Raw genomic sequence first — 105,456 nt, 5'->3', positions numbered from 1 at the left:
TCCTGTTGTGTTGTTTCCTTTTCTATATCTACTTCCTAAAACTAGTGTAAATATATTGCACAGTTGAGTCGACAGGTGCATTTTTTCAGTATTTTCAGCATTGTCAAGTTGTAAGTTTTCTGTACACAACAGGGTTTCGATAGTGGCTGATGGTGAGAGTAGGGGAGGGCGCTTTTATGTTTATTCTCGTGATCTCATCGAACATCATTTGCTTCACAAATTTTGTCTTCTTCGATTCTCCTTTATAAGGATAAGGTGTTCATGTTTCCAGTCTCGAGGGAAGGTGCCAGTTATATATGTTTCCATGTGTTTATGTGTCCAGTGACCTGCATGTAGAACTAAATGTTGGATAGCTTATGAAATTTGGCTGTTTGTCGTTTCACCTTGCCTATATTTTACGAGTATCATTAAACATAAGACACATTGTCTTAAACCACACCTTCCCGTTTACTGTTGTCCCATTGGGTTTGTTTCACATGTTCTCTGACAATTCTAATGGACGACGATGTCGATTTTCTCTTTTTTGTATAAAGATTCCAGTAATCACCTTCTCTAAGAAGTCACAATGTCGCACACTTCACTTGGTTGAAGTGAAATGTCAACATTTCTGTGAGAAGTTATCTCCCCGTTAGTAGGTGTTTAATCGAAAAACAATTGAATATATATTGCACATTGGACCTTATTGACTACATGTACGTGTATACGAGTTAAAGATACAGTCTGGATTTCAGATGGAAACAGTTTTGCGTTGTCCTCTTACGTTGGATATCTCCATTCAGCTGTCTGGCTTTCCGAATAAATCGGAAATGAATACCGGAGACACCAAGAGAAAAAATCATGACATCTCAAGTCTCATTTCAAGAATGGGTAGAAATAAGATAATCCAAAAGAGCACAATTCCTGCATATTCTAATTCATTTGAGAAGTAACAAGACATTTGATTGGTTAATGAAAACAATTTGCGACACTTTAACCTCGATATGTCATCCATGAAATTCAAAGTAATGACAGTACTGTCTGTGAAAGTGCAGAGAAAGAATGTCTGCTGTATCTCACTGCGTTTCGTAAGCGATAGCTAGATTTGAGACCTCGAACAGTAGACATGGATCCGTACTCATATGACCCTGGCTGTTGCGGGGATGTAAAAAAATAATAACACTACAGACCCTGGCATGCACCTTAGGTTTCTCAATTTGGAACGTGACATTACCAAGATTTACTTAGTTGGTGTGGTCGATGAAAAAGATGGCGCACGTATACCTTTCCAGAAGAGTCATACTGCAAGACATACAATATACAACCAGCTGCGGTAATATTCCATAGTACAAGCATGCAACAGAACTTTCTTGGTCTTATTAGTGAATAAATCGGTTATTTAAACTTAAATTAGACATTATTCATTAAACATTGATGTACATCAAAGTAACCGATTAGATCACTTCTTTGTAGTGGGTTTTTGAGCATGACCAAGACCATACTCCAGAAAACATGAGAGAGTGCTCACAACATTGAGCACAGACTTTTCGTGAATATGATTTGAGCGCGAGAATGAATAGGCGAATACAAAACTTGAATTTTGAGCACGAAACCTTGAGTTTGAGCATGAGAATGGCTTGGTGAATACGGACCCTGGTCTTATTCCCCTTGTACTTTTTCAGTAGTTTTCCTGTTAATCTTTTTTTCATTTGCCATAGGTTTATCGAAGTTCTCTACTTGTTTTTTTTTATATTTACCTACATTGTGATCACGATGGACTCCTTCCCTCTTAAGTATTTATGTCAGATGGCTAAAAGGACGATGTCCTGTTGTGTTGTTTCCTTTTCTATATCTACTTCCTAAAACTAGTGTAAATATATTGCACAGTTGAGTCGACAGATGCATTTTGTCAGTATTTCGGCATTGCCAGGCTGTAAGTTTCGATGGTGGCTGATGGTGAGAGGAGAGGAGGGCGGTTTTATGCTCATTCTGATGATCTCATCGAACATAATTTGCTTCACAAACTTTGTCTTCTTCCATGCTCTTTAATAAGGATATCACTTAACTGTTACAATGCAGAATTCGACATTATAGTATAACAAAGATAAGCTTTACTTATTCCGAAATCGCAGGTATGATTGAGATAAACTTTGAAATCGAAACATGCGTGACCTATCTATAATCGATACAAACAGATGTGAACACTGTAATTTCACTACAAAATACAAGATGATTTTCTAAACTATCCATTTGTAAAACAACCATTAAGGATTAGCCGGTCTAAGTTACTAAATCCGCGCCTAAGGGTTCACTGACATTAGAATATATGTTTCGTCCTACACTAATGCTTAAGGAGTATCATTAACGGTTTTACTGGATTTAAATCAACACACGGCGGAACCCTATCCTCTAATTACCAGTAGTTTGGCTTGACATTCTTACCAAATGTTTCCGAATCAATAAGAATCATTCAATTACTTGTAAATTTCAAGACTAATTATAGTTTAGGATCAGAGGCCATTTACCAATGCTTTCTCCTTCTGGCTGCCCTTTGTCACACTACATAAAAAGACAGTAACTCTAACGCGAAGAATCAATGTCTTTAACATTGACTGCCTCAAAATATCTTTATCTTCAATCCCTATTGTCATGCCAATTACAAGTTATAAATGTAAAGATATCACAGCGTTTAAAAGAAGTTAAACTCCATCAAAAGGCTAGAAGTTCTTATAACGCCCGTGTACTATTATACACGAATTCGCCTCATGTTCATTTCGCTCTCTAGGGATCAAATAAAAAAAAACGCTATGCGAGTGTAACAAATTAACAAATTTTTGCCCCCACCATGAATTTGCACTCTCTGTCCAGGAACGAAAATGGTGAAAATAAAACGGGGCGAAAATTTCAGGTATACATTACATATGTATGCTCCATACAAACCTTCACCACATATCAAAAGCATTTTAGTAAAAGCTTAAGATTATCGTGCTTTATAAAGTACTCAATATTCATTTGCGAGTCACTTGTACTTTATCGTAGCAACTTAGCAGCTGAATTGGTTGTTGTAGAGATAAAAACGAAAGTAAATGAAGAACTAGAATAATTCAGCACTAAGGAACATGAGATCCAGATTTATCCAATACAATACATTTTATTTTTGAGACGCTCTAACGCCCGTGTGCATTTTCTTTCCAAGACTGGCTACAAGCCCCGAAGTTTTTGCAATAAATGGCGTTTCTAAATTGTTTACAAAAACTTGAGGGCTGATAATCTCCACCCAGTTTGAAAATTTGTCTAGAATCAGACAGATATGAGAGACCATGATTATAAAGCTCAATTTTGTATCTAATTCCAATATTCCAGAGAGGGGCCAGTCTAGTTCTCTTTCTATAGATACAGACATGACTGTTTATCGATAGTGCAGACAGCAATGTGGTAATGTCATGGATATGTAGGTTATCCATTTAATATCTAGACAAAACAATACATTTATCATTCGTCAGGGAATCGGAGAGATTCCATGGAGACTTAATCATTAGGTCTGCTAAAAACTAATAATGGCAAAAGGGTCGCTTTGATGTTAACATCATTTAATTCAAACGAAATACGAACGAAAAGGCTTACACGAATGTAGAAGTAGGTCTCTATCGAACGCAGTGCCGCATTCAATTGTCTGGGCTTTGATTTGGCCTACTGTTTCCAGAGACAATGTATAATGGTTCCGGCAGAGAGTGATTGGGTTTGGGACGTGTGCCTTACCGTATGGTCACCAGTTGTCACGGCACATCAATCAGACCCAAGTACAAAGCTGAGAACAGTGAGATTTGCTGGCAATACTGACAATACTGACAATTACATAATACTCTCACTTGTGTCCATCTTTGGAAAATACACACTGTGGTTACGTCTGTGGAATATCACAACATATATTAACATATTAATTTAGATGAACTGAAATAAATAAACAACAACGCTTTACTAATGTAAAGCAGATTTAATTTTACCTCCTTAACACATCATACCAGTGTAGGAAATGATTGATATAATGTTTGCATAGCGGTATTAGTACACGTCTCCATCTACATTCTTACGTTTGTTTACACCGATTTAGAGTTACATACATACCCTACTTTAAGATTTCTACCTCATCGTGCTCAAATGAATGTCCAAAAACGTCAAATTTTATTTTTCTAAGATTTCATTTATAATTTAGCATGTTCTTCATTTTTTTATATATATTTCTACTTTTAAATTTCTTATCTCTATTCAAATGCGTATATTGATAGTATAATTTTAGGAAATAGTTGGACGGTAGCCTGTGGTGTTTGAGATTCGAAGGCTTTCAGTCAAAATTGAATATTGTGCTTAAAATTGTAAAAAGAGAGGTAAGATTAATAAAAACTGAAAACATTCTTATCGAGTTATCCATTACATTGAGATTTAAAAGCCGTATGTTTATCATTTCTGTGGTTTGATATCTAATTTGACCGACATAAAATTCCTATGGTTTCTTTCTAGATTTTCATAAAAAGTGTCCATCAGAGGTAATGAATAGTAATGAATCAACTGTATGATAAAGCTTTATTCCTATACTCGATCTATTTCCTATTTAATACTGAAGTATATTATTAAATTGTGTCTGTTATAAGATTATGAAATCTATAAGAGTTGGCGTGCTACTGATGCGGGTTATTGCGCAACAGAAATCCACGTGCATTTTGATAGCACATGCATAGTAGTTTTTACCGATTCTGAGTACACCTGAAATCCACGTGCATTTTGATAGCACATGCATAGTAGTTTATATCGATTCTGAGTACACCTGAAATCCACGTGCATTTTGATAGCACATGCATAGTAGTTTATATCGATTCTGAGTACACCAGAAATCCACGTGCATTTTGATAGCACATGCATAGTAGTTTATATCGATTCTGAGTACACCAGAAATCCACGTGCATTTTGATAGCACATACATAGTATTTTATATCGATTCTGAGTAGAGACGTATCCACGATATCCCTGTCAATTGTGAGCACTTTGCAGGACTAACGAGTGTCATCTCTATATTCAGTTAGGGCTCTTAGTATATGAATGAAACTGATACGAATAAAAACTAATCGATTGTAAGTTTGGTGATGAATATATGCACATTGAAATCCATGCCGTTTATACACCACTACATCTTACTTACGATAAGTCTATATGTCCATTAGTTATGTAACAGTGAAATGTGTGTGGTGTTTCTGGCTGGGACAGTTCTGTGCTCGTAACCTTTATCTTTCAGAACGAATTGCAACGCACCAGTATGTTGTGTGCAAACCGTTATTGCCCGTAATCCACATTTCGTAACGTGATTAAAGTTTTATGGCAGCGATTTTGTACTGAATAATTCACACAGCAGGATTTCTCATCGCATCTTAATCCTTAGGAAAGAAGTCCGTCAGTAGAAACCTACGCTCTTGAATATTTCATACGGGGATGACTTAAAAGCAAAGTTGCGGCTGTCCGATGGATAATTTATTGGACGTATACATAGAAGCAATTACTATGTTACGGTGCGGGTTACTTGTTGGCTCCAATCAGCATTAATGGACGGAGACGTCCGTCAGTCTCCACATCGACAGACATCCATATCTTTCTCAAGTACACCAACTTTTTCTGTTACGAAGATATGAACATTTCTGAAATTCCACACCAAATCATTTTCTTATTTTTGCCAATGTAAATATACCTTTATGCCTGACGCATGTTAGAAGGAGTGAGTACACATCTTTATATAACATCTTTATCACAACAGATGTCTTTATGAAACAACATGTTACTTTTTATCCATTCGCTAGACTTTTTAAATACGCTTCTCAGAATGTGTATGAAATAACTACCCGTCAGCTTTAATAGTGCTGAAAATATCGCTTATTCAGTTTCACGGAGTTCTATATCTGATTTCGTTTTTTTTTTTTTTTTTGTCAACAATTTAATTCATTAATCGGTAAAATTTGAATATGTTCATTAATCAGCATGGTATGATAAAACAGGATCACTTTAATTTTAGTTGAACGTGGTGACCTATAAACGTATTACGGAATGACTCTCGTGTAAGACGCTGCTTTTTCTACGTGTAGGGTGGTAAAGTAACGATACAGGTAGTTCAGGTGTAAAAATTATACATATGAATTCATACAGAACCATCTCGTGCAGTACGGTCATCAGTGCTAAGTACGTTTCATAGTTACCTGTTACCATCTTGTGTGCTTGTTTTTTATAATCTGTTTACCATCTCATCACAGTATTGTTGACCTTAGTGTACATAGGGTTATAGTACGGCCGAAACTGTCGTTAGATTCTTTACCATCTCGTACACTACGTACGTCAATGCTGATAACGATCCACTCTGGTCATTTGTCTTATGAAGTGACCGTGTTGTCATCGAAACATCAAGGTTGGATCTTCTATCAATTGCGCTAGGAGAGAACTTCTTTTCTTTATACAGTAAGGCAGTTGAAAGCATTATTGTAATATATGTACATCGTTGTATTTAGTCTTACCTTACAAAAACGAGATATACTGTTGCCAGACTAGTGTCTCGTTGATACTTTAAGTATACCGCGACAGACATTGGACTATAATTTTTTCTGTCGCTATTGGTTTCATGATACATTTATCCTTTTTTCTACTATGAAACACAATTTAAAACAGTATCTCGACTTTGCGAGAGAATAAATAGATCCTTCGACAAAATGAATAAAAAACCCCCAAAAAACTAGAGTATCATTACCACACTCCAGCATTTTATATCATTGTGGTATTCAACTGTTCATTGTCTCTAGGCTCGAATTCAAATTTTCTTTATTCGTCCCCACCAATTGCCATTGTCTGTTATGGTTCGAAAGATATATTCACTCTAACATAACAAGAATACTTTTTTTATCCTGCAACTGGCGCTGTCATTGTCGGAATACACCTGTCGACACACATTTATGCTGTATGCGGCAGTGACGGAAAACAGCTGTGTTTTAGCACGTGCATTTATTCAACAGAATTACTCTCTGCATTAACTTAAATATTACGTTTAGAAATATAAATAGTTGTGGAAATAAGTGATTTTCCATGTTGTAACGAACAAAATGATTGATTTCAATTCATAAAATCGCTGTTATATCCGTTGAAGTTTGGAACTATATTTTCCGTGCGGAGCAGTTATTTTGGTGTATGTCATCAGGCAAAAATCTGCTAACGTCGACGTCAGGTAATCAAAGATTAAACACCAAAAGTGCATTATGGCTCCGGGAAGAAAGACGAAAGTAGATCGTCAGAGGCTCTTTTAAGGCACTGACCATGTATTTTCTATATATTGTATCAAACAAACACATCGCATACGATGGTGATGATAGTAGAACGGACAAGTATTAGAAGAAATCGTATTTGAACATTACGTATGACCAAATACTCACAGCACGCGTGAATAACGTCCAGTAATGGTGTCATTATCATGTGATCATTAGACAACAATTCTAGTTGGCGAGGCCCGTTTGGCACCATCATACTGATGGCGTATATATTTAGAGAAACATTTAGAAGTATGGAGGTAAACGTGAGTATTCAATTGCTTAACGCTTTGCACATCCTATTATCAAGTGTCTGCTCCACTCTAACAGCTGTATATAAATAGTACATACCAAGGGGATTTCATTTGAGATAAATACCACTTTGTGTCACTTTCACGTTTCCATCATTAGCTTGCGCAAACACCTCCCTAGAGAATTTACCATATATAAATATTTCAAATACTCTTCTTCGGTACTAAGTTGGTTTAATTTGTCACCTCTAGATAATTATGGTAATCTAGGAATTGCAGATGCTGACTTCGCAAAAGACCGTGAGAGTTTAAAGAAATAATTTCAAGATCGATCTAAGTCCTGCGTTGATTAACAAACTGGAAATGAATATCTAGTATTGACACTGAAGAAAATAATACAAGTTCAAACAGACAATATAACTTTGTCATATGAGAGAGTAACATTACTTGTGTATGATTTTGAGGGTGAATATTTCGCCGTTGTGCCAGTTTGAGCTAGTTCATGGGTATCAAAATTCGTACATATCTATGAAGTAGTGTCCGTGTATACAAGCACAACAGAGATATTCATTCATTGCAGAAACATTCATTATATTGCGAACTTAAATCCCCCGCGAATATTACAAACCTAACAGTAAATGTTAATACAAGTCAGTGAAATTTTGAGATATATACTTGCGCCATTTGAGGATTTGAGATGCATGCCGGGATCGATATGAAGAATAAAAATGACATAAGATACAAGGACGATGTAGAATTTTAAATTCAATATGCGAAAACAGCACAAGAAACAAATAAAGAAAACTGAATTATCCTAATAAAGTAATGTGCTCTGAACGTTTCTTCATTTTCACCTTCATACATTATAGAACTAACCTTCAGAAACGACATGAGTGATTATTGATCTACAACATTACAAAGAATAATGCACTCTAACTTAGCTTTATTCACATGATAGTGTTATATATAGGATATTTTGTAATCAGACGCTCCATTTTCAATGATCGAATATTTTTCACTGTACTTTGTATTTTTTCATACAGGATATTGACAGTAGTTTATTGTATCCATTCCTGACTATGAGGATGAGTTTGTGCGCATAACTTCCGGTCAACAGGATCCTTGGATTTCCTGCGAGAGTTGAGGTTTTATGAAACTGCTGTTTTATCGTGTTTTTCTCTGAACTTTTCATGTTCAATTAATCCCTTTCTTCTCTCATAGATTTATGTAACACTGTATTTATATAGATATGTTTTGTGGACATTTCAGGATGTGTTATCTTGTCGGTAAGTCAGACACTGAGGAGAACTATAGCCCGAAGTCGGTAATGTCTGTATCAATATCACTTTGGTAGACAATTTATGACTATGTTTGAAGTAAATACATTCCATGTCAAGTAGAATACACATTTTCGTGTGGGTAAACCAAACAATACATTGTTGATTGAAATGGGTAAACCAACAATACATTTCCTGTCAAGCTAGGTAAGCAAACAATATATTGTTCATCAAGCTAGGTAAACAAACAATACATTGTTCATCAAGCTAGGTAAACAAACAATACATTGTACATCACGCTAGGTAAGCAAACAAAACATTGTTCATCAAGCTAGGTAAACAAACAATTCATTGTTCGTCAAACTGGGTAAACCAATAAAACATTGTTTGTCGAGCTAGGTAAACCAAACAACACATTGCACGTCTAGCTGGATAAACCACCAAAATGTTGATACAAAATGGGGTCTAGCTTGGTGATGATAAAATTGCTACCTTGTCACTGGGTGTCGTTGATGTATCGTTATCTAGCACAGCTGTTAACTCCTCGTGATGTCTATCTTGACATAAAGACATTGATCTATAGCGAAATGAAGGCATGATCTCCCTGTAGATATATAAAAATTACACTTATTACATGTTGCTTCTGGTAATACTATCTCCTAGTAGTGTGTGATGCGGTATTGTCAGATTAGCAATGTGCAAAACACTAATTCATCTGTGACGATTTGAAAAGTCAATTCAATCGTGGTGATGAACGTAATCAACAATACGCTGAACAAATTATAGCGATCGGCTGGCAGAGGAAACAATGTTATAATTTTGCAGAAGATTTGTGAATTACGGAAAAATCAGCGTCCCTGAAGGCACTTTGAAATTCGATTAAAACGATATGATATCCTTCAAGTTAATGGAAGGTAGCGAGATATACCTTTATTACGATGTGATCGATCATTTGTATAGCTTAGACATACAGAAGTGAAATAAGACTATAAGGTCCGAGTTGTGGTCAGTGGAAACATGAGACATGTTTTTGAAGATACATTGTGTCGCCTTCTGTTGATGAATCCTATTACATAATCTTATGTTTATAACGCTATGATTGATAAAAACAATTTAAAAACAACTGCAAGAGAATGTTGGATTAAGGGCGTAATTATAATGTTAATTGAATAACAAAAAACGTTAAAATGTTTGTAAACCAGTTCTCCTATCAATTTGTTTAGCTCATCGGTATATAATAATAATAGTGTGAAACTAAAAGATTTTTATGAACCTAGGATAGTAAAAATATTTTAATGTGGGTATATGATATTGTATATTGAAAGCATTGTATGCCAGAAAATGGAATATATCTCGACCGTATATATACATCACACAACAAAAAGCGCGGCATCAAATTCAGATCTATTACATTAGGAAATGTTAGGTTAGATTACCAAATTTCCTTATCCATATTTACAACACTGATCTGAACATTGTGTTCAGTTTGCTTTTAGCATCAAAACATCAGAGGGTTTTCATTGATTTTCAAACCCACAAGCTTTTCTCGAAAATGTTCATGGGGTACATTAAGTGCGGAAACACGTTGTCCTTTCGTTAACTGGTTCGGAGTGTATTTGGTTCAGTAAATTATCCTAAAACTCGAAAATAATACGCAGTTAATGAAAATGCATGTTGAATTATGTACGAAAAACAGAATTATTTCCAGCACTGACTTGTACCTGACGTCAACTTGCCTTTGAGTTGTTAGAACATTTAGTCTAATGACGCGTTTGTGACGACATTGTTACTGGCCTTTACAGAAAAACATGTCGGAGGTTCCGATATCGAAGAATATTACCGAATTGTCTGTTATCACCAATATGCTGGGACACCGGGAAATTGATGAGCTTTATTGTTTATTAATTCTCCCAACTATTTGATTTTATAAACATTGACAGTCTTTACGTGTGTTTAAGACGCAAACTAAAATAGCAACTTATTTTGAAAATTAGAATGTCAGTCTGCCTGTCTCGTTGGATAACAATTGTCATGTTATAAAGAGCAACGACATTGAATTCCCTTGCTAAATTAAAAAGAATGAATTAATTTTTGTTAAATTCTGACTGCTCAACATCCAGGAAATATCTGTGAAACACTGCTGATGAACATTCAGTCTCCGAGGTTTACCGTAACCATTTCTTAATGCATACGAAAACTTGCACTTTAGAAACATGCATATGTATTTAAAACTCTTCTGAAATTACCCAGGAGTAGTGAACATCCTCTTTGATTTTCATCAGTTTCACAATTTATATCTGAAGTATCATCGACGGTTCCTAGAAGGACAAAACAGCCGTAAGATGCAGTGTAATTCATTACATGGCTCTATCTAACTCTGTATCGGAAGATGTTGTTCACTTGCGTGTCTTATACAATCTTATTAAGCGGAAATGTAATTTCCATAATTCCATGACCTTATAGTCATCTATTTTTAATCAGTCTCTTCTGACTATGTAACGGAATTACATATTAAATTAAGTTTTACGTTCAGTTCAGAAAATGTTACTCGTAAATCTTTCATTAAAATGAATAACAGCCATATGATAGATCGATTTTTTGTTAATATTTTGTTGGTAATTCAATTATCATTTTTGTATCAGTTATTATGTTTCATGCTTTTTAGGGGACATAATATAGTTATTTCTTATTGGTCATTGGTTTGTATAGTGATTCAATGACCATTACTCCTGTTTTAGCTTTCTGATATTCCTAATACAAGGGGTGGAAATATCAATATGACAGATGCAGTCGATGAAACATAAGACTCTTCGGGATCTTCAAGAGGGATAATTCTCTTCTGAGAATGCGCGTTATTATTTTTGCATATGTCAATGATACAGGATACATAAACTATACGTTTCATATGGGATTTCATGGAAGTTTTTATTATTACGAATATGCGTTAAAAACGAAAAATTCACGATTAGGTTAATGCTGTCTCATATGAAATGAAAACAAAGTGAATAAGAAAAATTACATTTTGACAGCTTTCAACGTAAAACCGCAGGGGGTAAGGTAACGTCGTTTTTCCATATTATGATATCAGTCGATTTCAGACGGTGATACACATTGTACTCACAAATATTTAACATGTGTGAATTCCATGGATAACAGACATATTTTTTGATAAAGAGTCTTAGTGTTGGGTAAAAAGGAAAATTTTTTTTTCATTTAGTTCTTAGAATATAATATCACTCTAATTTTCAAAATTGTGAAACTTAGTATCAACATTTTGTTTATATATATCTATGATAAAAGTCATCTTTTAAACTAGATTATTTTTCTATAAGTTGGCAGTGTAACTTTTTATTTACGGTATATTGCCCTATACGTTAGATAGATGAGACTCTCGAGAGTCTACAACCTTTAAGGCGATTTTTGATTCCGTATGTAAAATAATTTGTACAGATGTTACGATCACGTTATTACAGAAAAGATGTTTTGGAGTAGCGGTGCGGGAACGTTCGATGGATGTGTTACAGAGATAGACTGTGTATTCTCAAGCATGCCCAGCACGTCGCCGCAGCAGGTACCACGTCACGTGACATATTATGTACCGATACCGACTTATCGGACTTGGAGCAAGGGAAAACCTTTAGATCCGGGCATATTTAGAAACACAAAATATTAGATCCGTCCATCACGGCTGATGCTCATTTCGGATAAAGGTTATTTGGGATAAAATCCAAAGTTTCGCGTTAATCGAAAAAATTCACCCATTACGAAGAAAGATTTTCAAAGGGGATATCATTATCAAATACGAACACGTTTCCGTCAAAACGTTTTGTGAATTATAATTATCCTGCAGTATTGCAGCTTTGTCTCCAGACCTGCGTAATCGAAATATGCACGAGTTTGATAAACCACTCTATACATATGACTATTTTCCATCACTAAATTCAAACTTTAATTTCTTCTATATTTACGTTATTATCAAAAATACATTTTCGAGTGGTTCCCAAGTCATGAATATGCTTGTTTCCTGAGTCTGTGTCATCCTTGGTTTTCGAAGTATCTATTACTATACCACTTCTGCCCCTAAGTGAGTAATTGTAAAGGAAAAATAATGTTTTGGAGTTAAAAAGAGACATCAACGGTCTTTCCTGGAAACGATTATACACGGAAAGGTGTAAGATTTTCAATACTCTAAGAAATCTTGTACTCACCACACAGAAATCATGTACTCACTAGATAGAAATCGTGTACTCACCAGATAGAAATCGTGTACTCACCAGACAGAAATCATGTACTCACTAGATAGAAATCGTGTACCCACTAGATAGAAATCGTGTACTCACCAGACAGAAATCGTGTACTCACTAGATAGAAATCATGTACTCACCAGACAGAAATCGTGTACTCACCAGACAGAAATCGTGTACTCACTAGATAGAAATCGTGTACTCACCAGACAGAAATCGTGTACTCACCAGATAGAAATCGTGTACTCACCAGACAGAAATCGTGTACTCACCAGACAGAAATCGTGTACTCACTAGACAGAAATCGTGTACTCACCAGATAGAAATCGTGTACTCGCCAGATCGTGTACTCGCCAGATAGAAACCGTGTACTCACTAGATAGAAATCGTGTACTCACCAGATAGAAATCATGTACTCACTAGACAGAAATCGGGTACTCACCAAATAGAAATCATGTACTCACCAGATAGAAATCGTGTACTCACCAGACAGAAATCGTGTACTCACTAGACAGAAATCGTGAACTCACCAGATAGAAATCGTGTACTCACTAGATAGAAATCATGTACTCGCCAGATCGTGTACTCGCCAAATAGAAATCGTGTACTCACTAGATAGAAATCGTGTACTCACCAGATAGAAATCATGTACTCACTAGACAGAAATCGGGTACTCACCAGATAGAAATCATGTACTCACCAGATAGAAATCGTGTACTCACCAGACAGAAATCGTGTACTCACTAGACAGAAATCGTGTACTCACCAGATAGAAATCGTGTACTCACTAGATAGAAATCATGTACTCACTAGATAGAAATCGTGTACTCACCAGACAGAAATCGTGTACTCACCAGATAGAAATCGTGTACTCACTAGATAGAAATCGTGTACTCACCAGATAGAAATCGTGTACTCACTAGATAGAAATCGTGTACTCACCAGACAGAAATCCTGTACTCACCAGATAGAAATCATGTACACACCAGATAGAAATCGTGTACTCACCACATAGAAATCGTGTACTCACCGGACATCAATCGTGTACACACCAGACATAAATCGTGTACTCACCAGACAGAAATCGTGTACTCACCGGACATAAATCGTGTACTCACCAGACATAAATCGTGTACTCACCAGACAGAAATCGTGTACTCACCGGACATAAATCGTGTACTCACCAGATAGAAATCGTGTACCCACCAGACAGAAATCGTGTACTCACCGGACATAAATCGTGTACTCACCAGACAGAAATCGTCTACTCACCGGACATAAATCGTGTACTCACCAGACATAAATCGTGTACTCACCACATAGAAATCGTGTACTCACTAGACAGAAATCATGTACTCGCCAGATAGAAATCGTGTACTCACTAGACAGAAATCGTGTACTCACCAGATAGAAATCATGTACTCACTAGATAGAAATCATGTACTCACTAGACAGAAATCGTGTACTCACCAGATAGAAATCATGTACTCACTAGATAGAAATCGTGTACTCACCAGACAGAAATCGTGTACTCACTAGATAGAAATCGTGTACTCACCAGATAGAAATCGTGTACTCACTAGACAGAAATCGTGTACTCACTAGACAGAAATCGTGTACTCACTAGACAGAAATCGTGTACTCACTAGACAGAAATCGTGTACTCACCAGACAGAAATCGTGTACTCACCAGATAGAAATCGTGTACTCACCAGATAGAAATCGTGTACTCACCAGATAGAAATCGTGTACTCACCAGACAGAAATCGTGTACTCACCAGATAGAAATCGTGTACTCACCAGATAGAAATCGTGTACTCACCAGACAGAAATCGTGTACTCACTAGATAGAAATCGTGTGCTCACCAGATAGAAATCATATACTCACTAGACAGAAATCGTGTACTCACTAGACAGAAATCGTGTACTCACCACACAGAAATCATATACTTACTAGACAGAAATCGTGTACTCACCAGACAGAAATCGTGTGCTCACCAGATAGAAATCATATACTCACTAGACAGAAATCGTGTACTCACTAGACAGAAATCGTGTACTCACTAGATAGAAATCATGTACTCACTAGATAGAAATCGTGTACTCACTAGACAGAAATCGTGTACTCACTAGACAGAAATCGTGTACTCACCAGACAGAAATCGTGTACTCACCAGACAGAAATCGTGTACTCACCAGACAGAAATCATATACTCACTAGGCAGAAATCGTGTACTCAACAGACAGAAATCGTGTACTCACCAGACAGAAATCGTGTACTCACCAGACAGAATTCATATACTCACTAGACAGAAATCGTGTACTCACCAGATAGAAATCGTGTGCTCACCAGATAGAAATCATATACTCACTAGACAGAAGTCGTGTACTCACTAGACAGAAATCGTGTACTCACCAGACAGAAATCGTGTACTCAATAGATAGAAATCGTGTACTTTCCAGATAGAAATCGTATGCACACCAGATAGAAATCGTGTACTCACTACACAGAAATCGTGTACTCACCAGACAGAAATCGTGTACTCACCAGATAGAATCGTGTACTCACCAGACAGAAATCGTGTACTCACCAGACAGAAATCGTGTACTCACCAGACAGAAATGGTGTACTCACTAGATAGAAATCGTGTACTCACCAGACAGAAATCGTGTACTCACCAGACAGAAACCATGTACTCACTAGACAGAAATGGTGTACTCACCAGACAGTAATCTTGTACTTACCAGACAATAATCTTGTACTCACTAGACAGAAATCGTCTACTCACTAGATAGAAATAGTGTACTCACCAGATAAAGAAAATGTATCTATCAGCTGACGTTATTTTGTTATCTGACAATTGTGACGCCATCAACGTCAGATTAATTATCTAGATGATAGGATACATATAAAAGGAAACACATATCATGTATGATAAACCAGATTTAGAAAACGACAAGATGACGTCATCAGAATATTACTAATCACTACGGGTAGTTGTAGTGATACCCTTACTTCATACCATACGTAACTTGATACCTAATTAAGAATGAAACTCAGTTACCGTCCTAAAATGAATGATGCATTTTCTTTTTAAATTTGAACACGTTGGAGAGTCTTAGAAGGATAAGACAGTTGTATGACGCAGTTTGTTTTATCACTTTATTACTTGACAGTACTGTTACATACACATGCAGTGGTGTTAATGCCTTTGATGAAACATTTCAACAAATGTATTCTTTTGACTATATTTGTTTTCACAGAGAAAGTGAAGACGTTAAGATTGGATGCAACAAGTGAGAAAATTGCCAGCAGTTACATAGTTGTCACAAGACAGACGAAACCTTTATGCTATTTATAAGGAAAGTAGTCATTTTTGGCGTCACAGATTCTTCTGATAAATAGCGTGGAGGTGAAAACTGGCGTAGAATGCTTTCGAAATTGGTATTCTTCTCGTAGGATTACCACATTTAATTATAATATAAGCCACAGTCCAACAAACACACTACACCACCTAGTATGGTTATAACACCTTGTTTTCATTAACACGCACCTGCAGCAACAACTACATAGATAGCAATGTGAAGCTCTCCTTCAATTATCATAATTGCAGTTTGTTGCATCTTATGCCAATATTGATTACTAGTCAATCTTTCTCATAAACGTTATAACTGAGTTAACAAAATAAAGATAATTTGAAATTAACTTTCACCAATACACAAACCTTTTGAACAAAATCTTTGAAAATTAGTTAAAATGTCACATTGGATATTTTCAGCAGTTCCTCCGCACAGAAGTTATTCTTCTTTGATTGCATTCCTGTATCGATATATTTCTACATTTGTTTTCTCGCTAGAATCATAAACCAATTCCTAGTCGTTATAAACCTATATATTTCAAGAACGTATAGACAGGTCCTGAAATCAAGGTGCCGAGTGTATCGATCGAGTAAGAACATTCTCGTCGTGACAGAGCAGGCTTAGCGCGTTTTTTGTTAGTCGTCTGGGGACACTTTGCTATACAAGACCTCCATCTTCAGTTTTTCTTTGACCATTGGAGAATGTGTAGATAGCGATGGCATAGAGCTGACCTCTGTTCCATTTCGAATGATCAGTGTCCTCCGACGTTGACCTTTATCGCACTGGAACACCGACAGGAACCCTTTCCTGAAATTCTTGTTCATAAAGCAATACGTTATAGGATGAATAAAGCAGGACGTGTACGCCAGCAGTTGTATCAACGACCATCCTAATGCTGACATACGCTCGTGTATGGTAGGATAATCCGCAATCATCCAAGTGTTTATTACATATAACGGCGTCCAACACATGAAGTATTCCATTACTATCACTACCAACATTCTGATGACGCGTTTCCGGTTTGATACATTGGTATGTGGGTTTATCTGTCTCAAACTAACATGCCCGCCTGTCGTATAGTCAGAACCGTTGCCCATACTCTTCAAGGAACGCAGTTCTGATTCGCTGTTGCTAGACGTTCTGCTGAATCCAACGAAGCGTTGAGGGGTTGATAACTCTGCAGAAAGAAATGTTGTCAAATCTTATTTAATGATTACAATCCGTGTTAATACACCCAGTCCCAGCCCTCAATAAGAAAGATTGTGTTTCTAGAAAATTCAACATTTAAGGTGATCTATTGAACCAATCATCGTTGCCCTATCTACGAGGAACTCTGCATAGTGACATAATCATAATTGCATATATGTTATATATCATTAATAAATATGTAACAGAGTGAAAAAGAAGGACATTCATTTGTCTTCATGAAATGTTCTTATTCAAAACCATCATTCAGTCTGTCGTTAAAAAAGTTGTATTAATTCATGTACAACTAGTATATCAAACTGTTGGACAGCTGTTTCAAGGATTAGTGGAAACCAAAGATATCTTTTAAATTTACCTAGGGCATTATTTAAACTGTTTAAGAACAGCCCGGAGAGTTAATATAGAAATCAAGTTTTCTTTCTGATGGATATATCAAACGTTCTCTTATATACCGTCATGTGTTTCATGGACCGCTCACTTTTCAGCAAAATATCGAACAGTGAAACACAGACACAGAACTATAAATTAGTTATATAATGACAATCGGAAGTAGATAAAATCTTCGAAGTGCTTGATGAATCTATCTCAACAATGGTGATGATAATGATAAATATTGCTAGGCCATTTAAATGTTACAAACATGATATTATGCTCATAAAGCTTTTCATCAATGTATTAAATGTATATAAGAAGAATTTCTGTTGGAAATTTGTGCTTATACATTGGCATCATCACTTGATACTGATATGATTTAAACAGAATCGTCAAACTTAAGAACTCTTTCAATTGCACATATTCTCAGCTATCGGTGTAACACCTTCATTACGAACGACATGGTGCCGTTCTTGACTTTCTGTAACTTACCACTCGAACTTTGTGTCTGATTGCGTATATCAACCCACAACCTGTGTATGATGAGACCGTAGGCGACGCTCATGACGATGAGAGGAATAACGAGAAGGACAATGACGAGACCTATGGTATAGACAAGCTCGAAGACCAAGTTATCCCAGAGTTCGCGACAGGCATAAGAACCTGTCCTCAGCTTATACAGCTTTGTCCCCAGGGCGATGGGAATCATGATGGTAAGGGCGCCGAGCCAGATAGCCACGATGATCTTGTAGGAATGGGACACTGTCTGCCATCTTCGAGACCGGAGCGGCTGACAGATGGCAAAGTAACGCTCTGATGAGATTGTCACCAATGTGAAGCAGCTTACACCCACCGAGACACCTGCAAAAATACAAAATCATATTCTTAATAATAAAAAATCTAAAATGTTCCCTCTCAATTGTGAAGAGATGCATCCCTTTAAATAACCAGTAGTGTTGTTAAGATATTGCCAATTACTTTCGAATGGATTTTTCTGGTCTTGATTTTGTTTTAGAGAACACTTTAAAATGCCGTTTAGATGGAAATAATATATATAGTATTTATATAATAATGCCAATTTCTATGTCATTGACATTTGACTAACAACAACTGTTCTGAGTACATCTTGACTAAATTAGATGATCCGACCACACTGGGACATCGTAAAGGATTTTCTTGCTGAAGTTTTTGATTCTAGCTGTATGAAGTTACTTCCCTTTAATATTTTTATTTCGACTGAAGTTAATTAGATAAATGATGTTGAGGTCAGTCAGTTTGATAATCAATATTGCCAGAATAAACTATCAATTACTTAAGATTGATATTGACATCCTTTCTATTGTTTTTTTTTTTATAAAATACTTCCTGATCATTGAATAAATGGTTTTGTTAGTTTCCACTTGATTCATTAAAAAGATACTCATATTTTGCAAACAGGTAAAAACACCGGTTAATATGACATTAAAGATGAAGTTATATATATATATATATATATACGTGTTACTGGTTTATTTGTAATAAATCTAATATTGATGACAATAATAGAATAATGAAAAAATAGTAAAAACGATGAAGAAATAGATGGAGCAGTTAATGGGAAGAACTCAATATTTTTGTTTCCTTATATTGCAAGGCGGCAATGAGTGTTGTTTATTCGTAGAACATTCATGTTTGCCCACAACGAATTATGTTTTTGTTAATCTAGACAATGTAATTCTAATCCTATCCTAATGATTTTCTCACTGCTCTTTGCTTATTAAATCGTTCGTCGTTGAATAAAGTTCCAATGCCACCTGCGGAGAAATTTCAATAATATGACCCGTTTGCAAATAGAAATTCTTCTCACGCAAAACAATAAGAGTAGAGCTTTAGAACCCACAGCTCCAAAGCAGATGTTATGAAGGTATTGCACAGTGCCTTCTCAACACATCCTACGTACATTAAACTAGCTTTGTTTCATGATTTTAAAACACCCTTACTACAGAAACCCAGCATATATTCATATCAACGTAGTGACACATTTTAAAATTTCTCGTTGACTTGACTTCTTGACGAGGAGAACTGAATGGTGAATTTATATATATATTATATATACAGTAAATACCAGTAGCACAACAAAAGTATACTTGTCTTGTAGGCATATATAAACTTATATAGTGCATGTCTTGGTCAATACCAGAATAACATTAAACGTATTGGAAATCAATAAATGTATCTGATAATGCACCTGTAAACAGGTGATGCAGGACTGAGTGCAGGGATTAATGGACAAATGTGTTCAGCATAAATCACAATTATACTCGTCAAGTCTACAATAATACTAGCAGTTGATCGATAACGATTTACGAGCTGCAAGCTCTATAATTACAGTATTGGTATACCAAAACCAATATATCGTACTATGATATCTAATACAGATATAAAGAAATACTGTCAAATAATGTTACAAATAACATTATCAGTCAACTTATCAGTTACATAATCTGTTGGCTCAGAATCTATGTTAGGTTTATAGATCGTTAATGACTGATTGAATAGAGCATGAAACGAAACAAGGAAATAAAAATATGATGCAGAATTTGTTGAACAAGCTATTTAAAGTAATATCTGTGAGTTAGTATTGCCTGCAATACGTCAGACTAATGGCAAAGCATTTGAGATAGTAATTATTTGAAAGCATTGTCTAGTTTCAAACTATAACTGCACTCTTTTGTCTGAGAGTGAAATACGAGAATAGAGCGCCGCTGTAATGTTCTGTCAGATACATTTAATTAGTGAATCTTGTTGTTTTTTACAATATAGTTACTTTGTTAAGCCTGATAAGTGTTGGATTATGTAGTTCTACGTTCATGACAGTATTCGATTTGACCATCAGACCGATGCCAATCACAAATGTCCGGAAAGTATACAGAGGAAAAGAGTTTTCATTAGATTAGAATTCGCTGCTTTCCATTTCCGTATTGGTCGTCCTAGAAAAAAAACCTGGTGGATATTTAGCCCCTTTAGGGAAAGATAAACTGATTTCTCTATCTTCGTTATCTAGAATTATTCTGACATAGCCAGGTTCGCTCAAACCTCTTGAGATAACACATTTGACAACCAATGGACCATGTTTTATGTTTTACATAAAACTCCATTCTCTTCATTGTGAATTATAAGTCAGCTTTGTGGATTGGAATGGCATGGGAGTAACTTCAGCTTTGGTATGGACAACACACATGCATGTTCCAGCGAGTCCTACAAACAGATTATATTTTATAGAATGCTTAATAGAATGTCTCCCCTTGAAACATTTGTTTAGTCGATAACAGCTGATTTACAATAATACACGCCAATCTTCATCAGGTGTCTTTTTGACAAATTTTGATTCAACGGAAACAACAAACATCGATCATTTAAGTAGTCAGGCCGATCAATTCAATTTTAACAATATTTTTATAACATCGTGTGCAATATGAATGCCACTATCTGGCTCAATAACCGTAATTTCTAAAATGTTTACAACGCATGTAGTTGGTGAACTGTGAATCATTACTTATGTTCCGTTAGGTTATTAGACATTCGCATCACAAATGTCACTGTACTGGTAAGTGTGTTATAATGTTTGCTTATGCTGAGTGGTCTCAGCGTAGGCGTCCATACAATACAACAAATGTTGCCTTTCTGTCATTGCGACCTTCAAGAATATTAACCAATACAGGAGTCACAATAACACCATCGTACTCCTGACCGATCCTAACAGTGTCAAGGTCTACGGGTCGTGTTTAGATGTGATAAATGTATTTGAATTATAACCAGTTGGCTATCACAACTACAGGAGGAACATTTTCTATATTTTGTAGTGTTATTTTCTGTATTTAGGCATTAGGGACCTATACGATTTCCGGACCGTGAATCTGACTTGGTACCTAAGGCATCAGGTAGCCTCTGATATATTAATGGACGTTAGAAATCTATCATAATTATTAGATCCGATAAGATTTGTGAATATACATTTAGTTGATAGAATGCTTGTTTTTTCTGTATATACTGGAGATAGATATTTATTTTTTTTTATTTAAAACAAGACGAATTTCATGATCTTGTTTGAAGTATACTATACTATTATCATTCTAAAATAATTTTCGAAATGTCGACGAAAATCAACAAAAATTAAAATCTGCACAGTTAGAAGCGGTCCCTAATGTATCTAATTCTTAACTTGTAATGAAATTTGCTATTCACTTGATAATCTTTTGTTCAATCTTCGCGGTTGCTTTTTTTTTAGTCTACTCCTAGGTTATGAAATTTACGTTCTTAGCTTCACTGACAAGTCCTAGAAGGATGGAACAACTGTATGATTCGGTTAAATACATTTTTTGCCTCTGTTGTGTCTAATTTTAGATGTGTATTGCAATTTCCTATTTACTTGTGTGTCTTTTGAACAATTCCCAGATGTTGTTAGTCAATGAAAACGCTCCTTTTAACCACTGATGACGTAGAAGCTCTGCCTACTTTCAAGTCGAATTGTCGGGTAAGGATGTAGACCGATGCATACGAAAAGACTGAACTGTTTCTCAGCGAGTCTCAATTATAGTGTCTATTGATTCTTATTGTACATACCTGGAATTCGTCATATCTGTCTCTAAATAGCAAAGGTATTTATTTACAAAAGTAGACCGATAAACCATGTACAACGGATATCGTGGATAAGCTTCTAGGTGTGACGGGGGACTCATGCGAAGTTGTCAGCACGTTTCTTTCAAATATAGATCGGGTTTAAACCATTCTGCTCATACTAATATAATAAAAGTTAAAGAAAATAGCCCGTGACACATAATTTTCTTAAGTTATGATATTATAATTGAAGTTTATGCTTTGTCTGGGGATATTACTGTTATTTTTTGTATTTCTCGACATTCTGACATTACGGACAAACTCACTTGAAGCGTGAAAAAGTCAATCGGAATTATTTCACCCAGATAATTTTCATCGCACTTTCCACCTTTCATATTTCGATGACACATCAGAGCATGTCGTCATTATGAATTTATCGGATATCGATGTTGATTGTCTCCCTCAAAAAGAAAGATGACCGCCATATTTGAGCTAGCGTCAGAATGATTTTCATGGCATCGAGAGCATGTCGATGATAAGTTCATGAATAGTATCTAATGAAAGAATTCGTTACATAATTATTATTTTAGGGTGTATACTACATGATGCTACAAACTTCAGAATAAATTGTTAATTTGTATCATTCTTTGTTTTAATCTTACATCAAATATCACACAATGTACTAAAACAAAACACAGTTTGTAAAAAGGGAAACAACGGGATTGGCATACAGAATTAGATTCACTGAACATATTATATATGTGTATGTATGTTCTGTTTTTTTTGTGCGGATGAAGCTGGATGTGTTTGTAGCTTGTTAGTTTTTCTGTTGGCTATACTATTGTATACCATGTTCTCATTTGGGAACGTGCTATTTTCACTCGATTGACTAAGATTAACATGGTAGGTGTAAGTCTATATATATATATATATATTGTCTATATACTGAAAATTAGTTGGGGTGATGATTACGTCACTTGTTGGCACTTTCATGTTGGTTTTGTATACTCTTCTATACAAATTACATAAGGAAAGAAAAGTCAACTGGTGCAAACGCATTGATTGATAAGATATGACGAAAAGCGTAAATTGATGACACAAAGCACGCGGTATGTTATTTGCTTGGCAACAAACGGCCCTGCTAACCAACGCTCGAGCCACAAAATAGACGCCTTTCAGGGGTGTTGGTATAGTATTGATTTTCATCGTCCTTCTCTTTGATTGATTAGTGTCCTTTACCATCAAGTGTTGTGACTTAGATATTGACACTTATAGTTAGTTGCCTTCTATTTCTAAGATTTCCACAAGGTATGGCTAAATATTGCGGAAGAATTCCTGATATTGATTGAAATAAACGTGACATCGTAACAATATTCTTATTTGGTCGTCAGATATTTTAGCGGTTCTCCGCAAATAAGAAACATAATTCAACATGTATAGTGAATAGATAACAACATGTACAAATTAACATACTACACCGTTTGTAATGTTATAATAAACACCCATCATTAGCACCCGAACGCGCCTCCCTCTTCCTCATCTTTTACTGATATGTCGTAATAAAAATTTTAGTAATTTTGCATATAAATCCATATTAAAAGACGAATGTTCACATGGATGTGTTTATGTTAACATAACTTTTTGTTTAATCATGTTACTATCATTTTAACGTAGACATATTGAAATGGTGCTTTAACGTTTTGAAAAGTGACACATTTGCAGTTAAAATTCTACAGTGAACATTTTATAACGTCAGCTCATTACCGTTTTCATATGTTTCATATATTATATCGGGAACTTTGAAATATCATAAAAACAATACGACAATGGAACCAGACGGATTTTTGCGTAATCGGCGACAGCTTCCATGTTAATCTAGGTTAGTTACCAGATCACACGAAACCATTAGGTATATTAAGAAATCGTGTACACGTCAGACCCCCTTCCTCCCCAAACAACAATCCAAAGTATTAATTATCTCGCATTTTAAAACAAAAAAAAATTGCTATAATTTGTCATGTCTTAATAAAAACGTAGATTGGGGAAGCTGGAAACTTTTATCGAAAAACGGTATAATACAATAAGGGGTTTTAGTTTATTTCGGTTATAACACAGCTTATCGTTAAGCTGCTCATGATGACCACGTTGTACGCGAAGATCGATACAAGCAGTAAATATTAAAAAAAGTCATGCGTCTGAGATGTGACACCATGTAGATATATATGATATTCTGCAATGGAAAATAACATGAGTTATATATGACATGTAGTGATTATGTGAAATGGTGTTTACAGAAAAAGACATGAAATACACGAAACACGAAACAGTTATGATTTACAGCAAACATCATGACTTACATCTGGCAGGACGGTATTTCTGAAGTGTCTGTTTACAGATAAAAATTAGAATTAGACGTCAGGAGGGCGATACACGGGCGTTGTTTTGGGAATAGATAATTGTTAAAGCGATATCTTAAACGAGATGCTACTACATCATTTTTGAAATACATCATACCACAATCGTAAGTATTGTTCTAGTCTGTTAAAAGAATATCACTACACACATATATTCTTTGTGAGGATCGGAGTATTCGCTTAGGGATATCGTTGCATGTATGCTTTGGATGTGAGGATTAGGCTTTGCCTAACATATTTCCATGTTTATGATTAGCTATAAAACAACTTATCTTGATCTTTGTCGTTGTTAAAATTGGGTATGAACCGATAAGACTACTTAAACATTCCAAACAAAAATTATGATGACAGCTGATAAAGGAGCTTCCAAACATTTCTCTCATCATGGAGTTAGCTAAATTATCTTTATGCTACAAGCGTCTTGCAGTAATGAATGGTACATGTTTCAAAACGTGTACACACGTTAATTACATAGAGCTTCTAAAGATTCTGTTTTTCATTTTTTTTCACACGGACTAGAGCATATGTACAGCTGACTTGAGTTATTCAGCAACTATCATTTGATAGAAAGCATTCTTTGTTTTCCAAAATATTTTTATTATGCTGATAAGTATTTATGGTCTCAGGGCAATATCTTAATCTGCCACTTGCCACTTTTGAAATCACGAAACGGTAATACTATCTGTTAAGGAAATTAAAAGCTTCTATTTTTCAATTAGGAAACATCGGTTTTTATTTCGGAACTTTATTCTAAAAACATCGAAAACGTTTCCTTGTTGTCAAGACAATGGAGATAAATAACCTTATTTGAGCAGATGACTTCATACTTTTTATCTTTTTTACGAGAAACTACACATGGCAGTTTTGGCAATTATAATATCAATGTTGACAAGATATTTTTAATATTAATTGCACATGACCATCATACAAACTGACAAAGATAATAACATACTTATCTTTTTTAGGCAGAAAATGACAGGGTTCGCACACACTACTATAAACACGAGTCATAGGACTAAGTGTTCCAATTATGGTTCATGATTTAGATTTCCATTTTCTTTCTCTGTTTTATCTAGTTCTAGATTTTTATTCAAATGTGTCATTCACTTTATGTCCTTTCTCCGGCAGACATCCTTGTTCAGTCTACTGGCTTTATTAATTTACTCTTAAAAATCGTTGTCTGTTGATGAAAACATAATTTTACTGATCATATATATATATAGGTAATGAATAATTTTGCATAATTAAGCACGTACGTCTTAATAGTTCGGCAATGTTATAAACGGGAGAGCATTATTTGAGATTTATCGTTCCGCAGTCATTGAAAGGCTATTTTAGACCATGCGTTAAGTCGCCCAATTGCGTTTATCTTGGTTCAATGGTTCTTTAAAAAATGCCATAGACAACGTTATATATCAACTATCGAACAACAGGACTCATAAAGCATTTCTGTGGGAAAAGATACAGAAATAAATGCTTTAAAAGACACTGGACTTGGCATATACTGATGTTCGAAAGAACGCAGTGGGAACCTTTTCCATGAGAACCACCAAGTTTCAATGTAAAGCTAAGGCGATAATCCAAATAACTGTTAGATAATTCTATAATTTTTTAATCCGCTCTTTCTGGTGTTATTTCAGAGAAATTCTTATACTTACTGCCATGACTGCCTGGTTGCATTAAAATAAGATGTAATGTACTATTTGACCAAATCAAAATGTATCAAGCAGCATGGTGGAAAAGTGCCCACTATCAATTGGTTTCATTGTAAGAAAAGATCGAATACTTGATTTTTCTGTTCTGTTAGATATATACGATGGGCATGGTCAGTAGATTTTCCGATGTTTAAAGACAATTGATATTTCTGAAAGTGGATTTGAAGGACTTCGAAAGCTCTTTTTTTATCTGCTTTGATAAGTTCGTCAATAAGTCATCACCGTATGAAAACAAAAAAAAAAGTCAGCCAAATGCGGGTCACAGTATTCTCAAATGTATGTCGATAGTCTTTTGTATTAACTTGCCAATAAACTCGACAAAGGTATGTCAACCAGAAATTAGTTCATTTTAATAAGATTGCGTTTTTCGTATTTTTTATTTAGATGTATCTTTCGTGAGGTATGATAGTGTATAGAGTGGAAAATCAAATGTTTTCTCACAAATGTTTTATCATCTTGTACTAGGTTTATAATTATGGATATGATTAATAGTCAGATTATTATTATGTTTTTATAGACTTATGTATTATTTTAAACCTTTGTGGCAAATTTCAAGTCCCAATGAAAGGGTGTCCGAATAGTGCCGGAAATGTCTGATCAGACTCGTGTCCCTTTACAGTCGCCTTACCATATCTTTTGATATTGAAACACTGAAAAAGAGTTATAATTTCCGGCTGTCGGTAACACTGTTCTGGCTGAACAGATCAATATTTTTAATCACATAAATACGTCTGGTAAGTGCTGGAATTGCACGTTTGCCGTATGTAGCTGAAAAGCCTAAATACCACTCTACCTCGAAAGTATACCATTACTATGTTCTATTGGTGTATGGTTATAAACTAGTTGAATAGGTCAGTAAGCACCGGAACTACCGTGAAATATCACTTGTATGAGCTTATTGTAATGTGTACAAAAAATTTGCACACGTTTGATATGTCTGCCTTGTGATTTCCAATGGTAGGATTCTTTGCCTTGAATGTTGATATTGATTCAAATCATATTTTGTCATTATTTTCATCGATTTTGAGTTTAGGTTACGGTGTTATCAAAATTTCAGCACACATTTTTTTGTCGTTTAATGTGTCTTTATGCACATTTAACAAGTAAGCAATGTCGTTTGTCATATGCATTGTCAGTATTTGTGTCGATGGTAAAAAGAGAGGACGCAAAATGACAATTACTTCCATGTAAGAGAGACACGGATTTGGAGATCTCGATACGTTAATCTAACAATATTCAACAAGTATTAATATATTGATAGTTATCCAACAGAAAAGTTCGGCACTCAATCAGATTTGTCAGGATCAACACGTCAGTATTTTGTTAAGTGCGACTAGATAAAAGATATTGATGTCAGATTTGAGCCAATGAGAATGAGGCTGTCGTCAAGTTCACAGAATTATTGCGCAGTTATTATTTTCAAAGAGAAATATCAACACTGGTATGAAATTTCCACCTCCATATAACAAACATGTGCTACTGGACAAAATTTACAATGGTTTCGTTTCAGACAAGATAAGGATCGGCAAAACGTTGACACATTTTACAGCAGCATTCACTTTATCAAATATGTTCAACCGGATCAAATTAACGATTATCTCGCTTTTAATGCTACAATTGGAATGAACTTAAAATGACAAAAGGACTATTAACACTGTCATGGTTTGATATAGATCATAAATGAGTATTTAATAACTTGATGTATTATCGTTATGCTACATGTTAGAAGAAACAAGTTGCAATCATCAAAATCCAGAGACGCGCATAAATATGAATTTTATTACTGTGCTTAATCTACAGTGTAGTACAAGACGTTTCGATTTAAGTATATCGACCACAGCGAATCATTTCTTATAAAAAGACGAATGTGTTGTTTGGAAGAATATTCGTAGAAAACCAAATGCATTACATTTCGACGTACAATATGCATTAAGAATACATCTTTGGAATAATATGGCACCCAAAGGATTAGAAATCCTCCGATGATAAATATCTTCGGTAAAAGGCTAGACGAGTTTTACTCGAAAATTTCAAATGAAGAGCTGCTTTTCAGTAGACTAATATATGGCCTTCAAAAATAGTAATGAGACGACATCATCAACAGAAATTGAAAAAAAAATGGATTGATAAAATGCTTATTTCACATAAACAAAGCAATCAAGAGACTGAAAGTCGACTAGCCGTGATAAACTGTTGTACTTTACAATACTGCATTAGATGGTGAAAGGCAATGACAAAGTACATGTAATACCCACGACACATTGCATACTAGGAACGTGTTATATGGATTCCTCATCAGGATTTCCCTATTTTGAATTTTCCTTTTCTGAATAGCATTATCCTTGCATCCCCAACCCATGGTGTTTAAATATCTACACAGAGTTTCAAAAGATGGAAAATCATGGGAAGTTTAACAGTCGTCATAGGGATCTCATTTAAAATATTCTATTTCTTTGACGGCACAAATCAGTTGAAGTGATCGTTATGTTCTCTCGTGACTTAAATTTGATCGAACATTTAACATAGAAAGACAATTATGTTTTTAAAGAAAGGAGAAGATATTGAATACTTTTTAGCTCATATTTTGCCGACATGCTGTGATTTTATATTCTAGATTACCATAAACCTGTCATGTCTACGTAAGAAAAGATGGAGGGGAAAGCAGTTAACTTGCACATTTATGAGAGATACATGAAGAGAACAGACAAAGCATACAATGGAATGTCAATTTACACAATGAGTCAGCTTAAACATGGTGATAGAGGATTCCGTTAGTGGTTCGGATTTAACTACTTAATCCATCGCCAGGCGACAATGCAGCTGTCGATATAGAAATCGAAGACCGAACGGAAGCTATGAGCTGTATTTGGAAACCTGAATCTCAGCGTTAGTTTCATATACATGTTTATATAAGCCAACGATATGCATTTTTACTAAGGGTAATCCTCTCCAGGCCTACGTGTTTTTTACTTTATTAATCTCCATTAGCGTACGTAATACTGTTGGCAAACGTTAACTTAGGAAAACACATTGCTTAACTATACTTACGTTGACAAAATAGATGGTACCAAATGAATAGTCCATCCATTATTGTCATGATGTCATATTCACAAGAATTGATTGAAGGCAATTCGAATTTAAAAGCATATGAAATAAGATAAACAAAACGAAAATAAATATAAAAAATTAAACACTTCTTTGTTAGTTTTGGGAATATTACTGAATATATTCAACATATTCAGAATCTATTTGTTTTAACAACGTCAATAGTTTTTATCAAAAATCAATTTTAGAAAGAATATTTACCAGCCAGACTGAAAGCATAGCGTAAGGACTAAACAATAGTATTATAGTCCAAACAGAATATTTTGGCTCGTAATGAATCCAGAAGGAACGGTAGAAGACGGTTGTTTAAAGAAACAAATGGTACCGACTCTTATCTCAGACACACTGAGGAACAGACTTATGTGATATTGACATATATATCGATATTAATAATAAACATAACCTTATTAATTTTTAGTGTTCTTGTTAATAGATAATTAAAAAAGATGTGTGGAAGAATATTCTGAATTTATATCATTGATGACAGAACACGTTTACCCTTCTAAAGTATCTAGTCTCAAAATACTTAGTCAATGGTATGCGAGCGTAGTACATATATTGATACTGTGTCAATATTTTATGATTTAAATGACGATTTTTTTTAAATTAAATTTTTTTGTGTGTTTTAAACTTAATTGCTCAACTCTTCATTCTGCTGGAAAAGTGCACTAATAGCAATTTCCGAATTGGCCTTTACGTGATAAATAATCTCAAAATGCTACATCATAATCTAGTTAAAATTCATTGGAAGGAAGGACGTGTCATATGTAGACATAATTAAAGCGAAAATCTGTACATAGACCTGGTAATTTCTCATCTTTCTGTCTAAAAACATGATACAAATTATTGATGTACAGAAACAGTTACCAGAATGCTATGATGGGACAATCAACAATATTGTTAGACTTTATTTGAGACAGCATAAGAATATTTTTGGGATTGATCGTAAGTTAGACAGGATTCTGGATAGAAAAAGTAGGTTCTCGGCCATTAGTGGGTTAGAGGGTAGTGTGAGTTCACTTGATTCCCCAGGCTGTTCCAGCCCAGCAGACAGGATTTGAATGAGACCGTCCCAAGAGCATCCGCACTGTAAATTAGTCTTCTGTCAAGGTGACCTTGCAATGGTCTAGACACATCAAGGTGTGATCAATGTTTTTGTATCCAATATTTATGAGAATCGTGAAGTTACATTTTATCAAATTTTAATATTCACTACAAGTAATAGTGCCGCCCTTTAAAACGATTTTTAAGAGGATTTCATTTAAAAATTTATTTCCTTGCCTATGTAGCCAGAGGTTATCTTATTGCCGATGCATGACGGTTTTTTTGTCTAGATATGATTTTGATTGTGCTAGATAAAATCAATGTTTTGTTACATAAAATCAACTAGAAACTACCAACGTAAAGAAAATCATACTTCAGGCTAAGATTAAGAATTTATGGCAAAATATGAATAAAAGAACGATTTACACGGAAATCCCTTGAAAGTACACAGATAATAAGAACACATGCTCCTGAAGAGTAAGCATCCTCTGCTTCATCGACAACACCAGTCCTATAAACCTTGGTCAATCAAAGTAAGTAATGACAAAAGTAAGTAATGAAATGACAAAAGTTAGTAATGACACGTTCTCAAATAAGAACAATATATGTTCATACAACAGCGGAAACAACAAGCAAACCTACCTGCATCAAACTCGTCACTTCATATCGTACAGAGAAATATAACAATTCCAAATGACTTCTCTCTAATGTACACCAGTGTGCATCTCTTGCAACCTTGTGATATCAGTTTGCCTATTAGTCGACAACATCTAGCACGCAAATTGTGATATTGGCAACTGCCTTTGAATATCGAATCGACTGCAACATAAGCTGGGGATGCAGGATTGTTGTTATCCAGAAATTGAAAATTCACGATAAAGGAAATTGAAATCGTTACGCTTATCATTCAACATTATGGAATGTTATCTGTGTTGATTTCGTATTAGGAAATGATCGAAACAAACAGCTGACGCAGAGGAGTCTGTTTTGTTTGTCATATTGAAAAACAGGATACTCATCAATATAGGTGTCAACATCTCCGGACAGGAACATATTTCTCGGCAGATATCCAAAGCTTATGTGTAATATGATCTATGGTCAATGTGTTTGTTTAATCCATTATCACGAATATTGAATAAATAAGAAAATCACCTAATAGGGCTGAAGAGATAAACATAACACATGATAGGATATAATACGTATCCCAGTGTGATGCTAACATTTGATTCGCACCGTGATATTCTCAAAAGTTTAACTTAATCAGGATTAAGTTCAGAAAGTCATATAATGAATTTATACATTAAAGTACTAAATACCATCAATTCTTTTATATTTAATTTTTATTACTTTTGGGGCAAAGTTAACCACATTTGTACTGAGATATAAGTCAATTATTTTAATGAAAATGATTGAATATCTAAATACTTTACAGGTACATCGAAATGGGCTAAAACCAAATCGACTCGATACGATACACAAGAAAGTATCGCAACGGGATGCGAATCGATATACCATTGCAGTCCTATCCTTTGTTGTATGTACTGGACAAAAATATTTTTACTCAACACGAATGTGCATTATATCATCAAGACAGAAATTCACCCTCTTTTGGCAGGAGCTACATGTAATAAAAGGCTCTCCCTGATCACTGATGATGCTTGATGTGTGAAGGTGACCGCTAATGAAACAGTATAGAGGATGACGCTTGTTAGTGTCACAACACATACCGGCTATTGCTATCAGTGTTTACCCAGCGTATGTAACTGTTATCAATGTTTTCTACAGCAAGGATCGCAACGATTTTTTCTGCATTGGCGGTGTGGTCTTAGCTAGACATAGAATGATTTATGTATTGACGGTGCTGTAAAGGATTTTAGTATTTTCTTTACAATCAAAACAATTCCCCTGACGGAGACATAAAGCAAAGGCTAAACTGCCTTGTCACAATTTATTGTGCCCGCAACATGTGCTTTAGCCTCTTGATAGCTTGGTAATTACATAATGATTATACACACTCACCATGTTTAATTATGTTACAATTCGATGATATAGTAACATTCGCTTTGCACATATAAGGGTATTTTTAAGGTCAATTGATGACTTTTATCTCCATAGTAAATGTTCTTGAAACCGTATTAGGCTAATTAACTTCTATTGCATTTTGGAAGCTAATATCGTTGTGGCATTATGTCATGATTTTAAAGGCTAAAATTACTAAACCACAAGGCAACTACGGTAATAAGTTGTGTTAGTAATCGAATAACAAGGACTAATCTTTGAAAAAAGGTCATCTACCTCTTAAGTAAAGATAGCGCAGGTGCTGAGTTTTTGGAGGAGGGGGTTTCTTAAACGTCATTTGAAGCATAATGTGCAAATTATTTTTTAGGATGTGAGGTTCACAATTGATAACGTGACTTAGATGGCGATCAACGTAGACTTTTTAGTACCTTTTTTACAAGAAAGATGGCTTTTGCACACTAAGATTATCATTGGTCAGAGTTGAATTAAAGTAAGGACTGACATTGTGTTGTTATTGATACAAGCAGCATGTGGTGATCGTCACTGTCATGTCGGCTAGCCTATGCATATATTCGCTGTTTCAAGTGACACGTCTATATTCAAGGTCTTGATCCAACAGTTGGTGCAAATCTATTAAACATTTTACTCCAGCATTTCAGCATAAGTTTCATCTATAGTATGCGGGTTACTTATTCTTATCAACACTATAAATATCATTTTTGACCGAGTTCATTTCATATAAATTTGATTGATACCAGAAACAATTTCTTTTATAGCTGACTTATATTTCGATTTTATCAACACCAGATCTAGTCAATTGCATGAGCATTGAGCTATTTCATAAAGTCAAATAGGAGTACGCGGTCAATTTTATTTTGACGCTGAAATACATGAGAATACATTATTAGTCCTATATTCATGGCAATACAAAGATTTCGGTCAAAATTCTGTGTGTCCTACAAGTCATTTACACATTATCAAATAGTTTCAGAAAATAGGTAGGATAACAGACTTGTCACGTTATACAAAGGTATAACTGAACGACACTTATATAGCAATGTATATGCATCTTAGCAGTAGATAAAGCTGATTGAAATTCTAAGGAAATTGAATTAAGTCTGATTTTGGAATATGAGAAATAAAATCATAAAATAGCGATGGTAACAAGGCCTTCACGTTAGAAAATATTAAAACATGTTTATTTAGTAGAATGGGAGCAATGAACCTCTATTAAGAAAAGGTTTCTAGAGTCTGAACAGTTAATGAACGGAATAGATTACATTTATTTACCCCTGATGTTGCCTTAGGTACATTAATTTCTTTATGAAGCAGCAAATGCTTGCCAACACAGAAAACACACATGTTCCAAATGTACGGAAATGTATTGGATTTGACCCTATTACAACTAACTATTACTATACACATCTTCATAACATAAAACAATTTCAGTTATGAGGAACACACGCCTTTGCCCATCAAGTAATTACAGATATGGAAGTTATGACGCTAGCACAAGTGGTGTAGGTTTATGTTCTTGTCTGTGACACGCCCCTATCTTAGGTATGATCAGTCCATCTTTTCTCTGTCGTGTAACTTCTAGCATCAACATGTTAAGTGTGTTCCTGATCTACATTTCAACGAAACCGAAGGCCATTATTTAAGTATGGGTAAACGGAAATTATCATTCAGAATACATTAAAGGATTGTACCAAAGACACACAAGAGAATAGTACATTTCAGTATATAATTTGAAGAACTGAACAAAATATAGCCAAATAATGAAATAGATTTGTACCCAATAACGGCAGAGGCGTAAATATTGAAACCTAGGTGACTTTGGAGAATCAGAACTGGTCGCAATAAGTGTCAAAAGCCAAATAAACATGCACACTAACTTGATCGTTCAAGATAGTTGATAATTTACAATATATTCAAAACCGATCTACTTTTCGAACGCAACGGACGCAGTTACAGATACATACAAGTGAATAACGTCTTTTCAATATACATTATATTTATTTATGCTATATGGTAAACATGGTGCTACAGCTCATGTAATTTGTTTTATAACGTCTGTTTTTATTTTTATCTTTTTTTTTTATAGATCGTAAACTAATTTGCATATGCTTGGAACAGGTAAGGATAAGTAATAAAAGACTAAGTGATAATTGTACTTAACTGAAATCAGGATTCTGGTATAGATTTCATCACCTGAACAACTTTACCGAACGAAACATTTAACATAGTTGGATCTGTTTGTCATTTTAATATACCATGATAAGCAAGTCTTAACTATTGCTTTGATGAAATGAGTTGAAATATGGTTATGAATAATCATGCTATTTAATGTTTTTAAATTTATATGTTCGACTAACATCAGACTAATGCACGGGCACTCGTCCTGCTTATAGCAAAAACAATTATGCTATCTGTCAATCGGGAAGAATACATATAAAACAATAAGAGTTCTGACCATAGGATCGAAAACAAAAACGTGTATTCAGGTAAATAAAAAGCAATATGATAAGGTACAAAACACAACAAAAAATATAAATCTACACAATTATAATTCCAAAGAAAAGTAAAGTTCTCAAATTAAAACAATATACACAGCAACGGAACTAACAAGCAAAATAACGAGCATTTAACACGTCTGGAATCATATCGCATTATATATTTCTCAATAGGATCACTGAGATAATAGTAAATTTGAAACCCCATGCAACATTTTAACACCATCAGTTAGGAATGCAGGATATTTGCTATCCAGATACGGCACGTTCACACAGGGACTATTAAAATCATCACTCTTGTCATATTGCTTGGTGGAAAGTTGTTCGTGTTAATGTCGTTATAGGAACATGTCGAGATAAGCGGATGATATGGAACAGTCTGTCGTGTCATTGATTTCCAATTGTGGTGGATATTTATGATGAACGTGGTTATTTAAAGACACAACGTCATCAGTATATCTAGAAGTGAAATTGCAAGGTATTTAAGAGTTTTTGTTGTCTACAGATACCAACCTATCTATGGATGCATTTCAATGTAGTCATAAATTTTAGTACCAAATATTTCAGAGATGGTTATTGCTATGTTTGAATGCATAACTCGCTCCTGCAAGTTTTATGTTGCTTTACATTGGGTTGATAATGCCAGAAGTCAACCTCCTACGAGAACACGGAAACAGAATTAATATGAATGCAAAGATAAATCTGTAGTGTTCGTCAAACCAGTGTTACCTGAACCAAAACCTATAAACAGATCATAAATGAAGAAATGAAACTTGCTGCAGGAAACATCCATTAAGGGCTATCCCTTAGCGAGAATGTCAAGGTATTGCGATGTCTGGCAAAGAATTGATAAAAATGTACCTACGTTATAATCGATTTTCAATCTCGTTTGTTCATCTGTTTATTTCTTAGATTAAGGACTGGTTGGTTCATTGTTAGTAGGGTGAGATCGGATGAGAATTTCTTGCTAAGGGCCTTCTGCAAAACGCTCCATAGTGGAAGCACTTTAAATTCGGCTTCGCTAAGCAAGGAGGTTTGCACAAATATATAGCAGCCTCGCGAAAACACATTCACTTAACGCATACACTCACCTCGTATATTCCAGTAGTCTGGCTTTAAATGACCACAGCTGATGATAGGACGTTAAAAATATAAATCAAGTCAATTGCTTATTTACAACATCTTAATATATCACTTGTTAGGCGACCACTAAGCTATTACAATACCGCCGTTATAAATGCATCACGGACTTAAAACCATCGGTGCGTGTCAAAACTTCTGAGACATTTTCCAGCTATTTCAACAAACAGTCCATTCTGTGATTCAATGATGACATGCTCTCTATCATTCGCTTTCGCAATCAGTAAACTAGGAATACCAAGGTAAAACGTGCTTGTTATTTGTCGGAATAATTACTAGACGATGATACAATACTTTTACATTTGATGTTGGCATCTATAGGCAGTAAAAGGTAATCTTGTAATAATAATCCAAACGGATATTGGAACACGTAAGGAACTGTACTGGCTAAAGAATAACAATGTGAAATAATCGCACGTATACAGAATTATATGGAGAACTCAACAACAGACTTAAAAGGGACTCGTAAAGTGCTGACGAAGTTTCCAGTTTTCAAATGCTACTTATCATAGACAAAACATGAGAGACGTCCATTTTTATTCAGTGTTGAAACATATAGACTAGATTCGTTCCCTCCCTTTAATTGTTTTCCTCCTCTCTCAGCCAACTACAGACTTTTCTCTTCTAGTTAATCTTTCGCTGTGTTCTTTATGGTAGAAGTTGTTCAGACTTCGTCCTTCCTTTTCGTTGCTTATAAATGACATCCAAATTCAAACTTTCTACCAGTAATTGAAGATAAAAACCTGGCTGCACCCATGTTGTAGTTTTATGCTTCACTTTGTTTCTACAGAATCAGTTAGATCCAATAAAACCGAGTTTATATATTTAATATCATTTGAATATAAAGTCTAAATCAAGTCCAAATTATTCCAATTAATCTAATACAAACAACACTATGTACATAGATAGATAGACAACAACGAGGTTTTCCCGTCTAATGCTGCAGATTTTCGGAGCGAAATCAAAGCAGGACATTGTTGATTTACATCTGCCGGGTGATACACTGTACCTGTACATGTCATGTAGAATGTATGGACGCGCAGTAATCGCAAAATTAACCTTGATCGCATACTTGTTCTTGAGCATATTACTTTGACATGTCTGGTACTGAAACCTTTCTCGTGTTACAGGAAACAGCATGACGAATTCGGCGAGGTGTTTTCAATAGTTGAACTTCAAAACATGTTAACAAAGACCTTTGCAAACCGTGTTGATCCATTAACTCGTCATGGAAGATGTTTTCACGCAGGCACAGAACTAATATCGTTGAAGTAATTTTTTATACAATGTCGCTTGACTCACTGATGCTTTTGCAATCCTTTGATCAATATATGGTTGCTTTTATATTTAAAAAAAATGAAATAGAATAAAATGTACTATATGGAATAGAGGATAAAACGTTACCCGCCTTTGTTTCTAACGTATCAATATATATTCCCAGTAGGCACCTAGCATGAATGTAGCAAATGAAGAAGAATGGTATAGAATTATTATTATATCATCTTATGAATAAGATATAATATACTACAAATCAATATGATTTATCACTCCAGGCAACACCAGATCCTATTGGGAATGTCCACGTCCTATCCCAGTTGACTTACATGTCACATAAATCACGAACAGGTCGACATTAACGACCGGATTGTGATATCCGAGAGGTATGCTTTACAAGAAAACTTATTCAACCACCATTTTGAACGACTGCCGTGATATCTGTCAACACAGGTTCGGATCGCGTAACCGCTCATCAAGATATCTTATACCAGAGAATTTGAGTTTTCTAAAGCGGCCACAATCAGCAGTGAGAGGAAGAGCTCCAAGTGAAGTCATTCTATGGACACCGTAGTACAGTACTATAATAATGTACTGTCAGTATTGATACAAGAATATATGGTGAATAGTGGTTTATATAAATTGTTTCCTTACTGCATTAACCAATGTATTATATTGCTTTTTTGTTCCTTTAAACAACATGTGCGTTTTATCTCTGGTTATATTGAATATATAGAACGTTTTACAGTCATATTCATTTTTGTTGTGCCAATGATGTAGACGCTTTCTTAACAGAAATATTGTATTCATTCATCTCCTCATTCTAACATGCAGGCCTTAATTGAATTAATCTTTCTTGATTTAATAGACAGTTAATAAAGACTCGTGTAAAGTAAATTAACTGGTATTTGAGATGTAAATTGAGAAACGAAAATAAGATTTCTTGTCTATTTTGGTGCTTGCATGCATGAAGTGATGACGGAAAGTGAACCACGACGCAATGAAATTAACTACTTTCAACTCATACAGATGTAGCATTGAAAAAGACGCCAAAATGCTTACTTTTGAATAAGCAACGATAGAGTAAAGTTCTAATAGGCGATTTAATTAATTTGATACAGATATACTACAATCAAACATTTGGAAATTTTCCTCCATTTTAAATAGATAGGAAATATGTTGTTGTTAGTTTAGGGTAGTATCGGAAAGCGGGTTTGTAATTCATTAACACCTCGAACAAGGCACAATGTGGTACCGGAAGTTCTACTTTGGAATTGAAAACACATTGATAAAAGTGGAATTGTTGCCTTTAGGTTTAAACATAGTGATAAGAATCCTAACATTAAAGCTTAAAGTCTAAGTGCTTTGGAAGATTGTAAATAGCAACACCTATTGCCGATCCGGCTGAAGCAGTCACAACATTAGTTGAAATGGTGCAATCTGATATATATAGGTAGGTTCAAATAGCATAAGGGCTTTGGAGCCTCGACCAGGCACGCGTAGATATACTTAGCTAAAGAAAAGAATTCGAACCGCCAAATAATAACTATGTATCTGAGATAGTAGATTTAATCATAAATCCCATTTCACATCTGATCTGACCGGTTTTGAACCTTTCTACAATATACTGGCGATTTTTTGAGAATATGAGCAACTGCTTCACGCGTGAGCACATGCAATGTAGACCCAGCAATGTTACAAAACGATACGCCTTTGTTCTTATCTTTTTTGCATTGAACAAAAGCACGATGTCAACTTCCTTTTTTGGAAAATGAAGTAACTTGGTTTTACCAAAACTGAAAATGAAAAATATTAATATATGAACCAGGAATATTATTTGAAAATGAAACAAAATACTGAAAAAAAAAAAAAAAAAAAAATGAAGCGTACACTATATGCTTAATATGAAAAATATTCATTCAGTTGATATCAATAAATTACGAGCTGATGGTCTAAAACGTAAACTATGTAGAGAGCACAGCGACCGTCATCTGAACCTAAAATGTAAAGTAAGCATACCGTTATCCGCAATGCCATCGTTACCTGGTGTAATGGAATGGATTCTACTTAGGCGTCAAGAACACCAGAATCCCAAGGCTTCTACTTCTCATGACATCGCTTTCGCTCAAATAATTAATGGCAAACATGTATGATAGATTAAAATTAAATATTCCCTTGACATGTGTCACTTTCAAAATAAAATTGTGAATCAGGATCGAAGCTGCGATGCGCAAGTGTTAAAAGATTGATTATTTCCATTGGCCATGTAATCCATAACACCATTGCCGCAAAGCTGCACATCGCATAACAGTTCGTGTAAAAGTGAAATAAAATGCTTTTGAGCGAGCTAATTAGTACAAAAGGGCGCTTTGGTTCACTTTTCCACTTACAATTGATGTTTGCATACTGGATGAGTTCAGCGATACTTCCTACCTCATGCGGATGCTAGCTAAGCTTTGATAAGTCTGTCTGTCCATGAACTTCTTCACTGTGTGTGGTATTCAAAATGAAGATAATTTAAAATTCATTTTGTTCTGACGTTAGAAGAAAAACAAAAACTCACGGGGAACGTGAATTTTGTCTTCAAATTTAAACAGAATAATCAAACCCAATCGGTGAAACAATATAGCAAAAACACTTGACTTTCTTGGCAGAAAGTGGATTTCTCTAAACCTCTCGTTTTAAGACAATAAAATCTGTCTACAACTGATATATATACAACAAACATATCTTACTCCTTTAAAATATTTATTATAATGAATTGTGTTTAGATCAGAAGCATCCAATGATGCTTTCTTTTCCTTGTTTCCTGAGCTATACCGAATACACAAAAAATGCAAAACATTTAAAAGAATAATGACTTCCTGTGGTTTGTTCAGGGCGATTATAACATTACGTATTTTTAGGTCGAAGCAGAAAATCCAACTCCGAATGCATTAGTGAAGGGAATTGTAAGATCCGAGGGTTCGTTTTTTTTGTATACCATTTTGTTGCGCTTTATGCAGGTGCGTGGCACGTAGACAATTGTCAGTGTGTGAGTGTCGGTGATCTCAATTTCACTATAGAAAAATGAATAAATAATTGAATAATGAAAAATGAAAAAATGAAATTGAGATTACCAGCTCCGTGACCAACGTTTGAAAACATACAACATGTAAATAACAACTGAAGCAAAAAGGAAGAATGATGAATACCACGGTTTTAAACACTCTTAAACACGCAACTTGGTATAGTCGCACATGATGTCACTCGCGTATGGTGGAATGCATTACACAATCATGTTAAGGAAACGTTCACAAACACGGAAAAGAAGTTATGTTTTCTAAAAGACAATGCATGGATTTACAAGGTAAATTCCACAACCTGTGTTTATATCATATTGTTTGTCATGACGTCTGATGTATTATGCGAATCCACTTTGACATTTTGTAATCAAAGTTATTGATATATTCATCAGAATCATTATCATCAATTTTCAATACTTTTATCTAACTGAAATCCCCTAAAGTTGTCCCTTTCGTGTATTGTCATAACAAGTTTGTCGTGCTTTGTTACCAATTTTCATAATTCTTGAAAGCCAGGAATGTGTGGTTGAATAAGTTTGGTCAATTTTGTCTTTTACGTGATTGTAATGAGATCACATCAGCCTATTAAATCAAAGAAAAAATGAAATGTTTTGTGCTTTCAAACATTGCTGTCGAAGATAAGAAATTGCATTGTTGGTTATAATGCTCTATGCTTTTCCCTGGAGATAGAAATCTCCGCCATAATCACCGGACACTAATCCGTCTGACGGAGCTGGCCAGCAAGTTCTAATGTCTGCGAACGTGTTATCACATCACCAATATACCTACTGGACGCACCCAGTATGCAAACAACTTCCGTCGTATGTAAAATCAGCATCCGTTCTATTCCCGCTGGCTTTCTTGTCCCACAGCACAGGCACAACAACGACGATTGTAGCTGCTAAATAACATCATCTGTCGCGTGATTAATACAACTCTCAGATAATAATTCTCAAGATAGAAAGAAACCACAAAACAAACTGAGTCATGAATATTTAATCCAGAACTATAGGTGTATCCATATCAACAATATCCTTCAATGGTCATTTTATCATACACGAATAAAACTAGCTGCTGGTATCTGATGTCTGAAAAATTTATTGGTACAAATTATCTGTTGAACGTTGTAAAACATGGACGGAATGGGGCCTTTGTTTTCAAGTATATGGGAAACATGCATAGCGTATGATTCTAGACAAAATGTTAAGTCACAAGACACTCACTTTCGTACAAACGATTATTTAGCTGGTATAGTCCTTCGTGTCGGAATCCGTCTAAAACCATTTAAAACTAATCATGTGCGGCGAAATTTTGTACATCACGTGAAAAAACAATCAAATCAGTACGTTATTTCAGCACCAAGTTGCTGTCCTACCATCAAACTAGTTCTAAGATAAATACCACCGATGTCAGCATTGATTTGAGTGGTCAGTCTCGCGCCATCACATACGATAACTGTTGATTCGGACGTGTCTATTTTGACAAAACCAATTCCATCTCCATGAATAAAGAATAGTGTACCAGAGGAGGCTAAATTATCGTTGCTTTGCTTCATGTGCTAATTTATATTTGGGAAGAACAAAACATGTTTGTATGGCTCTAACAAGCGTCGTTTATAAAATGGCAGTGTTCGCTTTTACGAATTATATTTAACTGATATTGTTTCTAATGTTAAAATGTTACCAGAAATAAACTATTTCGATTCGATCTTTCACATCAATATATATATATATATATATATATATATACAGGAACTTTTCGTGACAAATTTTACTGTAATACAATCCTGAATTGATTTCACCGTGATAATAAAATCATATTGATAACGACTCAATATTGCCGTCTCTTCATCATATTGAAAATATGGTGACATAGAGCAATTTTCTTAATGACAACCATGGAAGTACAGAGGATGGTTCCTTTTGTCCGAAATGTTTTCTTGCATGCGATAAACAATAAAGACACTGTAGATTATACAACGTTTTAAAAAGAACATTCTTGTAGAAATGCTTTATGTGGAAAACAACGTGATAAGATAAATATGTAGGCATATATTTTTGTCTCCATTGATCATTAATGGAGAGGCAGACTTCAAAGGATTAATGTTGGAAAATGCTTTTTGTATAAACAATGTTCTTCTGAAAAGGACATTATCAAATGATTTATAGACTGAAGAAATACATTGAAACAAGAAATTACATTCCATAAAGGATAAAGGAGTGGATCTACGTAGGTTGTTTATCCTTGATTGCCTGTCAATAATGCGTGTTGCTAAGCAGGTCGTACTTTACAAGCCTGTAGGAAAACAACAATATATCCTGTGTATTATGTCAGAAAACATATTATCGTCTTAATTATAAATATTCCCTACGGGGGACCTGCCTTTTCATACTATGTATCTGTTTCCAATGTTTGCTTTTGTCAACATGTATATCACTGATATCAGATCATTTTAACATTTTTTGGTCTGTTATTGTGGATCTCTAAACACAATGAAACCTAATTGCAATAATAAACAACTTAAACAAAGTTAATGAGTTGTATCATGAAGAAAGTTGAATCCATGTTATTGAACACAAATATCTTAAAAAATAGCAAAACTTTATTTGTTCTTCTTTTTGTTTTAGATATACAACAATTGCGAAACAAGCTATGAGCTTATATCAAACACTCTTGTTGACTCTGATGGAGTATCAGGGGGAACCCCACGTGATCGGGCAGATAATCCTATACCTTTTCACGAATCGAATCGCGGACGGCTAAGTGAAAGGCAAGTGCATTACCACTGAGTCATCAGACCATCTATCGTTTTAAATATAAATTTGGATATTTACTTGGGAATGTGATTTTGTATCTTTAGTTGGGAATGTGATTTTGGATCTTTATCTGGGAATGTGATTCTGGATCTTTACCTGGGAATGTGATTTTGGATCTTTACCTGGGAATGTGATTCTGGATCTTTACCTGGGAATGTGATTCTGGATCTTTACCTGGGAATGTGATTCTGGATCTTTACCTGGGAATGTGATTCTGGATCTTTACCTGGGAATGTGATTCTGGATCTTTACTTGGGAATGTGATTTTGGATCTTTACCTGGGAATGTGATTCTGGATTTTTACCTGGGAATGTGATTTTGGATCTTTACCTGGGAATGTGATTCTGGATCTTTACCTGGGAATGTGATTTTGGATCTTTACCTGGGAATGTGATTCTGGATCTTTACCTGGGAATGTGATTCTGGATCTTTTCCTGGGAATGTTAATTTACAAATTTTTAAGGTAGTTTGCCGTTTGTCTACATTTGACCATTGCAGAAAAAGATAAGACCAACATCTCAATAACTTCGTCAGTCAAATTCAAAATTTTAAAAAAGAAGAATTGAACCATGTGTTGTTTCATAGCCGACATCCGTTATGTTTTCATATTAAAATACGTTTTCCAACTATGAACCCGGCGGGCATAAAACAAATGCTAAACACATCTCTTTTTTTCACGCAAAAATCTATAACACTTTCCAATGAGATCATAGGAGTAACCATAGAATGTTTTCATAAACATTCTCATAATAAAGGTTATCCGTACACTGAAAAAATCCAGCAAGGGAATTTTGAAACCGAGAGAAAAAAGAGAACGGAAAAAAACCTAATTTAGAAAAAACATTTCTAGATGATATTTCCAACGGACATTATAAATGCTATGAAATGAACTCTTTCCAGGAAATATCAAAAGTAGTACAGGCATTCAGAGTTGAAGATGAAACATATGCGACGACTGAAGAAAACGAAAATTGATCGTAAGTAATGTCAAAATATAGCTTCTTAATGCATTTTACTTGTTTGTGAATAAGATCAAGAACACATAATACTATTATACGACCAAACGACAGACGAAAAAAAGAAGAAAACTGCAAACATAATGAAATTGTTGCATCGTTACGGATGTAATTACATTTCAACATTCTATGAAACCCAGTTACGTTATTTATATGATATTGCTTGCTGCTGTAGTGTTTATATCTGAAGAAGTATAGCTTCATTTTCAGAGGAAGTAAGGAAGTTAACAATATAACCGACAAGAAATTTCGGAAACAGCGAATTGATAACAAAATAAATATGTTATTGTAACGTTAATTTGACATCAAACCGGACTATATGAAGGCAAGTTATGAACAAGTGATATATTTATATAGTGACTATAGCAAAGCTGATAAGATTGACCGTGTGTAAAATAACGTGAAAGAACGCATTAATAAGTCTTATTGCTAAAAGTTAAATTTACTACTGCAGTAAACATCAGGATCAATACCACCATTTGTACGCCTTATAGTATATATTACATTTTTTTAAATGATAAGCATATTAGTTCACTAAGGAGACAAAGAATGCAAATGAAATATCGTTAAAAATATTTCGGATATCAAACTTAAATCTACTTAAGTTTACTTTTGTATACTCACAACGACAAAATCAGATCAAAATGCAGTCATCCTGATAAACATTTTTTTATTCTACTTTTAATACAACTATTACAAAATATTAATTTTCTTCATATTACCAAGAAATGCATGCAAGAATAAAGTTTTATAAGATTTAAAAGAACATCTTAGTATTGTATTATGAGTATACAAATGCGTATTTCAACAACAGCAACATGTGCACCTAACATATGATATCTAACATATTCCTTTGGAAAACGAATTATTTGATATAATTTAACACGTTTATCGACGTAATGTGGAATTAATTAAGCTTAAAAGTAATTTGATTGTCAATAAAAAGACTTGGCATCAAATCATATCTTGCTAAATAGATTCCAAATTACATAGACACTCGTGTCAGAACTTCTATATATTCCGATTTGCTTTTAACAAAGATAATTTTCATGATATTACGATTTCATATAGGTGCACGTATTGATAAAATGTCATGTTCCAACACCACAGCGGATATAATCTATGCAACAGGAAATTAAGAAAACCAAACCATTGTTATCATTCTTTGACTTTGCTATGTTGTTGATAGCTTAGTATACAGTCCAATGTTTATTGTCATTGGTATACAGCCATTTGCAAAATCATCGACATAAATATATATTGTAATATCTGTAATATCATCTAATGGTATGGTTATTGCATTTTTGACATTTCTCACATTGCCAAAGAGAATCATTCTTACAGCATTTGGACCGGGTTCTGAAATACATACGGCTGGAATGTTTATTTAGTTGGTTCACGTTTCGTCTGTGTTGTTCAATGCAGTTGTGATGCTCATAGAATTGCTCCATGCTGTGTAATACAATCGAAATTTTACTGGAGTTGTTCAATACAGCTGTCATGTTCATTAGGTGGTTCCATTTTATCCCTTAGAATAGTTTTATACGTGGAAGTTTGCTTTGTTGTCTATTACAATAGCGTTTACCTGTTGGAATTATGGCATGCACTATCTTAACTCCTAATCAATGATGTAGGAATTCGCGAAATGTAGGTTGATGAAAAGATGTGTCATGGCCATCGATATGCTCGCATAGCAATGTGATGTATTCGAAACCTGTTACAAACATGTACATGCATGTTTGATTGATGAGACAAAAGACATTAACCATTCCAGAACATCTGACCTTTATCAGTTGTTAAGGTATCTCGTCTTGATGTTTTTTTCGTTTCATGGAAATAGATTTTGGATTAATTAATTTGTCAATATTTTTGCGGAGTTTTTATCAGAAATATAGGTTTGTTCTGTAGGGATCGCCGTAGACATAAGTTTACGAACAAAAACTAGTGTTGTAAATATTTGAAGCTACGTTTCCACAGAGAGATTTGAAAAGGAGTTGAACCACTAGTCGATGGTATATTTCAAACTAATATTATAGCCAATGTTCCTTATGCAACTCGCTTTTCTTAACTTTCCTTAAATCAGTTCTGACACATTATCACTTGGCTCACTAAAGGGATTAACATGTTTCGCAACAGAAGAATAAAATCGTTACATGATAACGTTGGCATTTGAAATAGTTTCAGATCATCGTTATAAAATCCCAAGCTTTGCATTCCACGTCACCATTCAGCTGCGAAGAACCCAATATCCCAGTAGATATTAAGTAGCTACTGTTACGTCTATATTTCCAAGAGCAAATGCATTTTCTTATTTAGGAAATGTCAAATTGAAAAAAGAAGAAGAAGAAAAATAATGCAACTCTTTGAAGAGCATCTCTCAGCATGGAAGCAATGTTATGTTTATTTAACCCGTAAAACAGATATGAAGATGCATGCATTTAGATTCGACGTTCAGATAGACAAGAAAAAAGTATCTATTGTCTAAATGACAAAAATATCAAATTGTATGATATATACTCAACACAACTTGTTTGATGTATACATGCAAACTGAATATAACCATAACTCTCTAATTGTTGTTTGACGATAAGGGTAATGTACACAATGTCAGAAACACGAAAAGTCAAAAGGAACATCTTGGCTAATTACCTTGACTTTTTTCAGATGGCTCTTGGAGAAAAAAGAAAATACTCAACCAACACATACACGTGTGCTATTACTCAATGAATAGTTCATAAAATCTCAGAATACACATTCAGAAACATATTTCATGGGTGATGGTACTGATCTGTAGGAAATAAAATATATATTCGCTACAAACTGTGCAAGGCACTATGACTCCAAAGGAATTTGGCACGACTTTCACAAACAAAAATCACACATAGAAAAAGCAAAAAGAAAACGCCTATCAGAGTAAAAACGAAATGTCTTTTGATCATTTTTGCAAATTTCAAATCGGTTAATCGAAACATTTAAGTTATTATATTTAAGTGACGGTTTATTGGTATATTGCAAATTTTGGCTCCTTATACAAGGTTAACATTGCAAACACACGCACACTCAAGGACACTTCAATCGATATGTTGACCCATGAAAATCGCAAGGTTTTGTATTGGCTACGAAAGACTGATTTAAACAACTAGAGAAACAGTGAAGGGTGATGTCGTATATTGTTATCACAATTAACAGCTCACTTTACATACATTTTGTTGGTCTTTTGTCTGATTTACAAAACCTCAAAATCGTTTATTCACTTTGATTCAAATAAAATATAAGACTATACAAGAAGGAGACCAGGAGTTCCGGACGAATAAGCCTCTTCTACTTCATTGGTGACACCCGCTACGTAAATCTTGGTTAATCCAATGCCATGTTATCGAATGAGAACAAGGTATAAGCATCGGAACCAACATCAAATACGTGAAACTTCATTTCGCACAAAGAAACAAAATATTTCCCAATGATATCAGTATTACCAACGTAAACTTTCCTACTAATTTAAATAACCTGCATCTTCTGAAACCCTTTGTTACGAGTTCATAAATTGACGACTTCTTACACGAAAATCATGGCACTGGGGATAGACCCTTGAATGATGTACATCATGATGTATAAAAAAAAGAATAGAACTAAGTGTCCGGAAAAATAACCGTCTCCTGCGTATCGGGTAATTGGTTTCTTTATATTTGTAGATGATATACATTCCTTGCTGAATGACACCTTTCTTGTACCTTTGGGTAGTGGACTTTCCTAAATTGTATGCCCTTAGCGCCAGTGTCAAACCTCAGAGAGGAAACTTCTATCTGAAGCAGGTAAAATCAATTTTGTAGAAGGTTAGGGAAAAAACGAATACCTCGTAAGATATTTCTGTAACAGGAAAAACGATAATTTTCCAAACGTGTCAATTCACCTAAAATATGTCTGAGCAAAATTGTGTATTTTCTGAAAATTTCTAAATGCATCCTTCATTTGATTATTTCATCTAAATCGATCAGAATTTTCATCGAGTAATTTGATAGCTCTGGACTAACTTAACTACACTAAAATGTTTCCTTCTCACTTTTAGATTTAATTCAAATTGTATCAATATTTTAATAAAACAGGTTTTTTCATATTCATTACCTCACCTCAATTGTAACTGGAGCTGATTGCTCATATTAATCAGCTATCCAGAATACCATTACCTAATCATAGTACGTAGAGCTTTCCTCTGGAGGATTGTTCATTGCACATTATTTTTATTCCTTCATACCCTGACGTTGTTACTTAATAGTATTGATAAATATATATGATTCATACTTGTGGAATCGTTCAGATATTAATTGATGATACAAGCTGTATTTTTAATTGACGTTGGAAATTACCAAAATTATTGTCGATAACAAGTCGAACACTTTGTTAACCACCATACTATTAATTGTAAGAGAGAAGCATAAATGAAATAGTCTTAATGAACCTTCAATAACATACTGTCACTAAACCAAATAAAACGATTTTTCTTTGCCCATAATGGATTCCATTATTTGTCAGTATATCATCTTGTTACATATATATATATAAATAAATATTCAAAATATATTTTAAGTATGACATCCGCTTCAACACTTTCACGAGTAAAATACCTTGACAGGACAATAAAAACAACTGTCTTTTGATCCCTCAAATCGTTTTTAATGTAAGAAAAACGTTTAAATGACTATATAACTTTCAGTGAATGACAGGAGAATTAACAATATAAATTCTGAAACGGAAAAATAGATATATTCCTATCCCGTGCAATTACATTGCAGCAATTAAGAAAAGTAGATATATCTTAACTAACTGAACGATTAGATTTGACATTCACATTGTTATAAATGCCACTCAGTTACAATGAACTTCACGCTCAGTTTGAATGTCATATAACTTGCGTCTATACTGTCCTGAAGACGATATACACAGCAATTTTATGTTCCTACTTCACCACCACATATTGCAATCATAGGGCTATGAACACATTTGGAACATATCATTGTTACTTGTTCCGTTAAGTAACTACAATTTTCAAATGTTAGGGAACGTATTGAACAATACTGGAATAAAAACAAATCAACATGTTTCAAATTTCATGCCAATCTGGAATAATATGTGATTTTCAGTCATGCTGGTGTGACTAAAGCTCGTTCAGATCGTATACCAATTGTATGTTACATATCACACCACCATTTGTAGTGTGTAACTATTAAGAGAACAACACAAGATAATCAACGAAAAGTGTGCAACAAGCTACACGGGTAAATCAATAGCGTACCTTTACAGAAGTATCCCTGATTGGTGCCTAACTTAAAGCCATGCGTATTTATGTGCCTTACTGCTAGATATATTTTATTGTCGAATTCCAGAGTTGATGGCTGAATTTCGTCATTATGTTTGTGTAGAACCCACATAGATAACACAGGGAACCCCATTCAGGTGTCCCTATATCGAAGAGATCACTCACGCTACAACCGCAATTACAATAGGCGAGCAAGCGTTATAGCTGCCATGTTTTAAATATTTAAAAGAAAGCTATTAATCCGTCAATATGACGTTGTTTAAAGTTATTTGCTGTTTGTTATTTCCATAAATGTTTTCTTCACACATAATTAACAACAAAAAAGTGTAATGTTAGACAATTTGCATGATCTTAGTTATGACTTTGTAGAAGAGGTAAAAAAATCTTTAATTTGAACACACATTTGAACAATGTGTAAACTGGGAAAAGAGTAAAAATGTTAAAGAAACGTATTATTCTTTGCAGTACTCAAACCATGCCAGTCTCATTCATCGTTAGGTAATATGCTGCTTGCTGTTCTGGCTTTATCTAAGGGTACAGACTGGTAATACTGAGCTCCTCAGGGTGATGTTGATGTTGATACAAAATCAAGTCTGGTATACAGTATTGATGAAAAAAGATGATTAGTGGTTTCCAGAAGAGAGTTTCCGATGCAATCTGACTTCTCTATGAGGAGACCAGTTCTGTTATGTGTAATACTGGTAAGGATAAAGCCATTACTGGAGGAATTACCCGAACTATCGAAAACCTCTGTGAGCACGTTATTGTTTGGCGAACAAACAGAGATCACAGTAGCAGTGGTCATTTACACACATTTATCGCACAGCGATAGATTACGATGTCACGACACTACTCGGCAGATTCATTGTTCACATACAACCTGTTCTTGCTAACAAAAAACCCCACAAATACTGTATGCATATATTCATGAACATAACGTATGGATATATCTATACAGGTTTGTATCCAGCGGATTCATAGACAAGATGATAACCCAATAATACTATAACCTGCATTTTACGATACTCATGTACTTAACGTTTTGTTGAATTCAATTTTTTCTCAGTCGCCTCCTAGATTATAAGATTTAGGCCTATAACGAGCGCTAGAACGACGGTACAACTATATTATGCAGACTATAGTATGTATGCTAACAAGTCTGTTCCCAATGGCCATGGCATTGCCTTTACCAAACTGACTTTAAGTTTATTGAATTTCCACAAAATTAATGCTATTTTTATTTAATAATGATTATAACCCTCCCAATTCCCCCCCCCCCTCTCTCTCTCTCTCTCTCTCTCTCTCTCTCTCTCTCTCTCTCTCTCTCTCTCTCTCTCTCTCTCTCTCTCTCTCTCTCTCTCTCTTTTTTGTTTAGGATGTATATTTTTTTATATATATAAATGTATTCATGAGTGAGTATGTGTGTGTGAGAAAATATCTTTGATAAGTGTAAGTGATATGATATTGTATGTATGTGTGTGTGTGTGTGGTGTGTGTGTGTGTGTGTGTGTGTGTGTGTGTGTGTGTGTGTGTGTGTGTGTGTGTGTGTGTGTGTGTGTGTGTGTGTGTGTGTGTGTGTGTGTGAGTATTTTGTTAAGTACATGTAAGTTTGCTATGTGAGTGTAAGTGGGTGTGAATGTTGATGAGTGGTAGATACATGTGCATGATGATAAAGATGATGATGATGATGATGATGATGATGATGATGATGCATGTATATGTGTAAAACATATTCAAGTAAGAGCACAAAAGTGTGAGAGTGTGGGTGTATGTTTTTGTGTGGTTTTTCTTGTATATTGTGTATTGTGTAATATGTAAAAACTAGGTTGTAAGATTTAGGCCTATAGCATCCTTAACGAGTGCTAGAAGGACGATACAACTCTATTATGCATTTAAACCAATATTTGTCTCTAATGTATCTACTTCATTTTATTGAAAGGTATTATGCATTTGCCTCTTGTTTTACTATCCTCAATACATTGTCAAAATATGGTAGTTTTTATATAAACTATATAATAAACTCAAATAATGAACCTTTATTGAAAAGCAATTGCCAACAGGAATTAAAACAACTTTAAATCAAAATTTAACCAATGAATTCGGGCATAATTAGTCAATACTGTGCAGTGGAAATGTAAGTGACGTACCTTCCTCGCAAACCAACCGCGGACAAAAGCACGTGCTTGTGGAAATCAGTCTACGTTGGTTATCAAAAGCGGGAGATGAACTCAAGCCTAACAAATCACTTTAAGATATGAACGTGTGTGTGTGGGGTTTTTTTTGTTTTTGTTTTTTTTTATTGATCGTGGTCTGTGTGGTTAAGTATATATTGGTCATCGTTTAGTTGAGAACCGTGGAGAGAACCAATCTTTGTTTCAACATTTCACCTTCCAGACCATTCTATATTGTCGATGGGAGTGCGTATTTTGTTAAAAAAAACAAAAAAAAAAAAAAAAAAAACTGTACAAATGCCCCATATCGAGCGCACCGTCACGAAGACCACGTGAGGAACACTAAATCAGACTCCTTGGTACTGCCTCACCACATGGCTGCAATGACCGGGTGGACTCCAAGAAAATTTGTCCAGTCCTGGATGCAGTAAAACTAATGTTATCGCTTTATTCATTAGTCAAACTACATGTGAGTACGAACAGAGGTATAACAATAAATCTAGCGAATGTACCCTCACGCCTGAAAATCTAATGGCTTCTTAAAGAAACCATGAGATGTCCATCATGTTCGAACCACGTTAACTTCGGTTCCTCTCACTGTCCTACAAAATCGTCAAGTTGATTCAACTAATACTGTTTCTGGTGACCTGTTGACACTAGCTAGAAGACCTCGAATAAGTATTGATGATATGGCAGAAATCGGACTTTTTGAACGTGTCTGTACAGATAGCCGCGATCCATCAAAACCTCGCCAATTTATGAAAGTTGAGTTTGTAAATAAAGGAATGAATGCATCGACAATGTTTTACACCAGAAGTCTGTTCAATCTAACATTCCACCACACTTTCAACGCAGAAACATTTTCAAATACAAATAAACACTGCAACAATTGAGCTGAGAACTAGTCCTCCGTCAGCTTGTTCAAGCTCTACCCATTCTTACTAATCTGATAGCTTATGTCCAACAAAGTACATAGTAATTGATGAATTAAGCATTATTCAAAATATGAAGCTACGAGAGCTTTTCATGAAGGGTCCCGAGTATCGTGAAACCCCGTTAAATGGAAAATGAATTTCAAGATCCATATTGATTCTGTTGAAAACTATGCCAGAGAATGGGTGAAATGAGAGCATGCTGCGTTGGATTCACTAACTGAGTGGGTTAAAACTATGCAGTCGATCATTCTTAAAAGAATCTGCTTCTTAAAAAATCGAAAATGAAAAAAAAACACAGGTCAGCTTTCCTCGATCCTAATATTAAATCCATACTTCAAGATTTACATGACAGGTATGCTATTGTGCCTGCAGATAAGGCGTCTAATAACATAAATCCTTGTAGACAAACATTATTACATTTCCTGTATACAAAAAGAATCGGACTTGATAACGAAGGAAACCCCACCTATACATTGTGCGATCTTTCCAAAGAAGAAAAACTGGCTAATGATGTTTCGATATTCCAATTATTTAGATTGCCTATTCATGATAATGGTACGGACCTCCACCATTTATACTGGATTCCTAAACTTCAAAGTAATCCATATAAACAACGTTTTATTGCTGGCTCGTCTCGTTGTTCAACTATCAAATCAAGTCTTATTGTGATACTCTTTACTCAATAAGTGGTATTAAAAGAACATGGGTTTTAGAGATCTCCAAAGAACTTTTTGATCTTCAACACTCTCTTCTTAACCAAAACATTTTCTATAAGATCATTTTTCTCCACTCCGCACACCACCATTCTAAACTGAATGAATGCCGTTTGGTATGAGAGCTGTCTTTTCCAAGAAAGGTAAGCGGCTTTAGAAATATATGGTTGTGAACTTTATTGAAACGTTTTTCATATAAAAATAATTTCCAAATCGACGAAGAAATATACATTGGACGAAATCATAAAAATGATCCATTTTCTGGTTGACAACATCTTCGTCGACTTCGTTGATAAGATCTCAACAGACTATTGGCATATCTATGGTAGCTCGTTAGTTTGACTATTGGTTCCATTGTTGTATACCTTGTTCTCATTGTAGATCGTGGCATCACTTGATCAAGGTTTACGTTGCAGGTGTCGTCGATGAAGCACGTCTATTATTTTGGAAATCTGGTCTTATTCTCTTTGTACTTTTTTAGGAGTCTGAGTGTAAATATTTCTTTGTTAATATTTTGCCCTAACTTTATTGTATTTGAGTTTGGATTATGATTATGTTGACATGATGTTTTTCTTCTTTTTTAGCATTGATGCATAAAAAATACTTGAATGGTGTGAAGGTGTCCTTATGTCAAATGAGAATTGAGGTTGCATAGTTATACACTGTTACACGATGTCCGATGTGCGTACGTTGTACACACAAAATGATTTGCGCATGGATATATAATCGTGTTCGAACACTAGGAAAATAAACGATAAAAGCCTTAATCAAACGCCGCACATAGAATGTAGAAAATTCATATGGGTTAAAAAAATTTAAAAAAAAAAAAACTTAATCATTTCCCCATGAATATTTTAGTAAACATTAGCCCATTAACAACGCCAATATGTAGAAAATAGATATATAGTAAAGATAACGTGAATCAAAATTCTTTTGATGTGCATAATCCTTGTGATAAAATACATAGTGATATTATCAAACCAGCATTTGTAATTGGACGTTGGCCAATTTTAATGATAACAGTTAATACGAAATACCCATTAACAAAAGGCTAGGTTTTTGAATACCAAATATAAAAATGTTTCAGATCCATCGATGTAAGGTCTGAAAACTGCTCCATGCGGACAATATCAACAATAGGTAGACCAGAACAAATATTTCTATGTTTCAGCTTCCGGATTCAATGGTTTTAACAATGGATAACATCAACAGCCATAAAACCGCCGGTAGAAACGGTGTTAAGTATATGATCTATTTCAATTTAATAGAAGTCTTCAACGACAAAGTGACCGATAGAGAATATGATTACACGGATAAACATTAAATATGTTGCAAAATTACATTAAGTAAGTACAAAAAACATTAAACGTCAAAAATAAAAAAAAAAAAAAAAAAAAAAGCAATTTCACAAAATTCAGTCATATGTCGAAAAAATTGAACCCTCAAACCAGTATATTGCTAAAATCATGCAAGAAGTCTGGTTACAATACAATGGTGAATGATTTTTTGGATATCTAAGTGTTTAGTTCATACAAAAAGAAGAGGCAAACCCATTTTGTATTTGTTATATTATTTGGGTGATTTTAGCGAGAAAAAATTGATTGTTATTCATTAAAGGCACAATACATCAGACATTTTACACGTTTCATCAAAACTGAAGGAAGACTTAATCTCATTAAATCTGGTAAAAATTCCCTAATTCCTATGTGGGTTTTCCCTGCATATTCCATATGTTATCGTACCATCGTACACTCTCTAGGGTTAAATAAATAAAAGTGGTATGGTGTTATTTTTCACGCACACTGAACGATGATGATAATTATATCAAGATTAAGATACACTGTCGAAGTAGCAGCCAGCCTGTGTGGTAGAACGTATCAGGTCGTCCTACTGAGGCTTATTGCTGCTACCCACTTCTGTACATCATCTTTTACTGGTACAATTACTGACGTTTCTAGCATTTCACAGTTGATGTATCGGGACAAATTACTATGTGAAAGTGGCACCAAAAGAATACGTACAAATAAACATCTGTTCACAGTGTAGCTGGCTTTATAGCCCATAAAATGTAAAATAAGAGACGAAGAAAAAATCTATCGATTTATGATTATGCTTAGATCATGTATTTTTTAATACACACTTCAAAAGATATCCTTTTTACACTACCGTATGTCTCGGTTTGGTGCTTTTTCATGTGGAAATGTCAGCGGATGCAAGAGTTCAGGTTTTGCAGCAGGTTTTGGAATAACTTTTACAAAATATGTTTGATATAGGTGACATCGATAATAACTTTTTAAACAAATCTCTAACCATCGTTAATCTAAAGCTCAATCAAACGTGGCATATAAAAGATCATTTACGCGATATTCATAACTAAACTATAGTTATTTGGTAGCGATTGCAATAACTGTAAGTATTGAGTGCATTATTTACAATACCGTACATAGGTTCGTGCTGAGGAGAAATTAAACATGTATATACATAGCATTTAGGCAACTGTAAGGTGAAGAATATTTTCTGGGATATGCTAGTAAAGTTTTATAGCAAGGCAACGGCACAAAATGATCTTTCAACTCTGTTTTTGTCTTTACATTGAAAAATAAACAGCTGGTGGGGTTCTACCAATAACTTGAAAATTTTACTAAAACTGTTAAAACGTTCACTGTTATTGATAGTGGTATTGTTAAATCACCAGCATAATAATTACGGAAAAGAGACGCCAGTTGCCATTGTAACCTATATGACGAGTGATATAGTTGTTTCACTGTAAGGCAGATGCTCTATTACAAGACGTTTGTTGAAAACACATGTAAACATCGTCTACATCGCCAGCCATACCTATCGTACCAAAGTGGTATCAACAGAGAGCATATTGTAGACTCTCGAATTCTCCAGGGGAGATCATGCTAACGATCGTTGCTATATAATGATAGTTATTACATGTTGAAAGCAGCTGATCACTTAGCAGCGCTAATTATGTGTTCAATGTCCTTGGCTTTAACAGAAGGACTCGACAGTGGTGTCAACAGCTGTATCACTCAGCATATAACTATGTGTATTCTCAACAGAAAATCTTAACAAGAAGCAGAAAACGGACATGAATATCACAGCACAGTTCTATGCTAAATATATATTACCTGAACGTTGATGTCATGTCATGCAATGGCGAAAAGTCACACACAATATGACACCGCCTTCCATGGTCTGAGATAATTGTCTGCATATTTACACTGTGTAAGTACCCATAAATAGATATACATCCAGATAGATATTTGTTTTAATTTTGAAACTGACATAACAGGTACGTTTGATGATAAAAAGATGGTCCTGTTATCTATTCTGCCTGCCAGAATGTATATATCATAAAGGGATACTGGTCATAACTCACATGCTTGTATCTCGACTTTAGTAAGTAGATAATATGATGTGTAGCATTTTTCTATAAGGTTACTGATAAACAATCAAATGAAATGAACAATCTCTTTCTGGTTATGTGATTTCCTTTAACAACATACGGGATTTACAATCTTAGAATAATTTTGTATACCGTCTTAAACCTCTGTAGAGACAGATATAATCATTAGTCAAAGATACAATTGACGTCAGATGGGTGTGCCATGTTTTGATTAGGACAAAATTGTTAACTTGATATTTTCACAACGATAGAAGAATTTAAATATGAAGTAAACCATATCATGGTCAAGATTTTAAAAAGCACATCACTGAAGTCAATAACACGACAATTCAATATCTTATTCACAGAAGTGAACGTGTTGTGACGTCGTATATGGTCAGTACTGAAAAATAAATACGTACCGTTTGAGATTTGTGACTTTCAGAGCTTGTAAATAATCACTACACAACATTCAAAATGTGAATCAGATGTGTTATTACATTTATGTTTATAATTACGTGTTCTCGTTCTGTGTGTATTTTACAAAGTTAAACCTAGATTAGGATTTTCTCTGTATCTTTATTCTCGCAATACTCTCTTCATCAATATCAAAATGAATGAAAAGTATTTCCTTCTTATAATAATCTGTTTAAGTTTCGCAGCAAGGGGGGAACTAGAAACTAGAAATTCGCATTTGCAGAAGTGAACAGAGAAATGTGTTTTACTAGCGAGAGTGTTTCATTAGTGTCATATATAATTTAAAGCAATGACGCTGAGGTAATACCCTCAGACACACCATTCTCTTAACCTACAACAAGAAAACCGCATTTATAGAATTGGCAGCCGATAAATTGTGAGAAAGTGTTGCTGTGTTTTTTTTGCAGGGGTTTCTAGTACTTTCGTCTCGTTGCCATGTTTAAAACAGACTGAGTCGTAATTTTACACTAGAGGTTAACTTTTGTGTAAAGTGACTCGCTTGCTACCTCCGGAAATAAGACAATCTAACGTAGAACTATTATAATTACCTTATTTGTTTTCACTATCTGTACCTGTTTACACTAAACTGACAAGTCGTACCAATCCTAAGTTTTATTTCAGTTAGAGGAATAACACGGCATTCGGCAGACAGAAACATCATTAAAGAGTAAAACGTCCAATTCACAGGTGCGTCCCAATTGACCTAATCTTGCTGATCCTTTCCACTAGAATTCAACAGTACATGCCAGAACCAAACACGGCCATGAAGTACATTCCTGTCCCATGTATTGGATATGCGTAAATTTTAGTTCATTACATACCAGAAAAAGGTAATGTTTGTTTGTAGACAAAGGAATCCTTTGATTATAGTTTGGAAAAATGATAATTTTTTGGCGCTGGCAACATTGAGCGCCAATTTCAATTTTAAATTTACATTAAAAGTTGGATCAGAAATTAAACGCTAAACATCTGTATGTCCTAGGTACTGCCGTTCATAGATTTTTCAGTATTTATCCTTTTATTGTGAGACCGACGGTGATACTCACCCGGTTAATCATATATAAGTACTGAAAGTCAGTAACCATTCGTTTGATCTATTGAACAAATAATTGATGTATTATGTTTAGACCAATTTTCAATCAAATGTTCCTTAATTGGAGAGGAGAGGTACTAAGATTACATAGTTTAATCTACAAAGTACAAGCGTTTGAGGAGGTACGTAATTTTTATCTGGTTAAAAGAATACTATATCATACATATCTTCAACATATAAATTACTCGTGTTAATGGAGGTATGTAATTGTATCTGTTTAAGAGAATACTACATTATACATTAAACCTAAAATACCTTGCCATGTGTTTAAAATTGAACGATTGATGATATAAGTAACCCAAAATGATAGATATGAGATAAATTTTAATGATAGGCAGTCTTGTTATCTTGAATCATTTAATATCCTAACAAATTTACTTCCTGTTTAGGGTAAACACAATATTCTAACACTTTAATAGATATGGACTTCAGTAATGTTTCGTTCGTTCCCTAATTCTTAGGCCAGTGATAAGTAATCACAGTTGCTTGTCAACGAGAAACTTTACCGTCTTTTTGTCGGACATTTACATATCATTAGAGCGGCAGTCTGTTCACAAGCGACGAGACGTGACAGGGTATCACAGAACGTAACAGCATGATAGAAAATGCAGATATTGTAATTATTGTAATTATCTTTGTAGACAAACTACAATGAATAACAACTCTCATAACTTATTCTTGTGTTGTTTACCTTGTTCTTATTTGGAAACGCGACACTATTTACTTGAATTGAGCAGTATTTACATGATGGTTATCTTCAGTAAAGCAGAAGATGCATACCCTTCTGGAACACCCGGTCTTATTCTTCTTGTACTTTTCGTTTGTTCACATTTTGCCTTAGCCTTTTGCATTAGCTTTTTGCCTTGGCTTGAATCTGACTATGTCGACGTGTTGCTTTCATTGCACTTGACTTCATATTTTATGCCGATCTGTTTGGTATTCATTATTATTGAAGGGATAATCTAGACACTTGACAGAAGTACTGGCTGTTCTTTATACCTTTCAAGAACAGTTTTAATATCGTTTCTAAGTTTTGTAAGCATAAAGATATATTTCAGGAGAGACCAGTTTTAAAACATGAAATATCCCTGGCCAATTTCAAATTACACCGCATAATTAAAGCACAGTATTGCTGATTTTGAGACATGCAGTGCAATGTGGATATGTACAAGCGTGTTGTGTCGCTATCAGAGCCATTTGTATATAAAACTTCTACAAATATGATACAGTAAATTGATTTTGTGTGAGTTTTAGGGGTTTCATTTCCATGGGAACCTCAGTAAATAATAAAAAGAAACCTCCCAAAAATACCATTTAGACAACACAGTCTTATAAGTACTGTATATACCATTTTCAATGTATTACACGATGCAAATACTACAGAGCATTATTAGCTGTGGTAAAACGGGGGTGTTGCCGCACCAAGATAACTGAAAACATACAAACAAAGATCAGTATCTTTATTACGAATCATAATGAATGACAGATTTACATTACTTGTTACAACTTTCTGTCACATGTATTGTAAACAGAAACCAGGCTCAAGTTCAATAAAACTAGGGCACAATATAACAAAAGGGGGATTTACATAGAGACTTCTGAAAAAACTATAAGGAGAATAAGATCAGGTATTGTTCCTATTTTTGCAAAGGCAACAAAGTGTTTCCCAGCCGCCGAGAGATGGTACCTAGTCAATCTAGAACCTTCAGATGTAAACACGGGTCACTAAACCTTACTGACATAGTTATGTTGTTACTTAATTCCAATTTTCGACAAAAAATGCGATAAATCCTAAATTATGTGAGCTCACATAGTGAGACCTAAGAAGCGAGTGTTATCAGACTGTTAATCACCGGGGAAGCGGATAGGCTAGAAACTATAATTAAATCAGTGTTTATTGATATATCGCCTTCACTATCTCGGGCAGGTGCGCGTTTTGGGTATTACAGGCAGGACAACATAAAACAAAAAACATCTTGATTGTTTCCAAAACCATTCAGAAACACATTATGATGTATATGTTATCGGCGAATTGGTCAAAAAAGTTATTTTGCAATGTTTTCCCGCTTTTTGTATCTTTAGTTTCGTAAATCATGTTTATGTGTATAGCATGATCTTATTCTGTTTACTGATATTGACGGGTGCTAGTGTTGTGTAAGCGAGTGCAGGCATGATATTACTCAGGTTTACTGGACAGACTAAAAAACAAGCACTGCATGATTACAGTAAGGAGAGAACAGTAAAGGAAAGAAAGAGCTACAAGACAGGACGGAAAAAAACTTACTGTAGCATGCAACACCATTTACGAACTCAAAGAATATCACACGTGATAGATCGATTTGAAATTTGATTTGTGAAAAAAAACAAAAACAAACAAACAAAATAAAACCCACCATGTATCCTTCATTACTTGTTGCGATATTGTAGTACCCGATCCCACACAGATGACGTAGTCTAGGGTTACTGGGGGTGATTCAGGTACACTCTGACAAGTGCCAAGTTCCTGAAAGTCTTTGGATTGCAGGTACAATTTCACGGCGTTTATTTTTGTAATAAAATGATACTTGAGATCCTTGTAGGTGAAACGGCCTAGAACATCTACACCAAAATACATATAACAGCTGGTTATGAAAACACAGCACAAAATTCTGTATCATCTGTTTTCATACCGCGTGCTCTTCTAAACCTTCTAAACGAAAAATGAGTATCACATCCTCGTTGTAATCGCTGATTATCGCCGATTATCGATTACAACGAAGAGTGTGTTACCTTCTTGCAATATACAATACATACTGATCGATATTTAATGTTGTACCAATGTGTTTCCATATAAAAGTCTTATATTTTTACCTGTTTAATATGCACGTCTATATCCGGTGTCCTACTTGGTGGTCCTGGTGTGTAATGTGTGGGAATTGTACCTGTTACCTTTTGACCTAATGTTGAAATTAAGTATACTTATATGCTGTAATATTTAACTTAAGTTGGCCCCATTCAATCAGGCAAATCCTTTTAGAATTACCTTCTGATGTTGATTTGATTAAAACTCAAGACAAAATGCAACAGTTATGGCAATTTTGCTAAATTTCATTTTGATGAAGTGTGTGACCATAATGTTACCTAGTGTAATACCGTCACAGGTGACACATCGTGGGATTATATGTTGTGTTGACTTGGTCCTGCGTTTAATATACCATATTGATAAAAACATTGGTGTATAATATAACAGACCTCTACTCATTGGTGTATAATATAACAGACCTCTACTCATTGTTGTATAATATAACAGACCTCTACTCATTGTTGTATAATATAACAGACCTCTACTCATTGTTGTATAATATAACAGACCTCTGTTCATTGTTGTATAATATAACAGACCTCTGCTCATTGTTGTATAATATAACAGACCTCTGCTCATTGTTGTATGATATAACAGACCTCTGTTCATTGTTGTATAATATAACACACCTCTACTCATTGTTGCATGGGATAACAGTCATTTACGTGTGTATATGTATCTACCCTTGATTGTGTAAAGTAATGTGCCTCTGTTCCTGATTATAGAAGACACCGGAATTTAGTTCATGGTTGTGTGTATCCCGTCATTTAAACTTAACTCCGTGACGTAGTGGCATCTTGTATTTGATATATGCACGGAAGATGGTATGATTTTGCTTATGTAATAAGTCGGTTCTCCAGACCAAGATCTCCAACCTCAAATATGTGTTCAAAACGGCTTTAGTATCTTTCCGGTTTATTAATCCGACAAAGTCACTTATTATTAACATGAAGACATTACCTTAGATTATATAGAATTATTGTTACTTTAATCACACGTAAATAACACTGGGTTGCCCCTTATTTTTCTGTTTTCCATGTTTAATAAAAACTGATTTGCTGCCTGGATGAAAACGACATGCACATCAAGATTCTATCACAATAATCATTGCTATTAGCGGTCTGTCCGTTTTACTTCCTGACACATTCAGCATTGAAATGGTCGCAGGCCACGACATATACACGGCGGTATGTCATTCAGGTCACAAATTGTACATGACTGGACGTCACCTGACAATATTCACGGATAACAAAAGATCATGGGTTCTCTTGTGTGTTGTGTGAAACAGAACGGTGACAAACGATGTCTACGCTGCAGACTCGCAGGACGTGATGGGATTCTGATGGCCGAAACGCCAATGGCAGAACAGAAACTGGCCAAAGGATTTCATTGTGCATTCCACAGCCTCCTTAACACTTTGCAAAGGCTATTAAACATGGCAAATAGACCATGTTTAACACTGCAAACACGTTGGAATAATGCTCGGACAACATTAATCCGCTCTAAGCATTTTTACCGTCAGCTCATACCTCAAATCAGGTTGCTATTTGGGAGGTTCCAGTGAAGTGTAGATTTTCTGAGAGATAGAGATCGAAGGCATATCATTCAGGAATCGCATCTACCACACTGAATCTGATACGATAAAAAATACCATCCCTAGACAACTTGGAGGTTCTTATAATTTCGCCGTTGACCTGACCCTCTCATATGATTTTTCCATTGTATATAATGTGCCCTTGTTTATTAAATATGGATGTTGTTGACATGTTGGTATTACCGTTGTTCACCATTCAACAAGTCTGTAGCCAGCAAATGTTTTTAATGACCGAAATTTGTCTTGTACATTTTTGTTAATACTGATAACCGTTTGCCATTTTCCTTTTTACTTTTTGTAACAAATATTTTTTCTTTCTGTAGCTTATATCTTTTTTGTTTGTTTATTTACTTATTATCATGGTTATATGGATTCCTTACAAAATCGGTTACGTTACCATAACAACGCCCATTACTGTTTTGTTAACATTCCACAACAGAATATTTTACTAAATAGTAGTCAAACAATGCTTTTATTATGAAAATTTATATAGGACCCACAAGTGAATCACCCTTCAATGAAAAATTAGAAATGTATACATGCATCCAAATATGGTATTGAACTGCATCTAACAGTCGCATGCTTTGTCCTGTAACTCGTTAGAGTGATCGAAACCTAGCAGTCTCCTATGGACGATGTGATATAGACAAATTGAATATTAAAACCAGATGGGGATGTACACACTCTAAAACAGAATTCAAAAAGTTTAGTAACGGATGATTTCAAAAGAGTGTTGAGTACATGTGTGTGCAGTGTCATAAATGTCATGGTATAACATCAATTAAAAGCATACAAATTGTTGTAATGCAAAGACATGTATGTAAAGATATTCGTAATGGTATATATAACTACACTAATAAGGGGGACGGGACACTCTAACTAACCATTTGATGCAAATTTCTCGCAACACATCGTTACATTGACCAAATTGACCAAATCAACACAGCGGTATAAGGAAAGGAGACATGTTCAATACCGAAAATGGACGTTCATTTAAAAAACACTAAATCCTCATTCCCCCTGGAATAGTATCAGTTGTCCAGGGTTTGGACAAGGTCAATACTAATTTGTTAAGATGAATACACTTGTGATTGCTTGTTTGCGGGAGAACTCCGGAAAATAAACGAAAGCTGCCAAGTTTTGGGACATTGCTGTTTCAGTAAGTGTTTTAGTAAACTATCAATCTATAAGTTATTAGGTTATGTTATGAATTCTAGGTTACTCTTTACTAAATCCTGGTATCTACATACAAACGGACAAAAACAAACTTGTCCAATTAGTATAGTACTTTTGGGGTAGATTTGTATGTCGACTCTTGTTTAGCACATTTCGGAAATGTACACAATGTGTGAATTTGTCCTGTTTTATAGGTACTAATCACACGCAACATAAATCATGAAACATCTGTTAAACGGGAAAAACAAAACAAAAACAAAAAAAAAACAAAAAACAAAAAACAAAAAAAAAAAAAAAAAAAATAATAAAAAAAAAAAAAAAAACACTACTTCGTGTCAAGATATGGACATTAACTACAGACACATTCAGATAAATTGACTGCGTCAGAGCAGTTTCTGTCAGTTGGATAATCTCACTGCCCAATGACAATAATGGTTGTCTATATCAAAAGGTCATGAAGATACCCATTGAGGCGAGTTTCAATTTCAAATTCAAAAATCAGTTATTGTACCAGTCAGTTTATTCAATCTATGATATATAAATACATTTTGTAAACCATTGCATTTTTTTTGTATTTCCAAAACATACTATGATCACGTCCCGTAGTCTTCTAAACACTTTCTTCAATTCATATTATGATGTCATTTACCGAGACCACAAGTTCACGCTCATCTTAAATTATTTATCATTTTCCTAACAGTTTACTAATTTCCGAATACAATATTTGAGTGAGAAACCTAGTCTAACCCATGGGGAGATAGATGAACAGTACTGTGATACTATTGGGAATCAATGGCCCGGGTTCAACGTTAATAACTATGGAGAAACCTCATTACAGCGACAAAGCTAATAATTTCAAATGCAATAATACCAAACGAAGGAGGATAACCAACCATCGTAATTATGACCAATGCCTGTCCGGAATACATCCATCCAGCCATCAGCCTCTTTGACCACTTCCTTCCGTCCATATCAGATTATTCACTTAGTTTTGCTGGCGGCACAATTAGTTCACAGGTTTTCTCTGCGTCCTTTAGGAAGGCCGTCTTTTAAAATAAGGTTTCCTTTTTTCATGTCCAGAAGCTGTAGTTTTAAGGACATATGTCAAGTACAACAAACAATTGCTCTTTTTAACGGCCAGATAGTGCGCTTTCCCAGATAAATAGCCTTTAACAAATACGTTAGGAAAAGTTACACGTTTGTACGGTTGAAGAGCAAGGTGGTGACAAACAGGATGATTCACTGATTACTTCATGTCTCAATGAGTACACAAACTTTAATTTGTATCTGTCCTACTAATCACCACTAATTAGTAAGGTATACTTCGTGTTCTGGTAATTGTAGCTAACCTTGATTACCGAGCGTCGTTCTATCTAGTCCAAGTTCATGTGTAAGAGGATAGCTTTAAACTGGGGATATACGGATAATATATGATAAGTAACAAATCTATTATACGTATATATTTACAATTCATCAGTCAAACATTAGTGAAAGATCAATTAAAACAAGAAATTGGAAATCAGTGAGTATAAATTTATACAGTCAGCACACATTGATTGAATACACAGCAAATTAACCATCGACGCTTTGTCACCGATATTAAATAACACACGTCACCGGTATTATATAACACATGTCACCAGAATTATATAACACATGTCACCAGTATTATATAACACATATCACTGATATTATATAACACATGTCATCGGTATTATATAACACATGTCATCGGTATCATATAACACATGTCACCGGTATGTTATAACACATGTCACCGGTATTATATAACACACGTCACCGGTATTATATAACACATGTCACCGGTATTATATAACACATGTCACATGTATTATATAACAAATGTGACCGGTATTATATAACACATGTCACCGGTATTATATAACACACTACACCGGTATTATATAACGCATTTCACCTATATTTTATAACACATGTCACCGGTATTATATAACACATGTCACCAGTATTATATAACACATGTCACCGGTATTATATAACACACTTCACCGATATTATTTAACAATATCACCGGTATTGCATAACATATTTCACCGATAGTTGATTTTTGTCATAGATAGTTTACAAAATGCTTAACCTACGTCACCGACAGTTTACACACTTTTTCTTATATGTTGCGACAGTTTTACACAAAATATAACTGACATCACCGATAGTTACACAATATATAGACTATGTCACCAATAGTTACACAATATATAGACTGTGTCACCGATAGTTACACAATATATAAACTATGTCTCTGACAGTTACACAATATATAACTTACGTCATCGATAGTTACACAATGTATAACTTACGTTATCGATAGTTACACAATATATAGACTATGTCACCGAAAAATTACACAAAATATAGACTATGTCACCGATAGTGTACACAATATATAGACTATGTCACCGATAGTTACACAATATATAGACTATGTCACTGATAGTATTACAATATATAGACTATGTCACTGATAGTTACACAATATATAACTTACGTCATCGATAGTTACACAATGTATAACTTACGTCATCGATAGTTACACAATATATAGACTATGTCACCGATAGTTACACAATATATAGACTATGTCACCGATACTTACACAATATATAGACTATGTCACCGATAGTATTACAATATATAGACTATGTCACCGATAGTTACACAATATATAGTCTATGTCACTGATAGTTACACAATATATAACTTACGCCATCGATAGTTACACAATGTATAACTTACGTCATCGATAGTTACAAAATATATAGACTATATCACCGATACTTACACAATATATAGACTATGTCACTGATAGTATTACAATATATAGACTATGTCACCGATAGTTATACAATATATAGACTATGTCACTGATAGTTACACAATATATAACTTACGTCATCGATAGTGTACACAATGTATAGTCTATGTCACCGATAGTTATACAATATATAGACTATGTCACCGATAGTTATACAATATATAGACTATGTCACCGATAGTTACACAATATATAGACTATGTCACCGATAGTTACACAATATATAGACTATGTGACTGATAGTTATACAATATATAGACTATGTCACCGATAGTTACACAATATATAGACTATGTCACCGATAGTTACACAATATATAGACTATGTCACTGATAGTTACACAATATATAACTTACGTCACCGATAGTTACACAATATATAACTTACGTCATCGATAGTGTACACAATATATAGACTATGTCACCGATAGTTACACAATATATAACTTACGTCATCGATAGTGTACACAATATATAGACTATGTCACTGATAGTTACACAATATATAGACTATGTCACCGATAGTTACACAATATATAGACTATGTCACCGATAGTTACACAATATATAGACTATGTCACCGATAGTTACACAATATATAACTTACGTCATCGATAGTTACACAATATATAGACTATGTCACCGATAGTTACACAATATATAGACTATGTCACTGATAGTTACACAATGTATAACTTACGTCATCGATAGTTACACAATATATAGACTATATCAACGATAGTAACACAATATATAGACTATGTCACAGATACTTACACAATATAGAGACTATGTCACCGATAGTGTACACAATATATAGACTATGTCACCGATAGTGTACACAATATAGAGACTATGTCACCGATAGTGTACACAATATATAGACTATGTCTTCGATAGTTAAACAATATAGAGACTATGTCACTGATAGTTACACAATATATAACTTACGTCATCGATAGTTACACAATATATAACCCATAAAGCGTGTATATACCATAGTTATGTTTGCTGTCACTACTTCTTACTGTACCCACACTAATTACGTCTTTATCTCAGTGTTTCTCTCCCTCTCACACCTATATTGTATTCAACATCTTTTTCAGATTTACTGTCCAAGCCCTATTTAACTAGAGGTAATTACGCATAATCGCGTGTGCCTACAATATATATAAACAAAAAAAGTGTTATAACATGTAACAAGACTCAGGAATATTCCTTTAAACGTTGTTCTTGTAGTTGACAATTTCTTAAAATAACGTTGGTATGGCTGATAAGTAAATATAACCAACAACAACAACAATGATATTGTTAAAGTCATTTTCTGTTTTCAGCGCGAAATCTGCCACGTTCAACGTGTGAGCGGCATAAACAAAACTATATGTATTATGTAACATAATTCATACACTGTTTCCGGCGGAGGGCAAAGTTTCAAAGCAATCAGGATTTTTAAAAATGCCATGCAGATGTAAATTGTTGAGTTATATCACTTCCCGCTGCTTGTTTTAACCAAACATTGCTGATTTACGTTACTATCTCATCTAACAGTTAATCATTTTGTCTGACACTTCTTTGTTACCTCCCCTGTAGTAAACATTACAACAACAGAAATGCCGTAATTCGGTTTCTTTACAATGCGTCCTATCTGAGCTGACATTTTCCTCATTGCTTTAACACCCGTTGTGGGCCTGTCCCTCCAGTTGCCCTCCGCTGTGTCGGTAATAGGCTGTCGGAACTGATCCCCTGCCACATCGTTTTTTCGTCTACAATTTTTGTGTCTTATTCCAACCTAAATGACAGAACTCTACACCATCTACACATGCATGCATGTTTCTAGTGATCATTCCATTAGCTAGTCTACAGCTCATGCCACGGCGCAGCGTCTGTCGTCAAATTGTCCATGTGTCAAATTGACCTCAGTGCCATTAATCATTACCATATTACCAGCAATTCACACAGGAACATGTTTTCAAAATAACAAAATTATGCAAACATGATCTCCTTATAACCAGTAATTGGCAGCTGCAACATTTCAAACAAACAACAACAAAATAACATCTGTTCTAATGATCTCCATATTCTGTCTCGTGGTCGTTGATTAGGGAGGACGACAAGAAATAAAGAAAGGGTGTGGAGAAAAAAGTTTATTTGGAATAAAAAAAAAATCCACATAACTTGATCTACCGAGGTCAGAGTTTTACAGTTATTCTTAAATAATATTGTATTTAATCTGCAGTTTGTATTTTGGGGGTTTAAATTGAACAGTTTTATCGATTAGGAGATCAAAGTTGATCGGTGTAAACCCATTGATATACCATATTATAAAAAGGAAATGAAAGTTTGGCTTTCACGTTGCTACAGGTACGATTGGATATTCCCACTGCATGGAAAATAGTTTGGCATTATTTGCTGTCTGTATCAAAACCTCTAGCTGCTAATGAAGGGTCGTTCATCTGACACATTACATATAACTATTGAATTACACAAGTTATGGGAAAGCTACTACCCTTCAGACTTTAGCAGTAAATGCAATAATAATGGATTTTGCCTGGTCTGATCCGTCAGGTCTCCTTTTACGATTGTCATCCTGATCGCCCAAAATGTAAATTGATATCTAATGGTAAATTTAACACTGACTTCCAAATATCCACATGGCGTTCTCAGCGCGTGCAGTATGCCTAAAAGGATATGACGTATTTTGTGTTCACCAGAAAAAAAGACGGGTCAAGGAAGAGGATACAACACTAGCTATATTCTAGTATATCTTTACTGTTTGTAATGACTGATCAGGCAAGCCCATGTAAGCCGTTTGTATATCACTTCAGTATGTTTCAATTACTTATATTATTAAACAAACATATAAACAATAAGTTCCCACCGGAAATAAAATGTTTAATTTTCCTTGTACTTTTTCAGAAGTCTCTGTGTAAATACTTTTTGTTCATATTTGCCAAAGTTTCATTAATTTTGAGTTTGGTTGATAATTGTGTCGACTTGTTGGTTTTGTCTTCTTGTTCTTTCAATCGTTTATTTTTCAGTCTACTCTGCTGTGCAATACAATGAAAACAGATGTTTCTTTATCGCAATTTTGTCATCCGTGAAGGTCTTTTGATATTAAATTGATCAAAGGTAATGGTTATCTTAATTAGCAGACTGCGGAGTATTATCATTGAAGTGTTAAATAGTAAACAGATCAAGAAATAACTTTCCAAAATATTTTTTTCACGGAGGTTGCAATTCGTTTTTCGAGATTTGTATAATGGTTAAAGAAAATCTTTGACATATAATTGCTGGCTTCATTTCTTCGTTGCCACATAATTACACTTCTATATTTGACGACTGCCGTGATATGCAAAGGCCATTCTTGCAATGAAGACAATTTCTTATTTTCAAAAGAGTAGAGTTTTGAATTGCGATAGAAAGCTAATAATATAATTACTATATTTTTGTTGCATTCCTTGACACTTTCAGTGTTAGAAATTCGTTTGTTATTCATTTGTTTTCAAAGACTTCTAAGTGATCAACAGAGAAGCGGAGACTGAAATAGATCAAATAAGCGTAAAAAACATAATTAAGAAATATTAACAAAGAAAACCGGGAGAAAGAAATGCCCCAAAACCTCAGAAACCTCTAAAAAATACAATAACTTGCATTTGCTTACCATCAAGGAAATTAATGATATGATCAACTTATTTTCGTTTTTTCCCGGGTATATGACCAGCGGTTCCGATCAGTAACCGCCCTTTACTTCATCAATCATTTATATAACTATGTACATGTGCTCCAACTTCTCTCTGTTTAATGATAACGAAGCTTCCGACACAATAACGACCATCGAACGCAGAACACGTCCTACCGTAGAAGCAAACATATTTTGTTTCCGAAGGGGATCTTGTGGATGTTATCGCAAAAAACATATCTAGAAATTTTGCGTATTGGATTTTTTCTCAACTATCGGATCTTAGGAACAAGCCCCAGAACACTTTATCAACTGCGGCATTTTAACAACATAGGTAGGAGACCTATCTTTCGATAAATTGCCTTTCATTATCATTTCCTTTAATCTTTTATCCATGGATAAAAATTGAATAAGATATTACAAGGTTCTTTTGATGTACATCATCTAGTTTCAATCCAAGTAAATGAAAGCTTGGCCAAGTTTTGAAGACAAAGAATTACAAGGTGTTGCTGTTGGTTATTGTATTCTGAAATCGTAATCACAAAGAAACACATGTGTCAGTTGACTGATTATCACGGAGATGACATTAATCGGATCAATCAACACTATGCTATCGTTTCTCTTGCCTTACAATGAATCCCTACCAGTGTAAATCGAACATGTACACCGTACTCCAGAATTGGCTTCTTTGACAAGTTTCATCACATAGAACTAAGGGTAATTATCTCATGACCAAGACTACAAGGTGGTTTCTTCAGTTTTGTTATGTAACGTAAGGACTAAAATCGAATTATACTCAAAGTAATTCTCATCTCGTTCGTTAACACCTCAATGATGTCCTACTTCAAGAACACGAGAGGAGGAAGATGACATACAATGACTCAAGTCTGGTCATAGACCATGTATAAAAATATGTATAATTTTATTTCCCGAGTAAAAGAGAAACCAAATAGTTATCTTGCACACCTCCATAATATTCTTTAATAGGTTCGCTCATCAAACATGTAGTCCATCTCAACGAAATGCCATTGATCAGTATATCAACTTACGTGTTGAGAAACAAACATGTTAATTTGATCAGATATCATGTTCGGTTTGTTGCAATCTGATTTTCTATAAAATTGAATCGATATTGATGGGGAAGAAACGCTCGATTATTTTCCAATAAACGATATTATATACGTTTTATTTTAATCAGTTATCTCCAAACCCGAAGTGCCAATAATCGTCTTGTTTACCGAGATTTCAGTGATATGGAACGTTCGAAGGTGATGATAGTAAAGGAAAGATAGTGTGATCATCATTTATTCATTAAAGCTTGGAAATTAGCTTGAAAACACTCTTTGAATAGATGTTGCATTTAACAGCTTTGTAATAATTACAGCAATTAAAAATGGTGGCCTCTTTACAGAAAAAAAGTGTTCGTAACGTAATACACTGCCTTGGATATTGTCTTCATAACCTGACGCTTATTATCTGATTTGCTCTCAAAATTTGAGTAAACAAATTTTTATCGCCGAATTAAAATGGAGGATAGGTAGAGTTTTATGACTGTCCTTTTAACAGCCAGGGTCATTTTAGGAGAATTACGGTGGCAGAAAATAACACTTTGAAAACATGTATGTAATGTCTCTTTTCTTTTATGATATTCACAAACACTCCTTCATTTATTGTCATACGGCCAACTTAATCCATTTGTTTAACATTATAGGATTTTGAAAGTTGTATCCTACTTACCGGCATGATAAGCATTTGGAGATCGAGAGACGCTGATGTTCTTTACAGTATACTGATTTTTGTCTATAACATAAATCTGTTATGTATTCGTGACACGGTGAAGTAATACATGGTGCCAGTAATGACTACTTGTCTAAAAAAGTCAATTGTTAAGTGAATTTGTATGTAACTGTAAATCAAGCGTTTCGGACTATTTCGCGGAAGACAACTGTTAACAGGAATACTGTCGACGTGGAACATCCCAACAAATATTAAAACGATTCTGATGAAACATCTTTCTGATCTCCGATGGAAACAGACGAACTTGGCTAGGATTTTCGTTTTTTCAAGTTTAAATTTAGTATCCGATTATTTTGAATTAATAGGGTAACAGTTAACTCATGTTTGTATTGGAAATAAACAATTAAAACTACACCCCTCCTTGGTATTAGGAACCACACGATGAATCGTGTCCGTCAGAATAGTATCGAGACCCACACAATGAACCGTTTCCGTCAGCCTTGTATTGGACCCACACAAAGAACCGTTTCTGTCAGCCTTGTATTGGACCCACACAAAGAACCGTTTCTGTCACCCTTGTATTGGACCCACACAAAGAACCGTTTCTGTCAGCCTTGTATTGGACCCACACAAAGAACCGTTTCTGTCAGCCTTGTATTGGACCCACACAAAGAACCGTTTCTGTCAGCCTTGTATTGGACCCACACAAAGAACCGTTTCTGTCAGCCTTGTATTGGACCCACACAAAGAATCGTTTCTGTCAGCCTTGTATTGGACCACACAAAGAACCGTTTCTGTCAGCATTGTTTCTGTCAGCATTGTATTGGACCCACACAAAGAATCGTTTCTGTCAGCCTTGTATTGGACCACACAAAGAACCGTTTCTGTCAGCATTGTATTGGACCCACACGAGGAACTGTTTCTGTCAGCATTGTATTGGACCCACACAAAGAACCGTTTCTGTCAGCCTTGTATTGGACCCACACGAAGAACCGTTTCTGTCACCATTGTATTGGACCCACACAAAGAACCGTTTCGGTCACCATTGTATTGGACCCACACAAAGAACCGTTTCTGTCAGCATTGTATTGGACCCACACAAAGAACCGTTTCGGTCACCATTGTATTGGACCAACACAAAGAACCGTTTCCGTCAGCCTTGTATTGGACCCACACGAGGAACTGTTTCCGTCAACCTTGTATTGGACCCACACAAAGAACCGTTTCCGTCAACCTTGTATTGGACCCACACAAAGAACCGTTTCTGTCAGCCTTGTATTGGACCCACACAAAGAACCGTTTCTGTCAGCCTTGTATTGGACCCACACAAAGAACCGTTTCTGTCAGCCTTGTATTGGACCCACACAAAGAATCGTTTCTGTCAGCCTTGTATTGGACCCACACAAAGAACCGTTTCTGTCAGCATTGTATTGGACCCACACAAAGAATCGTTTCTGTCAGCCTTGTATTGGACCACACAAAGAACCGTTTCTGTCAGCATTGTATTGGACCCACACGTTTCTGTCAAGAACCGTTTCTGTCAGCCTTGTATTGGACCCACACAAAGAACCGTTTCTGTCAGCCTTGTATTGGACCCACACAAAGAATCGTTTCTGTCAGCATTGTATTGGACCCACACGAGGAACTGTTTCTGTCAGCATTGTATTGGACCCACACAAAGAACCGTTTCTGTCAGCCTTGTATTGGACCCACACGAAGAACCGTTTCTGTCACCATTGTATTGGACCCACACAAAGAACCGTTTCTATCAGCCTTGTATTGGACCCACACAAAGTCAGCCTTGTACCTTGTATTGTATTGACCCACACAAAGAACCGTTTCTGTCAGCCTCACCATTTCTGTATTGTATGGACCCACACGAAGAACCGTTTCTGTCACCATTGTATTGGACCCACACAAAGAATCGTTTCTGTCAGCCTTGTATTGGACCACACAAAGAACCGTTTCTGTCAGCATTGTATTGGACCCACACAAAGAACCGTTTCTGTCATTGTATTGACCACACACAAAGAACCGTTTCTGTCAGCCTTGTATTGGACCCACACAAAGAACCGTTTCCGTCAACCTTGTATTGGACCCACACAAAGAACCGTTTCCGTCAGCCTTGTATTGGACCCACACAAAGAACCGTTTCCGTCAGCCTTGTATTGGACCCACACGAGGAACTGTTTCCGTCAGCCTTGTATTGGACCCACACGAGGAACTGTTTCCGTCAACCTTGTATTGAACCCTTACGATGAACCGTTTCTATCAACCTGTAGCTCTGGGAAACTGTTCATTGTGTTGGACCCAATTTCGGGCAAAGAGATTTAACTGTAGACTGCTGAGACATGAAAAAGACTAATTACACTTACTTATCATAGCGCAGTCTTGTCCAATATCAACGATTGTTACAACAGAATGTTACATGAATAGATAAATAAATAAATAAATACCAATAAAATAGATTTATCACGTAACTATCTTGTTTTCAGTGTAATACCACCTGGGATGGATTTAATGTTCCCCTACTTTTCACGGTACGATACTTCGTCATTGCCTTATGTGCAGTGTGGTATGATCCAAGAAAGTGATATGACGTAAGCAAGCCGCCGGTTTAGATTGATATCAGTACGATAGAACGCTGATTTTGCAAAAGCATGAAAAAAGAATTTGTATATCTGAAAAGCAGTTTTCATATCATTTTTCATTCATGAAACTCGTTACAAATATTGTGATTCGAATTTAGAACAAATGAATAGAGTTTTTGCTTGACATTTAAAATATGTAGAATTAATGACAAATATGGCATTTATCAAAGATAATCTATAGAATTCAAATCCATTTCCCTGTGAATTGACCCACAGACTGAGGCAGTAGGTTTTCACTTATGTTTTTATGATTTGTGTCTTACAGGTTTTTGGCTGGTTAGTGACTAACACATGTCCCTGCAATTATAGACGTCAGGACGGGAATCATAAGATTGTTTCCCTCCCGTTGGAATGCATTCTCGTGCTTGATACTTTCCCATTTTAATTCACCGAAACGCTTTTTCTTTTCCTTTTTTGTTTTTGTTTTTTTGTTTTGTTTTGTTTTTGTTATTGTTTTTGTTTTTTTTGACAATGTTTTACATATTTGAATTTATATTTATATGTTTTTTCCTCTCACTGGTTTTGCTCGGAAAACGCCATCCTGTCTATATACCGTGATACAATTTCATACAGGCATACATAGATACATGTGGTATGTATACAAGTATGATACTAGTATAGAATCAGTATTGTAAAGGATTCGTCCTAATATCAAATGTAGGAGTAGTATTTATATCTCAGTTTACTGTGTTACTGAGCCAAAACTAATTCTTTTTCGATCCGAAATCTTGAAAAAATCAGGATGGCATCGTAGAATAGCTAGTTATAGTGTACAAGCTAACACTGGAAAAATAGCTAATATATCATAGACACGCAATGCTTGGTCGGGATTGTGATATGATCTGGCAACTTGTATACTGCCAACTCAAGGCGGAAACAGGAGGTTCTAGGGAAATGGGATTTTAAACACAATAAGAGAGGTATATATCACCACAAATCGAGCTGCACCACCTCATTACATCGTTTAGATTGATAACCATACATGACCACACAAAGATGTGGTAGTATTAGGAAAAATCACAACGATATCGTTACCAAACCAGTGAAAATAATGTCTACACGCATTACAAAATGATTTAGTCAGAAAACCAACTTTTTCATATGATTTATACAGATACATCAAAAAACCAAAACACATCAATAAAAGGCCGCGATTTGCTATTTCGTACATTATGTAGAAAAAAATTAATATGCTGTGTTAATATGTTTATAAATAAATGTGTATGATTAAACCACGCTTTTATCAGACATATCCCTGAAGCGTTTTTCAGAATTTTATTATGATGTAATTGCTGCACTTTCTGGATTCAACACATAACAATCTATATATCAATATCATAAATGTTGTGATGATTGTTTACACTTAAATAATTAGACTGGTGTCATGTTTATAACGAACCATTGACTGTCTATCAGACACGGTAAACAACATTGTGATATTTATCACTCTATCACTGTCAGCCTATAGACAGTCTGATCAGTAACGTGATTGTTAACTGCTGCCAATGGAGATGACCTACCTAACATATTAAACAACTATCACTTTTAAAAGGTTTTGACACCTGCAATATAATTTTCCGTGTCAGTATTGTTATCTGGCTATATGAGGCTACGTATGAAACAAACCCAGCAATTAAAGAGTACTTACTTTGAAAATAACGGATTGCAATACAGACGAACTCGCCGAAGATGAACTGTCTCATTAATTGCGGTACCAGTGTAAAAGGCATACAAAAGATGGCCAAAAGCAGGTCACTGATGGATAGGTTCAACAGGAACACATTCGTGACAGTCCTCATCCGTCTGTTCTGGGCTAGTGTGATAATGACCAGCAAGTTACCAGTCAGAGACAGAACAAAGATAAGACAGTACAGAGGGATACGTATCTCGCCATTTTTGTCAAATATTTCACCTGCTATCCTAGTGTAGTTCATTTTCATTGTCCCGTTTTGACCTCGACAGGTGTCGTATACACTTCCGTTGCCATCTGACACAGAGGCTATGATCAGACCATTGTTGATTGTTCCGTTTCCGGTCATTTCCTGGCAGTTTCCTTGCGGCTTATACATTTCGAACAGTTCTTAAGCTACGTTATATAAACAAAATTGCATCACAAAACATTAAACCTCTACAGAAAATTGTTTTAATGAGCAAACCACGCGACTTAAATGTTAAGAGAATAACTAAAATACTAATCCGTGATAGATGTATTAATATCAATGTCATTTATGTCACAGTATCGACTTGTCCAATTGCGTCCAATAATGTGTTTTTAATCCATGAAATTCACTACACAGAACGACAATACTGGACTTGTAATAATTACATCGAGAACATATTCTAGTGGAGCTCTTAACACGTTCCACTCAGAACAATACACTACATTTTTACGTACGGAAATAGGCAAATTAGCCGATATTCCATGTTGTTTAATTGGTGACCTTTTTGGTAAAGTAGGCTACTGTCTGAAGTTTTCTTTAAAACCTAAACAATTTAGGCAGGAAAAGCGATTAAAAAGCTCTGAAGTCTCATAAGGTTAATCCTCGCAGTTTACTTTCGGTTTGTCTAAGTCCACCAGTTCATTAGTGTATAGCGTTGGCCTTTGCAATCCCAAGCCTTTATATAGAGCCTGTGGACTCAGCACCATCGTGATTGATAATGGTAGGTTGATAAATGTGATCTAGGTCTAGCGAGTATCTATGAAAGCAAGCAGTTTCCTTCGTGGCAGCCCGCTAGCTTAAGGGTTGGAGCGGCGTGTGCCGCGCAATATCATCACAGAGCAATTATACAAACGCAAGGCGCACAGATTGGGCAGGCACGGGACGGAACAGAGTCGACCCCTGACCTTGACGGATAACCAATCGTGGTTTTGTATTCTAAGAAATTAACTTATAATTCTCAAATTTGTTTCCAATGGGATTTGCATATTTTATTGACAAACGCGAAACGCCATTGTGTAAATCATAACACTGAAGTGAAAATATTGTTAAAAAAACACCAATAGCTTTTCGAGGGTACATTTTTGTCCAAAGCCATCTTTATTTACCATGTATAAACGTGTAACATCATTAAACACGTTCATCTTTTCACCAGAAACACATTGAAAACGTGATATAATAAACCTCTCTATTCTACCCGAATACTTGCCCACCAATTGAGTGGTTGTCATAAAAAATAATCACAAATTGAAAAGGAGTGAATTCATTTTCATTTCGCCAGGAAACACACCAAATAACGCTTTCCATTTAAGAGGGGTTAAGAGGGGTTATAAGTATTTTAGATACCATTGAGACTGCCAAAGGAAAGAGTGTCAGAAGGAAACATGATTTGTAAACAGGAAACTTAGATATAAGTATGATAGTTAAATAGTAAAGTGTCTATCGAAACTGTAAGGTAAAAACTGTATATCAAAATAGAGAATAGATTTAAAAGGGTTAACCATGGGTCGATTAGCAATTAGTTATAATGAATACTCTGTACACAAACAGATGGGTATCACTGCATCTGTGATAACATAACGGGATACTAAACGATGATGATTATAATTAATATTAGACATCAATATTGATAATAAGTATGTAAAATAAAGTTAATTAAGCAGGCAGTTCACAATCGATAAATAATTATCATTCTTCCAATCGGAAGAAATGGTTATGGTAAACGAGCAAATAATGTCTTTTGTCAAAAGTGAAGAAAATTCATTATTAGCGGATACTGTAAACATTTACACCAGTAATGAACATACTGGTAACCCCACGCGAGAAATACATTTTTCAAATATCATGTTTCTCATCAATAATTATACCATATTAATTAATCGAAGGCCTCATTTATCACCTTTGATTGCTGTTCACCTGATCGACCTCTGCTAATGTAGCTATACAGTAAATACATATTTAGCATATAGCAATGCATTGTTACTATGCCTCTCTAAATACTAACCAGGATCGTTGTTAACCTTTAATAGTATATATTTAGTAATTTATAGATAATATCTACTATAATTCAAAGATAAGTTTATAAATATACTACGGTTTAGATAGTCTATTTAAAAATCAATAGAATTTAATTAATTCACAGGTTCGGTGTGCTTTATGTTGAAAACAGTTACAGCTATAAAGGTATAAAGGTAATAATTATATTGAAGATTGTCACAAACATAGACAACAGAGCGTAGCAGCGAAAGAATGAAATGGCAGTGATATAAAGAGTTTCTCTCAGGAGGACAGCGGGAAATATAAGCAATGGCGACAATCTACATATCTATGTATATTTAGATAACATGTGGAGCAGATGTCAGTACCAAAAACAAAAGATCTCAGTTGAAAGGAAAATCGCTGATTAATTGACGCCTTACCACAATTTTCTTTACACCTATTCAAAACTCATTCCTTTTAAATATGTCCCAGTATGATACATTGTGACGTGAGGAAGAGCAAAACTGAAATAGGATTTATTATTAAGGATTGTTTTTAATTAAGGCTGTAGTGCTCTTAAATTTGGTAAACTCACAATTTATTTCCACCAACTGTGGGTACGAGACAAAACATTAATAAAACACCATCCATTAAAACCATTCAAAGTGGTTAGTAATATTAATCGGCAGGAAAGATGGTTTCACAGTAAACTTATACGAGATTTGTTGATTAGCTTCTACACTATCACAATTTGTATCGTTTTCCTATTTGTAATGTATTGAAAAATTTTGTTACAATCAAATATTTTTCGATACCTTACAACAGAGACAAGATGATAACTTTCGCATAAAATTTCACGTGAAATATATTATTTCAGCAATGTGAAAGGAATATTTATTGTCTATTAACAGTACATACATTTTTCAAGTGTGAATAAATTATATTACATGCACGTTTACATATCTTTTGATGTACAAATAGGCTGATGATTATCATATTTATTTATTTATTTATTTATTTATTTATTTATTTATTTTCAATTATATTTTCCTGTATTTCTATGTATTCGTAAACATGTTTATTATGATTATGACTTAAAGTCCAGGGTATTTGATTTTATGAATCACATCGTTTTTAATCAGGTAAATATATAGGACAATGGTGCCAGTTATCGAATGTATGAATGTTTTAACAATATCATAATATCGTACAAAAAACGTGCAAGTGAATAGCACTATCTAACACATATTTAGATAAGATACACTACTGGCTAACAATGACTGAAACTGCATCAAACGGGTTTTTCGTCCTTCTAGTACTCTTTATTATACTAAGGACACTTAAATCACCTATATGAGTCTTTTGACCACTTCACAGCGTCCATACTACGATAATAAATACTGTTCTCTGTTTCAAATTCACATACAGAATTAGAAAAAGAGACAAGAACACATTTTGAAGACTACAACGATACAACCAATAGGAACTGGTCGCGTATATTTTTTTAAAAACTTATAGAAGTGAAAAAAAAATTGATATCAAACGCGAGACGGAAATCCTGTCTGAGGTTAATGATACGTTTCAAACACGCACATCAGTAAGACGTCCCTGGTTTAGCCTAGAATATAGATAACTAAGTATGTCAGGGGAATTTCTATTTCTTTAGCAATAAAACAAATTCCAGATCACAACTAATCATCGCCATACAGTCTGGATTGTTACAATATAATTGGCTCATTACACGGGATTTCGTGACGTGTGTAACTTTATTTATATCAAACCGGAACTAGATCGATACGGTGACAGGAAAAAGAACAAAAATGTTCAGAAAAATTGAAAAAAAAATATTCAATATTTTGTACATCAATTTGGATTGATAAATAGAATGAAGTGTATCCGTTAATTTGTTTGAAAAAACTGTAGTCAAACTGTCTTGCTTATTTAGGCATAGGTAAAGCGCTCATTTTATCTTTTATATTAAACATGGACGTAACTATCAGATGCAAGTTTATGTTGCGAATGCTTGTGTACGTGGAAATATCATAATTTTCATCATAACATTTCGTTGGTTAATATGTTTTTTTAAAACACATTAATTGAGCGCTTGTGTATGTCGATAACTCTTTCATGATAAACACTAAATATGGCAAGTCTTTTTTCGCCATATCATAACCTCTCACAGCTTCATTAGTTGGCAACCTTGTTATTTGTCATCGATTTTGTTCAGTTTGCTGGCACATCAAATGTAATTCTTTATCTTCTGAAAATTTTGAATGCATTTACCAATAGTTTATTGTGTATTAAGACGCAAATAGAAATTGAGATATGATTGAGGTTATTGCTATGATGGATATTTCGTCAATAAATTACTATAAATAATCTTTCTAAAATGCTTGAAGCAAAAAGGAAAAGCGTTCACGGACACCATGAAGTCGGCTGTTTTCACAACACGTTATTTTTTTCAAGATGGCTTTGCGATTTATTCCTTCACTTGAAAATTAAATGAAGATAGTAAAGCTTATTAAAAACAGCGATACCTATACTAATTACATAATATTTTATTACGTAAGATTTGACAAACGGCTTACATGTGGATCAGTATAATCTTAATACCAAGGCCATGCGACATTTCTAAAACATTTGTTTATTGATAACCAACAAACGTTGAAAAATTCTGTCGAGGAAAATAAATAATTTATTTTATTTTTCCGCGGAATCTACAATATATCTTCGTGAGATGATATGACTACCCTGAGTAACAAATCGGAATTCAATTTTTAAAACCCTCGAGGGTTAACGCGATCGTTTACACGCCTACTCCAGGCAATTTTACTTTGAATCGGCAATACCGAACTGTCAATGTCTGTTCTACAACAGAATTCAAATTTATAATGTACCATCTGCTAATGGACCCAACCAATAAAACAATCAACAACGTTATATTATTATTGCTGTATGTGCTACAAAAATAAAGTTTCAATATATAGCCGACACTACGTATGGAGCCAGCTGGATAGCATATTCATCATCCAGCCAGAAAAGCCTGGGGTTTACAGTGATGGCTTTCTAGTCATCTCTAGGCGAGTTTGTTTTAAACAGAATATGGATATTTAAGTGCTAGTAAATGGAAATGATATTAACGAAGGTTATTTCGAGTCAAATCCTTAAAGATGCAGGCTGATAAAAAGTATAGTTTTTACGGTCGTCATAGAAATCTCACTGATAGATATTCTGTGTCTTTGTGCCATATGAAGCAGGACGTGCTTGATGCTCGTTAGTTTCTTTTTGTTATATGCCTTGTTCTCATTTAAGAACGTGACATTGTTAACTCGGATTGACCTTGATTTACATGGCTGGTGTCGCTGATGAAGCAGAAGACGCTTAATCTTCCAGAACACTCTGTCTTATTATCCTTGTTTTTTTTCAGGAATATCAACGTAAACCTTTATTTTCCACATATTTTGCTCCGGTTGTATTGAATTTGAGTTTGGGATATGATTATGTTGACCTGGTGGTATGTTCTTGTTAAGTAGATCACAATTATATTAAAAATGATTTCCACATTTATCCCGTTCACGGCAGCCGTTTAAAATTCTATACTAATTACACTAACCATTTCACGCGGTATTCCCGTATTTTATGCTGTTATCTGGAAAGAATCAATTACAAAACTTATTTAAATACCAGATGAGAGACAACCCGAGATGCACATGGAATACATTTGATGAAAACCCAATTTAAGAAACTTTGGCTTCCTTTCAGTTCGAATAGGGAAATCGGCGAATCTAGATGTAGTGACTATAGAAAATCATGCAATTCAAAAGAGTAGGAACGCTGTGAACATTGATAGCCTGCTATCCATATGAAATGATATGATTGCCTCTCTATTGGAGTATATGAAAACAAGTAGACTGATATATAACGGCTGTGACATTGCTTCATCAGTTTCCATACGTTGATGAGCAGCTAGTTGTTTAACTGGCATTATAAGTAATTTTGAATGTAACAATATAGATGTAAAATAAGGATAAATCTCGCCTGACTTGTAACAACCTGTTATTGTGTTTAGTGTTTTTTATCTGATTTACTTTTCACTAAAGGACTTTTTAGTAAGCAAAAGATAAAACACTATCAGTAATGTATACACTAAATGGAATAGGTTCATAAAAAGAGATCAGGATAGATTACAAGAGACAAAATGTAATTTTTGACGATCACCTTTAGTTGAGTGTACCCTTTATATTACACATTTTTCGGTAAACCCATCCTCCATGGCTACTTACTCTCGCCAATTCGGTATCAAAACAAGTTATCAGCGATTAACTCTTGTGAGAGACTATTAGTCAATGCAATAATTATTGTTTAGTATTAATGTCTTAAATTCAACGTGATTAATTTTTGCAAATTGATAAATAGAATGCGAAAGTAATTATGTCTAAAGAGATATATTTGATTATAAATTATGCATGGTGAAGGTATTAGGTAAAAAATCAATTTCGAAAGCAGAAACTTTAAAACATACTAATGGTAAGCTTAAGCTGTGCTGGCGTATAAGTAGGTTCTACAAGTGCCCTCTGACATACAGATATGTGTTAATTGTATAAAGTGTGTTCGACCAATTTTTTCTGATATGTTTTTATCCTACCAGTACCCCGATATGTGTTTAATGCATGGAAGTATTTTCGACCACCATCCTCTGATATTTGTTTTTAATGATTCAAAGTTCGACCACATATTTCATATGTCTGTCCAAAAAAGAAAAGAATTGAATGCATTATCACGTATAAAGAGTGCAGGAAAACATGGAAAGTCCTGGAGACAACATGATAATTTCAGAAGTGAAATACCAATGAGAAACATTCACCGAACCAAATATTTCACAATCGTATTAATTGCTATCTCTTATCCCGACAGGGAAAAGTATTGGAGATGAAAACGAACCAGAAAATGCCGTTTTACACTTTTATCGAACTATAGTCAGTGTCAATGAAGAAATTGTTTATGTACATAGAATCCTGTAGATATAAGGTTAACACAATCTTATCTCAGAACGTCAGATTTGAGTATCTATATTTAGATATCTCATAGTCCGATTTGATGATCTATATTTAGATATCTCACAATCAGATTTGATGATCTATATTTAGAAATCTCACAGTCCGATTTTATTATCTATAATTAGACATATCACAGAGTTTATTATCTTTAGTTAAACATCTCACAGATTTCATTATCTGTAGTTAGACATCTCGCAGTCAGATTTTATTATCTATAGTTTAGCATCTCACAGATTTTATTATCTATAGTAAGACATCTCACAGATTTTATTATCTGTAGTTAGATATCTCACAGTCAGATTTTATTATCTGTAGTTAGACATCTCGCAGTCAGATTTTATTATCTGTAGTTAGACATCTCACAGTCAGATTTTATTATCTATAGTAAGACATCTCACAGATTTTATTATCTATAGTAAGACATCTCACAGAGTTTATTATCTATAATTAGATTTCTCACTATCTGCTTGTTTTGTCTACAGATAGACATATTAGAGTCAGCTTGTGTTATCTATAGTTAGGCATCTTACAGAGTTTATTATCTATAGTAAGACATCTCACACATTTTATTATCTATAGTTAGACATCTCACAGAGTTTATTATCTTTAGTTAGATTTCTCACTGTCTGCCTGTTTTGTCTACAGATAGACATCTCACAGTCAGCTTGTACTGTCTACAGATATATCACAATCAGTCTGCATTATCTTTAGCTAGATCATTGCCAGACTTTAATACTCTGGAATACCTCCCAGTCATGGTTATAAGATATAACACTGTGGTGACAGACTGTGTTGCCGATAGTATAACAAATTACTATCCTTTCTCCGTCATCAATAGTCAGACACGTAACTTCGAATCAAGAGTCGTCCTCTTTATTCATATTTTAGGGATAAAACATCGATAAGACATAGAGTGAAACGTCCAAAAATCAGTGATGAAAGCGTAAAATCCATTAATAAACAAAAACGGTCTTCTCTTCTGGGAAATCAATTTTAGCAAACTGAAAAATTTATAGTCCGAGAAAAAAAAGAAAATGAAATTGCCAGACAGTGCACCTGTTATATATATACTTAGAAGAAGAATGTTATCTCTTCAGATCGAAGGTTAAAATGCTTAACTACTGAATATATCACAAAAGGACAAAGTCTTATCAATCATAGAAACATTTTTCATATTAATGATATTCATTAAAGAAAAGAAAACACGCTAAGTACTAAATAAGTAATAGAACACAAAGGATGATGCAGTTTTTGCTAAGAGATTTTTACCAGCCATTTCATGGTTTCAACGACGAACACTCCTATACTCTGTATTGTTTTAATTTTCGTCTTTAAGGTTTTTATGTTTTTTGAGCTCAATATCTGTAGATCTGAAGTTCCTTTTTAATTTCATTTCCAATTATTATACGATTATCGTTATAATAAACACGCATTTTTGCGGGAATATATCTAACTTTTCACAGTCCCCTTTTTTCAGGCACATTGCACCATATATCCTGATGTTGGACCAAGTATAGGTGATATGACGTAAACCATAACAATTGTGTTGTTTGCTAAGATCAACATAGATGAGGCAAATAACAAGTATGTAAAAAGCCATTATTGTGATGAGCACTAACCGTGAATCACCTGTTTTATTTGTATTATTACAGTCGACTTAAGACTAATACATAAAAGTTCTACTGCAAAGAAAGCCTAAAACAATTGACCTATCCTTAAATTTTATATTCTGGTATAGACATCAGTTTCCGGCCTTGAACAATGAGATTAGGAATCCAAAGATTTTAAATTAAAGACACTTCACTTTCCCTTCCCTTTTCGCGATACACTTTTATTACGACTGTAATGGTTATTTTACTTCTCAGTTCTATGACCGATGTGTCCCGCGACTTCAATTTCGCGATATTTAATCATGTCTTCCTCGGCAATACTATAATTCTTTATGTTCAGGGACGAGGTGTAATGCTGGTGAATTTCACTCAGTGGTTTTCTCGGAGTTTTATAACATCCTAGAACGAATGCAGAGTTTGCTAAGTCAACGATTCATCCTCTTGTGGCAGATTTGAGAAAACAATCGATCGCAATCACACGATATAGCTTTGTTTTAATACTAGATATTGTGAAAATGAACAGACATACATTAATCCTAATGGTGAAGTTCTTTCATCTATCTGTCAGTTTTTTTCACAAGTGGAAGAAGTCCATCGAATCTAACATCATCGTGTTTTTTTTTCTGCCTTCGTTATATATCAAGGGTTCTAGACAGATATTCATTTTAAATTTTGCATATTAAAGCAAAGCTTGGTAACGATATGTAGATTATGCAAAAATGTGTTTCCTATTTGATCATAGTTAAATTACCAGACCTTTAGCTTTAACAGACTTGTTACATTTGAGTAGTTCTAAAATACATAATACCTATGACACTGTATTGTTAATATGAAGTCTGATGTCCTGATATGTCTTATGCAGATGATTCATGGAAACAAGAACAAGAAAAATATCTAAATTGTTTCACAGTATTGTCAAAGCTGAGTAGTTTAATTGATTAAGGTCACTGTACAGTCATATAGAATAAAACATACTACGAGAGACTGTTAAAAACGATGACGTCAATCTAAAATAGTAAACACGTATATAGATCACTAATGGTTGATGATATGTAGAGTAATGAGCAATGGTTATTGTCTGGAGCAATGACGAGTAATGATGTAAAGATTAAATTGATCGTGGTAATCATGAAAAATATGGTTCAATGACAGGTGCATTGATTATGGTGATGACGAGTGTATTGATTATGGTGATGACGTCTGTATTGATTATGGTGATGACGAGTGTATTGATTATGGTGATGACGTCTGTATTGATTATGGTGATGACGAGTGTATTGATTATGGTGATGACGTCTGTATTGATTATGGTGATGACGTCAGTATTGATTATGGTGATGAGGTCTGTATTGATTATGGTGATGACGTCAGTATTGATTATGGTGATGACGAGTGTATTGATTATGGTGATGATGTCTGTATTGATTATGGTGATGAGGTCTGTATTGATTATGGTGATGACGTCAGTATTGATTATGGTGATGACGAGTGTATTGATTATGGTGATGATGTCTGTATTGATTATGGTGATGAGGTCTGTATTGATTATGGTGATGAGGTCTGTATTGATTATGGTGATGACGTCAGTATTGATTATGGTGATGATGTCTGTATTGATTATGGTGATGATGTCTGTATTGATTATGGTGATGACGTCAGTATTGATTATGGTGATGACGTCAGTATTGATTATGGTGATGACGAGTGTATTGATTATGGTGATGATGTCTGTATTGATTATGGTGATGAGGTCTGTATTGATTATGGTGATGACGTCAGTATTGATTATGGTGATGACGTCAGTATTGATTATGGTGATGAGGTCTGTATTGATTATGGTGATGACGTCAGTATTGATTATGGTGATGATGTCTGTATTGATTATGGTGATGATGTCTGTATTGATTATGGTGATGACGTCAGTATTGATTATGGTGATGAGGTCTGTATTGATTATGGTGATGAGGTCTGTATTGATTATGGTGATGATGTCTGTATTGATTATGGTGATGATATCTGTATTGATTATAATGATGATGGTGATGACGTCTGTATTGATTATTGCGATAGCGTCTTACTTGATTATGGTGCTGACAAGTATGTAGATTCAGACGCCATCACCATAATCAATGCAGACGTCTGGCTCTGTAAAGGAAAACGAGATGATATCTGGATCAGTAAAGGAAGACGTGGTGATATCTAAATCAGTAAAGGAAGACGTGGTGAAGGAAGACGTTGTGATATCTTGATCAATAAAGGAAGACGTAGTGATATCTTGATCAATAAAGGAAGATGTGGTGATATCTGGACCAGTAAAGGAAGACGTGGTGAAGGAACACGTGGTGATATCTGAATCAATAAAGGAAGACGTGGTGATATCTGGATCAATAAAGGAAGACGTGGTGATATCTGGATCAATAAAGGAAGACGATATGATATCTGGATCAATAAAGGAAGACATGGTGATATCTGAATCAATAAAGGAAGACTTGGTGATATCTGGACCAATGAAGGAACACGTGGTGATATCTGGATCAATAAAGGAACACGTGGTGATATCTGATACCAGGATCAATAAAGGAAGACATAGTGATATCTGGACCAATAAAGGAAGACGTGGTGATATCTGGATCAATAAAGGAAGACGTGCTGATATCTGAAACAAAAAAAGGAACACGTGCTGATATCTGGCTTAGTAATAAGTTGAATCTGTGATATCTCGATAAATTGATTTGATGTTGTTGTTATTGGTGAAGATGTCAAGTGAGGATAAAACAATAAATACCTCCTGCAGCCCAAAAATGAAATAATGATGTAATGTTTTGATTAATGTGATGAAGTTAAATACTAACTTGTAAGACCTAACAAATGGCTCGACAGCATCACTTCTAGGAAAGCTAGACTTATCACCAAAAAATCTAGACTGATATCATCACATAATATAGTTTGGTTGGACTATTGAAACCACATCTATCCACCGAATCACGTTTTCATTATTTTCTGCCCTATGGCATTATGCATAATGGGGGTATTTTACATTATTATCATGCAAACACGCTTCCATGTCAAACGTGATATTTCTATATTTGGATTACTGATTATTCACGATCATCTCTCTCTTCTTGCTATGACATGTAATTAAAATTCTGTTTGATATTATAATTACACCAATACTGCCATATCCGGACTGAAGAGGACACGGTTGGACTTGTTGTGATAATCATGCGTCTAATAGAGAGTTTTTATACACAACTGAAATGCATACATGTTAGATGTCATAATAAACTATCATTAACCAGCCCCGCTGTGACTACGGCAGTTCTCAGGTGTATGGTCTGCAGACGTCAGAACCAATCGGGCTGATGATGAACACGGTCGTCTGAGCAATCATCTTGTAATTTGTTGGAGAGCCCTTTTCCTGCTGCATTTACATAAAAACATCGTTTTGATTTATAAAAGTTTAAACGTAAGCTTGCATCAGGATTCTTTAAGTTATATTAGAATACGTCTTTAATATCCTATTTTCAGTTTTGATCTTGTTTCCAAGGCACATCCATTGATATCGGCTATTGAGCTCTCAAGGTTGACTGCTTTAAGTACTAGATTAACGGTTATGACGTGGTGTTTTTTGTCATTTGTTATATGATCATATTCAGAGAGGCAGGTGATTCTTAAGCAAAGCATTACTGATATGACATATTCATAAGACTTAACTTTGTATAGAAAGATGTTGTATACTCCAACCAACACATGCATAGATAGAGGATCATGTTTCTCTACATTCCATGCTTTGTTTCTTTTCTGGGTTAAACTGAAGACCAATATTTCATGGTCTCAACTTGATGTCTTGTGTGATCTGACAAAAAACAGTATGTGTCTCACACATTTCATATTGTCTTAAAAGCCTTGAGCCAGACCATTGTGCCCCGCTAAGTGCTACAACACTGCCTTTACAAGATGTGCCTACGGGGACAAAGTAACTGTAATCCTTGATGGTACCTATATTCATGTCCAAAAAAGTGCTGATCACCCCATTCAAAGATCCTCATACTGTGGGCAAAAGAAGCGCAACTATGTTAAATTCATGAGCATTGTCTTTCCAGATGGTTATGTACTAGACACTACTGGGCCTTTTTATGACAATGAAATGATGCTAATATATTCACAAAAGTTCTTGGAACAGTTGAGAACCTGACCTTGTGGCTCAGTGAAGATGACAATGTGATTGTTAACCGGGAGTTTAGGGATATGTTGGAGCTGCTGTGAGGTAAAGAGTTTTCTGTGTACATGCCTTCCTATCTTCTGTCAGGTCAGACACAGCATGATACACTTACTGCCAACGAGGACCGCCAGTGTACTAAGTCAAGATGGGTTGAGGAGAGCTACCATGGTCGACTGAAACAGTGAAAACTGTTCAGAGAACAACTCAGCTCAAACTACTTCCTTGGTGTCATAGAAAAACTGGTTAAAGTAGCTACTGCTACCCTGAATGCTGCACGAGGACCAATTTATGTGTCCACACCAGAGAGGGACTTGAGGGACCATCGACTTGCTAAGCAAATGCAATCCCGTTTGACTCTGCCCAACACCTTGGTCTCAAGGGTTGCAGATGAACCTGACCTTTCTAGGCGCAACAAGGCCAACTGGGTGAAACTTGATGCCTGTTTCCAGTATTTGATATGGAATATTTAGAAAAAGTATCATGCGGATCATACCAGTTGAAAGTAGCACCCAGCATATAGTGCTGAGCATTTGACTCCTATTGGAGACTTTGCAGTTTGGGTTTATCAGGATGATGAAAATCCATTGAAGGCACAAATCACAGTCAAAATACAATGTTTGGATTGCGTCTGACAGAAATGATCAAGATGACCCTGTCAAAGATTACTACTGTGTCTGTCCAGCGGGCAAGCGAACTGTTGGAATGTGTACACATGTTGCGTGCATTTCGTTTTTCTTGGGCCAAGTTCAGCATCAAGAACAAACTAACTACATCCATGCAACACTCAAGTTCAAACAAGCAATCACTTGAGCAGTTCGGCTATACTAAAACGCAATGTAATTTGCTGCAAGCAGCAACTGTTCTATCTCTTATCAGCTTCTTAAAGTGCCACAAATTATGGATCGGAACTGACAAAGGCAAAACCCGTCACTATTACTGTACATAATCTATCTAATAAGGTCACTTTATTGACCTTCTTCAAAAGATTTGTATAAAGCTGCTAACTAAATCTTCAAATTATGAAACTAGCACAAAAAATGTCTTTCTGTTAACAATTTCCATTTGTGTGACCTTAAACAAAGGTCAAATTCAGCAATGTTAACCAAACTGATACAAATTGACATGAGCAACCACCTTGTAAAATAGCAAGACCTACAGACGTTTGATTATTATGCTGTCACTATTCAACGAAAATGAAAAAGCGAGCAGGGAATGGCAGCTCATCTGAATAGTCTGTAGTTTTGTGGCTCTGACAATTTTGGTGATTTTCATAAGTTTATATCAGACGGATTTCATTGATTTTCATATGATGTTGTTCAGTACATCACTGTAGACAACATATTTTGCATTGGACTTATAATTCCATCAGGATAGTTTGCAATTTAATGTTTTAGTGCAAATTTCTTTGTGCAAATGTGCAGTGCTTAATTGTGTTCAGGGATTATCTACCTGTATAGCAAACACCTGTATAGAGACAATGTACTTTACCTGCTACACCATGAGTGAGGAAAACAAACACATGACCTGGGATTCTAGCACCACGCGGCAACCCCCTAAAAGATCAAGAGTACTTACCAACAGTACAGACAGTGAAGAACAAATCCTTGAGATGGAAGAGGTCAATGACAAGCTGGAAACCATCATGAAAACAATGATTAAAACTGAGGACCTCAAAGTGATAGTGACATATTTTGTTAATGGAATACTCCAGAATTTCCGTGATACAACTACAAAAGACATCCATGTGAAAGTGAAAGAGAAAACTAGTGAGATTCGGAAAGAGTTAGATAGGCTGAACATGGAGAATGAAAGGCTGAAAGAAATGGTTGTTCAACAGAGGGAAGAAATACAGACATCTACTGCTAAGGTGAACATATCAAATAAACTTGCAGAACAGGCCATGCCCATGGCTAATTATAATGAACATTACAGCAGGAAAACATCAATTAAAGTAATAAACATGGATGATAGGATACCAGACAAAGCTTTCTGTGAGAAGATTAAACAGGATGCTAAGATCGAGATCAAAACAATGGGAAATACTAGCATGTCACAGGATCCCTGGCAAAACCCCCAACAAGACCAAACCAGTGTTTGTAAAGTTTGCTCGTAATAACATTAAGCACCGTGTGATGAGAGCTCGCATAGATAAAAACGTGAGACTGACTTACACAATCCGTGAGGGTGTATGCATAATTGTGAAAGTTAAACGTTTGATATGTGCCAGTGTGGTAAATATATGTGTGTACTTTTGGACTGCACATTCTTTAACCCTTACCATGCTACGTAGTTACAGTGAGTCATTTACATAATTTCCATTGACTATAAAATAATTCAAAAAACAAAAACAAAACAAAACCATGCTAGTGATTTCAACATTGTATTCTGATAACATAAGAGACCTCATTTTTTTTACATTGGACTAGTGATATACTTGTTACTATGAAAACTCCAATATTGGTCATTCCTTTAGGTTAGTATGAAAGGGTGAGACTCAAACTTAATACCAGATCTTATGTGATTAGCATGCTAGGGATTAAAAATTGATGAGAGTCTGTGACATATGCCATTACTTTTATTTAAGATACATAAATTTAGATATTTTACTAGTTTCATGGGTATGTTACGCAAATGGAGTGTATGGGTCCTGTACAGTACACATACATTATTTAACCAATAATTGTCATATTCTGGCATAGCTGCAGGCTGAACTATGAGGAAGTCATTCTTATTTAGTATTGTATGTTATAATCTGATTGTTTCTTTTGTGTCATTTATGTTTGCAAAACTTGTCAGTGCTGTAATATCTTTACCTTCTCTATACAATTTCAAGATCAGGTTTTTTTTTTTTTTAAAAAATAAGCAATCAGTATTTGAAATTACCGTCATTGAGTATGGAGACAATTGATATACTTTCAGCTAATTGTCAGGGCCTCGGAAATAAGGATAAAAGAAAAGATTTTTTTTTCATATTTAAGAAGTAAAAGATATAACATCTACTGTATTCAAGATACGCATTTCACGCATGAGATAGAAAATAGACTAAGGTTAGAATTGGGATATGATTGTCTTTTTAGTTCTGTTTCTTCTTATTCAAGAGGGGTTGCAATATCATTTAATAATAATTTTGAACTTGAAGTTTTCAAAGTGAAGAAAGGCGATTCTGGGAGTTTTTTTTGGCATTAGATATAGCTATTGATATAAACAGATTACACTTATTACAATATATGCTCCAAACACAGACACACCACTTTTTTTAAAAACGTAGCAAACGCTATTGAAGAGTTCGGAAACGAATCGCCGATAATATGTGGGGATTTCAACTTAGTTTTAAAACCTTACAGAGATTATAAACATTATAAGCGTATCAATAACCCGAGGGCTAGAGATAAGGTATTACAAAGTATGGAAAGTCATGATCTTTCAGATGTAATTAGAGAACATTACCCTGATAGAAAACGCTCCTCATGGAGGAAACTAAATCCTAGGAAACAGGCTCGTTTTTTCTAATATCGGAAAACCTATTATCCAGTGTAGAGAAAGCTGATATAGAACCTAATTATAGATCTGACCATTCAATGCCAGTAATAAAAATAAAATTCAATAATTTTAAAAAAGCGAAAGATTTGTGGAAATTCAATAAGTCACTTTTGGAAGACACTCAATATTTAGACCTTGTTAAATCAACGATACACAAAGTAGAAAAACAAAAAAAGTTTGTAATTTTAAAAATACATGATAACGATATAAACTTAATAATATATGATCAGCTTTTTTTGGAAACATTACTCATGGAAATAAGGGGGGAAAAACTATCTCATACTCCTCTTTCAAAAAAAGGAACAAAGCCAAGCAGAAAGTAAACTAAGGGAATAAATAGCAGAGCTAGAGAATAGGGAAAATATACCATTAGATTTTTTAGCGTTAAAAAAATCTAAATTAGAAAAGAGTAGAAAACAGAAACTTAATGGTAGTATAATCAGATCAAAGGCAAGATGGATAGAGGATGGGGAAACACCGACAAGTTATTTTTGCAACTTAGAAAGAAGGAATTTCACTAATAAGATAATGCCTAAAATTGAAAAAGATAATGGAGTAATAATTTCAAACCAAGATGACATTTTAATTGAAATTACCAATTTTTATAAAGCTTTATATAATTGTTATGATGATACAGAGAAGGTTGACTTAAACACAATTTTTGGAAAAGATGTTAGTATTCCAAAATTAAATGAAACAGAATGCAATATGTTAGAAGGACCTATTCAATATCATGAGGTAGCTGCAACTTTGAAGAAGATGAAAAATAACAAAAGCCCAGGTTCAGATGGATTTACTGTTTTTTAAATGCTTTTGGAAAAATATTGGTTATTTTATATTAAGATCAGTTAACTTTGGATACTTAACTGGGGAACTTTCAATAACTCAGAAACAGGGCATTATTACATGTTTACCAAAGGGAGATAAACCTAGGCAATTTCTAAAAATAATTCGGGCCTAGCATAAGAAAATGGATAATGACTTTACGCAACAATGCTAAATTTGCAATTAATCAAGGCGGTAATTATCTCCTTTTTTTTAACTTAAAACGAGGCTGTCGACAAGGTGACCCTATCTCTGTTTATTGATTCATATTATGCGCCAAAATTTGGGCACTAAGAATTAGAAATAATAGAAAAATTAAAGGGATATCAACAGATGGAAACCAATATTATTATATCAGTATGTAGATGATACAACAGTAATTCTTGATGGTACAGAAATATCTTTAAAAGAAACAATAAAGCTATCAGGGTTAAGAATACACTTATCAAAAACTCAAGTTATATTGATAGGAAACAAAAAATATAGTAATGAAACTTTCTTTCCTGGATGAAAACTACAATGGGGAAATACCAAATTCTCAGTTTTAGGGATAGATTTTGATGTTGATTTGTATAAAATAACAAAATAAAACTATGATAAAAAAACTAGTGAAAATTAAAAGTGTACTTAAAATGTGGAGTAGAAGGCTACTTACTCCAATTGGAAGACTAACAGTAATTAAAACTTTGGTCATCTCTCAACTAAATCATCTTTTTATCTCACTTCCAAATCCTGATGAAACCTTCATCAAGACTCTTAATACAGAATTATACCATTTCCTATGGAAAAGTAAAGCTGATAATGTTAAACGAAACATCGTTATAAAGAAATATTTAGATGGAAGGTTAAAAATGATAAATATTAGTTCCTTTATAAACTCACTTAAATCTAATTGGATTCGTAGATTACATCCTGGAAAAGGCAAGTGGAGAAATATTCTTTATGCTAAATTAAATGGTAATATACTTGATAATTGTAGAAGTGGTTTCATTGATGACAATATTAAGAGAACTAACAATTTATTCTGGAAAGACGTACTAAAAGCATGGCTGAAAATATTTCAGTCTAGCAGTATTAGCAACTATGAATATTTTTTGAAGTCTCCATTATGGTACAATAATGACATAAAAATAGCATGTAAAACTGTATTCTACAACGATTGGTATCAAAAAGGGGTAAGGATTATTAATGATATAATTGGTGATAATGATAAGTGTCTTTCCTATGAAGAATTCAAGCATAAACATGACATTAGTAACAACTTTCTAAAATATCATGGTATAGCATCAGTTATAACAAAATCACTACACAAACATCAACAAAATAATAAACATGTATCAATAAAATACCCATATATTCCAATAAGTTTAGAAGTTATTCTAAAAAGCAAGAAGGGAGCTAGAGACATGTATAATGTATTATGTAAAAATAATGTCACACCCACTGGTAAATTAAAATGGATTAACTACAATATCAATGATGACACATGGAAACAAATTTATATCCTTTCTTTCAAAGTTACTAGAAATATTAAATTTTAATGGCTTCAATATAAAATTAATCACCACATTTTGATTACCAATTCCAATTTAAGATGGGATTAACTGATAATTCTTGCTGTTCATTATGTAAAACAGAGAAACAATTGAACACATCTTGTGGGATTGTCAAGAAGTGAGAAGATTGCTATATAACTTGAGAGATTGTCTCACATTTTTCATACTAACTTTGTATTAGATAAGAAATCTTTCATCTTTTGATTTTTAAGCAATGATAAAGCAAAGGCTACAGTCGATAATGTGATAAGTTTAAGCATTAAATATTATATATATATAAAACAAAGTGTCTTAAAAACAGCCTATCTATATTAGCACTTATCAATGAAATTAGGGAAACCTATAAAGTACAAAAGCGTATACCAGAAAATCAACATGAAGCTGAGAAATTTGAAACCCTTCGGAGAGAATGGTCAGCTTTATTATAGTCTAATTGTGACACCTGACTTTTTTTTCAAAAGCTGCTTACTTAATTATAATAACAGAAATATCTATATATATATCTATATCTATATCTTCTATAAAGAACAATCAATAAAAATTTATAAGTATCATGTTTCTTACAGCACTGTATTTTGTTACGTTGTTTGTCTTATGTCTTGGCTATCTGTTTATTATCCCTTATCTGGTCACTGTCCATTTGTCTGTCCTGTTTGTATGTTTGTCTTGTTTGTCTACCCTGCTTTGTTTTTTATGTAAGTAGTTTTATTTGTTTGTCTATTTATATTAGGTTTACCAAAATATTTACTTTATTATAATATAGCTGAACGTGTCGTCAGTATGTTGAATGATGAATGAGAGGCCTTCTGCGTGATGGCGTTCAGCTGTTCAGGGACTGACCCCAGGGCTCATCAACCCTGGCATTCTCCTTTATATTAATTGCTGAGGAAATAAAATATCCTAAAAAAAAAGAAATCAGTGTTTCTTGGTTTTTTAAGCAAATGTGTAAGATGACAAAACGGTTTTCATTTTCTCCAAGATTCCTTCTTTTGAATGATATCATCTGTGGCCAACTTTTAAGCAAGTATTAAAAAATAGACTAGTTTCATCAGTATGAAAATTGAAAGTGTCAAAAACAGAACTTTTCTCAAAAGTAATGGCTTTTTTATATGAATTTTGGCTGCATTTTCAACATAAAAGAAACGTTTCTCTTGAAATAGTGTGATATGTGGTATCAAAATGTTGGTTGGTACAATGTGCACACATTACTGGCATCATTTTATTGGAATTGCTTCATAATATGTACTAGAAGGAATTACATAACAACTACTTAAACACTAACCCATGTGTTAGTCAGGGAGCTCCCATTTTATAAGAAATCAATTCCGAGACTAACTTTTACGTATTTAAGCTTCTGATACCCATATCTGTTTATGGTTATCATATTTTGAAATTCCAAATGGGGGTCGATGCTAATGTTAAATTCCCTTAAATGTTGACCCCACTTTTGATGAAATTAAGGCGACATATGAACAACAAGAAAATTTACATGGAATCCCCTGCAAAAGCACATGAACATTAGACCAGAGGTTTGTATGCTTCATTGATGACATCCGTCGTGTAAATCTTGATCAAGTGCAAGTAAACAGGTATCATTCTAAAGCGCCTCATACAAGTGTGACGTCATATCGCGAAAGGATATAAATATTTCCCAAATAGATCAGTGTCAACCATAACACTTTCCCATAATCTTCGCCATTCTGCATTTCTCGAAACTCCGTGTGGCCTATATTACAATTAAGTTCGTACGTACTTTTCATATATAAAATAGTATAAATGATTTTAATAGAACGTCATGTACACGTGTTATTCTGAAATTTGCCACCATTCAAATGAAGTAAAATGTATAAAAGCAACTTATTGCCGATAAAATTCAGAATAGAAAATTTACTGCAAAAATAAAAAAAAACAAAAAAAAAACAAAAAAAAAAAAAAAAAAAAACCCAGAAAAGTATTTCGCTGTTACATGCATAAATGCTTATCATTTTCTGAATATAGACAAACACTCTTTCATATACCTGTGGCTTGGTTTGTGTGTCCACTTGACCTTTTGGAAATGTATGTATAAACACACTCTACGGTGCGTAACATGATCTTCTCTGTCTTGATTTCCCTAAAATACGAATAAGTAGAATGTGAAAAAGACATAAATGATGCAGGTACATTCAAATTAAATGCAGGGATTATCCCCAGTGAAACGTCTTGTACTCCCATACGGGTTAGGAACAGTCAGAATGTCTACATTTAGCCCATGCTATACTGTATCTTACAGTCGACAGTTATCGACAAAAAATGAGATTACACAGAAAGCGAAAAAGTATTAATCGTCAAAGACAATTAATAAGAATCCGACAAAGAATCACTAAAATAGTCAGTGAAACCAAAGGAAGAAATTTTAACAAAGAAACCATATTAAAGCAATATATAAAGAATACAGGGTCAGTGTCTTAAAATATTAGCTGTATTTTGGCGAAGGTTGATGAAGACAAAAGTGGCGAGCTTCTGGCGAGCTATGTTTGTCTTTCTGTCCCGAGCCAAAAAATATATTCATCATGCAACATTGATTGAAAATCAGACTATCAAAACCTAAACAGCTTTGTTGTTAAATCTCTGTTTTTACCTGACATTGACGTTACGCTGAATTTTGCCTGATGACCTATGCTGAAACATAGTTCCAAACTTCATCGTATTCAGCGATTTCATAATTTTCGTAAATCAACTGGTTCATTTCAATGAGTAAAATTGTTTATTTTAACAGTTATTTATATCGTTAAATGTGATTTTAAAGTAAATTCAGATAATATTTTCTATTACCACACGTTCTAAAATACAGCTGGTTTCCGTTACTGCCGAATAAAGCAAAAATATATATTGCAGACGTATTCCGACAATGGCAGTGCCAGTTGCAGAATATCTATATATATATATAACAAAGACGAAGTAATATTACAAATAAAATCGTTATGTAATGCGTTATATGGAAATCGGGAAGAAACAGAGAACAGAGACGAAGTGGCATTGTGCATATAGTTTCATAGGAGATGAAGAATAGCCCGCTCTGAATTAATTCCCCACCACTTCCATCCAGAGGTCGGGTTCTGTCTGTTCTAAATAAGTTTACCAAAAGTTGCCGATCCTCCGAGTGAGACAGCTTCTTGAACTTCGTTGTGATTGATCCATTTTTCGGTCATTCATGTCTATTACTTTATGCAATACAGCAGAGGTCAGTGTTTGGCTGTTCTAATGTTGTGAGAGGGACTTGAAGTATAGTAATTCTGAAGAATTCATGGTATGCCTGCTCTTATATGGAAAAGGAACTTAAATTTGGTAGAAGGTAAGGGTTTAATTGCATTTTTTGGGTAAATGAACTTAATTTGGTAGGAGGTCAGGGTTTAATTGCATTTTTTTTATAAATGAACTTAATTTGGTAGGAGGTCAGGGTTTAATGGCATTTTTTTGGTAAATGAACTTAATTTGGTATGAGGTCAGGGTTTAATTGCATTTTTTTGGTAAATGAACTTAATTTGGTAGGAGGTCAGGGTTTAATGGCATTTTTTTTTTTTTTTTTTTGGTAAATGAACTTAATTTGGTAGGAGGTCAGGATTTGCCTGCTCTTGAATTTAGTTGCGTTCTTATCTTTTAATGTGATTAAGCGATTTCCTGCATCAACCAGTACTGCATATCCTGACCGAGAGTCTGGTGTTGTCAGCTCCTTTGATTCTATAAGAAGATTTAGTTATAGTGTAATCAGAGAAGTATATATGCTTGTTTTAAATGGTATATTTAACAAACGTACACGAATTGTTTGGTATGTAAACAGCAGTCCTTGTTAATTATTGATATGATATGTCACCAGGTGAATGATTTGTACTTGAGCAAAATTTATGTAAATCACTCTCCATTATTCGGACATGTGTATGTCTACAGTTTAGAAATATGGCACAATTGTTGTATATTGCACTACTATTGTATCTTACCTAGGATATCAGATATAATATCAATAACACGATATCTTGAGATACAACTTGGGATGGCGTTAGGCTGCTATAAGTGACAGCATTGCAGACCTGTTGCGTATTTTATACACCCTATATTTGGCTATATAAAATCATGATATTGTTTATGCTGTAAATATGTTTGTACAACATGTTATTCGTCATTTGATAGAATAACATTACTACCTATATTTCTTTCTTGTTCTTGATATACAATATGTCCAAAAACAGCACAAGTCGTGACTCAATTATCGGGATGGGGATTATAACATAAAATCTAATATAACCTGACACAATTACAACTTCTGGCAATAAACTCCACTCAATAATCACCAGGTATTTAGGGGGAAACCTGTCAGAATAACTCCCAGTTACACTTAACGATAAATATTTGGAATCGTCCGGCAACAATTATTGTACCTTTACTTCAATATGACGCCAAACATCACTCAAATTCCATAGCAACACATATTTGAATATAGGTAAGATATTTTTCATTATTATACATACATGGTGGTGTTTTTTTCATAAAAGAAGTCTTAAATTACTGTGAATCCATCTTTATATTCTGCCTTTTATCGGGACTAATGTGGAATAAAGCTTTGGGAAGGTCGGTTGTTGTTGTGAAGAATTTCAGGTACGTAAATAGACGTATCTATTTCTGCTAAAATCATGTGTCAAAAAAGAGCATAGAAATGTTAATACTGAGTTCACTCTACCGTAAACAAATGATCGGTTGAACTATAGAACCACGACAGTACACAAGCAGTAGAAGATTAGAACGTGATGTTTCGATGAATACGCGGTCACCTTCATCAGAAGAATAACCAGTGTGGACCGCACTGGCATTGGCGCACGTAGTGCAGGAGATAGTAAGGAATCGACCACCTTTTCCGGCTGTAACATAATCCTAAGTACACTAATATCGAAAATAGTGTGACGAGATGGTAAATAGATTATTGACCAAAACATACACAAGATGGTAACAATGTGATGGAGTCAATTCGGCTACGCTTTGCTTACTACTTTGTCGTATCCGAATCGACTAAAGTGAAGGTAAGGGTAACCGGACGCGTGTAGTCATGCTCTAATCTATTATAAGTTGCGTTATATGATTTTCTGTCGTATTGACATTACCAACCCGACGAAAATGTTCCAAAATAAAAAAAAAATATTCCATTATTTTGATATTTAAAATTAGTTCCTGTGTATACCTATATATAAATATGTATGACTGAACATTGCAATTGAAAACCATCAAAGCATCGCAGTAAATTTTCGATTCATCACGTTTCTGCTTGTGAAAATTGATCTTTTGATCTCAATTAGCTGATACCATAAATGTGTTACGATATAATACAGAACGGAAGCATACCTCTACCTCTAAAATGATCACTGCTTTAAACAGGTAGGTGCGTCTCTAATCAATTCATGATTAGGGTAATGGACGTGTAGAAGATTAAATGTAAACCAATTTTCTTTATTTCATCTTCCTCAATGTTTTTGACATGAAAGAAAGATTTTATAAAAAACAGAATAATGTACAATCAGACAGACTTAATAGATGGCTGTGGATGTGTCCGACAATAACCTTTATATCTGTATCGACGTCGGCAAAAGATGAATACGACAGATCGCGAGCATTTGAAAACCTTATTAATCTTCGTGACGTTTTTACACAAACATAAGGTTGTATCTACATACAGTACCAATCGCCGACCAGTTAAGGTGCTTTTATTACGCTGTGTGATATAATGAAGATCTCTATGTCGTCTTTTTGTTGAGTGAGATTATCTCAATGTTCACATAGTTGTGCTACAAGAAGAATAAAACTGAGAATTTGTCCATTACCTTATCGGTCATAACACTTACTTTTTTAGATAAAGATTAAGCTGAAGATTGAATCTAAATGTGATTATAATATTAGCCATATGTGTTTTTGTCCAATTAGCAAATGAACACCAGTGTTGTATTTGTCGTACCAGACAATATCTATGTGCCAGTTTTCATGAAACATCATCTTGCTATATCAGAAAATGTAGTCCATTATTGTGTACCTGATGTCAAAAAATACCAATACACCAAAAATTGGATAACAGCTACATCAAGCAGAAGCAGTCATGGACAGCCATCTTATCAATCAGAAAATTAATGTCCCCATTGTGTTTCTGGTGTAAAACCACATCTCCATACCAATTGTCATAGAAATCAAACGATATTTTAATTTTAGTCAAATTTTGTTGGTCCAATTGTTGGAAAAAGCTCATGTACACTGTCTTTCATACATCACTACCTCTGAAATACAAACACCCATGTTAAGATTCTTTAAATTCCCTTTAAAAATAGTTTTTGGAAAACGTGCTTGAAACAATCCCGGTGGAAGAAAGTAGAAGAAATAAGAATAATGAGACAAGTTTTTAGTTTATGCTAATGACCTGAACGACCATACTATAACTAACCTGAGTTCATCTTGGCTAAATAAGACGATCTGAAGACATAGTGACATTGTAGAAATTTTCATTGCCGAAAAATATATTATTTAAATCCCAGTCCAATCCATTCCAACCCATCATTTTGTCGGATGAAGGTGATCGTGTAGTCATCGAGACGCCAAACTCTAATCTTCTACTGGTTGTGTTATAAGAACTACGTATATATTACTCTATTGACATTACAAACCTGAAAAAAAATGTTTCGAAATATCCAATCCGAGCTGTCTAGAGTTATCTCCCTCAAAATCATTAACCCTTCATTCCTTTTGAATAATGATGATTACTGGTGATGATTTGAATTTTTTCAGCATTGACAGATCATACTATTAATCACTAGAATGGTCTTGACACCATTTCTTCTATATATGTTGCAAGATATTTCTTAAAATAAATAATGTGAATAAGCAGATATAATAGTATACTCATTTCTGAAAAAAAGTGTCAGTCTTTGGGATTGATTTAAACGGATATGAACGTGATATGTGAGATATCATGACTATGGCGAACTCATTTCCAATTGATTCATTACAAAAAAAGTACTGATATTTTACAAATACAAACATTGGCTAAAACGCAGGTAAAAGGTGAAAGTATTTTATTCTATATCTTCATTTAACACATGGGAGTTTGACATTTAAGATAATGTTATATATAAATACTCATTGCCGGTTCGCTTGCACTAATAATGATAAGAAGAAGATACGGAGCAAAAAACAAAACCACCTCTTTGTTTGGGGACATAAATATGTCTCCTTTAAAATGATGACAATATCAATTTACTGTATCTGAATCATCGCCTCTACCTTCTCAATATTTTTCGTATCCATCATCCGTTTTTGCCATTGTACGTATCAGCTATCAAGGTGTGTCATACAAAGAGGATTGCGTGAGTTTTCCTTTGCCGTCCTACTCTCTACCTACATGACGAATCTATACCTTTTAAACGTCGTTTAAAATCTGCATATAAGTTGTTTTTACATTTGTATATGTCTGACAAGTATAATGAATATGATATATTTTTAGACCTCAAAGACAGTCTATATTGTCACATAGCAAGCAATCAAGGAACTTACCATAAATATTCAAATGATATCAGCTAACAAATAAAGACTGTTGTCGTTACATGTACAAATGGGAAAGGTTACATAAAGCCGTATATCTATTAATCTGATTAAGTTTGAATCTCTTATAATTCGGTCGTTGATCTCTAGAATCTATTAATTTGTCTTTGCAAAAGGTTTCGAGAACAGCACATTGCAATTTTGTATATTTAGCAGAAAATCAATGTAAAACGTGAGTCATTCTTTGAACGTCTTTTGACATTACTTTCTTCCCTATATTTACGCCCTATGTGTCACCTCCTCCATGTATATACATTACTGTTGTAACTTTAGTTATACATTTCTGTGCTGTTATTGCTCAATTTTACGAGGATCCTGGTATCATCTGTTTTTTTCCACAAGAAGCAATGCAATTATCAGTATTGCGATTCGAAATTTGTGTTCAGGGTTCCAGACAGACATACGTCATAGTTATCATTCAACGTGTTTTGAGGAAAATATTTAAAGACGTACATTAACGTGGTTTTGTTAGAACTATTCTTAACAGGTCAGGAAATCAAATAGACTATGACGAAGAAAGGTTATTTTAAATAAAATCTTAATATTTTTGCGGGTTTAGATATTTGACTTTCATTAATAGATCCTCGTGTACATCGTTTTTAAAAGAGTTTGTTCAGATATGCTACATGTAGCAGACACATAAATACAAACTATTCGGTAAATATGGCCATTTGAAAAATGAAAAGAGCAAAGAAAGTGAGGGAAACTGCTTAAGAGTATGGAATACAGCAGGTGCGGAAGATATAAGATTATGATATCTGATTAATTTACAAAGAAAACTCACATGAGCTGACGCTTAATGTGACATCCAAACGATCTTTGGCAGAGACGAGAACTTTAGAACATGGGTTATTTACTATCTCGTTGTAACACGGAATGAAACACACTGCGATTTGTATAGAATATACATACATGTCTAACTTACATCCGTCTCTTCCGTGTTTTTATGTGGTATGAATTCACTCGAAGCAAAATATGCAACCCAAGTTCACAAATGGTATTAAAGTACAATAAAAAGTAGAATAAAAAAATCAGACGTGTCGTCTTCATGTCTTTATAACTTTAACAAGTAACAGAAATTATGAAGAAAATTAAGCACTGGAACCAGTCGAATGATAGTAATTTTACACAAAAGTTATCAAACAATACTCAATTCATATCAGGTTATATTCTTTAACGTATAAATAGTTTTATGCAAGACAAAAAGAATTGAAGACAATAATCAATGTATGTTTCAATAACGTAGACTTCAGTGACAGATAATAATGTATATATTGACAAGGTAATATAACATTGTTATCAGTGAAATAAAATCACGTGTTTATCACGATGCCTGACAAACATACACAATACCAACGGGAACAGTCCACCATTTATCACGAATACTTGAGAAATAGCAAAAACGGTTGTCAAACAAATGTCAAAATTCAAAAGTACGGTCGAGATCAGACACGAAATCAACATTAATCATCTAATTACATGGACCGAATTCATTTTATCAGTCAGGTGTGGTGAGGTTAATGGGTTTAGATAATACATGTATTTGAGAGAGAACAGGTACGGGGATTAAACAATGGTCTCCGAGACCTACCATTAGAAAGCATCCGTTACAGTGACCGGCCGGTCACAATTTATCTAAAATTAAGACTAATAACAGTAAATTACTACATAATGCATCCGTTGTTGTAATAACACACTTAATCAAAAAACAATTTCCCTTTTACGGCGTTTCCTTAGGATTAGTGCTAAATGTACTG

At 34.5% G+C, this 105,456-nt stretch overlaps 1 protein-coding gene across 1 annotated transcript; it reads right to left on the bottom strand.

Annotated features, from left to right (window-relative positions):
• Positions 1-17,071: 17,071 nt before the first annotated feature.
• LOC132559436 (cholecystokinin receptor type A-like) lies at positions 17,072-77,433 on the bottom strand. Its single transcript, XM_060224051.1, has 3 exons — positions 77,013-77,433; positions 18,507-18,875; positions 17,072-17,613 (listed from the first exon to the last, which is right to left on the bottom strand). The coding sequence occupies exons 1-3, from the start codon at positions 77,431-77,433 to the stop codon at positions 17,072-17,074; spliced, it is 1,332 nt and encodes a 443-aa protein (XP_060080034.1).
• Positions 77,434-105,456: the final 28,023 nt, after the last annotated feature.

The sequence above is a fragment of the Ylistrum balloti genome, unplaced genomic scaffold, assembly GCF_031769215.1.
Source record: "Ylistrum balloti isolate Yb309-2 unplaced genomic scaffold, AGI_CSIRO_Ybal_v1 Utg370910, whole genome shotgun sequence".
Lineage (NCBI taxonomy): Eukaryota > Metazoa > Mollusca > Bivalvia > Pectinida > Pectinidae > Ylistrum > Ylistrum balloti.
This window is presented reverse-complemented; position numbering and strand designations above follow the sequence as displayed.

Excerpts from the sequence above, each read along its gene's own strand:
- LOC132559436 (XM_060224051.1), bottom strand. The coding sequence starts at position 77,433 with ATGTATAAGCCGCAAGGAAACTGCCAGGAAATGACCGGAAACGGAACA. Across the intron at positions 18,876-77,012 it reads TGCAATCCGTTATTTTCAAA|GTGTCTCGGTGGGTGTAAGC; the intron begins GTAAGTACTCTT and ends GTATTTTTGCAG. Across the intron at positions 17,614-18,506 it reads TCAGACACAAAGTTCGAGTG|AGTTATCAACCCCTCAACGC; the intron begins GTAAGTTACAGA and ends TTCTTTCTGCAG.